This window comes from Typopeltis vanoorti, chromosome 5, assembly GCF_054136105.1.
Source record: "Typopeltis vanoorti isolate ZY-2024b chromosome 5, IOZ_Tvanoo_1.0, whole genome shotgun sequence".
In the NCBI taxonomy this organism is placed as follows: domain Eukaryota; kingdom Metazoa; phylum Arthropoda; class Arachnida; order Uropygi; family Thelyphonidae; genus Typopeltis; species Typopeltis vanoorti.
The window spans coordinates 88,716,506-88,838,401 of NC_143553.1; the positions used below are offsets into that span (position 1 = coordinate 88,716,506).

Consider the following 121,896-nt stretch of genomic DNA (forward strand, 5'->3'; position numbering starts at 1 on the left):
GGTACGTACTGAACTATAGAGAAGCCTTGTTTAAGGTCACCCAAATTTTCTTCTCGGCAGCCTTACGGGTTCCTTGCAAACAGTTTTCTGATAAGGTTAGGTTTTTGTGTACTACAAAAAACTACAGTAAGGTCAGAAATAAACTATGTTGATGTGAGTATTTCAGATATAAATATTTCGTGGAAAATATAGTATTTCAATAGAAATCTAAATCTAAAATGCTCCTCATCATTCTTTAATAATATGAGTCAGGTATTTTTGCACTGTTCTGATAGGCGCATTGGACTGTCTCGCATGCGGATTTCCGTTCGCTTCCATAGGAATGCTGGGTGTACATCGAGTCTCTCACAGATCAAGCAAGCCTTTCCACATTTTACTGAAACCACATCACAAAAGAACTTGCAGTACAATTTGGTGCATTGGGTTGAAAGGTACAGTAGCGAAGAACTTAATCCGAACACACATTTTAAAGAAAAAAATTTAATTTCCCAAGAAAATAAGTAGAAAAAGTAAACTCCAGCTCTATCTAATAATTAAAATGTGCTCTTCTATTTCTAACAAGTTCATTAATTCTCTTAAGCATGACTGAATAGCGTAGAACATATTTTTCTTATTTCTGCATCACGAGATCATACTTTTATAATAGATTGCCTTAAGTTATCCTTTGTACCACAATTTAATTTTACAAGTTTCACTTTGGCCCAGAAATTTTCTATTGGGTTAATGTCAGGAGAGTTACCTAGCTACAGAAGCAATTGGATGTTGTGATTTTTTAGGAACTGTTTCACTTTGTTTTTGAAGTGTGGCATGGAGCAAGATCTTGCTGGAAGATGAGTTCCTTGTCTTTCTAGATCCGTGGGACTACTTTTTTCTCCGGTATTTTTATGCATTGATCACTTTTCATCATACCCTCAATAGACACAAGTGATCCTGGACCATCTTGTGTAAAACAACCCCAGAACACCTTTTTAGTTGGGTGTTTAGGAGCTTGTTAAAGGTGGGCGGGAGACGTCTTCTCAACTGCTGATTTGCGTACATATGGTAGTCGCTCTCCCTGGACAATGAAATGGCACTCAACTGAGAATACGATTTTCTTCCACTTCTCAATCTCAACAGTCCAATCTTTGGACATCTTTCTCCACTGGAGCCTCTTTTTCTATAGCCTTCGTCAACAGTTGCTTCTTTTTTGGTCTGTGGGAAATCCTCCGTGATTACAACAATCTTCGATGGACTGTCATGTCGGAAACATTAATCCCACTAGATGCCAAGTCTCTAAGTCTACAATTTTAAGTCTACAATCCAAGATTGTCTCCAAGAAGACAATCTTGGGTTCTTTTTGCTTTTCCTAACTAGGAAAAAACGATCTTGAGTAAGTGTAGTTTTCCCTTTTCGCCCACATTTTCCTTTCCTTTCAGGAGAAAAAGGTATCCGTCTCCCTAAACCCCTTTAAAATCACATTAACAGTACCCAAACCAACACCACACTCATTGGCAATTTGTCTTTGAGTCATGGATGTGTGTTGAGAAAGAGTACATTGAACGCTTTCTTGGAGATGTATCCATTTTACAGCTACACAAAATTAATAAAATACTACGAATGTCAACTTGTTTAAACTACTAAACGCGCACAACACTATTAATAAGCATCGTAGAGACAGTTAAAACGTAGCACTCAACCAAATTAGTGAACTAAAACCAAAACCGAAAATTATTGTGAACTGAAACAAAAACAAACCAGAACCAAAAAGTTTACGAAATTTCGGCTTGTTCGGATTAATTTGTTCGCTACTGTACATGGGTCTGTTCTGTCCGTTGGCGTTTATCCCTCAGAAATTACAGCCAGCTAAAGCTAAGTCTATACCCTCTGTCCAAAAAGAAACCGAACTTTTCGAAAATAGAAGAAACTAGTAGAGCCACCTGTTGTATCTTTTCTTTTTGTTGCCGAAAACGGCAACCTTCATTAGTGTCGTGTCAACTGTTTATGACATTTGTTTCACTAGAAGCCGAGTTATAGTGCCAAGAGTGACAGTGTGTTTTGACGAACGGTCCGAAAATGAGTTTCAAACAGAGAGCTGCGATTGACTTTTGTGTTAAACTTAGTAAACGTTTTACCGAAATGCATCAAATGCTTCAAAAAGCATACGGTGATGAATGCTTATCCTGTACTCAAGTTTACGAGTGGTTTAAGCGATTTCAAAGTGGTCGTGAGACGCTTGACGACGAAGAAAAGCCGGTCTGTCCAAAAACTGGACTGAGCGAAGTTAACATCCAAAAAATACGTGATTTCATCAAAGAAAACCCGAAATCGTCCGCGAAATTGATTGAAGATGAATTGGGGATTCCAAAATCAACTGTGCACAACATTTTAACCGAGAGTTTGGGCCTTCGTAAATTGAATTCGCGATTTGTTTCCCACAAGTTGACCGACGACCAAAAAATGTATCGAATTGAACACTGCAAGGGCCTTATTAAAACCGCTCGTAAGGACTCAAATTTCCTTGAAAAGGTCGTTACTGGTGAAGAAACGTGGTGTTTTGAGCATGAGCCCGAAAGAAAGCGCCAGAGTGCTGAGTGGAAATCACCAGAAGAGGGGCATCCGAAAAAAAGTCGCTTGGAGAAGTCAAAAGTAAAGAGAATGGTGATTTGTTTCTACAATTCCAAGGGCATTATCCACAAATAATTCGTTCCGCCTGGCCAAACTGTCAATAGTGAGTTTTATCTCGAAGTTTCGAAGCGATTGATGGTCAGAATTCGTCGGATACAGCATGAATATCGTGATGCAGACAACTGGTCACTTTTGCACAATAATGCACCATCTCATCGTTCGAACATTGTGAGAAAGTTTTTGAGCAAAAATCAAGTTTGTGTGTTGGATCACTCGCCGTATTCACCTGATTTAGCATCCTGTAACCCCCGACTTCATTTCCCTATGAAAGGAAAGCGATACGATACCATTGAAAACGTTCAAGCGGCAGTAACCACGACCCTCAACAGCATCCCAAAAACCGATATAAGAAACTCATTTAGAGAATTAATTGACTGTGCCAAACGCTGTATCGAAGCTGAGGGAGAGTATATTGCTTGAAATAAATGATTTCAAGAGATCCAGCGGCATATTATATTAGCGGGGTTATGCTACAAGAAACTGAAGAGGCAAGGGATCTTGGTGTATTGGTGGATAAGAATTTAAAGTTCAAAGGTCACATAGCAAAAGTTGCAATTACAACTTAGAAGATAATTGCGATGTTGAAGCGAATCTTGTAAGGATAAGGACACTTACCTTGCCTCATTATAAGGTCTTGATAAGACCGCACCAGGATTACTGTGAGCAGATTTAGCCTACCGAGTTCCAAGAGGATAGAAACTGGAAAGGGTGCAAAGAAGAGTTACAAAAATTATATCCGGATTATGGGATTTAGATTATGAGGACAGATTGCGATTATGCGGAGTACAGACTTTGGTTAACAGGAGAAAGAGGATTGATATGATGGAGTTCTATCATTTCAACTGAAAATTTTTCGTTATATGGAAGGCGGGGAGAGAACACGGGGGCATCCATGGAAGTTAAATTTATGTGCAGTCAAGAAAGGGGTAAGAGCTAGGTTTGTCTCGCAGAGAGCAGTGAGTGAGTGGAATAATTTTCCCTTAGGGGTAGTGAGTGCATCTAGTGTAAATGAATTTAAGGGAAGGTATGATAGCTGGGTTGGGTGATTTATAGCCTCCCTCGATGAATCCCTGGAGGCCTCAGATAATAATATCTCAACCACCAAACTTCAGGGTTGCGACGGTGCACTTATGAGAGTATTCCTTAAGCAATCGTCTGCTATCCTCACACATCCTTTGTTGATGCCTGATTTTTCTCTTCATATCACGGACTTCTAGGCTTTAGGACTAACAAGTTACTTTTCGCACCTATCGGCGCGAAGAGTAACATATTTGCTTTGCTTAACATGAGACTACGACTGCTTATTTGAAAACTTGAGGATTTCTTAATGATCTAACAAAGTACCATCTAAGACATTAACTGTAAGTGCGCACCAATTCGTGGGATGTCACATAAAAATACGTTGTTGAGGAATATATTTTCATGGAACTTCGTTTGTCCATTTAAATGGTTATCTCTTATTTAACATGCAGGAGCTCCTAGATTCTATTCGAAGCTTTACCAAAAGGATCTGCGATGATATCTAATCACATTAAGGATTCAAAACTTGCAGACAAGACAACAAATCAATCTCTTCTTTCAGATGGTGCGCTTTTCATGTTCAATGATTATTCAACGTTTGATCCTCAATTGTTCTTCATCTGGTCGGTGGTTCCAAATTATGGGCAATTTCCGAATCTTCGGGAGGGCCGAAAATTTGGGGTAATTGAAACATTTCAAGAATTGATGGCAAATACTTTCTTTAATATATCATCTTTCTGTTGCATAGCAACTGTTACCATGGATAGATACTCCATTTCTTTATAAAACCCAGTGATCAAATGTCTAGAAATCTACCACAAGGACATTTAGTTGCCTTGTATTCGAAAACCTTACTAATCACGAACTGGAAACGCGTTCAACCCAAATGATTTCTGAAAAGGCGTAATATAGAGAAGTACGTCATCTTGCATGATGATGTATCCTGAAGAATTCTTCACGAGAACAGCTAGAATGACTGCGTATCTCGAATTCCTTGTTCACTTACTATACAAGTCTCATATCCCCTCACCACCATCGGTAACATTTCCTAAACTATATTCCAAGAAATGTGTGTTTCCCAGGACAACTTGCAAGCACTGCAGATATCTAAATCTCTCTGGAAGTCAATTCTATATGGTCAAATGTGCAACTAGAATTGAACCGAACATCGAATGACATCATTCTGTATTGATATCTGCACACAGAGATGTTAAAAAAATGACAGAAAAGAGATGGAGATTGCTACTTACTAGATCATGTTGTGCCCAAATCTTACGGTCCACTTAGTGTGGAATTCTGCGTTGCCTAAAAAAGACGTCAATCCGATACTTTTGGAGTTGATATCATTTCTATAAAGGCTGCACGAATAATATGAGTACTGGGAAAAATTATCATCCTCTAAACCCACTGCAATTTAATGATAAAAGAAGCTGAACAATTATTGCTCAGCTTCCGTTATCATTAATATATTGAATAACTGTGATTATGGATTGCGTGGTGCCCATACTGATGACACGGGAACGGGATTGGGCGTATTACAAGGGAGCTAATGACGTAACGAACTTGGAGTTATCTGGAACGTGGTTGTGTTCACGCTAATCGGTGGTAACTCGCTGTGAAGTACTTCGTGTGATATCTGAGGTGAGTGGGCGTGCCTACTGGTTCTGAAATGTTTGACTACTGATGTGCAGGGTGGAACATTTCTTCCAGTAGGATAATGTTTATGAAGTTATGCAGGTGAACTGTTTAGCTCTGCCGAGTTTGTGGTGAATATTGTTATATAAATTTAAGGCAGCTTCATATGTTTCAATGGCAATTATTATTTCATTTATTACATATTTAACAAAACAAGGTGAGTTAATAAATTTTAGTAATTATATAAATTAAAATGCTCCATTCTAAGAGATTACAAACACAATTTTATAAAAGTCTTTCGACTATGAAGTTGAAGTATATGTTCACAAGACAATGTGTTCGTTTGGTGTTTCACTGTCCGAGTGGGGCCGTTAGATTATAATGTTCCTATCGATTTGTCCTTGAGGCACTTCAGTGAGAAAGCGAAAGAGACATAGAGAGAGAGAGAGAGCGATCAAGAATAAATTGAACCTTATCCCTAGAGAAACGTGCACAAAGGTGCTTCAATTGCTCGTATGAGAAAGAATGATGTATTTGAAAAACTTTAGATCGCATGACCTCAATTCAAACCCAATCGTCAAAGAGAACCACGTGGCCTCCTTCCGCTTACTCAGTCACGAGATTCCAGTTTCGTAAAGACAATAATGTCTCAATCTGAAATCATATAAGTCTTTTACATCAACAGAGGATAATCACGTCTAGTGAATGAAGATGGAGAGATTGAATAGGATGACGATGACGTCTTGTGTTTCATGGATTTTTCTAAATCTCTTCTGTTCTTCTTAAGAAGCATTCTTATTTTACCTTGTGCTAAAAAATAAATTTTGAGTTCACCGTCTCCAAAATAAGAATAAGAAAATTCAATCAATAAGCAAACATACAGCCAGACTTGAGTGATGTCGAAGTCATGAAGTTGACTACTAAGAATCGCCAGGAATTCTTTCCAGCCAACTTTTCCCATTTTAATATAAAATCATCCATCATCTTACACGTGCTCATTAGAACCACACCTCAGGAAATACCAAGAGAACTCGCATGCTATAAATCTTACACACACACACACCTTACAGTCCTCCAGCTTTCTATTCCCCAGTGTCTTTCCCTTTCATTCTGTGTGTGTGTGTGTGAGAGAGAGAGAGAGAGAGAGAGAGAGAGAGAGAGAGAGAGAAGGGGGGGGTGATGCGTCAGGTATATGTACACAGAACACACTTGAAGCAACAAGATCCGCTTCTCCTTCACACTAATCTTTGTCTTTTCGCAGCAATGAATAAATGGTTAGACTCATTTCCAGTAAGCGTCCGTAATGACGTATGGCACGCTCTCACAGGAACGCTACGTCCAGCAAAAAAAAAAAAAAGTAGCTCAGAGGGGTGGAATTTTAATGTTCTTGTTGGCAGTAATGCAGTGAAGAATTCCCTAGGAACAAATTACTTGCAACTCCAAAGATCTCCTTCTTCCGTCTTGGAGTTACGTATTACATAATTTGTGGTCCCCCAAAGAGAAACTTAATTAAGTAAATAAGCATTAAGTAGTGCCATTTGTTACCATAGTAACGAATTTTCGTGACATCATCGTTCTAGTGATTAATCGCTTTGTGTCTGCTTATGACACACAGCACTAGTTGAGATGCGTGGTTGGCGTCTTTCACTTGAGTCTCGAGGTTTCTTTCACTCTTTCCACCCATTAGAAGTAATAAAATATAGGGTACTGAGAATCTGCTTCTTCTTCAAGTGCTAGTTGAAGGGTTTCTTTCCCGAATAAGGCGCTTCTCTGCAAAGTCAAACTGCTTCTGCTGCTAAGACGTAGGATTAGTCAGATATATCAGTGTGCCTCTGATCATGTAATTACAAAAAGTAAAATAAAATAATATAAATCCACGTTATCTATTAATGTGGATTTATAGTATTAATCTCAAAACAAATCACAAAAACTAATCACAAAAAAACAACAAATAATATTGCAATTATTTGTTGTTTTTCATTAACCAAAGATGTCAATAAATATTAGAATACAATTCTGCGTAATGTAAGGTGAGGTGTGTTTGGAGGTGAACGAATACGCTGTTGTTTAAGAGACCAAAGAAGTATAGTTATGGGCCACTGTTGCACTGACAAATTATGATTTTGGAAATGCTCCAACGCTTCTGATATTTTAATATAATTGGTAGATTAAACTACTAACTCATATACATTATTCCAATATAAGAAATCCTAAAAAATTAAAGTTTAATGCAGGAAGTGGCGATTATGAATCTTTAGTCCCCAACAGTTTGTGCGGTGGAATAGAAATATTTTGTATAGGGGTGAAGGAACATGTACTACTTCTATCTATCTATTTTTGTTGTGAGTGAACCCTTTATATCAAAGGGACGCAATCTATATATGCCGTGCGACTGCTGGATTTGCTTGCAATGCTCTTGGGACGAAGGATTATATATTTTTATAATATATTCACTGCATTTAGTGGTATTTGTTTCTTTTCTAGATGATTAAATGCCATATTTTCATTTGCATCTGTCAAGATATTATATCAGCATTTGGTCAAGTTGTGAGGATTGTTAAGTTCAAAGCATAATACACCATCCCTTACTGCTATACTCTCCTCTGTATACCATTTGTCCCAGTCAAAATATAATGTATACTGATAAGTCATGTAACGTTCTGGGACACATGTAGATATAAAGTAAACGTACTTTTTTGGCAGCGATTAATAAGGTATTTTCTCACCTTTGTCTTCAATGCATCGTGAAAGACTTCCTACTAATTTCAAAATAAAAGTTGGTGCTCCATTCCTCCTTTTAATCATTGGCAGGTTCTAGTGATGAGGACTGTCAAAGGCAAATTAGGATCGTAATGTAATTCTGTATTTTCTGGTTATCCCACCGATGTTTTGTCTGGTTCAAATCGGACTTTGTGCTTATCTGGTCATTGCAATGTTCAGAAGTGATTCTCTTCAAACTAAATTTTAGCAATTATTGCATTTTAACGCATGGAATTATTTTGTTGAAAGGCTTATGGGACCCTTCAAGAAATATTGTCCTAAAGTACATTTTTCCAGAATATCAATACAAGACAGCAGTCATGATTCATCAGACTATGACAAGTAGACTTAAATCACACCACATGATACAATTTACACATCTATCTTCAATCTTCATTGGAATAGCACAACTGATGACAGGAAGAACGTGTACCATGACCTGTAACACCTGCAAAACATAGATTATGCACTGCTGCATAGTTCAGGTTCTTGAGGCCTATACCAATGGACTATATGCATTCATTGTTGACGTGCAGCACTCTACAAGATGCATAAACACGTCTAGAGTTACTCCGTCTATCTGCATCTCCATCACGGATTCTACAAGGTTTCCAAATAAGGTAATCTATCTTCTTACAGGGTGAAGAATACTATTACTCAGTATTTTATCCAATCCCCATTGGGTCAGTGTCACTCGTAGGCTTCAGCATAACTGTGAGCTTCAGAGCATGTTTAATAGGCTGGAAAAGCACGTACAAACAAGTTTCCTCGAATGACATCCTACTACATTCCCTTCTTAAAATCTGTTAGCTCTTTCGTATAATTATCGTTTGGAATACGAAATCCAAAATGTAACAAACAAATTGCATATTACATCGTATCTATTTTTTTTTTAGAATGCCCTATAACTTTTGATAGGATTATGTACTTCCTGTATACGTTCCTGTCTAAAGAAGCAGAAATTCTTATTTTTAATAGTTGTTTAAAAAAAAAAAAAACCTAAACGGGTCTTGTCATTTTTTATATTCTCCATTTCTGTATATTGTATGATAGACAATTAAGAGTTTAAAAGTCTGAAAATTATGTATTTTTTCTATAATAATATTCTGCTAATAGATTAGATTTTTAGGCAAGTGTATTATATAGCTACAAATGTGTCTCTGTGTATGAGACAGAGAGAGTTTGGTGGTCACTTTTAACATGTGAATTGCGTCCTACTTCCTTTTATGGAGCATTTTTTTCTGCCAGATATTTGGTCTTCACTTAATACTGCCACAAACTGTGTTACAAGAATCTTTTCAGAAATATCTTAATAACACGGGATTAATACGTACATGGAAAAGCTAAAGGAGGCGAAAGACGTAAAATTAAGGATTTTTTATCACTAAGCAATAACAGACAAACTAAAAAAAATGAAAGAAAGACAAAACTGGCTGCGTGTACTATTAGCACCGCAAGCAGTTCTAGTTCCTATACCCCATACTGTACCGCAGTAATGATTAGTAGTGTTGAGAGAGAGACCGAGAAAGTAAGTTGAAAGCTCCCATCTGACCCTGTACGGAACAGATACTCGTACAGGCCAACTGAATGGTATAAATAGCTGCCACAGGTGGCGTGATCGTCAGTTGCACTCCCAGCATGATACGGAGGGGACATAGAATCGGCTGGTGAGCTCGTGGTTGAAGGCGGGACCACAACGCCAAGGAATGGCCAGCTGATCAGATCGGTAGGGTCGCGCCCTACCTGGAGATGGATGAAGTTAAAGGAAAACACGTGTTCTGCAAGGGTTGGCCGTCAGTCCTCGCGCGTGGTTGGACGTTCACTGTTTCGCGGTACTTTATGTCGGTCGATAGCGTTACATATTTCTTAGTCGCAAGGACGACCTCTGGTGTAGTTTTACATTCAAACTCCTTTGAGTCGTTGGCCGATATTTATTAGCGTCTACTCGACTAGACGCGCGTTAAATTATTTTGGCGAGAAGTTTCGTGTGTTTCCCACCAGAGGGAACTTCGCTGTTGGAGCGAGTGAGTAATGTTAATTTTCGAAAGTGAGCACTAGTGACCTACGAACAACCTCGATGGATTATAAGTGTTCCTTATTATTATTATTTTATATTCTATCTCTCCAAAATGAAGTAATACATGCAGATTTTTAACGCAAAGAAAGGAAACACCATGAAAATATTCAGTCCAGTCGAATGTACGTTCATTCCGACCACTGGTCATGTCTCATAATAATTCAGCGGAAGAAACACGTGATGGAAGAAACGTTAATACGATGAGGTCAACATCGACGGATAATTTACATCTGTGTGCACATTTTGGGGGGCGGGAATCCGCTTAACTCTTTTTTTTTTTTTTTTTTGTTTCTCCCGTAAGAGGTAGTAGCGTGACCTCTCCGGTTACCACGATCTCGCGCTCCGAAACTCCGGATAGGCAATGTATGTCGGAGGTCATCGGCGAAAAGAGCACAGCTCCACGGAGCTGCTGCTGCGGTTGTACTGTGGTGTAGGTTTAGTTATATTTCTCTGTGTGTGGCCGGCGCACGTGGTGGTTGGAACCAGTAGTCGACAAAGACTGCAGAATTTGCTCAGTCACTTTGGTTCTGCATCTCATCTCTACCAAGAAGCCCTAAACAGGACTGAGAAACAGGTACGTGGTATTCATATTAATCTTTAACGAGCATTCACCCTCAGTTGTTAGCGATGTAATTTGTGCAAAGGCATATCTCCCTCCAACCCAATATTACAACGAGCGGGGAAGTGTTACCCTTTAAATGCGATTTTGTAAGAAGGGTAGAGGATGCATTTGCTGCTTGTTGAATATTCTAAGCACCTTCGGTGACCTTCTCGCAGGTCAAATATTTCCGTGTGACCTCCGTAAAAGAAAGCAGTAACTATCAGTATGTAAAGTGCAGAAGAGCTTTTAGAAATGAAGAACTTAGCAGTCAGTGGATTTCGTATTTGAAATGAAAATCTTATTGTTTTTTTTTTTTTTAAGTCGTCAGTAATAACCAATATTTTTCCCACCCCTGCACAAACTGTGATAAGTACAATAAGTGTTTATTACAAACAATGCCAGGTAACTATTATCTAATATACTTGTTAACATTAATTAAATTTCTTCTGAGATTTGTAATTTTTCTTTATAGTGCTCGCTGGTCGTAGATTTTTAAGGGAAATGTTTAAAAAAAATCTCCTACATACCTTATACTCATTAAATACTGGTTTATGATTTTAACCTTTATCGATCACCAATGCAAGAAGCGATTACAAAAGCAAACAGATGATGTTCTGGACGAGAAAAATGTCATTACCATTTCCATATTTCATAGTCACATCAGGAAAAAAAAAAAAAGCGAAAATTTTAGATATTTAAATTAAAACAGAAGTATAAGAAGAAGAGTACTAGGCTAAAACGACTTTATTAGAAAACAATGGTTTCCTATGACTACTATGATTTGTTGCGTTAACGTATCAAATAAAGTCTTCACATACACTAAGAAAAAAAAAAAAAAACTGTCACAATGTCTTTGTACATCCGAATGCTAAACCCCATTACCATTTTTTTTTTTTAATCTTTATTACTCTGTCATAGAAACGTCATCTTGGATTCTTTCTTAAGTTGAGCTGGAACTACAATCCCGTTCCAACTTCATCAAAACTTTATTTTTTATTTATTTATTTTTTTTTTCTACTGAAAGCCGGTAGTCAGTCTGGGCAACGATCGTACCACTTTTTTTTTTTTTTGGTCTCCCTTCCATTTCTTCCTAAGTCTTCTACGTGCATGGATACGAACAACCCCCTCTGCCAACGACCCATTATGCACGATGCCTGGGGAGAATGGCTGCCGGTCACCATTGTCGTCAGCGTACAGTAGGTGTTTGGCCCAGTGGAATTCTTTCTGTCGTATATAACAGGGCATTTCAGGCCTGTCCAAGAAGAGATTGATTTACCGATGTATACCCATTCTGTCGCACAGCTTTTGTGCTACAAGAAATAGATGGGTTGGCAAATCCCAAAGTAAATGTATGGGGAGTTATTCATCGCCGGAACTATGTAGAGTAGAGGAAAGTTCCTCTACCTCCCTCTTTCTCTCATTAGTTCCGAATGCGTCTCGTATTTGCAAACTGGGAAAGTACTGGTTCAAAATATAACTCAAATTGAGAGATTTTATTTTATTTAATATGTTTAAATAAAAAATTTAATTAAAAAGATAATGCTTTAATATTTGTTTTACGGATACAAATATAATATAATATTTATTAAGAATAGTTCTCGTAGGCTTATTTGGTGATTAGCAGAAGGTCACGCGATTCTAGTGCCCTACAGGTTCTCGTGTAGGGAGTTTTCAAGTCATCCTTTATATTCTTGTTTATTGAGTTTGTTGACAATGCTACAGATAATTCAAGTATGGCAAACTTTTTCTTAATTCATATTTTTTAATTAAAAACATGTTATTCATAGATGTAACGTTGCAATGTATTTAAATATTTCAGTATTGCCTCGGAGAATTTTACTGAAAAAAAAAAAATGCTGTCCTTATCTTAGATTTATTCCTTCTCTTACTCGAGGTTCGAATCTTTGTGTTATAAATGTTCTGGCTTCTCCCCCCCCCCCCACCAATGCATTGTGTATGTGGTACTGTGTGCTCTGTTGCATGATTTGAATGGGTTCCTGATCATGAGATGGCGCCACGTGTTTCCAATGGTTCCCCTTCATTGAAAGCCTTTTTGACTAAAAAGGGAAATGGGGGTTACCCTCCCCTTCTGGAAAGCCCAACCAGCGATGGTGTAGTTTAAAGAAAGATAAAAAAAAAATAATAATAATTCTAGTCCGGATTTTCTGAGAACTAAGGGATCTCCACCCGTCTATCTCCTTTGCATGCAACACGTGCATTCAGGTCACTACTACTTCCTAATGATCTCTTGGGGGGGCGGGGGGAGAAAGACCCAAAGATATTTCTTTCTTAAAAACGTCTTAAGGGTTACCTTCCTAAGCTTTTCTAGCCGAAGTTTGAGATTTTTAAGTATGCCTTTAATGCATCTTAAATCTTTCGTTTTTACCCCATTAAAGACCTTGTCCGCGGGGCGTAAGCACTCTTTGTGCTATTTTCTTAACCTCCCTCCGTGGGTGAAAGATGCAAAAACCGACCTCCCCTCCTCGTTCCCTTCCTATCGTATCTTTAAGGATGTGAAAGAAAATGGGAAGTGTTTGACCTCCTTTTTTTTTTTCTTCCTTTCATTCACCGAAAGATTACAACAATAATCTTTAAAAAATCCTAATACTATTTGTTTAATTCCTTAAAATTTAGCCATACAAATGATAGCTTATCTATAAAAACTACTTATAATTCAAGACGTTTTTCTGAAGATTATCTATCTGTAAAAAAAAAAAAAAAAAAAAAAAAAAAATCATATTTGTAGTAAAGTTAAATACCGATTTATTCTCACTCTGTTTCATAATAATAAACTGCTTTCAGCTTCGCATCAATTCATCAAAATTATGCAAATATCCGCTTTTATTCACCTCCCCTCCCATCCCCACACCCAAATTATATATTTTTCTTCCAGATGCCCGAAACACCTGAGTTCCTGACTGGAGACAGGTATCAGGTGTATGGAAATATTGCATAAATATGTATTAGCTGAACGAATGTAAACTACTTTATTTTCTCGGAGCTTAACGAGTTAGTAGCGTTACCGGGACGACGTTTGTGAGTTCTTTAAATTGGCTAAGGCGAAAAGCCAAGAGTTTGAAAATTGTTGGAATAGTTGTGAGGAATAGGCAAGGCATCACTTTCATGTTGTGCTATATGCTGTTATTTCCTACCAAATATGCATAACTAACCCTCAGTTCTTCATGAGGTATAACTGGGCAACACCTCGTATATTACATCTTAACCTGCTTTCTTTTATTCTATAACAAAAAAAAAAAAAAGTCTTACGAGAGCCGTGTGTGGTTTGTACACCTTCCCTCCCACTCCATAATCTATTTTTGATCCCCTAAATCTACAATGAAAACGCCAGATTTTTATTAAATTTTCCAACAGATTACTATCAAAAAACAATACTGTAAGCAAAAGACATAACACTGACTATTTTTACATTGAAAGGACACGGCTTAACAACCCTGACACTCATGATCTATATTATCAGGCAGTTCAACACCTAATATTCAATTTACTTGCAATTATAACTAAAAAAAAATTTTGAGCAATAGTACAACAAGCTATAATTACGGAAGAATATCACGTGTCTTAGTGGATTATAAACGAAAAACGAAGGTGTTATACAGAGATTGCAATACCATTGTTATAATTAGCATCCGAACAATATGTCACCATTGTTCAGAAAATGAGTTAAGTACCATTTATGTACCAATCAGCTACGATCCACAAACTTTGTCTGCATTAAATTTGCAAGACTTAAAAATAAAGGCAGAACTGTTTATAAATAAATACTGCGAACGTTTGCTGCCATCTATTGGGGAAATTACACGTTTTAAATCATTACTTAAAAACACTGCACATTCATGCGTATACGAAAACAAAACACGTGCATTCAGATAATTGTCGATTCCTTCTTTCAAACTCTTTTAGGGAAGAGAGAGAGAACAAAAGCAAACTAACGTATTCCATATCAGTAGTGTACCTGTGGCTGACATAAAAAGAGGGCGCTCTCATTGGCTCTCCAATGTAAATACAACAGCATTGTATAAGAGGATTCTCAGAATAGGGGCAGTGAGTAGGAAAAAACTAAGCCAAGAACAGAACGAGCGAATCATACAAAAGCAGTCACGTGATACACGCAATATTAATAACTGTCTCGACTCGGTGATATAAGCAACGTCATAAATAATCAACATATATTAATTATACGATCATCGCTACCCAACAATGGATTGTTGTATCATTTAGAAGGGTAATAAACAATGAGCATGATCGCTATTGTTATCCTATTTTTATTTTATTATTTAAATCTAACCAGGAGTACAGCTCGGATATTTCAGTGGCATCGCTATTCCACAGTGTGCTCTTCTACGATGTTAACGACCGCCACTTAGTTTGCTTTAAGAAACACTCCACTGGCATTGTTTGTTCACAAACATAACTGCTTCGTTATCCAAAACAGATTACACCTGAAGAACAAAAGAACATGTCAGACGCGTTAAAGAAGAACCAGAACATGTTCCGTCAATCACACAGTCTGAGGTGGGGGGGAATAGAGTACAGTAAACACCTGCTGAGACAGCGAGTCCACCGCCAGTCAACCATTCATGTCTAACTTCGTTGTCAAGCACTGGATAGCCAAGTGTCTCGTTTTGGGAAATAGCGCATTTCTTTTCAAGGGTGTTTGACCGTGAATCTTGCCTTTAAGTTAAACTCTTGATTGCGTAGATAGTGAAGGTAAGACCATGGAATAGTTTTAAGTTATTACAGTCAAAAAAAAAAAAAAAAAAGGAAGAAAAAAAAGTAAGAGCTTAGTTGAATAGCATTACAGTGTATTTTCTTCAAGTGGAATTTGTCATCTGATAACGTTGACTTCGTTGTAAGTTTGCTAGCCGGATAGTACAAACTGTGTTCAACTCGGATAGCCCCTTACTGCAATCCTTTAATTCCATTTTGATTTTATCTAGCACGTGAACGAACATCTTATTTGAGTCTGATAACCGGTTTTAGCAACTTCGCACACACACAAAAAAAGTGGGAAGTTAATTGGATATTTATGCTAAACTACGTGTTATAAAAGTCAGATGACCCATTGATATTCCCGGAACTATAACTTGAAGATACTTTAAATAACAGTGATTAACATAGAAGTTTTATTTAATCACATAATTTTGACAATTTATATTGATGACAAATCATTATTATAATTGCTTATGTGGAAAGTGTAATCAACTTCCGTGGAAATTGATGAGATTCAATTCCATAAATATGTTTTTTGTTTGTTTTGTTTTTGGCCAGAGGGGTCAAGCAAGAATGGTTTTCATATTCCCCGTTATCTGTAGAAGAAAATGTATGCATGGGGTAATATACAGCTATAAGCTCTGATCATGGCAGGAGGGTAACAGCAATCGCTGAGCTTCAGTTAAAACTTCATTGGCTACAGCATTGCCGTCCATTACTCTCCCTGGGTACCCATTTTAGTCGCTTCGTACGACATGCATGGGCTACAATGGGGCTGGTATATAAGTAAAGCCCTCTCTAAAAATTAAGACGATCCCCCGGACCACTCCCCAAGAGTAGCCGAAAGACCGTCCAACTCAGCGTTGGTTCTACTCAGTGACGGTTCCCCACACCACTGAGCAGAACCGCTCAAATTCCAGGGAAAAGCATCCACCGACAAGGCCCCTCACGGGCCACGCCGGAGACCACCCTCCCCAGAGACTCAAAATGCTTTCTCAGGGCATTCCTCCCCCCTCCCTTCACCGGGAGCAAAATTCTGAAAGAAACCTAAGCGATCGAAACTCTTGAAACTCGTCCCATTTTAGTCGCCTCTTACGACATGCACGGGCTACAGTAGCGCTATTGTTATTCCGACCACCACACGGGGTATAAATATAAATATGTTTCTACTCTTTGGAAATTATTAATTTTTAAGTATATTTAACAAAAAAAAAAGATGTTTTCAAACATATTTTAAAAAAAATTTCTGAAAAAAAAATTATAAATTTTCAAATACTCCACTAACTTTATGAAATGTTTTATAGACAATTTGAATTTTTTTGAAAAAATATGGATTTTTAAATTTAATTAGTATTTTCGAATAGGATATAAGGTACAAAAGTCAAGAGAATTACTTGATAGATATAAATGTCTCATAACTTTTTATACAACATATACGCATTTTCTGTGTGTTTCTGTAGCTTGAGATTATCGATGCTTTAAACTACCTCCCTTAACACCTAAGATGTTTCATCACTACCGTGCGATGATAGTGACGTCTTGTTTTCACTCTCCGCTGTGTTCCGTATCCTGATACGTCAGTCTGCAGCTGTGAGATACTTCTCACAAGGCAGCCGACAAGTAAGTGGAAACGCTACATAGAATCGTGGATCGATATCACTTGTTAAAAGCAAGCTCCTATTTAAGGAAGCTTGAGGGTGAATACGCCCGCTGTGTAAACAGTTTATGTTGTGTGATGATTATGTGGTAGATCGATGAAAGACTGATGACTTAGAAATGGCTGCGAGATTTCCGAAAATCCTGCATGTCACTGTAAAAATAAACGTTTTTTTGCATTGGATTAGCGTTAGTATGACGTAATAGCTTTTCGCAAGAATACCATTGGCTGACTCAGTCGCTTTGCCCATTGTTGACTTTCCAACAATGCATTGAATGAAATCAACCAGTTTGAATCATTTGTGAAATGGACAATTAATGTTCGTTTTCCTTTAGTTTTTCATTCTTGTCGTTGCTACTGCATCACATAACAATGCAAATGACTTTTTCTTCCTTTTTTTTTTTTTTTTTGAATTTATAGGAGTAAGGCCGACCTTATTTAACCGTACTCGTTTGTATTTGATGGCTCTGCTTGCCATTTGAGGAGAAGGCCCTCAAACACGTACAGAAAGAACTATTTCATTGCAAATGGTTATCTCTAAGTGTAGATTACCAAAATGAGGTCAACAGATTTTGTGGCTGCCAACGTGAATAGGAACTTTTCGCTTGCTTAACTTTTCCTACGCTTCAGGGAACAGTCCATCATGCTCCTCTTTTCTATCAGAGTAGAATTTTATATAACGGGATTTTGTTTTCTATTTTAAACTCCTAACACATGACGTATAACATACTAATGATAGGCCGCACAGACTTCATCTTTATTTAATCACAGAATAAACTAGCAAAGAATCCATGACAAGAAAAAGCTTTACGTAATAAATATAACACCTTCCTTTTACCCACCAGGCGTATTCCTGATTCCTAAATAAAAAAGGTAATTGTTATAAGCCAACAGTATATAGAAGAGTATTACTCGTAGTGGGGCTCACCGTAAATGAATCACAGTTTATCTTGCTCTAATACAGGAAGACAAGATATCTCCTTCAGCTGCCAGTTCAAATGTGACAAGTATAGTTTTTGTCAGGTGTCCCCATTTAACTATTTCTGGTTTCCTTATTTCGGGCTACTACTTCTGGCAGCTGTTCAGTTTGCTTCCGGTTCATATTTTAATGTTTATAAAGAAAGGGTTTTTACGTCATGAACTTATATAAACACTCACGCAAACTTTAAACCTTACATCTATCCTTGTCTTCCCCCCACAGACCGAAGAGCCAGTTTTCTTAGTTATAAAGATTGCGAATTCTTGCCTAACATCTCGAGAGTTATGTCACCGATAACACTTTCATCGAAGTAACAAGATTGGGACATAATCCTCAGCATCGTCGACACTTACGTGACGTTATCTGCTTAACAGTGTCTAGTTTTCCATGCTTGGCAACAATTGAACATGGTTGCTATAGCAACTGTTCTATTACGTGCGGTCGCCACCTTCCCATTTATTGTATTTGCACTGGCTGGTTAGAGACAATATTTGCCTTATGCTAATGGATCTCAAATATAATATTAAACTGCGCATGCGCGTTTTTTTTTTATTAAAAATTTTTTATTGAATATTCAAACCTTGACTTCATTAAATATGGACTATGCCGATGTACGCATTTGATAAACAGAAGTGTAATTAGAAGAGTCCTAGACTGAGTTATAAGTGTAAGTTCAGATAACCTTTCTCACATTTCTAGCTCTTTATTTTTTTTTTTTTTCTAAGCTGGGAAATGAGCTTGGAGATAATAACAAAATGAAAAAGTTTTTTTTTTTTTTTTTCACTTCTGGAACTGCATCATAGACTGCTTTAGAAGAGAGAAAGTTCCATCGCTTTTACTAGATCGACAAATGACATTATCGCCCATTACTTCTGGCAAGCTGCCAAGCAACAAAACTGTTAGCTACGGAGCGCGCGAATGAGTCGTCCATCCATTTACAACATACAAAAACACTAATAACTTAGCCGACTTTTTCCTAGTAACACTTTTTCGTTTTTATGTTCACCTTGACTTCTCACTTTGTCTTTTTAGGAGCTCATGGGAGTAAGAATATGGCGTGTCTATGTTTGAATGCCTTGGAGATAAGGAAGCTTTTCAACGTATTTGATAAGAGATTTTGACAGAAACTTAAAACATCCATTTGGTGCAAGAGAATCTTTGTTTTTGTTTAACGTGGCGTCATTTCGTTCAGGGGATTTTTTTACTCGCAGAGGATGTATAATTCTTATCTTTTTTTTTAACATTAAATGTCAACACAAATCATTCGTATGGGGAAACTTCATTTACATACATACCGGTAAGAGAATCTTAGCCAGTGAGGTAATTCTGAGTGAAATATACAGTCATAATAATGAGTTACGATTCTTGCTATTTCAACTATAATTGGTTCACAGTGATGGTATAATGTTTTCTGCCCGTGAAGATAAATAGATACACATGAAATAATAATATAAATAATATAATAACAGTTAAAAAAAATGGCTGAAGCAAGAATGCATTTCATAATCCCCGTTATCTTGAGCAGAAAATGTATAAATGTGGTGTTATTGAGCTATAAGCTCTGCTCATTGCGGGGTAACGACAATAGCCGAGCCTCAGTTAAAACTTCATTGGCAATGTTTAAGTAAAGCCAACTCTAGAAATTAGGCTCCCTAGACCAGCGCTTCCCAAACTGTGGGCCGCGGCTTCCTTGGGGGTCGTACGTTTTGTTGAGGGGATGGCCGGAAATAATGAAAACAAATTGAAAATTTTTTAAGACTAAGTAGGTTTTTTTTTTTTTTTTTTATCTTAAAAGAAACGTATTTAATTTTTATTATTTATTGTTTCTTGGTGCGGGTTCACAAATTTTGCTTCCTGCGTATTTCGGCGCTTAATGAATATTAGTAAATATATGCTTATTCATAGAAGTTTCATTTCAAAGCAGAAATCTAAGAATTGCAGTTTAAAATATTTCACCTGATATTGACTTTTTGTATAGCAGTATTGAAACACGTCCATCACATTAAATTGTTATTAAACTTCTTTTGAGGTTTTTAATTCTTTCTTTATTACTAATCGTTTTGTTTCATGTGCTTGTACTGCAAATGTACAATAACAATACAGTATATCTATGTATATAAAAATATGAAATAATGTGCCATGCCAAATGTGTATGTAAGATGCTAAAAATGTAATATTTGCATTGGATTTTTGCAATATTCACTGTGTATGCTTTGTATTGAATATAAATATTATAATATGTCTATATTATGATTGTTTTTCGAGGGGGGGACCGTGAAATATTTTAATTTTTCGAAAGGGGGCCCTGACATCCAGAAGTTTGGGAAGCACTGCCCTAGACCACTCCACAGTGGCCGAAAGACCGTCGAACTCAGTGTTGGCTCCACTCAGTGACGGACTCCCCCACCACCGAGCAGAACTGCTCATATTCCAGGGAAAGGCATCAACCAACAAAGCCCCTCACCGGGCCGTGCCGGAAAACACTCTCCCCCGGAGACTCAAATTTGCTCCCTCAAGGCAAAAACCTTAAGAAAGCGAAACTCTATCTATTTAGTCGCCTCTTACGACATTCTTGGATTTGCATTGGCACTATTCTTATCCCAGCAACCGCAGTTAAAACTTCAATGGCTACAGCATTGCCATTTGTTACCCTCTGTTTAAGTAAAGGGATAAAATCTCAAAAAATCAGACGATCTCTAGGCCACTCATTCGTGGGCGAAAGACCGTCTAAATCTCCGCGTTGGTTCCACTCAGTGAAACTCGACCACCGAGCAGAACCGCTCATTCCGAAGAAAATAATTCACCGACAAGAACCCCTCAGCGGGCCGTGCCGGAGAACACTTTCCCCGGAGACTCAAATTGCTCCCTTAAGGCAAAAACCCTAAGAGAGCGAACTCTCGAAACTCAGCAGGATAACAGCAACAGCCGAACCTCAATTAAACTTCATTGGTACAGCATTGCCATTCGTTACTCTGATTAGTAAGTAAAGGGTAAAATCTCAAAAAATCGGACGATCTCTAGGCCACTCCATAGTGGGCGAAAGACCGTCCATATTTCAGCGTTGGTTCCACTTAGTGACGGGCTCCCCGACCACTGAGCAGAACCGCTCAAATTCCGAGGAAAATAATTCACCGGCAAGAACCCCTCAGCAGGCCGTGCCAGAGAACACCTTCCCCAGAGACTCAAAGTGCTCCCTTAAGGCAAAAACCTTAAGAGAGCGAACTCAAAAACTCATCACCCAGGATAACAGCAACAGCCGAACCTCAGTTAACTTCCTTGGTTCAGCATTGCCATTCGTTACTCTGGAAGTCCTGATTAGTAAGTAAAGGGTAAAATCTCAAAAAATCGAACGATCTCTAGGCCACTCCATAGTGGGCGAAAGACCGTCCATATCTCAGCGTTGGTTCCACTCAGTGACGGGCTCCCCGACCACTGAGCAGAACCGCTCAAATTCCGAGGAAAATAATTCACCGGCAAGAACCCCTCAGCGGGCCGTGCCGGAGAACACCTTCCCCGGAGACTCAAGGTGCTCCCTTAAGGCAAAAACCCGAAGGGAGCGAACTCAAAAACTCACACCCAGGATAACAGCAACAGCCGAACCTCAGTTTACTTCCTTGGTTCAGCATTGCTAATTGTTACCCTGGAAGTCCTAGAAAGGACTTTTGGCTTCATTATGACAATACGAAAGGCATTGTCATAATGAAGCCAAAAGTTACCGAAGGAACTTATAGTCCTTATAAGGACTGGCTTAAAGGGGTGAAGCAAGAATGCTTTTCATATTCCCCGTTATCTGTAGCGGACAGTGTAGGGATAAGGTTATTGAGCTATTATTAAAGCTCTGATCATGGCAGGAGGGTAACAGCAATAGCCGAGCCTCAGTTAGAGCTTCATTAGCTACAGCATTGCTATCCATTACCCTCCAAGGGTATTGGATTGAATGAATCAATCACCGCATCTCACGGTCGATTGTCCTTATCCTTATAAGGACTGGCTTAAAGGGGCGAAGCAAGAATGCTTTTCATCTTCCCCGTTATCTGTAGAGGACAGTGTAGGGATAAGGTGTTATTCAGCTATTAAAGCTCTGATCATGGCAAGAGGGTAACAGCAATAGCCGAGCCTCAGTTAGAACTTCATTGGCTACAGCATTGCCATCCATTACCCTCCAAGGGTATTGGATTGAATAAATCAATCACCCACGGTCGATTGATTCTGTCTCAAAGGAACTTATTAATAAATAATAATGATTTATATATGGTGTATAAAATAAAAATTATGGCTAACAAAGAAAAATCAAATATATTGCTTTAAATTTTAGTTATATGATGTTATATTATTTTGAAACATAATTATATTAGAAAATGACAATAATGTAAATTATTCTTTTGAGCATTCTTATTAAATTCGACTCAAATGATCACCGGTAACAAACTTTACCAATGCTTAAAATTCTACCACTACTTTCGTATGAGAAAATTATCCAACTTAGAAAATTCTACCGATAAAAAAGAAATAAGCCCATAAATGGAAACGAAATATATATTTTTATATATTTTTTGGCATATGCCTAGTAATATTTCGTCACTGAAATATGGCGTAATGTTACAATTATGGCAGGAAAAATAATCAACTGCAGTAACAAGAATCATTTAATGGCGGACATGCAACTCGAAATGCGAGTATACCATTAACCTTGTTGCAGAAACACGAGTACATAAAAGCAAGCAGAAGGCAATAAAAATGTTTCTTGTAACAAGAGGGAAAAAAAGTACTTTTATCGGGCACATTTTTGTGAAATAAGTCGTGTTTATTACCAACGTACAAGCCTGAACACTAATACCGGAAGTTATAATAAGAGAAAACAGATGTCACTCTGATGTTTTCTTTTTGATTTTTTTTTTTTTTTTTTTTTTTGTATCTTGCTGAATCCACAAAATATCTAGCGTTCCTTTAACTGCCGGTACCTTATCAGAAAAGCATGTGTTAAAAGGAAATATAAAAATGTGCTGACATACTACATTGTAGAAATCACCGTCCTGCTTCTAACTATAAACGATTTTTTTAAACTTCTAAACCAGGCAACAAGAGTTATTCTCACACGCAAGACCCTCTTTAAAAGGAAAAAAAAAAAATTACTTTGAAAATTTTGAACATAGATTTTAGATTGATAGCATAAATATATAAATAATACATTTAAAATAATTACTAGAAATGTATTAAACAGAGCTGACGAAAATGAGGTTCATATTTCTTATAAAAATTGATGAAAACTAAATTTTGGTGTTTAAAATAAAAAGTACTTTTTAAAAGCAAATATTAAGAAAGAACTGTTAGTGTATTGAAACTGAACTAATAGTATAAACTGAATTACATATAAATATATTAATTATTCTGGTATTGCATAATTATAAATATTACATAATAACAATCGATATTGTTGCTGCTGTTGCAACAGAAGTACAACGTCACAGCTGTTCAGTAGAATATTTATTCCTCTGAAACATGTATAGTATTCTTTTCTGCATATTTATAATGTTAGAAAGTCGAATATTTCAATTAAAGGGGTTCTTTAAATATGAAATTAATTATCTTTATAAATTAATGCTTGTAAGTGCCTATATAATTTAAAAAGCAATATTAGTGGCTTTCTTCTTTTATATTACAATAATTACATTCCAATAAATACATTATTGAATTCCCATACCCCGCCCACAGTTCTTTAATATTAACAGGGGTGTTTATTGTTAATTATCATGATCATCACGGCCACCTTATAGAACAAATGCTAATTTTCCATCGAGTATTTCGTGATAAGGAAGTAACATAAAGCATCCCTTTGCCATAAATATAACCTTGGCCTATTTGTTTGTGTAGTTCAGTGAGTGTAAATGGTAATGTTTTGGTCCAGGTATCCCATTTTTAATAAATAATACAATCCCACTCCTTCCTTTCATTACTATGTATATAATTTTAAGTACTTATTCCAAGTCATCAATCATTATAAACTTGAAGAGGTAAGTGCATGTCATAATAAGGGGAAAAATTGCAAAGAAGTCAAGGATAATGACAGCTAAAGTATTCATAGGAGCTAAGAAATCTGCTTCCGGAACAATGTTATCTGAATTCTGTAGCTTTTCGACAACATTAACGTACATTAAGAGACAATACATATTGTATGTGTCTGTGTAATGTGTCCATAAATACTCGATGTTTGTGATATTTCGAAAATATTCTAATTTTCCCATGAGCCTTTGCAATAAAAGGCAACGATTCCCCTTGAGAGAACTTAGAACTGAAAAAAACTGATGTTGCAACGGAATGAGCAACTGGAATTCGTGGAGAACATGTGCAGTGTCGAGAAAGAACACACACACAAAAAAATAAAAAATAAAAAGACACTAATATGACTATACTGACGCAAAGGTCAACTTGATGACGGAGTGTGTAGCTGCCAAGTTTTTCTTTGCCGGTAACCCAGATATCTACGATAGTCGATGGAATGCAACACACACACTGAGTCAGTATGATATGTCGCATGCGCCCTGAATATTAATCACTTCACCCTACATTCAAGAATCTGGTCTGTGCCCTGTGATGGTCCTTAATTAATTAAGACAGAGCCAAGACGAAAAAATGCCTGGAAGTTAAGCTGAATGTCTTCAGTGTTTTCGCGTTAAAACAAAAATCTTGTTGCCCTTCAGATGATGCATGTGATGTAGTTTGAGTTTTCCTGATAAAAATTCTTCAATTTCCTTCACTGTTGTGAATGTTAATGAACATTTCCTGTCTTTAAACGATAAGACTTTACCACAGACACTTCGGCCTGGTTTTCCTTCACAGATGTTTAAATTCCTGATTTCTCTGAAGGCTAGACAGCATGTTAAATCTTAATTCACTGTACTTTTATTCTTTGTGCACTTTTCGTCACATTAGAATTGTTGCAGCAATTTCTGAATCATTACAAAACTACCAATTAAAAATATTAGAATTTTACACTAAATATTTTTAAAATAATTTTAAATGCATATTTTGTTTTCTGTTCTTTTAAAAGTGATGAGTATCTTTGGAATTTTATGGACGTTAAAATTATTCCCCAACAGCGACTTTATTTTTTTCCCCTGATTTGAAAGCCTTTTATTTAAATATGTATTTATTGCGAAAAAAATGTTTGTATTATTTACGAAATAATTATAAATATACTGTAATCTCTCATAATATTAAAATGTAAATTAACTATAGCAAGTGTGGTATTTTTCTAAAATGATTAGCCTTGCATTAATTCACTAGTGGCAAGACTGATGCCGTCAACTCGATATCAACATAACACAAACACACACTTCCATCAGTAGCATATGACACGTTCATGTTGGACTCTTCCCTAAAACATATTACCGTGATCTTACTTTGACCACTCTAGTATTTGCTAACCCATACAACTCTCTGACTCTGAATTAGATTCATCAAAAGTTTAACGGATTTTGCATGCTTAATTTAAGTTTTATTTCTAGTAATGCTCATCTCTGAACGAGCATTTTGCGTTAAAATGTTTGCTTAAATTTTTATAAGTAAAGTGGTCATAAAAGTAAATCCATTCCAATCGACATTTCCACCACCTATTCTTAGGGCAGTTATTAACATTATCATACGAAAGCGATTTTTTTGCGTTTAATCTACTCGCAAGCCTCCCCATCAAGTTTGAGATATGATGGTGCTGTACTTGCACAGAATTTCTTAGCATCTCATTATTTGAGAGACATCGCTGAGAGAGCTTCGTTAAAAAAAAAAAAAAAAAAAAAAAAGTCATTATTTTCTTCTGGGTGAAGGAGGGGTCTAACTCACTTTCTCCCTTAGTTTTCTGTAGTCGAAGTCACCCCACTCCTAAAACAGAGATCATGACCACGAAGGGTTCATCTGCATTCGAATAGCGTCGATGTGTGTGTGCGTGCAATATTTAGAGAAAGGCACCACCCAATTTCTGTCAAACCGGAAATGCCAGCAAGAACAGACATTTGTATTCAGTGCAAAGAAATCTGATGTTAGAAGAAACTTCTGGTCAGCAAAGAAGGCTTTTTTAGTTTGCTGGGACAATTGCCATCTCTGGTTTCCTTAATGGGTTAAGTGGTTAGGTCTTCCATGCATTCTAAATCGCTGAGAAGTACAGCGCTTGAGGGGGGAGGGGGAATCTCAGTTTAACCTAATTTTTACTAATGAACTGTGAATTGAGTTTAATTTTCTCTAATCAACGTAAAAATTTAATTTGCCTGCTTGGATTTTTTTTTTACTGCGATTTAGCTTAAATGCGAGAAGCGAGATTGGATGAATTTCCTTCGCAACTGTTGTTACGTACTTTGCCTAGAATAAGATAGGAAAATAAAGAATTGAAGTATGGTATATATTGGTGGAGAAAAATAACTTGAAAGAAATATACTCGAAGATGAAGACGATGGGGAAATCTAAATAATAAAACGGATGCGAAGCTTCGCTTCGATGTTTTTATGAATAACAGGTTGCCAGAAAGAAATATCTCGCGTGTATCGGATTTGGGCGTCAAGAAACGAAATAAATAAGCCATATGAAAATAGCGGCAGGTAACTACCTGTCGCTACTTTCATATGGCTTATTTATTTATTCCAGTTACCTGTCGCTACTTTCATACGTTCTGAATTGGGATCCAACTTACGTCACAAATTTACAGTCTATATGAACTCTTTGCGTAAGCGTAGATGAAGGAAACAAAATGAATTTTTACCCATCTTTTAAATTGCAGGAGAAAAAGATGAGATCAGCAGTCAACGCGCGCAGAAGCTCTAGTCTCATCTTCTCTACTATTTTACTCTTACCTGCTTTCGAAACCACATCCGACAGGGTGGCTAATTCGTTTTCTCGTAGTGTCCATTGTCTGTATATTGTGCTTGTAGTTTTGGTCGTTTCCTTATTTTAATTTTTTTAATTAATTAAAAAACCCTTCTATATAAGACCGATTAAATTACCCTCAGATAAAGGTTCTTCGCGTTTTAGATGAGATTAGAATCCAGGTCTTTTAAACAAAGGACATCGTTCTTGTGCTTAAACCAATCAGATTATGACGCATTCCTTATTTACAAAAAAAAAAAAAAAAAAAAAAAAAAAGGCAAGCTACTTTCAATCAGTGGCGAACCAACAAATAGCGCGTCGCGCGCTATAGGTTTATCCTTTCAGGCTTTGGTTCCCAAAATTTAACGTGTTTTTATTTCATTTTGTGCTCTAAAGAAAGCTCGAATCTCGCCACGTCATCAACCAGAATAGCACAGAAAACACGAAAGAAATGAACAGGAGACAACAACAAAAAAAAAACACCCTTGGGGTTTTCTCGATGGTCAGTAATGAAGAAAGTTTTCGTGGTCATGTCTCTCAGGTCCGAGTGATAAATTATATAAAGTGTACAAGTGGGTACTGGCAGAGAAAGCCATTTTTACTTCTCGCAACCCTTTTCCTTCTTGTAATAGAAGGCACCTTTTAGTGTCCTTGGACAACAACTCTAGACATGCAAAAAAGTGAAGTTCCAAGGCCTTGCTAGAAGAAATAATTAACACAATGTTTATATATGTGTGTGTGTGTGTGTGTGTGTGTGTGTGTGTGTGTGTGTGTGTGTGCTTGCATGTATTATCAGAGACTATATTTTATGTGTTCAAGGCTGATAATCAGCATTATTATCCATCTGGGGGAGAGAGAGAGAGATAGTTGCTGTATTCTGATACCAGTAATACTTAATGGCTATTCTAATGATTTTTAATTTCTTTGTGCGTGCGAGAGAGAACAGAGAATATGAATGTATTAAGAATTGGGACTACGTTTAGTGACAATTACAACCGCCTTTTTTTTTTTTTTTTTTTGATGGGAAGGAGAGGCATTAAAAGTTTGTAAAACAGCAAAAATAGTGAGAAAATAATTCCCCTTGAGTTTGGCCAACGGTGTTTTTCCTTTCAAAACCGGAATAGCAATTATGATAGTGAATACCATCAAAACCAAGATGAAAACTTAGTGCTGATATGTATTTTCTTTTTATTGAAAAACAAAATCATTTCAAGCTATAACCAAAGAATTTAACCTTTTGGAAACAAGGTCAGTAAAGCCAGGAATCTCCAAACGTGTTTGACAAGTGGGATAGATGAAAAGGTCTTTGTATTTCACCGACTGAACGCAGTTAGGACAAAAACCAGCCAATTTGTAAAACAAGTTGTAATAAAGAAAAAAAAAAGTGGACCAACTACGCTGAATTCTTTACCTAAATTGACAGCGAATACAAGAAAATATAAAAATATACTTAATTATAATTCTTCCCCGCTTTCTTTCGGATCAAATACTGCCTGCAGGTCGTAGTTTCGGAATCGGAGAGTTCAAATACAAAATAATGATTTCGTAAGACTGTCTCGATACGCAACACCGGAATAGGACTTTTTACGGAAAGAGGTCAATCGTCTTCGTAATATAAAAGATCGTGCATTACGATATTTGTTTATTCCACAGTATTTTTTAAACCAACTTCCTCACGATAATCGCTTAACTAAAAACTATGCTTTTGTTTGGTATGAAATTTAAAATATAAATACACAACGAGGCAGTTTTTTAATGGGTTTTCTTACGTCCTTTAGCATAAAGAATTTAGTAAGCTAATTAAATACGGAATCCTCTACAAAATTTCATCAAAATCTGTCAAGCGCTTTTAAAGATGCAATTGAATTTAAATATAATTTGCCAATTATATTTAAAACAATTTTTGGGGGATGTTGAATTGTGGTGTTCAACATCCCCCAAAAACGGACAAACAACCAAAGAACACACTCGTGCAGTTCGATTAGTACGCTACTCATATGTCTTTAAGCTGTCTTGGGTACAATGTTATGCTTTTATGTTAGGACTAATAACTATGCTTTAGACTTTATTAGTCTTGTCCGTATGTAACAATAAGGCATATTATAACGTGTGTTACGCAACAATGAATACTCAGTTGGACTATGGCTTTTCAGCCTTGAGGAGTTGCATCACAAGATATATAAATCATTCTTCTGACAGCAGGTTAATGCCATTGAGCAAACAATACCATACCATTAAATCTGTCTAAAATGCCAAGAAAAGAAAGAAGGAAACTTGTGAGTTCATGTGACTGGCTTTAATTAAACCGAAAATACAGTAAAATACATTTATTTTACTGTATTTACTTTATAATTTCAAGCGTGAGTCAATGACAGTGACATACCGTTTGTCAGTACATAAGTGAGTCGTCAGTTGTTGTTTTTAATGAATCCTTAATTTGATAATGAGTTATGTTGATCTAAGTTTCTTTTGAATAAAAGTTAAAAATATACTTAAAAATATACTAGTGGCATTTTAATCTAAATTAATATTAAATGATCTCCAATAAGGATACAGAATAAAAAAATAAAGCAAGCTTTAAGGGGAGTTAAAGGAGAACAAATGAACTGGAGAGTAAGAAGAATAAAGGCGTTACTTTAAGACGAATATAATTTCTTAAATGTCATCAGGGCTTTCTTCCTTCCAAACCCCGCATGCAATCTGTGGGGTCACCTAACCCAGATATTTCGAATGAAAGATGTGGCCCCACTTTACATTATCTACACCGTAGGTCAATCACCTTTTAGACGAGTTATTGCGATCTCTCTCTCTCTCATGTGCATGCGCGCACACACTCACCGTTGGGTGTAAGGTGAAAGTAATGGTCTATTACGAAGTATTAGGAATGAAGGGAGAGAAGGTTGAGAACTTGGAGCATATCGCACGATCTTAATTAGCTGCATTGGGCTCTTCCTTCCCTGAAGTCTAGGAGTGCAGATGAATTCCATCACAGTGTATCGCTAAAATTATCTCCTTGCCTAATAATTAGGTCTTTATATAGCGCATAGGAGAGGAGATTATGGATGAGATACGTTGACGGTACGCTAAGGTGTACTTGCTAGTATATTAATAGCCGAACCCTTTGGGTACTTTATTTTCCGCGCCACTTATGACGTGTGTGTGCACGTAATGATTACTAGTTTTTATTTTTTTCTTCACCGATAGTTTTAACGCGAGTCTGGACTTTATCTACTTTACAACCTGTACTGTCAGGAGCTAATTACACGGCCATATTAAATGATTATTATACCCATTCATCCCAAGCAGTGTTATCGTCCTGATATTACGAACTTAATCTTGGGCCTCATCCCACGCTTGGAGAAGAACACTTGTTTTAAATGATCGAAGCAGAATCAATAGCAAACGCCATTAAATATAAGTTAAACAAGCATTTTCTCCTGGAGGTATTGACCAACGACATCTTAGGTGGAGATGTCAGATAGATGAAGAAGTCAAACAGGGTTGCCCTGGGGATATTCGTTCGTGTGAATACCAAAATCTCTCTAGCTGATGAGTTTCTTGTAAAGATCTCGAATTAATCTCTTCTTCCCCCTCCAGGTTTTCATCGTCATTTATCCCCTAGCAACAAACCAGATACGCCCACCTTACCAATTATAGCTGCTAGCAGATCAAATGCATTTTGGGAAGATCAGAGACACATGACTTGTCCTAGTGGCACGCCTTTTTTTTAGGGGTCATCGTACGTTTATTCCACAGGTGCTTCGTCGACGAAAACACGGATAACGGAAGACACACAAATGCCAGCGTTTTAGCATGGAAATATGATCCCAGTTATCTCATAAGACCTTGAAAGTTTTCCAAGAAGTTAGGTTCATTTTTGTTTAGTCTTAACTCATAAAAATAATTAAACCAGATAGATCAAAGGTACATCTCCAAGGCTGTAATTTTTAATAGGATTCTTATCTAACTCAACTACCCCAAAAAACTTCAAATACATTTCGTAGAAATTAGCTTCTTAGAGTATTGATACTCCGGAGTAGCTACGATCTTCATAAAGAATTTCCTGGTTTTATTGACGATGTAATTCTGGCCACTGTTCAGGTGACTTTTTAATCCACTTGAGAAAGGAATGAAAATACTGTCGTAGATTAAGCTTAAGGAACATTCGTATTAACTAACTAATCTCCATACCATGAAGACACCAATAAGGTGACGAGATCCATTCCAGAATTCTATTATTCTGTCTATCGGTGTGTGAATTTTAACGATTTCGCTACTCATAAAAAAAAAAAAAAAAAAAAAAGCGGTTTGAATGCGGTGGGTCTGAGATAAGATCTCAATGGCTAGTCTATAACCTAACGGCGTAGAAATTTATTCCGAGGGAGTTGCAGCATCTTATGCTGAACAATCTACACCTTCGTGCTATCTGCGGCATTATAAATACATCCCTGGGATGTCCTTAGTGCACTCTTTTTGACCTGACTGATTTTGTATGCAGTCCGGCATTTAAACTGAGATGCACGTTATCGTAGACCAATAAGGGAAGGAAGAGGGGGGGGGGAATCTTGTGGAATCTATAAAGGGTCTAAAGATCAGCAGTTTTTGAAGGTCTCCAGACGGAGGTGGCTCAGTTACTGCAGTTCGAACAAGTCTGAACGTCGTGTTTATTTATAACAGTTTCTGTAGAATAAAAAACATGCTGGAATAATTTTGGCGCATTAAATTAATGGTATAAAAGCAGTGCATTATATTAGTAAATTGTGTGTATTCTATGGCCAGTTTGCAGTGTTTTGTTGGAGATAAAAATCCAGAGCTGATGGGTTGAAGAGTCCTCCACATCCACGTGAGACAGATCATCTTTTAGTTGGAAAGGTCCTTGTGTCGTGTTTTCCCTCAACCTAAATGATTAGTGGAGTAGTAACGCTACATTACTGGAGAATTATTATAAACAGTGTGGTTTCTCGTTTCCTTCCTTGTCAAATAGTATTGCATGGCTGTAGATCTGTATGTTCACCGAGTCAGTTTGCCTATGTTGAGGGATGAAAAAGATTTCCGAAGAAAACCCTCCACCTCCGTACGAGACCGACTAACTCGTTTTAATTGTAAAAGTTCCTCGCTGACGGAATTCGAGCCAAAGGACTCCTTCGAGACTATAGGGCGGCTCTGAAAAATGTTTTATCTCGAATTGCACCCAGATGTTTCTAGCCAATGGGGAAGGGATATTGCCATTGACGACTGTACTACGGAGACGTGAGACAGATCCACATATATAGCCTTTGAAGGGTATAAGTTAGTTTCTTGTTTTTATGGCCAGCTTGTCTCTTACGGAGGGGACTTTCAAGGGGGGGGAAGGGGTGCCTATCGGTTCCTTGTGAGACTGCTGACTCTTTCAAGAGCTGGAAAATCCATTGTAAAGATTCATAAAATATATCCGAATCCAGTTTTTTTTTTTTAATCAAAGGGCATATTTACTGACAGGGCTACGGAGGTTTGGTAAATAACGGGGACTATAATGTAATCTCTTTTCCCCTTGTCAGATTCATCTTTAGGGTGTACGTAAAGCAGAACTAATTATGGTAAGCCGACTAGTCTTGTCCCGCCAAGGCCTTGAGAGGTATAAAACAAGGAGTAGCCTTAATTCTGTTACACGTTGTATACGCAATCAAAAACAATAATGATAAATTAAGAGAGCCAAGGTAAATTTGATTTGTTAAGGGGTGGAAGCTTGCATTTTATAAACTGCTCGCGATTCGGTGTCAATATAATTTACATGTAGTTAATGCAGATAGCGTTCCAAGGTTAGCTGAACGCATGAGATGTAACATGAGAACAGGACTAAATATTTCTTGGCACTTTCTCCAACTGAAGTATTTTAATGAATCTCTAGTGTGTGTGTGTGTGTGTGTGTGTGTGTGTTGTCCTTCCCTTCTGAACTATATTGTACGCCCACTAAAAGATGTTCCTGTAGTTAACTGGAACACCCACACTGTAATGGATGGTTGACGAAGCCCAGTTGACGTCCCAGTAATGTGTCCATTTTCTCTCCACCCCTGACCCTCTTCCCTCCCCTCCCCCCAACAGTCTTTTATTCGCGAGTAACAAATGACCAAGTGACACAGGAAGGTGGCAAAATAGGTTATTTCGTTACACATTAAAAAGTGTGAAATTACTATTTCCTGAGATTAAGCGTGGGCATGAAAGAAAGAGGAAATAAAATTAATGACAACCGAATGAAGTGATTGTCGGAGACAAGTTTTAATTAGGTTAAGCCCAGTCTCGTGTGGTCCGCTATGACATATTTGACACTAGATAGTTCTAAACTGCATGTTTTTTTTTTTATGTGGAAGGAATTTTTTTCGCGATAAGGATCTCTTAGCAACGAGAATGGAATTTTAGTTGCTAAGAGACCAACCAACAATAAATGTGTATTGTTAATTCATTGTGTGAAAAAAAAAAAAAACGAAATGAAATATACATCGTGAAATAAATAAAATTATTCAGAATTTCATCATTTACAAGTTATGATTGGCATTTCTCTAAATTCTAAGTAAAATAAACATTTTCTTATCTCCACTTGCAAAGTTCCTTGAAATCGAAACGTAAGTCAAAACACTTCTCAGTATTTCAATCAAATACCAAACGGATATGCGGCATTAAAATCATCCAATTAAAAGCAAAGTTCAATATTTTAACCTCAATTTCATATTTCGTTTCTTATTTCTGCAATTCCCGGAATCTTAGGGAGAGGGAAGTTGTTACTATCAAAACACAGAATCCCTTGAGATACAATTATCCTCGGAGTATCGTATGATGTGCCCTTTCACCCTGTCGATTTTGCATAAGGAAAGTGTAATATTATCACAACGAAAACTGACATTAATGACGTAATTTTTAGGAGTGCCTCACTGTACTCCATACTTATTGGCATTTACCAGGTTTAGTGCAAGCTTGACCAATAATTACACAAATATTGCGTATCGTTTTGCAAGTGTGTTGATTCATTGTTAGTTACTAACGACCCTCTTGAAGATTACATTTTTTAGGGGTAACACAGAGGATTTCGGTTACATCTTCCAGGAACTACTCGTTTGCTCACTCACTAAGTGTACACAGAAGTTCAAAGAAATATTTTTCCTTCATCCAATGACCACTTCTACATGTGCGTTTTTCTAGTATGGCATCTGAACACGTGCTGTGCTAACCACCCGTCTATTAGACAGTTATATGATCTCTGACCCGAATCCTAATTCTTAGAAATATGAATACCCATACGAGTATTTCTAGTAGAAAAAGCAAGTCAGCATCTTTCGTGAGCTAAAATGGAACATCAGAACGTGTGCATTGTTGAACAGCAGACTTAATTATCCAATAAAAATTAAGACATTTTAAATACGTCATCACATCAGACTGATTATCCAGTAAAATGACGAGTTAAATATATTCGGTTTTGATTAACCAATGAAATCGACGACGTTTAACACGTCATTATTTAATTTGATAATCAAACTTATAACGTATGATGTGCAACGTCTAATTTTGATTATCCAATGAAATAGTGACGTATTCTATACGTCACAATATCACTGGTGTGCATTGCTGAACAGCAGCTTAATTATCCAATAAAAATGAAGACATTTTAAATACGTCATCATATTAGACTTTGCTTATCCAGTTATATTGTGACGTATTGAATACGTCACTATTTCATTGGTTAATCAAAATTAGACGTTGCACGTCATACGTTTATAAGTTTGATTATCAAATTAAATAATGACGTGTTAAACGTCGTCGATTTCATTGGTTAATCAAAACCGAATATATTTAACTCGTCATTTTACTGGATAATCAGTCTGATGTGATGACGTATTTAATCGTCATACATTATACTTTCGTTATCCAATAAAATTATGACGTTTTAAATACGTCAGCACATTATTTTCTTATATTTCAACAAGCGGCTATACTGTAATATAATAATTTATAAACATTAATGCACAGTTTAGTATCGAGATATTCTGAAAGTTCTTAGAAGACCATCATTACCAGGGTATGCGTATAGGTTCATTTATGATCATGTATTAGTTAACAAAAATATGTAATCTCTTAACATCCAAATGACTTTACGACAGTACTAGAAGTGTTTGGTCATGAAAGTAATGTATTCTTTAGGCGCTAAACCTGTTATTGAGTGATTTATTGTGACCAGTAGTCGCTGTGTGGAACTACCGTTTTTATCTAAGTTTTATGCGACCACAGTAAGTCAGTTACATTTCTTCTCCCTACGGGGCACGTTGCACACCATAAAATACTGTTTTCACATTCCAGTCAGCGACTCTTCTCGGTTCCGCTGCGAGACTTGGGAAAAGGGGTAGGGAAGAGGGGGAAGCACTAATCTAGCGCCCAGCAGTGACAGAAGCAAACGTTGGAACTGGTGACGTGATGTGGATGTTCAAAGAGTTCAAACAGGTTTTCTATCTGATGCTTTTTTTTTTTTTTTGCTGTTGTTGTTCAAGACTTCCCGGTTTTAACTCTGCCTGTATTGGGTAGGTGTCACTGCGGTTGGTTTTATCTTTGCATCCCATCTTGGTTTTATTACATTAAACATTTAAAATTCCACCATTTGTATGTCGTCAACATCACCAACTTCTTATCAGATGTAAATTTAAGGCATTCTTTATATAAAATGGAGGTCGCCATGATTATAGTGTGAAGCCTAACTGGAAGTCCTGTACGATTTTCTTCTAATTGTAACTCAATACAGGTATCTAAACGTCATAAGAATTCTATTTATTATCCCAACAGAAGGAGGATGTAATCTCGTTATGTTTTAATTCGAATTGTTTTTACCATTAGGCTAAATACGGATGTAAAGTGTCCTATTAAGCCGGTTTTCTGATGTGTGGCTAAATCAGAAGAAACTCCAAGTTTGTTGAAGTTTTGATATTGTTACAAGTACGTCTTCTAACAGTTACCGTGTTAAATTTTTAAATAATAAATGGAAAAAACTATAAAATTGAAGCGTCGTTTGCTAATCTGTTCTATTCTTCATATATTTCTCTAATTTGCATTTTTCAAGCCGTAAGAAAAATACTGAGATTATTTTATTGGAAAGTAACTGTCGGCAGAGAGGATATTTGACTTCATCCAGGATCGGATACCTTTTCTACCCAGTTTTTTTTTTTTTATCACGGAATTGGACAGCTTTGTTCATCGTTAGAGATTGATGACTGTGCACTTATGTCCAATACTTTTGACATTTGATTTCGATATTTTCCCTTGACTACTTCCGCAACGGAATTTTAACTCATAAAAAAAATCACTCTCTGAAGATCCAACAGTGTTTCAAATGATTTTTTCCATTAATCGTAATCAAATAAGTTGTTTCAAACTGACCACAAACAAGCAAATTGACGGCGAAGAAAGGCTTCATGGCTCAGACGATATCCACGATGCCTTTTGACTGGAAAGACCTGGGTTCAAACTCAGTCACAATGAAGCTTTCATAAGGATTTTTGCAACTCAACATGAACTAGCCTGTGTGGTTATAAAGGTGAATTCAGGATTTTCAGGACCACTTGGACTTTTTAATCCTGCAGTAGAAGCACACAGACCAGGAATATTTGAAATTAACAAACAACACGCTAGTCTTATAGCCTTTAGTTGTTTTGGCCATAATCCAATACAGTTCAACTCATTTCCAAGATCATGCGATTTCTAACCCACTGGAAGAAGTCTTTGGCAAAAGACTCTATGATGCAAAGATCATTTAAATGACTTAACTGAATCCGAAATGGTGGTCAGTCCCAGGTGCAATCACCACCTCCGCAAAACATACAAGTTGAAGAATACGTACAACTCCACAAACATAATACCTATCAGGAATGTCTCCGACTTGGTAATTCTACGTAACTAAAACTTAAGATTATATATTTGGGAACGTATTTAGGGGTATTTTCTTTATATAATCTTACGGCAGAAAATCTTACAATGACATAAGAATGAATATATTAAGAATTTTAACAAGAGACTTGTGGATATTGGGAAGGTGGGATGGTTGGGATTAATACCAACTCAAATAAAAAGATAATGCAAACAGTACAATATTTAACTGCGTGTGTTCTTCGACCAGAACTCCGTTCTGTTTCGAAGATATAATAAACCAAGTTTCAAAGAGTAAAAAAAAAAAAAAAAAATAATAAATAAAAATATTCAGTTGCCGATAGTTACTTTCCAATATTATCAAAACGAATGTGAATCGGACGTTTCTTCTATACAAGACGCCCGCTTCATATTCGTTTTGATAATATATAGAAAGTGTTCGTTGCTTTCGAATTGACGGGTTTTGAACTCGGGATCTTTCTCACTAAAGAGCACTGCGCTTTAACGACATTCGAGCTATGCTAGCAAAACGAAGCTATAAGTTAATAGCGTTAGTCATATTTCAGAATTAAATAAGCTAATTCAAAAGCATCGACTATTATTCGTCTAACTTAGAAGTATTTGCGTTGAGCATCGTAAAAATTGCCCTAGTTAATACCCCTACTTAAATTGACTGCAAAGGGCGATTTACGGTACTCACGATCGAGTCTTTTCGACAAGCAAGCGAGCATTATTTTGATTGGCATACGTACACAAAGCCCTCAAACTAACTCTGTACGGTTCACTTACAAAGAAATAGGTCATCAGTTTAACAGAAGGGCACAGTAATCCACCCAAGAGGGAGATATCAGTTTACAGGGACGCCCAACATTCCTACTGACAAAGAAGACCAACATTCGGGAAGGGTTTTGGGATCCACTAAGAAACATATGAACTTTCGTCCAACTTTAGGGATAGTAGTTGGCAGAGCGTATATTTAAATTTAAACAGTCACGTGATCTGTGTAAAATCCACACATTAAATCATACCGGACAACTGATAGATTTTGTTTTTGTAACTTGCCACTAGGAAAATAAATAAAAAATACAATTTTTACATAAAATTCGAAAGATTTAATCTTCTTAAGAGATGCACATCACACTTTTCATTGTACAATAAAACCATAACCCCTCTCTCTCTCCTCAACCACTGCTGGCTTATATTTGCATCCGTACCTTAAGCCACAGCGGCTGCCACTCAAGATATGAAGGGGTTGGGGAGGAATGCAGAGATTTTTATAAGAGCGTCCCCAGTGATTTCAAAGATATGAATAGTAACAGCAAGCTGCTAGGCTCATCATCTTTCCTACTTCTATGAATTTTTTTTTTTTCTCGGATATTCCCGCAGCTTGAAATGTTCTGCGGGCAGTAATAAATCAACCCCACAGCTATTTTTTTTTCCTTTGCAAATACGGGTATGCTCCTTTATGATTGCTAACCCATAGAGAAACCTGAGATTCAAAAGTAGATATTTTGAAGCCTACCTAGTTTGTGAAATATTTGTGTGGTTCATTGACCTTATCTACTACCAGCAGAGCTATTGCGTGCTTGGAATCATGTACGAGGAGTGGTCTGAAAAGTTCTCGTCCTAACAATGAAAACACGAATTTATAATTTCAAAATGATTTTTATTTTTCAGCATAATCTCCCTTATGACTAATACATTTATTCCAGCAATGCGCCAGCGCCATTATCTCGTTCCAGTAGTGCTTCTCAGTAAGATCTGCAAAATACCCCTCTACAGCTGTAATCACCTCTTGATTAAAAGAAAAACGCTGACCAGCAGGGAAGAATTTTAGTTTTGGGAAGAGACAGAAGTCAGAGGGAGCCAAATCGGGGGGGGGGGGGTGAATAGGGTGGATGTTCCAACAATTCATAGTGCAGATCCCTTAATTTTCCCATTGTCACCTTTGTGGGCAATGGGAAATGAATTTCAGGTGCATTGTCCTGAATGAAAGATGATTTTTTTTTCTTCTGCAAACCGGGTCTTTTCTCACGAATTTTTTCGTCTAGTTTAGTTAAAAGATCGGAATAATATTCCCCGGTTATTGTTTCACCCTTTTCAACATAATCAATATACAAAATGCCGGTTGTTCTGCTTTGGCGCTGAACAACCGGCTTCTGTCCACTGTTTTGACTGCAGTTTGGATTCTGGTGTGTAATGGTGAATCCAAGTCTCATCCATACTAATAAATCGACGCACAAAATCAATTTTATTCTTATTAAAACGCTCCAAGCGCTGTTCAGTGATTTTCATGCGAGTGCGTTTTTGATGAGCAAACGCGACACCTATCTTGCGCAAAGTTTTTTCATTTTCAATTCTTGATGCAAAATATATCCTACATGTTCTTTTGAAATACCTATAGTTCAGCAATTTCACGCACTTTGACTTGCCGGTCATCCAGTACCATATCGTGCACTTGATCAATGATTTCTGGTGTTGTTACACTTTTTGGACGTCCTTCACTTGGATCATCTTCAAGGTTGGTACGGCCACCTTTAAACTTAGCCGCCCAAGTTTTCTACAATTTCTTAATTGTCGAAAACGAAGGAGAAGAGTACCCATAAACTTTTATGAACTTCGAATTAATTTCTTTTGGCGTTAAACCTTCTTTTACAAAGAATTTTATAACCGCACGATACTCAATTGTATCCATTTGAAGGGATACAGACAACACTTTTGCTTCAGACATCTGTATAAAACAAACCACTTGATAGAATGATTTGCAATTTCACACGGATGCTTATGACAAATGTACCAACTTGGAAAAAAAAAAAACTTGCCGATAGTGTTGCCATCAGTGGTTGAGGCTGAGAAACTCTCAGACCACCCTCGTATTTCTATATCCGATTCCTTCACAATCCTTTTCCACACTGTTCTAATTTGAACATTGATCAGTAGTCAGAAAATGGGGAAGGGAGGGTTTGATCTCAACCTCTATCGACACCAATCGTTTTTGATTTATGCGATTCGAAAAAAATAGAGATAATAAATTTTATTTATCTGACAATACTGCATGCAGAGTATTATTAATAGGATATGATGTAGGGTTTAAAATCGAAGACCGTTTAGAAATAAACTTACTTACACACTGGGGATTGGAGTAACTCAGTATATTTTGTACTCATAATGTTATGTTGTCGAAATGTGGGCTTAATATCTTTTATTGATGGTCGTACGTTAGGTTTGAAATTCCGACTACATCAGGAAGCCATGTTATAGTTATGGGAACTCATTTCCCTGATGCGAGAACCGTAAACATCGCCACCAGTGGGAGTTGCTTTCACAAGTATTCTGCTATTCTGGTTTTACTGAAGTATTTAAAGATAAATTCATTCTATTCTTAGCTTCTGATAAGATAAGAGCTTTTCCACTGAGTGATAGATAACAAAATCTACTCTAGCAGTACATCAGTCTTTGAGTTCATTTTGCAGTTTCTAATAGCGAGAAAAAAAAATTCGTTAGCAGAAAAGAAAAATATCTCGGGTTATTTATTTCTTTTATGTCCCCCCTCCTTTTGAATCTCATTATTTTCAAGATTGTTAGTTGAATTTTAAATAAATGGCGTGAATTTATTCGAAAAGCCTTCCAACCAGTTGCTCAAAGTGCGTATTCTCAATGGAATATTTCGTGAACGAACGTAGACAAAAAAAAAAAAAAAAAAGTAATGAAGTACGTACGTCGCCAGAGGGCATTGGCATACAACGATTTATTTTCAGTTTCTGGGAAGCAGCAAAATATGTAACAATGGCAGGCCACTAACCTGTTAGGATAAAATACTAGACTCTCCTGTGGCCAGAAGGTTAACGTGGGCAGCTGCGGCCTAAAGGTTTATACAACTTACGTCAGGGGGGGGAATAAAGGAATAGTGGTTAATGACATCACACGTGCTCCACAACCTCCTCCTCTATCAACTGACAGCTGTACTACCTTCTCTTTTGCTATACGGTGGTCTGGCATCTGTACGATGGTTATGCTAGCCCATTTTTTCTCCCCCATCCCCCTTGTGTCCAACGCACACGATTTCTCACGTGCACTTAGCAGTTAGTCAATGAGCACCAATTTCGGTGTGTCATGCTGGGGAGAAGGGAACTAGGGGATGTAAAGTGAAAGAAAATACCTTCACGCTTTCTAGCTGGTCTTGTCTTACTAGTTTTTCAACCAATCGCCTCCAGACTTTTTCTGGATATTATGAACGCTTAGCCTTTACTTCATGTGTGAAGACGACGAACAGTCTACCCCTTTTGTATGTGTATGTTACGCCGTGTCTGTCTGCGCTCTTCCTTGTTAAGCACGTAACTATGAGGGCATTCTTTCTTAAGATAATATGTAAAGGGCACTCCTAAACAAAAAAAAAAATAGGCTAAATAGCCATAAAAATAATGACCTATTTAGTTATAGATCACTATAAATTTATTTTTATAAACGTAAATATAGTTAAATAATTCTTTTTATATTTATTGAAATAACTAGTATGTTATTTTGGTATTTTATAAACAAAGGACATCTTTAAACATTGATTAGTTTACTAGCGTACATAATTACATCCAATAGCAAACAATTAAATACAAATCATTTAACGATTCTGCGCTAATTGTGCTTGTTGCCATGGAAGTATGACGTCACACCTGTCTTAGTCAACAATTAATTTCTCTCACGGCAATTTAAAATTTTTAATTATTACATTTTAATTCACTGCTCATATTAACAACACGACATAGCCAAATGTATAGCAGAGTTTTAAACAATTATGAAGGAAACGTCTACTCAATGAAAAATTATTTAGAAATGGCGATCATGCGCCACACTCGGTAACAATGTACACTAAAACAGTGACTAAAGATTCGTTTTGTTTAAAAGTTTCTTTCTATTAGGAACATGGTTTTGTTTACTGCACACGTTTCAAGTGAGCGCTGTAGTTACAAAGAAAGGATATGCTTGCATCAGATTCCAGTGGTAACAAAATGCGGGGTGCCCTGCCGAGGCCATTAACTGGTATTCTAAGAGATGCTGAGGAAAATTAATATGTACTTAACCCGTCTTCTTGTCTCGAACGCATCCAAGAAAACTAATGATGTAATTGCTATAATAACCCCACCCCTTATTCTTAAACCAAAAGGGGACGCCAAGTTGAAAAGAAGCCGAGAGTCTTATCTTGGAACCAAAGGATTCGCTGCTATTCTAACGTCACGTGTGATGGGAATGAGTATTATGAAAGTCGGGATTTACAGCCGGAATACCGAACAGTTATGACTCTGTTGAAGCAATTCCTCCTCCTCCCCCGCTAAGAATTAGATTTCGTGATAGGGATGGATAGCTTAGGAGTGCCCAGTTTTAGAATGAAGCAACTGGAATATATTTTTTTTCTTTTTTACCTTACATGAAAATTCAATTCGCGCCTACCTAATGATTAACGTCCAGTCCTAGTTAATTTAGGATACGCCCTCTAGCGTAGAAGTCAGGAACTATTCAACGAAAATGTGCAAGCAATTGAGGCGTAATATACATGCCACATCTTTAACAAAAATGAATAAAATGAAAATATATTGAACAAGGTAAATATTCAGTGAATATCGAAATAATAACTCAGCGGGCCATGTGTGTAATGTTCATTACTTTTCTATTTTTTTTTTTTATCGTATGCTGCATTGCTAAATCATGTTACTTCATCTCCTGATTTATCGTACTTCCTTTTAAATAAATCAAATTGCAATTTTTGTGAATTGAAGGTCAGGACTCAAATAACAACTTTCACAGTTACCGATGCCATCTTGTGAGAACGGCAGAGATTTCGAAGGGAAAAAAATAATCTGTATCGCTCTTAATTGACAGTTAACAGTCTTCGTAGTCACTTTCAATAAAGTGAGGTTAAATCACGGTGTCCAGACCTCGAATACTGCAATATGATACGGTGTCAAGAACATCTGTTCGTTTTGAAATATGAAGAATTTTTATACGCTGAATGAATCCAAATAACAACGTTGACGTTAGTCAGAAATCCAGACATTCAACGTAACAGAATTCATCCAAAAATGCGAAAGAAATAGGTCACGTTATTTAATAAGAGATAAAAATGCAGTTAAAACAAGTACCATCCATCCCTATATATTGTCATTCAGAGTATATTTGAATTTAACATTTTTGGCGAATGTTCGCCTTCTACACACAGTTCTTTGTTTATGCATTGCACTATCCCAGGTACGTATCACTTCAACACTAGATTTTGACTCCATATTTAAGTCTTCATAAACATCACGTGATAGTTGGTATATTCCAAACTAAACAGTAGGGAATGTTAGACCTCCCAACGTGCATATTTATGACAATGACAGGCTAGAAACGCTGACGGTCTCATGACAAATATAGCAACGGCTAACCGAGATGTTAATCATTTATAGAGGACCTTGACTTTATCATTTCTGCTTCGTCACCTTCTTGAGGACCAGTTGCTAAGGTATCTTATTACTTCCTTTTAACCGAGCTCAACGACAGGTAGCGCTGTAGCCAATCTACTTCCCCGAGGGAGTTATATTGTGATTACGAACTAAAAGTTATTCTCGCTCAGCGGGTGATCAAACCCTTGAATGCAATGGACGTAGAATTTTGATGATGACCTTTCCTCAAATAAGACTATTAATTAGGATCTTGTCATAGCCACCTACTGGATATTTTATTTAAAAAGAATGGATGAGGAAATGGTAGAAAACAACAATCCTAGGTAGTCATATATCACTTCTATTGCTGCAGGTGCATCGGACTCAATGGTATAAGCCCTGCTTTCATCGAACACGCCACATTTCCCTGCATATTTCATCAAGGATTAATGAGGTGAAAAAACTAACTGCAGAATTCCTTTTTATTCTACATAAAAATACTACGAATCGATGTGTTGTGTATAACATCAAACCTAAGGGCGATTATAAATTGACACATTTCTTAGGTCGTAAAAACCTTACTAAAATTCAATGGGACATGCCTCAAGGATTCAAAGAAGATTTCTACTCAGATATAAGAAGTTACAGATAAGATAATTAAGTTATGTGGTTGATCTGTATCTAAGAAGAATTTTTGTTGAAGACTTTTGTCTGGGCATGAACTGCGAATGGATTGTAATGAAGCATTTGAGGATGTAGTTCAGAAGTATTTATTGCTTTTAACGGTATTGAAACTGGATGAGTTTGCCATTTTCATTGAATAAGCGGATTTGAATTCTGTATATTTTGTAATAGCAATGAGACTGAGGGTGGTTATCTCCATGAAGAATCCCAGTTCGATGCATGTTCGCTGTCAGTGTACAGAAGAGACGCTGACCTCTCCAGTATAGCAGAATACTGTGTGGATGAAAGGCAATACGATTCAAGAATAATGTGGTTTACCTATTTTAGTATTTCGTACCAATCACCTCCATGTTGCATTTACGACAGTCTAGGAAGCGTTACACAACTAAGGATTGAACTCGTATCATATTAACATCTTAAAATCTGAGAACAAGTGGCTGTTGATGTGATGGTGCTACTCAACTTGAAAAGCTGTATTTTGTTGAATTTTGTCGAATGGTGAATTTTGCTTTTTTTTTTATTGGAGAAGTGACTAAAATTAGCCTCTTCTTCTTTTTCCATTGAAAATGTGTTCTCCGTTTCTCAAAATTTCACAAAACGAATCTATCTTTTCAATTGAAGGCACTTAGAGAAAAAAAAAATCAGAGAAAGGTATGTTGGACCCTTTTGGCGTTTAAAAACGCTATGTTTAAGAAATCGAGGAATATCTCGATGGATTGCTGATCACTGTCAGCCAAATATCTTACAAGTGAAGGAAAGAAATAGTCCAGAATATTCAGAAATCAAAGCCCCTTCATCGTGAGGTGATTTGTGTCGACCAGGACGTATGATGGAACTCATTCTCTCCAAACCTTTCTTAAACCAATTTGGTTTAAAATATAGTGTTATTGTTATCCTAGAAAAATTTGTCCACTAAATACAATATTGCCATTATACCGTGTATATATATTAATCAGATAGGAGTCACAAGAATATTTGACGTTAGACAACCGACAGTAGCCACCGAGTATTATTGATCTTCAGAAGAAAACATTCCCCAGATCATAACAAATCTGCCATCATCAGCCTGAACCACACAAGCAAGGTACACTGGATGCAATCCACATTATCATATAGTCGTTTCCAAATCATGTGGATGAAAACAACTTTGGATTCCTCAAGCGATAAGTTTCTAAGAAAAATTTGATTAAAAAAAAAATGTAGCTGTAAATATGTTTATGCAGTCTTGATACATTGCTCTCTCTCTCTTTCTTTCTGAAATGAGCACAGAAATCTTTCTTGAAATGCTTAATGACGTCCTCTGCCGTTGCTTCTCTATTTGTAGAGATACCTCGAGGATGACTTTAATGTCCTGCCATTCATCTGTGTCTTTCGAGTAGAATCATTGAAGGGGATTCTACACAAGAGGCCTCTCTAGAAATTATTAATATTGCCTACTCCTCCCATGTTGTTGTGGAACGTTGATGGATTGCCACCATGCAGGTGCTGTAATACTTAGCGGTCTGCACGATGCGCAAATTGATGCCTCTTCGACAAGATTATTGATGCATTAAAAGTATGAGACGCAATAAAATCAGAATTTTTACCAATTCCAATTATACGCTTAGAGAGCATAAAGGAAGGGATGTGTTATATTTTTAATCGAAATATTGTATACATGCGTATACAAGAAGTCATCATCTCCATGGGTGAATAGTTCTTACTATTTTGGAATATTGTCTGTCTGATTTTTCACGATTTCGAATCCGCCTAACGTGGGTTGAGACTACCATGAAACAACAGCTTTCCAGGTCAATCTGTTAGCAGCTATATTACTTTTCTACAGATAGAATCCTATAAAATGTCTTATAAAAGAATGGTCAAGATGTTTATATTTAATAAGTGATTTAAAAAATGAAGAGGTGTCATGTTGAAGAGGAATTATGTAAAAACACAAGCTGTTGAAAGTGGTTGTGAACGACTTTTTTGACTCCGATTCATGATGAAATAATAACCGAATAAATCTGGGCAATTTGCCATCACTAATAACCGAAACCATAAAATGAAACAGTGCACAAAGATATAAAAAAAAGAAAAAAGTGACCAGTTCAGTGAACATATCGTGTTTGAATAACATGCAGCCCAGTGATTACATCACTTTGTACTGCGCTGAATTAATTTTTGCCCGAGTTAATGGACTGGCGTTCTCAGGGTTCAAATTCCAATGAAAAAAGGATTTTTTTCTTCCGATGTGTAAGCTTAGTAGGATAACTTACTCCAGTAACTCGTCATGAGCACTTCCGAAAGATACCCTGTCCCATAAATCCCCGACCCTTTGACCCTTCTCAGCCCTAGAAAGACCATCTGTAAGCACACGTGTTCGTGGTTAACTACAAAACGGAAATGATACCGATGACGTCAAATATCGATCACGTTTGATTGAAAGGAATGGAGCGGTGAGGATGAGAAACATCCGGAGAATAAAATGATTGATTAATAACAGTTCGTAGAAGACTGCCAGTTGCAGTTTTATGTGTCTCCCTTAACGTCGTGTACCCTGAGAACCCCGTCATGGAGACTATGGATTCATCTTCCCCTTATGGATAATAAAAGAACACGCGCCGAAGAGCAACGCCACCTGTGGTAACAAGCCTTGCGAATCATTGTAAGTAATATTTATGGTTATTTTATTGAAAGAGCGAACGTGGCAGGAATAGACTCTTCCATTCGCCCTAATGAAGACAGGCAGGCGACTTTCACTTATAAACAACATTAATAAATGTTCCATCAGTCATCGCTTCACTTTATTCAGTAGTGGCGGATCCTTCGTGACATAGCAGTAGAAGGAGGGGAAGAAAAAAAAAGGCAAAAACCCGTGTTTCTTGACTACCCCATCCTTCGAGGCTAAGTCCGAATGTATGATTATCTATTTCTGTATGGGGGTTGATTGCATAATGATTTACCCAAAATGTGTGCGCATGTTAGAGGGGGTGTCAGAAATTGCTCTCTGACAGTTGAAGAGGGGGGGGGATATGTGTGGTAAAAGATTAATTCAACGACAGTCCCCAAGTCCCATTTATCTTTTCGACAAGATTTTCAACCGGAGTACATTGTGCGCTGGGACAAAGTTAATTCCGATGGCTAGTTGAGTCGTCTTTTAAATGGCATACTAACTGCTATCCCTTTATTGAAAACTGTGTTAATATAAATATGTAATAAGTGAACGCATTTACTGTAAAATTACTCATGCAATGAAATTACGTCTTAGTTATATGGTTGGTTGTTTTAGATTTACGACTGAAGCAACTCCGGCTGTGATGTCGGCGTAGTATGTTTGATAACTGAATCTGTGTGTTGTTCATATGGCTGACTTGTCTGTTTTTTTTTTTTTTTGGGGGGGTGAAAAACCCGACTACCCGGTGAAAACTGTTGTTTTTCATCGAACTAACTGACCTTCAGCTTTAAGATTCTTCGCGCCCTACACGGGACTCGAACCCAGGTCTTCTACTGTCAAACTCTGTATGGGTTCTTGTCCAAGATGTTACATGGTAATTTATATCATATTTATCGAACAAAAATCATAAGTTACCCCCCCCTCGATAAAAAGTCGAGTGATATCAATTTAGCGCAGTGTGTTGCTTCATCTGCTTCAGTGAAAGTGCATGTTCAGTTTTCTCTAGAACAGTAACAGCGATTTGAAATATTTAATAAAAGAGCTCAAATCATAAAAGAAATATCACCGTCTTCAAGATTGATTCCTCCCCTTTGCAGTTCCCTATTTAATGTCACGGATGGTATCTAATGGCATTTTTCTTGCAGCATCGCGGAGTGTCGTAATAATCTTCCAACGTATATTTTAAGAAACATCTTTCGATCAACCACTGAAAGAATTTTTCCCGTCTTGTGACCAAAGAAATAGAAATTCTTATCCAATTTATAGCTAAAAAAAATATGATTTGTAAGAGATTCTGTACTTTAAGTGTGTTGAAAATGCTTTCTAAAGTGAAGATTATAGATGATCACTGTTGCTGCTGGTCAGTCTTTGCCGAACTCAAATGTTTATTTAACTTTAATTGGAATCACACACACACGCACAAGACGTCACATGAGACGGATGTTTTACAGCCTCTCCGTGCTTAAGGGGAAAGAAAAACGAGGACTTTATTCCCACGCAAGTGACGAGATGCAGAAGTCGGCTTAGATGAAAAGGATTCATTCAAATATACGAACCGCCTTTTTTTTTTTTTTTTTATTTCTCCGCTTCATTCCCGACTAACTTTACTGCCTTAATGCCTTTTATTTCTTTTGAAAATTTATAACCCTCGAAGGGACACCAAAAGATTTATATAATAGTTAGAACAATCGATCAACAGAGGGGTAAACTTGTATCCACTTGGTTTCTTTTTGAAGTAAAAAAAAAAAAAACTGACGGGGTTAAAATCCGAATCCAAAAGGTGAAGTTGTTACCATGACAACCATGTTCGTTCAGTCGTAAACTAAAACAATACGGATATTATGGACACTTCGCCTTCTTGACCTTGTATTACAACTTCATTGCTAAGGTCGTTTTCTTTTCTCTATACTGCTAAGAAAGTGGGATAGTGCAAGTTCTTGAGCGCGATTTCCTTCGAAAATATAACATTCCAGTTCTTCACTAAGTTTGCATCATTTGCATCGAAATGTTGCTAGCATAAAACCAACATGGAACTTTTTTTAGTCCATCTGAAGAAATATTAAGAACAAACTTATGTCTCGTATCCTTAATTTTTTTTTTGCCTTTTTACTGTTTTCTTAATAATTTTCGTAATTATTTCTTTTCACACTTTTAAATTAACGAAAAACAGTAAATAAAACATTTAAACAGTTAGGCAATTTAGTGAGGGGTGGAAAAACACATGTAGAAATTTTAGAATTACCACCCCTTGTTTAGCGAGTAAAAGTAATCGCTGAAGTTCCGAGATTGTCAAGCGAGTCCATCGGCAACTCATCGTGGTAATATTCTCAGGAGGAGAAAAAAAAAAAAAAAAAAAAAAAAAAAAAGTCAGTCTCGTGCAGAGAACAGACAAAATGAGCAAGCAGTTAACTAACGTAAAAGAATAGCCTCTTGATAATGCTAACTGTAAGACTATGCGAAACGTAGGATATTTTGAGTCAGATAACCGTCTTGTTTCCAAATGGCTTCAATTCCTTTTATTTTTTTTCAACATAAATGAAAGAATCAATTAAATGTAATAAATTAAAAATAAAGCATTATACATTCCTTTCTATTCGCTGCTCTACTGTACAATTCTACTTGTTTTGCTGATCATTTCATATCCTGTTGTAATTACTGCAATTCTTCGTCGTTTAGGGCATTCTATCTTTTCCGTTACGATGTTTCCTCTACTTCTCCGAGTCATCTGTCAATATCGATCGCATTCATGTAACAAGGTCATATTATGGCCTTTTATGTATTGCACTAACGTGGATATTCATGCATAAAGTTTTCCTACAGCTGCACATTTCATTTGGTTTGTTAGTGCATTTTCGTATACTTCAACTTTGAAATGAACCTGATAATTCAGTGAATGAAATATGAAACGATAACGCTTTAAAACTCTATGAAACAAATGTGAACGACTTGTGGGCTTATGTATAAACTAACTGGGAAAAGAATCCATTCTCTATTAGATCACCAATCTTGCATTTATTTTTTTTTTTTTATTAAGGAAGTTCAACTGCACGTGTAAGTTTATCGACACCTATTTATATTGTATATACGAAGTGATATTTTCTAGCCTCCAATAAATAAGGTGGTTTTGGCTTCTGGAACAGTTTACGGATTATGTAAAGATAAATAAAAATAATTATAACCTTTTGTTTGTTGAGAATCGCATAAAAATTTACTAAACTCAGTCGAGTTTGTGAAAACAATTTGTGGTTAGCGGGGGGGGGGGGAGAGAAAATTATCTATTTTGTACAGTACGTTTTGAGAATTTTTTTTATTCATGGTGGTTTGTTGATTCGGGGGAAATGGGGTCTAAAACATTCTCGGTATCCAAAATACGTGACCTCCTCGATGACTAACCTACTAAGTGCTCTAAATCCACGCCCTCTCCTTAAAAGGTTCACTGATTCTCAACTGATATGGGTAATAACAATAAAATTTACGATGGCTTAATTGCCTAATACAAACAGACTGAAGAAAAAGCAAAATAGAAAAGGAGAGGAGCAAGAAAAGAATGATAAACACGAATAAACTGACGGATAAAAACAAACGTAGACTCAACCATTGAGAAAACCAAACCATGAGACGCAAATGTCAAACGAAATATAAAAATCCCGTTGACCTAACCTTGATTTGTGGTTAAACCAATACGATACCAGAACTGTGTGGTGACTTGCGAGTCATGTTTGGGGTCACGGGATGCAGGTGTTTGGGAAGACAGCATGAAGTCGTCACTTTTTAGTGGCCCTTGAACCACACGGTCATTTTATCCGATGCTTCTATAGAAACGTGTGAGACCGTAACCGAACACCGTTGCAAATGTGCGTGTTGACAATGAAAAAATACGACTTCAACGCACGCTTCAGCTGTTCTACAAGGTTCACATCGGTAATCTTGTGCATTCCCGGTTCACTCGACTCTCACTTCGCTTCAATCGCTGGTACTGACAGATAACAGAAAGAGGATTATCTCCGAGATGGGAACTCAAGCGAGCTGATAGGTTTATTGGGCTCTGCAGGAACTCCATGGTTCGAATGCTGTTCGATTTTATTTAGTGTTAAAGAACTGATTTTGCTTTGCTGTAAACGAAGAGGGGTCAGGAGAATTCACAAGATGTTAGTTATATGTATAAAGAGATGTACAGATAACCCGATTTGTATTTAGCGTTTAATAATAGAATGAATGAATACAATAATTATACGATAGCATTTGTACATTACGCGCTTAATATTAATGATTGAAGTATTAACAAATTAATCGACGGGCCTTCTTAACGGCAGTCTACTTCGTTGTTCATTCAGACAATACGTAATTTCATAGCTCAGCCGGTTGAATGTGCTGTCTTTTTAAATATTATTTTTATAAATGACCTGCCTTGTTTTTTTCGATATGTTATGTTGCAATTGATGCATTTTCAAAGAAGAATCAAAGCATTTGTGTATGAAAATTATTAGTATACCCAACATTTTGTTATCTGGATTTAAGGGCGTCATATCGATCTTACTGAGATATGGAGAGGCTCAGTAGACCCGAATAAAGTAAGAATTCATACCACCAATTCTATAATATCGTTGTTGTAATTTATAATATAGTTGATAAGGGATATAAACTAAGCATAATTAACTGTTTTTATTTCTTGCTTCTATTTCTGTGGTATAGTTTTTCATTGTTTGTCCTAATTATTGGCTTAATTAGGACAAACAATGAAATACTGATTGATAATTGTATTATAAATTTTCAGATTTACCCTAAAAATACAGAAGAACATGAAAATTATCCATGATTATGTGATGTCTGTGTGGCCTTGCCAGCATTTCTAGTTTGTAATACTAAACCTCCAGATAAAGACTGCTAAAGGTTTGATTCTACTCGCCTACCACAGGAACTTTTTCTGAAACCTTTCCTTAGTAGGTTCCCTAGTTAATCGATATCTGCACAGGCAGTTTTTTTCCTCCGAAACCTCGGGTTTCCTCCCCATGAACTCAAGAAAATCCACCTTTTAGAAATCACACTGTTTCAGACAAGAGTATTAGTGATGACGAGATGGCGGCAGTTGTCTGCCACTCTCCTCCCGGATGCCAATTAAAATTCACTGATAGTGTTGGACCAGCTATTCTGTAATTGACTAAGGGTGAAGTCTAGCTGCCTACTTTTCTTCCAAATTAAGACTAAAATGGCCTCAGTCGTTTTTTGGAGAATAAAATGCATTAGCACAGAATTTATTTTACACTCTCGATAGCCTGTCAAGGCTATACAGAATATGAATAGGCTTCATGTAAAATGGAATTTTAGTTTTGGCTCTTTCAAAATCACACTGCACTATAAAATGTCTTGGAGATTAATCACTGTAAAAGTGCCTTTTAGATGCATAATAACTTGAAGAAAGATATCCTTGAACAATGAGACGACAGATTTAAATCTTGCTAATTATAAAGCGATAATGTAGTTCTTTAGTTTAGCAAGTATACTGTTCAAAATTGCCAATGACATAATATTTGCTCAAAGTGACTGTATGTAAACACACCAGACACAGGGCTCACTAGAAGTAATCCTAGTAGCGCGATTGGTAAATAAATTCGCGGTCTTACAGTAGAAGCGAAGGAAAGTGCTGTTTGTAAGGGATTAGTAAATTAGTTTAATAGTTGCAAATATATTTCCACTGTGAGAGAATTGGTACACAGTAATACTTTACTTGAGGAATGAATTTTTCCCTATCTCGGAGGTTTTATAAAAACTATTCTCAGTGTGATATCACTACGAAATTGCAAAAGAAAAAAAAAATTGAAAAAGAAAAACTTTTTGATTACTTTGGTTTCTTTTCGATGAATAAATTTTATATTTTCGAATTTTGAAAAATATTTTTAAATAAAAATATAATTTTTTAAATAAATATTTTAATCAGTTTTGTTATTAAAATGTGAAAGCTACGTTCTGTCTGTTTCACCGATGTATAACGACGTTATCATTAATGAATTTTTTTTTAATGAATTATTTTTGTAACACAACACTGTGTATACTACCATAACATGATACCCTTGGAAATGACTAAAAGCATGTTTTTGATAAAGTGCGCCCTCTGTTACCAAGTCTCCCATCTCATTAAAATTCACGGATGACCATCCATATGTGTAATACATCTTGAGGTCGTATTCCACGGAATTGAGTGTCGAGGTCAACTCAAGGTCGGCTGTTTTTAAAGAATACGCCGTCGCATTTTTCTACTTACGTAAGCCGACTTGTAGGGTAAGATATTTGCGTGTTATTAATGACAACAATTTTTTGTTCAAATGGAAGATAATTATGCAAAACAAACGAGGTCGTGTCAGAGACTAAAATAAGAATTTTTGAAAGCTGTTAATATATCGACAGTCTCCCATTGTAAAGAAGTCTCATTACAAACAAGACTTATTAAGAAATACCTATTTTGACCTGCGCAGATAAATTTATTGTGCTCTTTGACCTTTTTCACAGCTGTATGTATCCAAGCTAGTTCACCCGTAAACTTTACTTAAAGAAAAAAAATCGCAAGTCGGAGTTGTGTAAATGATGACAAATTGGAAATGATTTCTGCCATTTGCCACAAGGTGTGCTGTGAAAATGAATATGGAACACACTTGACACCGCGTGATAAACGACACTAAATGTAATGACAGTCATAAAACCCAAAGGAGAAAAACAGAGGGCCTTAATAACAGTGTCAATACCTAGCATGCACTTTGCATTCTATATAAACAGAGATGTGCATGATTTACAACTCTATTAACCTTTCTACTTTTTTTTTTTTACATAATGTTGCTATGGTGACAACTGTTCTGCAGTTGGGCTGTGATGAACTAAAAAGCAGACAGGTGTGGTGGAACTAAGTGGAACTTTGTTCGCAGAATGCATTTCTATTTGGGCTACTGTGACTTTTTTAACCAATTTCTTTTAACTTCACTAACCTATTTCTCTATTGGGTTATTTGCTGCCAAATTTTATATTTTCCCCAATGTGTCAATAACGCTCGTCTAAATTATAGATTACCTTTTTTAAACTCTCATTTGGATAAGGATTTGAACATGAACCAAGTAAAAAAAAAAAAGGAAAAAAAAGGTTTGAGGCTTGTCACAGAAATAAATTTGATATTCATCTGATACATTTCGCAAACTGCGTAAGAACCTATAGTTTTTTTTTTTTTTTTTTTTTTTTTTCCCCGTCGGACGATCTGCAGAAACACAAAATGAGGAAAACCGCTCACTTTCAATTTGGTCTCAATCGAGACACAATTTTAATGGCAAAACTTTGCAAATCGGTTGGAACTAATATAATTCTTGCTGGCTGTTGGAATAGAAATACAATTTTGATATTGAAGATCTCTATTAAAATTTGTAAAATCTTTTTAGTTATGATTTCAATCCGGACATTTGTAATGGCAGAAATTAGGCAAAACAAAATTCTATATCTCGAGTACAACTTCTGAGGATTTTTTTTTTTTTTTTTTTTTTTTTTTTTTTTTTTTTTTTTTTTTGGAACCGCTCGATTCATTTTAAGTTATGTAATTCATCGCAGACCTCATTAATAGTTCTCGCATAAACAGAAATACTGACCATCGGAAACTCTGCTCGGACAGCGTATGTAAGAAGCTATAAGAGCGCTAGTCCTAATATTCATTTGGTGAAAACAGACTAATTTTCCACTCTAAATCAGTCCTAGGTTCAAGACTTTGATGTTTTTCCCTCCCTCTAATTCCATTTTCATTGAGAAATGTTTTTCTTTCATATAATTGGACAGATTTTATTCTCAAAACAGTCCGAAATTATAATTCAATACCTGGCTTTCTGTTGAACAATATCCCATACGAGAATGCACCTCTTCCATACATACTGGTTCCTGAGCCGAAGGCCCACACAACGTTGACATTCTGAAACATTTACTAAGCAATTTTCCGTAAGGAGAGAAAACACTGTAGGCCTTCAGAAACTTGTATACACGAAGAAGGTGCATCGTCGTATGGGCTATTGTTAAAAGCAAGAAACTGATTAATATTTGCTTTGATCTTTTTATACGCTTAACAAATAACTTCCTCTTTCTAAAGTTATTTCTAATATTAAAAATTCTATTTGCAAATTTTACTTGCAAAAGAGCCCTCCAATAATAGTACATCGAATATTTCACCCTTCAACTAACTGAAGACCCTCTGACGTAAAACTGTAGCTCTAAGAGCACTCTTAGATTGAATAACTAACTCTGACAATCCTAAGTTTGCAAGTATGCTATACTCAAACTGGCCTCATTACCCTTAAGGCTTTACTCTTCCCCAAGTACATTAATCATCTACTATTCATCATTCTTTCCTGTAAACCATTAACTGAATCAATACATATAAGGCTCCAGTTTATTTTTAACATAATAAGGAGAGCAACAAGGTAAGTTCCGAGCCCGCTAATTACCTTTCCACTGTCAGTGATCATAGATAAACTCGGAAAGGCAGTAGGAAGAGTATATAATAGTTTTGAGTTATCTTCCCATATCAGCGTGTCCAGCCTGCAGAGAGGTTAATACATTTGTATAACTGCTGATGCATATTTCATTGTTATTATATTGATAGGAATTCAACTTGGTTTGCGATGATACTGTTTTAATATTATGGGAAGATTATCGATGCAATTCTTACCATGAATACCTAAATTCCTTAACATTTTTTGAATTTGTAGTCGTTATATCACCCTGGTATCGCTTTTAAATATTTTCAACAGCCGTTTAAAATCTTCATGATTTTGAAAACACGTGATGTAAACTAATTTCGGGTAAAAATTCTGAATGAATCGCTTTGCCTAACTTGCTTAATTTTGCGATGCGACCCTTTGACACTCTACCACCTCCATATGAGACAAGTTAACTCACTCTTAGTTGAAAAGTTTTATTAACATCTGTCTCGGAGAACGAAAATCCCCTGTGTTTTTCAACCTTAAGTACTTACTTTTAATAATTTAACATATCTATTTCTAGTGCTTATTATAAATGACAGTCGATTTCTTTATAAAAAAAAAAAACATCATGGTTGGGTTCTTCTTCAGAAATATTTGAAGGTCTAGGGCTAAGAAATCCTTTGAAAAATACATTAAAAGGAAATCTACTCCCAAAAAAATCTTGTGAACTATGAGAGAGATGTCAACAAACTTTCACCTCAACACTCTTTTCGTGTAGTTTACAGCGGAAATCAAGCTCCGCATTGATACGACTCTTAGCTATTATTCACCGAATGTCTAGCAGAAACAAACATATAAATATTTCCCGCTATGTACCTTCCTCTCTAGATGGACAATTGTCCCATTCATAAGTGTTCCCAGACGGAAATAAGTGAGGCTATGTACACACTCTTTGGCTTCTAGCCATCCTATAAACGTATAACTCTCCTTGCCCGCCTCTCCCTCGAAATAAACTGGGCAAACAAAAGTCTTTCTCCTTATTGGATAGAGTGAAATAATGACGATATAAAACTGGCGATTACAGATGTTAGGACGGACCAAAATATATTTCCCCTCAAGGTGTGTTTTGATGCCTGGGAAAGAGCGACCTTTTTGGGTCTATCTTAAAGATTGTATTTTTAATTGAATAAGGGCGACCTTGTAATAGTCTTAATGTAAAGAAAAATGAAAACAATGAACTTTTCATTTACTTCCAGGCTTCTATTTTAATTTGAAATTAAAATAAACTTCTTAAAAATTAATTTTAATATTTTATATAAGTTTTTGTTAAATTTGTTATTTTAAATGCTATCAGAAATGATCTTCCCATTTCAGTGCAATGCAAAGAAATGTAAATATTCATAATTTACCTTGCTAAATGTTCTTGGCGTCGTATACATATAAAATAAGGGAGGATGGTGGGAATTATTTGCTTTAATTTGAACGTAGAGCTTATGGAGGGCCGAAATACAGTCAAGGCTTGATCAAGAAACCAAGAGCTTCTTGATCAAACCTTGTACAGGAAAGAAAATAGTTCGCATAGGTGTACAAACATCGCTGTATACAAAGTTCATTGTTTCATAGAGTTCTTCAGTGCCATAATATTTAGTATGCCGTGTTTAATCTATGCTACCTCTGTGTCGTATAATAATCATACACAACCATTGTTGCTCTGATTAAAAAAAAACTAAACATGGATTTACTTAAGCGATGTCACTCTACAGTATAACTAACCTTGTTGAGATAAGTTGCCTTGCTCTATCTGCAGTCACATTTTTACCTCGAGTAAGGGAGGAAAATAGCTTCAAGGAAAAACGGTCTCTTCGCTATTTTTAGCGACGAATCTTGGATACAGATTCCTAAGAGTTTTTAGAATGATCACCTAGTTTACAAACGCAAATACAACCTCTCTTACATTTCTAAACGAATAATATTTACTTAAGTTTCCTCATTTGAGTATCTTTTGGGTACATCGTCGTTAGAATACCCGCTGGTATATGTGTATCCCTTGGAGTGCCGTTCTAACCTATATTTATGCTCCACATAGCATTAAGTATAATTCTAAAAAAATACGGAAACAGTGAAGGCAGTTTGTACTTTGTCTCTTAAAATAATTATAATTTTATTTCTAGAGATTACTGTTTCTTTCTGCAGCTGAGTATTTACTTCTTGGCTAAGCTCTTAAAGAATGCCCTTTTTTATTGTAGTCAGAGGAGGACTTTTTCTCTCCTTACTGAGTTTACAAAGGTGGTTTTAGTAAATGACTGCTGGAATGTGTTGTGGTAGGCGCAATGCAATGTTTAGAAGCAATTTTAAAGTAATAAAAAGCTTCCGACTTTCTAGTGTCTTCAACAAATTGTTTTAAGTCGGTACTTTGAAAACTGAATATACTTTTTACGCCTGGAGATGCTCCATTAATAAACCGGGAGGAAAAGAAAGAGAAAGCCAAAAAAAAAATTCAATGGAAGTTGAGCTCAGAATATACTTAGCTTGCAACCCACATCCCATTGCGGCAAATAACATGCAATTTGTGCCTCTACAACAAATTTTCCAACTATCGTCGTCATGATACGTGCATTGAAATACATCTATTGTTATACAGCTGCGAAATGCCTCCATTATATCCTTCACGCGAGCACACACACACGCCCATCCAACGCATTCACGTAGTTTCAAGTCCATCCTAATCGTATAAACACTCCATTGTCCTCTTTGATGCTATTTGTTTCTGTTCCTTCTCTCACCGAACACTATCATATTTCCCATCGCATTTGTTTTTATTGCATCTTCCTAGCACTAGCATCGAACCATCTAAAACGGAATATCTATTTTAGTTACTACGATATCAAGTAATCTCCTATAGCTCGTTGCTCTATATACCTAAAGAATGCTGGTACAAAAGCAAAATTTTTACTTGTATATGTAGTAAGTTTTCAATAAGTAAATATTTCAGACTTGGCAAGTGAATAGCAACATTGACAACTGCATTACTTGCCAATATTTTCGAGTGAAAGTGTCCCAAATGATGTGTTTGAAAGAACAAAAGAGATGTAAGTAATGATATATCAAACAATTATGGAGGTTTCCTATATTTCTAAATTATCCCTAAAGATGTCGCTACTTTTTATAATTCGTTCAGTTTTTTTTTTAACTTATATTTTGACATACATTCCCTGTTTGCTATTTAAAGGTGTCCATTTCTTTTTTAGGAACTCACAAGATGGCCTTCTGACCATGAAGTGACATCTACCGAGCAGTTTTCTGAATCTTTAAAACCTTCTGCGAAACCTTATCAAGATTTCTACAAAGCATTTTATAGTTCGCCAGACGGTATGAATGCTTTAAGAAAAAATTACGGTCCCACAGGATTATCCCAAGCAAGGTCAAGTTATGGAATGACTCAAGGTGAGTAGTTGGATGTTGTGTTGTGTGTATTTATACTTGGTGTAGAAACATGCAGAATTATCTCCTGAAAAGAATAAAATCGGATTAACTTCTGTTGTTAAAAATAACCTGAAGCAGTTATTCAATATTTAATTATGTATTAAAATCTAATTCCAAATGATTTTTTTCGCATTTTATAAAAATATCTTCATAAACGTGTCTGGGGACTTGTACAAATTCCAAGAACTAAAATTAGAACCGCAAATAAAAAAAAAGTGTTAAAAAAACACCCTACATCATACCTTGAAATAGATTGTGAAAGAAACAAGCATGCGTGCATAATAATAACACCAATTACATATGAAATGCTATTTATCATAACTCTATTATTTAGATTTACCTCAGTAACAGTTTTTTATCATAACCTTTTCTTTTTAAATGGATATGAGTTTGTCTCTTTGTAAATTACTTTGTGGGGAATACATACCCTCTGAATGTAATTCTATTGAGGGTATAAGGCGGTAGAAACAAATGACAATGCACTAAATGAGGTACAACATATATCACGTATTCCATATGCACCAAACCATCAATTGTGCACCCTATCCACCTTAGCCTTTCCTTCTCTCTTTCCCTCCCTTAACCAGGAGATGTATTTGGTAGGGCAAGTTATCAATAACGCTGCCAAGATGTGGAAACCTCGATGACAAGACCGCACGCTGAGACGTTCTGTTTAATTTTTCATGTTGACGAGTTCTGCGAGGTCACTTGTATTTTCTTTCCATTCTGTACTATGTCTACAACGGCCAGGTCGATAGAGTTCACTGAGCTCATTAATACCTGTTGATAAATGAGTTTTTTTTTTCCCTTCAAGGCCGTCTCATATTTCGCGTGATAAACGAATATACAAGATTCAACCCCTTAATATAGCTGTCATTTTTAGTTGAGCACGTGCCAAACATAATACTTATGTGGATATGATCATTTTAAATTCAAATGTTTCCAAAAAAAAAAAAAAAATCAATTTTGGTTCCTTAGGCCTATTTGTGGAGAAACATTAGGCCTAACAAACGAATTTTTCTAATTTTTTTTCTTTTTTTTTTTTTTTTTCAAGGATGATTGTGGCATTTATTCGTGAGGTTCACAAATGTTAATGAGAAGATTAGAATAACAGTCGAAAATTTATTCCAACACTGAACTGTTGTCATCGCCAATTAAAATCCAGTTATCACGTAAACAAACGAATGGACTTACTACGCATGTCAACAGCTCTATTTAACAAGCTAATTCTTTTTCGTTCGACCAAACCACAACTGCAGCGCGATCATGCATATAAACCCAGTGATTATAAGTACGTTGCTTTCAAAAGATATACATATTATGGGGAAAAAAATTACAGCAAACCAACAGCCTATTGAAATGCACTCGTGAATCCAATTAATGATTTGAACAGCAGCGAGATCAAACGAATGCCAGGTGCCCTGTTTCCATAGCAATAAGTGAACTTAATTAATTCATCCTAGTGACTGACTACAATTACCTTTTATGGTTGCGATGAACTTCTACATTGTTGCTTTGTGATGTGTTTAATTGTATTTGTTAAAGAGAAGGACACAACATCAAGGCAAATCCCTTCCAGTGTGTTGTGTTGGTGTCACCGGATGAAAAGTAGATCATGGAATTAACTTGCTTTCCTGTTCTTTCCCCTACATTTCAGACTTGGCTGCAGCTTCCAAAAGGGTATTAGAATGAAACGTTAACTGATACACCTTGGAAAAGTGCCCATTTGGAATGAACATTAGGAAATGTGGGTTTATCTTTTTCACCTGTTTGTTGTCTGTACCGTTTTTTTGTGTTTTAAGGACGACATTTTTAACCTTGGCAATTTATCGCAAATCTGTGTACTTCCACTTTTGTCAAGCGGTATTGTGAGTTGTATCATACCTATTACAAGACGTTGTTGTTGCATCCGTAAACAATAGATCATTTGTATTCCATCCTTCTATTTTCGTATTGTCCCTCTTATAAACGCATGGGTCACATAAATTTATGAGGCCGAAGGTTTCGTAGCTACCGACTTCGCCAAACAGAAATAAGATACTTGTGTTTAATCAATGTTCAAGTACTGTTACTCAAGTACATGACCACTGACCCATCTACGCACATGCATCCCTTTTAAAATGATCGCAGACACTAGGAGCAAAGTCTGAATTCTTTAAATATCGCTCACGATAAGCAGTATTAAAGCATACAGATATAAACTGTACCTGAGGTTAAGATTTCTTTTGTTTTTGGAGTCCATTTAACGTTCAGAAGATATTTTCCGGTGGTTACGTTACTAATACCAAATTACACAATGATAGAATAGCAGACAGCTTTGAGACAAGATATACGGAGCTAAGTGAATGCCTTGGTGTTATATGATGACCGTAAGTCGAAGAGAAATGTATCTGATTTCTAAAATGTCCACACACACACACACAATTAGATAGATGTTTCTTTGTTATGTTAAAAGCCAATTATAAGAATTATATTACTCGTTTTCAAATGAATGTCTTTGAAGATGTTTCAAAGGCAGAATGACCTCGTCTTCTTGCAATCCCCGCTGACTACACGACAGTCTGCTTTCTAGGATAAACAGTGACTCATCTTTTCTTACGTACGACTTGGCACTCGACAAGAGTTTCAACTGCTTATAAACATAGAGGAGGGGGAAAAAATTTCTCGAAGGACGCAGTCCTAAATATTGAGAAATTTACCCATGAAGTTAATGTTGATAAATGGCATAAGATGCGGGCAGACTGATGGAAAAGCTAGTGGGAAAAGAATTTGCACGTGCTGGGAAAGTGGAGGATGGTAAATGCTACTAGAAGATTCTGACAGTTTTACTGGGAGATAAATCAACAGGGGGAGGTTGCATTAGTAAGACCTTATTAATGGCTCCACCTGCTAGGCAGGCGTAGATTTTTTTTATATATATATATTCTAATCTGTACATATCCTCAACACCTGCATGCTATCTCTTTAAATTTTACAGTAAATAAAAAAAAGAGAAGCTTAGGAAGTTCAGCTAGTTTTATAGGTCCATTCATTTTAAATTTAGATGCGTTGACCCCCAGAGCATCTTACAAGATATTAAAAAGAAACTGGAGTAACGGAAATCCATGAAAAATCGCCAGTGTGTGAATGCGCGCGCGCACACACACTTAACAGATACGGTCAACAACAACGAACAGTTTCAAGTGTTCTTAATTCATTTGAACATGTCGTCCCAAGAAGTATCTGGATACCTTTTATCTATATTTATTGTTTTTGTCTGTTTTTCTCTAATTTCGTCCAGAATGAATTAGAAATATATTTAGATCTATATTATGCCAATTGCTGAATTTTATGATGTGATCTATCGAACCCTTCACTGGTTAAGACGCATTTGATTTCAAATAGCTTTTAACAAGTTATAATTTGGATCAAACACTTACTCAGATGTGACATTGAGAGAATTTATTTTTTTAAATATTTAAAAACAATGCTGTAATTTGTCTCAAATGTTTCTTGGGACGGTTTGAGTCGATCGTAAATGAAATATAAGTACTGAGGGTATCAAACTTATTTTGAATTCTGGTTAGAATTACTTTTGACACTCCCTTTTTAAAATCCTACCTGTTGAAGAATACAAACTTGACAACTATTGAAGGCTTCTTATTGTTCTCCCTCAATCTTTAAGATTTACACGTTTTTAGATGTTGGAAATAATTCATAACCCAGAAACAGCTGTTGATGTAGTTCCACAATTTCTTACCCGATATCTTTGTAACATAAAATGTTTATTCGAGACGTCATGTAATACTTCCATTCGTTATCAGTTGTGTTAGGCAATTCTTCAAGGACTGGGGCGACAGACCTTGAAGATGCCAAAATCCCAGTAGCTTGATAGATATCACAATTAAAGGTACTTCCGATTGACTTCCTTAGTAACCTAATAAAATTCAATAGCTGAGGGAAAACAAGTTTGGGAAGTGAGGGGAGGCGAAAGAATGAAGAAGTAACAGGGGATACTCCAGTTTCTTACCTGGACGTCACTTGATTGAGAACTGGCCGTTTCCATGGAAACTTCTTTCCAGTCTAATTCATTCCACAAATAGCTTGAGTTTTTTTTTTTTTTTTTTTTTTTTTTTTTTTTTTTTTTTTTTTTAAGGTGGGAGAATGAAATATCTTTTAATCGCCGGAAGATTAGAGGATACTGACATTTATATAGTGTTATTCGTGGCTACATTGTATTTAAATATTTCAGTAAGGCTAGACTATAAGTTATATAATACTATTTGGAGGATTTTAAAATTCTCCTATTTCCCAAAATGGAATGTATGTGACTATTATAAGTAGAGTCCAATCCCATTCAGAAGTACTGCTAAGGTTATGAATTAACCCCTCAGGAAGAGACTTTTCCACATACTTTTGTTTAAAATACTCACCGCTGAAATCCTTTGCATTTGTGATCATCAAATGAATTACCGGAAGCAAAAGAATAGCTGGTGAAGATCATAAACAAATTATGAAGGAGATGTTATTAACATTCTGAGGGGAAAAAAATTACATTAAAAGATTATTTTTATCTTATGATCTTTCGTTTATGAAAGACAACAAATGCACAGAAAAATGAAATCATTCGCAAACTTGCATCATAGTTGTTTCTCTGACAGCATCCTAACACGAAGATTTCTTCGTGGTTTCGGGTTGCAAATGAAAAATTAGTCAAAACCTGATTTGAGTGATTTCCACGCGAAAACAAATGACTTTAACATCCACCAAAACTGTAGAACAATGTAATTTTATTTTTTAAATGAACAATATCCTTAACATCCCACTCAAAACATGCACATTCCATCACGTCTTTTGAAAACTTAGATGAATCTACTGGCATCGTCCTTGCCGATATCGGAATGACCTCGACCTTTTTCTTATCAACTAAATATTTCTCTCCCTGCATCTGTAGAGTAGAATGATTAACAGTTGGCTTACAGGTATGAGTGACCCAAACCCTCCCACTATCGCTTTAGTTCCGTTGACCATTTCGTCATATCGCCTATCTTCTTGTAAAGACGAGGTCTCCTCATCGACCTATCCTATTTTCTTATCAGTTTCTTAAGAGAAAAATCTGTTAAACAACAAATTTACTCACCGTAATTAATTTTAGGCTTCCTGGAGAAGGGCACAAACGTAATTGCGTGATGTAATCTTGAAGTATGTCTCCCACAGAGAAATAGCTGCAAGGCCACAAGATAACACTGTTTTAGTGCAAGATACTAGGAAGCAAGAAAAAAGACTTTAAATTACTGCCAAGATTGACTTCGTACTTATAAAACAGCTTGTAAAAGTCGCTTAAAATAAAGTGTAAGTCATGTGTTTTGTGATATATAAACGTCAGTAGTGAACACCTCCCAGCATTGCATTTATTTCAATTACTGTTCGAGGTCACCATGGCAACCTTTATTAGATAGTAAATCATTACGTATGCGATTAGGAAAACTAATGTATTTATTTGTAATCCGAAATAACATGTGAAATTCTTCTTAAATTTCTTTAAAAAAAAAAGAATCTGATGCAGAGGGAGTAATAAAAAAAATAATAATAAAAAAAAAACACTGGAAAAGTGACAGTTTAAGAACCTCGTCGTATATGTTTAACATAACGAACTTAGTTGTATTAACATTAATCCAAATTTAATGTTTTGGAGCAATGTACGTTTCTTTGTAAATATCTAAATCTTTTACTTCAACCACAACTACTGACTTAATAGTTAATTCTTCTTTATCCGTACCCAAGTCTGTAGAAGGTCACTGGAGTTGTTCACACACTTCGCGCTGCCCCGGAAGATAGTAAGCTCTACCCCATAAATCACAGGTAATGTATGTCTTGCTGTTGCCTTTATGACGCTGAAAAATCACCCGAATAAGCCTTAAGAGATATGTGGGATCAACCATCCTGTGTAAATAGACATATTACTGCCGGACAGGAGCAGACAGCAAAGTCTTAGTGCAAAAGCCGTGCCTTATTATAAATGGCGGTTAAGATGAGAGACACTAGAAACGAAAGGTTAAAAAAAAAAAAGCCTTTCAGTAGCTTAGATTCATATACTCCTTTTTAAATAAATACTTGCAAACAGTGGCGGCTCGTGGCTTGAATCGTGGTGGGGGTGCTGCAACTTTCTAAATAGACTTACACACTGTAAGTACATACGTGTTTGGATAAATATCAAAATTATGGTAAAAATTAAACATGAAAAACTATTGTTTATTATCGATAAAATTATACAATTTGATATAATTCAAATTATTTAAAAATAAAATCCATTCCTTTAATTGTAGTTAAAGGAATGGATTTAAATTTTTGAACATTACAATTAAATCCTTTAATTGTAATGTCCAAATATTTAAAGAGACGGAGTAAACACGATAAGCACTATGAACACTACTACTGGCGCAAACTGCATATAAACGACAGTGGAACTGCGCGATGGACAGTGCCGCATTACACTAATAACTCACTATGACGCGCATGTGCTTGTGCACGTAGCGATATGACATTGTAGCAAGCACAGTGCCGCTAGCGTCCTTCGCCCTCCTAAGTGCTATAAGATGGATTTTTATTATTTTTTTTTATACAAAATAAGAGAATTGTATAGGATTGTTGATGATAAAATTAAATATTACAAGCAAATATAAATAAATTAATGAATATATTTATGCATCGAGAAAAATTGGGGGTAATACAGTTCCGCAGTGCCTATGCACGAGCCTCCCCTGCTTGCAAATATGATTTTAATGAGTGACAGGGAATAAAGTGATGTATATAAAGCAACTCCCCCATAACCAACCGGTAATAGTGTCAAAGGATTGATATGAGACATCATGTAATAATTCATGATTATAAAATATTGTTTTATATAAGATACATAAATGGAGGGGAGTCCATTTTAATCGACCATTGCACATATTTTAAATTTAGTCTTTGGTCGTTTTGTTCTTTCGATCGAAGATCTATAAAGCTATCTGCAAATCTATCTAAATATACCTTCATGTCGCTAGTTACAATAGCGTCTAAAGTGAAGGTCGCGCTTGTATAACCTATCTACGTGTGGGTTCTAATATAAGTTTGTGGAATGTGGCACATGCGAACACACACACTTTAAAAGTCATTATAAAAATCTAGTTCAAGTCTGCATAAGCCAATTCATTCAGTTCAATCAGTTTCTCTCTCTCTCTCTAAAGGTCGCCGGAAGTATTGGATACACTAGTGGGTTAAATTGTCCCAATTTATTTTCAATGCTTCTTTATGTATTGAATTCACAACCAGAATTAATATTCTCCATAAAACGTATAAAGCCTTACAGGTTTATTGAATTCCAAAATTGGCGAACTGACTTCCTTATTTTGGTACTTGAAAACGTAAGTAATACTTCCCACTCTTTCACCCAAAGTGCTGATTAAAATAATAATAATAATAAATAAATAAAAATAGAATAATTCTTTCTATCAAGTTATCCCCTGCTTCTATTTTCGTAGAAAATGAAATTTATTATGCAGGATAAATTGAGCTTTATTTATCTTCCTTAAGCCATCCGTCCCTCAGGATGGATCAAGTCCCCTGATCAGGGATTACGGTGAATTAATGCAGCCAGCATCCCCATTCCTTTGCAGTATCTCCCGACTGTAAATATTTATGCCTACGGATTGTGTTCATGGAAGAAAAAAACACCTCCGACCGACTAATTCACCATTTGATCTGATAAAAATCCTCAAGTTATAGACGAAATTCGAAATGAAGCTCGAAACTCTTTATACCCATATACATTTGTTTTCTCTCAAGATAAAGTCCAAACTCCTATATCAACACTTGTTTCGGAATAAAAATAAAAAATTAAAAAAAATTATTCTCCGCCCTACTCTTTCATAATCTCTCAAAGAAAAGTAACACGAGAATCTCAATGAATAAACATTAAAACATGAACAACAATATTCAAAGACGCTGTGTTCTAAATAATCTGTTTTTTACTCTGAAAACCATCTGCATATTACCTCGCTAACTGCTCATTAATATATCAAAATTTAAGTATAAAAATTAAAATGTATAATTATATCAGCAAAAATGACCCATAGAATCACCACTAAAAATAATTTATTCGTTTTTTTTGGTAATATACACCTTCTGTTAATTTCAGCGTTTCGTATTTCAACGCATGATTATAGTTGCTAGGCACCGAACAGCTATTAAACTAATAGCTTTGCAACAATGAAAACCGAAGTCAGCCTCTCTTCGTTTTCAACTGTTCATGAAAACATTAAGCATTTCCTTCAAACACGGGGTCTCATCTTTCATCGGAAGAGGGGAGAAGGACACATTTAACAACAAACCGTGTGCACGCTCTTCTCTCTCTGCAAAGACAACTAAGCCTGGCAAATCTCATTAAAGTTAGGGTGTCGTTTTCCTCTTCTTCATGACGAACACCCGATGCTCCCACTGACAGATCTTGTCCCGCTACGTACGTTCACACCAGTTCCCCAAACACCTCTTTATGGCGATTGAGGAAAGGAATTTGGAGAAGAAGAAAATCTGCTGATGTCTTCGCTTTCGTTACAAGTGTTTTCTGCCTGTTATCTAGCGGATTACATCGAGAGGCTAGACGCTATAGCGTTAAAGCTCCGTGTAATTGAATGTATTGATTACAAATAACTGGCAGAATAAATTACTGAGGAAATTCGTTCAAGTTCCTAATCCTTTTGGTATGGACAGAATTAGATTAAGTATAATTGCTTGATCAGAACATTGCTTATTATATCGAGGATTTTATATGAACCTTCATTTTGGGGAATAAATCAGTTTTTTTTTAAAAAAAATGGAATCTTTCTGACAATTCGTTCGTGAACTTTAATATACTCGTATGAAAAAAAACCAACGTTTTTGTATAAAAGCCGTGTATTTATTACTAGCGTTTTTGGAAAACGGTAGGGAGTCTGTTTTCACCTCACACCATCGCAGTAGTCGTATGCATTCCTGAAGTGTGCTAGCTGAGAAGCAATGTTCCTAATCATAGCTAGTATTTTATGTAATCAAGTGTTTACTTCCCACATGAAGGAAAACGTGAGGTTTTTAACCTTGCAACTCTACAAAATCGGCGGCATAAACATAATTACATATAACAGAAAACTTAGGTTTGCTTTTATGCTGTTTTTCTTTTGAGGAAAAAATATAATTAATTATATTAACATTTACTAGCGGCTCACTCAATTGGCATTCCAAGGGATAGGTATATGCATCCCTTTAAAAAAAATTCGAGATGCATATACCTTTCCCTTGGAATGCCATCGGGACGTTTCTATTGAGGCATAATATCCAAAGTCGACTGATGAAGGATAAAAAAAATCTGCATCAGAGAAGATTTAATCGTTTGTTTACGGATTATACTTTTATTTTCAACACTTGTTACTTAAAAATTACATATGCAGGTCCGTATTGTTTTTAAAGAAATTAATCAGTAAAAAACTCCATCGACGTGTTGTTTTCTTCGCAGAGCATACAATTAACTTTGAACAGTGCACGCCGTGTTGATTGCATTTGGAACATTGTCTCGTATTTCTGTCTAAAAGATTATTAGCGAACAAACGATGCTTTAACAGCCGGACAGATTTTCTCAACAAGTTCTAAGCGTGCTATGCATAAACACATAGTTGAGTTGCTATGGTAACGTACAACGAAACATAACCAATATGCTAATATATGTTAATGTGTGCTCTCCTTTCTCTTATTAAAGTTGTTTTTAAAGAAAACCATAGGAAGCGAAAAGTATAAGAAATGAGATCAAATTACAATAACAATACATGCACAAAGCTGAAATTAATCAAAACGTAACATTCTCGGGTCGCAAAGAAAAGTAGAATTCCTTAAAACGTGTTTATTTATGTAAATATTTAATGCTTACAATAACACTTGAATGCAGAAGTGCATCTTCGAGTTAGAGCTGAAACTATCCTCATCTCCATCCACTCCATTATAATGCTGTGTGTCATTGGACTTTATTGTAATATTTCATCAGTAAACACTACAGCGGAAAGGTTCCCTTTAATATTCGACCGCACGTCACAAGGCCAACAGCATCATGATAATCTTTTTATGATCATTTTAATGTGGGATTTTAATCGATAGGTTTATTAAACGTCACGGGTTCATGAATCTGAAATGACCTTTGTAGCTAAGAAGTGTTGGTTACACTTTAGTAGATGGTAAAGGAGTCTAATATTAAAGAATCTATAGACGACATCTTTCGTTTGGAAAGACCCGAATTCGAACCCCTGTCTACGACGTGAGGAACCTTTTATCGAGTCTTTTCAATCAAATAGTGAGTTAGTCGGTCCCATACGGCGATAGAGAGAGTATTTCGTCAGGCAAACCATCCCTTACTGCATTACATATTCGTCTAGTAAGGACACGTGTGTGTAACTGTATCTTCATTGTTCGTTTTTATGGGCACTTTAACTCGAGGAATAACAACCGCGGGTCTCTACGAAGAACTACATTCCTTAGGGGTAGACGATAGCATCATTTTCAGTTTCCTGTCATAAAAGTCGGCCATTGAAGTGGTAAAATTGGACAGATATTAATACACCAATAAAATTAATTGTCCACTTTTTTTGGTAATAGTTGCAGATTTTGCCTACTCTTTACAGATTGAAGTTTTTTTCGTGGAAGCTAAAACTAACAAAAGTTTAGCGCAAACCTTTAGTTAAGTAAAACATTAACAAGGGATACTGAAGAGCCAAAGGGCTTCACATTATGATAATAAAAAAAAATTGTTCAGTCCTTAGCTGTATAAGCAAGTATTTTCAAGTGTCTCGATCAAGCAATGTGTATAAAAAAATATTCTATTAAATACTAACAATTATAGTCTTGACTCATGTTTACAAAATCCGTTATTACCCGCATGGCGCAAAATAAATTCATAAAAACAACTTTAATCCCTTCCACCATCACTCCCCCCCCCCCCCGGAAAAAAAAAAATTCGTTGAATACTACTAGTGTTTACAGGACATCCAGTAGAGGGAGCAGCAGTGGTTTACAAGACACCATTTTTCTGAGGTGTCATTCACTGAAGAAATAGAATTTATTGGAACGTTTCGCAGCAGTCCCAAGACGGTACCTTTTCCTACAAGATGCGCGTGCGCGTATTGTCAATCCTACCGGCACATGACACATTAACTTCAAACGAAACCGACTGTGCAAGATCTAGGACGACAGTTCTGAATGCGTGACACAAGTCTCTAAGAGAAGGCAACTCGGAGTCTATTTTTGTATTGGATAGGGAGGAAGTACTTTCGTTTCCTACCCCCCCCCCCACCTCACTACACTAGAGAACTTTTATTGAACACATAATGCTGTCCGGCAGCTTTTAGCATTAGTTGTAAAGTAAAAATAGCGGACGGTTTGTAATAAATCAAGTGAACAAATTGCAGGTCTCCGGTGTATTTGTGATTAATAATCTAATGAACGATAAAAAAAAAAGTTTAGGGTTATCTGTCGGCCGATGCCTTCGGGCCCATTCGTGTTTATCGTTTGAAACGGAGCCTAACAGGAGTTGATATTTAAGCACGTATCTGCTCAAGGCTACAATTACCAGATCTACAATACCCTTCCCAAGGTAGTTCTCCCATGTCGATATCTTGTATAACATGCTGCACGCGACGCACCAGTAGTGACTTTTCAAATAATAAATCTAAGCACACAAAAGTAGGGTGTTGGGTTGCTAAGCAACACAAGAGTGCGTTTCTGTGCGAAGTAAAAGACTTTATACTTTTTTTTTTGTTGTTGTTGTTGTCAACGTTCCCATGTTTCATTTGTCGCACGTGACAGTACTTCGAGCTGAGAAGAGCAAGATCGGGGAAAGAGAGGAAGGTTGTTTAATGCACCAACACACATCGATACGTGTTGATACTAAAATGAAATCTTTGAAACATTTACTTTAGTATATGTTTTAACATAAACTCAGATTATCAGTCGGTATGGACTAAAACTGCCGTTTATAATATGCAATTAAAAATATATAGCGAGGGAGGAATCTATTCTTACTCTGGTTAGCTTCTATAAAATGTGAATTAGTTGTGCAGTGTTTTCTTCATGCAATGCGAGTTCTTAATAGCCCACCAGCTAAAATTTGTTTGAGTGCATTCCCTGACATAGTCGATTAGAAGAACGGTTGTGGACATTAAATTCTTCAGGATAAATTTGTTTGAGCAATTAAATACTTAATGAACGCATTGTAAGAAAAAATATTGTACAATTTTCTTTTAATAAGTAGTTAAGATTTAAATATAATATTAGAAAAATTAATATTCCTCTCCAACACCTTAAAAAAATAATAAATACTATATTTTAAAAATGAAACTCAACTGAAACTGATTATTCATCCCAACGATTTGGTTCAACAAGCTACAGCATACGATCCAACGGACATATTCAAATACAGAAGACCAAAAGCTATATTGGCCTCCTTTAGTGATGCATAATCTCCATGCCCAATCAGGGCGAGCATTCTGCTCATAAATTTTACCTTCACTGCAACCACAACAGATAGCGGGGAATATGAAAAGCATCTTGCTTCACCCCTAAAGACATAAATGTCAATTGTCACTGATTATTCGCTGATTAAACCCATACGCAAACTTAATTCGCCTCCCTCAAGAGATGTGTAGAATCGTGTACTATTTAAAAAAAATTGCTATAGTTATTTTCGATTATAAGTGTGCTTTATAGTTCTTTCTCTCCCCCCCCCCCCCCACCCCAAGATACTGCAAGATTTGATTAAATAATATTGTAGCACAAAAGTAATGAAAATTATTAAATTAAATATTTAAAAATGTACACTTTTAAATTGACTTCTTAATCATCATTACGTTCGAGTTTAAGGGTGCTTAAAATAAAAATGTTCTTTCTACAGAATTATATGGGTGTTAATATGCACATTTTGTATTAATGCATATTTTCTGGGGGGGGGGGGGGGGGAAGGACATTTCCTGTATTTTGCAACACAAGTATTTTCTTTCTTATTTGTATGCATTCAATGCATATCTGAGTATTTAGTTCGCCTAAATGAAAAAATAAAATTCTAATTCTTGTATAATATTTTTTTAAAGTAAGGAACATACAAGACGAAAAAAAAAAAAAGTTAATATCACTTCTATTATTTACGCATCCTTTCTTGTACTGCACAAGTTCGCAATGTTACATTCGTCATTATCTCTTATAGTTGACAGATTTGGACATACTTTAGTGCTGGAATTACTTAAAACATAATCAGTAATTTTAGTTTTGGACCAAAGTAGTCTGTTCTTTCTTACATTAATTATATAAAATGTTCCGTCTTCTGTATGTTAACATTGGCAAGAACAAACTGGTTCTATGAAACGCAACCAGTTTATCCATGTTTAGATTCAGAAACTAAATAATTTTTTAATTTTTTTTTATTTAATTTTTTTTAATAAATCTAGACGTACTTGTAAGAAATCTCCGTAGTCCAGGTTTCCAATTTAGACCAGCACACTGCAAAAAGCCTCTCGTCTAATTTCGCCTGAATTATGTTCAGGATTATCCTCTTTGTAATGCAAAATACCTCGAATTATTAACTATTCAGGAAGTGAACTCCTGCCCTCTATCAGAGACTAATTCCATGACTGGATAAAGCCATGCCATTTCAGAAAATCTTCTCTAACTGAAGGGTGCGCATGTCGCATCATTTCTTCCAAAGGCAAATGCTTTGTCTTTTCCCGACAACAATTTCTTATTGCTATGTGACTGAACATTTTTATTGTTAACAGTGAACTTAGCCATCCCAAACACCTCAAGGTCAAAGCGTCAACTGTCTAAACCCATAGGTTAAGCCAATGAACTTTGCCGACAACCACGTTTCAAGGCTAAAGCGTTACTATTCAACTTCTGGGCAAGAAATTGTTTTCAATGTATAGAGATAGAATCCACTGATAGTAAATAATCTGTTGGATAAATATAGCAGTATTTGACTTATGTCACTCAAAGAGAGAAAAGGAAATGAATGTGCCGCCAATATTTTTAAAAACTTAGATGATTCCATAACCATACTTGGTCTTACACAAAATCTCATCTTATATTTTTGCTTTTTTTTTTTTTTTTTTCAAACCCTGACAGCAAAAATATTTGGAAACCACAATGACACAGCATCATCATCAATACTAACACAAGGGATACAGAAATAAAACACTTTTCCCCCACTGAGATTTCTTTTAGTGCGTCTGTAAACATCCTACCTTACAGCTTTATATCTCCCACGAAACCCTAAATGGGCCAAGTATTCAAAAACGACAGCAGGCTATTGCCCTGTGTGAAAACATTGAGGCTTCTCTCCCATATCGATAAACCAAGGCTATTTTTTATTCGTTCGCTACATGACACGGAAGGGGGCGCATTGCAAGCCGAACGTTATCGTTACTTCTATATACCATCTCGCTTACCCTTCGATAGATGAATAGAAAACCATATTGCGTATCCGAAGAACGAATGTCTGTTCATCCCTAAATAGCATCAGGTAACAGCAACTAGCATTTTTCGTCATAAAGATTTCCGTCCCCCCCCCCCCCACACACACACAAAGAAAAAGAAAACGATGCCTACAACAAATTGAAAATTTTTCTATCTTTTCTTCCCTCCTTAAACTCTTAACATAGCATAGCAATATTATTTTAGTCTCCAATAGCGAAGTACCTACTGGAAGGTTGCTAATTTTCCTTCGAAAATATATTCCGAATTAAGAAAAACCTTATAGTCCTTATAAGGACTGGCTTAAAGGGGCGGAGCAAGAATGCTTTTCATATTCCCCGTTATCTGTAGAGAACAGTGTAGGGATAAGGTGTTTTTGAGCTATTAAAGCTCTGATCATGGCAGGAGGGTAACAGCAATAGCCAAGCCTCAGTTAGAACTTCATTGGCTATAGCATTGCTATCCATTACCCTGCCCATTAAGAAAAACTAAGTACAGTACTTCATTTTCAGTTATTATGATTCAATAAAAATAAAGGTGTCTTACGGGAAATAATCATAAAGAAAGAAAAACAATCTAATAAAATGACTTAAACGCAAATTTTAAGCCCTTTTATTATATAGTTTTAATTACATTATATATAAATAAGAAAAGGACACTTACTCCAAAAAAAAGGGAATACTTTTGGGTTACGCCTATCGGTGTATGTTGGCTAATTTTGCAACCAATTATTAATAAATTGATCAAATATCCGTTTGAAACCTTCACTTATGGACCTCCCGGGTTCTTAAATCAGGATAATTAAGTGTTGCTTAACATATAATTATCAGGCCTTAACACTAAGTGGAGTTACCCTAAAGCATAGTATCAATTTTGGCAATCATCCATAATTGACAGAGATACAGCAATAAATCATTAATAGTTTGGAAATTTAAAAGAAAAAAAAAATTCAGGTCATCACCCATGTTCCATAGAAGGATGCAGAAAAGAATCCAAATAACTCGTAAATTAATTTTTAAAAAAGTAGAACCGTATACGATGTAATTTAGCCTAATAGAACTATTTAATATAACCAAATAGTTATGTTAAGATGGCGCTATAATGAACTGTATTAGTTTCATTATAGCGCCATCTTTCGGCGCAATAGCAATGCAACTGAAATGGTCATTGAGAACACATAACTGCTTAGTATTACTCTAATGAGCTTGCGCAATCTTCTTGTTAGATCATTATTTTGCTTCCATAAACTAATTGACAGCAGGATAGTCATCGTTGGTTTCACTCGTTCTAAGTTGACGGGATGTTGAGAGAAAAAATATTTAAAGAGCATACGCCAGTCGTTGACAAAGAACGTTCCTCAGTGTGAAAAATGTCTGTTTGGGAGGAAAAGGAGGGAGGGGGGACTGGAAAAAGAGGAGGGACCAAAGGGGAAGAGAAGAAAGTTGAGGCAAGGCAAGAGTGATTGTCGGTGTCACCAACTGTTGTGGGTGGTCCTTTTGCATGCTAGGTGGTCCTCTTATCCCAAGATTGCTTGGGTCTTATGGCAATTACATGCCCTTGTTCTGGTGAGTAGCGAACCGTAACGGCAAACACGCGCGATTAGTACTTGCTATTAATTACATGGCATGCAAAAGATCAGTAAAAACAAGGAAGGTAAGGTGCAAGATTACTTAGAAAATTTCTTAAATTTAGCGCTCTGAGACGCTAATCTGAGCCACCAGGGAGATTGTTTACGTCTGTAAATTGCAGCGGAACCGTCCATGCATTTCTGGTCATTACCGCTAAGGAATGCATGGATTCCTTCTGTCTGCTAAGTCTAACGAGCCTGATGTTTGTTTCTATTCCGACCTGTGAATGGAGAAAGATTTGCTAGTGGGCTTCTGAATAGCGTATTTTTAACATGCGATGTATGCAGATAAACCTGGTTCTACTCACCTCGACAATATGTGCACACCGAGGACATGTAAATAGAACAATGAAGCGAAATAAATTTAAGCAGGTGTCTTAAGTACACATCTCTAACAGAGAAGGCATTTTCACTGCTAATATATTTACGGAATAAAGCAACGAAATCAAATAGATGGTAGGAAATAAACAGGCACAGAGAAAGATTTTGATAAATGTCCAATCAGTCAACTGATATAGTTCAGTGAGCGCATGCTGAGATTGATAATGATGATTTCCAGTGGTAGCTGCTGAAATCGACAATCATGATTTTTTCCTGTGGCAGCTGCCCGAAATTGACAATCATGATTTTTTCCTGTGGCAGCTGCCCGAAATTGACAATCATGATTTTTCCAATAACAGCTGTCGAAAGTGATCATAATGGTTTTCAGAAGTAGCTGCTGAAATAGAGTATACTCCTGTTGCCTCTTACAAGGAATATTTCGATTATATTGAGTACCAGCACGAAATAACTTGCCAAACATCTTGCAAATATCTAATATAGCTTACTAATTACTCCTATAATTTAATCAATATACTGCACCAGAACTTTTTTTCGATTTTGCAATTTATGGAAAGTCAGACAAAAAAGCGAATGATCTATGGATTCTTTAATCCAATTATCGCTTTTCTACATAGCTAAATTTACTCCATAAGAATACGAAACGAGGAACAAAAAAAAAAAAAAAAACAGTCCATCATTCGCTCGTATATCATGTATACGACATGGGATTTTCGCGTGAATTTATGCCTCATCCTCCCCTGCATAGTTTGGTCGCTTTGCTATAGCTCGTCGTCTGAATCGCGAAAGAAAGGCTCCATCATCAACAGCCGTACGTCACCATGCGTAGGAAACGGGAAAGATATATGGATGTTTTAACTCATATTTCTAGCCTTCAGGGGACGCTAAACTTTGTTACTAAGCTATGAAACTTTCTTGTGTAAAGGAGGCTTAGAGAAGGAAACGCGACACCTCACCGGACATACATTGGGCTAATTATGTCTTGTTTGTTATCCCAGCTGTGCTTTTTGCTTTGAAGGAAATGGCCGAGAAAAGCACCTGAGTTTATGAATAATGCATTTTGAAAACGATACGTTGTCACTAATGGATGAGGTTTTTTCGTTTTTATCTTTTTTATATTACCACCTTTATTAGGGTCGCAAGTTACGTGAATATATGAGCGGGTGCAGGGTTTTTATAGCTTAAGTAGCCAACATTATATAAAGCCGCTAGCTTTAAGCTTAGAGGAAAAACTAAGCTAAAATACTGGTTATTTGGGCAAGTGGGGAGGGATTCGCATAACGCTCGAACAAGCTGATACGTTGAAGGTCAAACTATTTCTTCTAAGAGTTTAGTTTTATTCCAAATTATTATTCGTTTGCGATCTGTGATTAAAATGAATACTCCAATTGCCAAATTACTTTTTGTAGTGCAAATTTATTAAAACGGTTTTTAAACTCCATTTAAATGGCTTGCAACAAGTGTTTAATCCTATCCTAGGAAAAAGCGGTGTTAATTTGAGAAAAACAATGTACAACTCTTTACTATTATCCTGCAAACATAAAGTTGTGAAGGATGACTCCAAATCCAAGATGCCAAAACTACCTTGCAGTTTAGTAATAATAAATAGCATTCTTATTTATAGTTCCAAGGAAAACAATCGTTATATTTGATCAAGTTTTGTTTTTGACTTTAAGTTTATATGAAAATATTTTCCTAGAGCAAAGATTTCTTGTTACTATTCTAGACTTCCAATCCACCAACTTTTATTAACGTTTTTCTAGTTAATTAAAAGTAATAAATATTACATATTTCTGACACAAAATTTTTAACGAATCTTTTTAAACAATTTCAGCATTTGATTAAATTATCAACCTATCAGAAAACCTAATATATAAACTAAATATCACGAACATCCTTCTAAGATGATTCAAATTTAATTTTAGCGACGGTATACAATTCCGTAGCCAATTCGTATTGCACAAAGGCCAACAGTTGAATGTCACATCCATTGATCATCCTGATCTCCTTGACAGTTAAATACAACATGTACAACAGTTAATGTACTGCTGTCCGCGATATGTTTTTTTGTATCCCATTTTATGAAATGAGTGAAATAAACATCATAGAATCTTCGTTTGTCATGGACTGAATCATTTCACAATTACATACCATCCAGGTTCACATTAATATAAATTTCTCCTACCCACAGCGCCATATTCTCCCTATTGGTCATTTTTGAACTTTTTTTATTGTCAAAATCTCTTCTCCATGATCTGGTCCGAGTATCTACAAAATTTGAGAGTTCGCTCAACAGATTACTTTGAATAGAATTGCTTTAATTTGAAACACCCCGTAAATCTAAGAAACGAGGCGTTATCAAACAGTTACGTATTTGGTAAAATGATACCCTTCTGTACATATCTCATACAAATCAACGAAACATTAATTAGTCATACATGGCTAATTAAATATCACTATTTCAAAGAATCGTAACAATAAAACAATTCGATTTGCATCAGTTGTACCTTGTAGTTACGTACATTCTTCTTCGCAATGTCTATTTTTGGACAAAGCAGTTGGATATCGGATATAATGTGTAGTATGCATTGTCGTTATGGAAAAGGCAATCATGGTTTCGAGAAAATCTGTGCAATCACGTCCGGATACATGGACACCGAAGAAAAAGGGATAAAAAAAATCTTCATAGCTATTGCCTTGTTTCCCTGGAGCCCGGAGGTAGTGAAACCAGCCAAGCGTGTATAGTAGTAGGTCAAATGCTGTCTGGAAGCTCAGAGAACCAGAAACATACACTGAAGCAAGGAAAAAGGGAGGTAAACCCATCATTACCCGAGCGCTGAGAAGAAGAAAAGATATCTTGAAATATATTTTCAATGTTAATGCATTTTGGAGTGTTGGCAAGATAATATCCTTCCATAAAATCGCTGAATACTACATTCATTTCATAGTTCTTTTATGATCAATCACACAAAATATTTGTCATGACGAACACTTCTATATCAGCCATTATATATATCATAATGCCTGATGTTCAACCTTGCATCCGTGAGATTCACATAATGTACGTATAGGCTAAAATACATAAACAGTTAAGACCGTTAAAATTTATGCACTTTGAAAGCAACATAACGTGATTAAAACAAAGTAACGACAATATTATGAAATCTTACATACGTGATAGATATCTAAACGGTGTTCCTGGCTTTCTGATGATTTAAAAAAAAAAGTGCAATAAAAACCATAAACCATCCTAAATTCGCAGATGTACGAAGAAATCTCAAATTCCACTATTTGGAAAAATTTGAAATATCTTTTTTTTGAGAGCTTAATCAACTTAAAACACACGTGTCTTGTTTTGTAACTTAACCAAACGTTATGGACGCAGAAATCAACAGGACAATGTCACGTGACCACTCATGTAGTAGGCCTAACTGAGTGTGATAACTCTTACAGATAGTATCTGTGACCGATGTTTATTTTGTCAGAGATGGTGACAGAGTGTTCAAGGACAGATGTTTAAGGCAGTTGAGGGTTCTATGACAGATCCAGAAGAAAGATATAACCCTTTTAACGCAACTCAATCATTTCCGTGGGTCCTGCACACTGAGTAATGTTTGCAATGTTGGCATTTAGTTACACAGAGGTGGGTGGGAAGATAAGTATCCGCGTGTGTGTTCCTCAGTAGGTGGATGACAGCTGGAGATATTCGTCATTATTTCCGACTCTTGACCTTGCATCTCCAACCAGGACGATAATTACATAGCGAAAGGGGTTTAGGAATCATTAGGTTTCTCTACGGGTGCTAGCAACTGGAAATTACAATTAAAAGTAAAGTTTAAGTGTTTTTTTTTTTAAATAAAAGGGGAGGGGTAACAGAGAATGATGGATGTCAAGTGCGTGATAGAATTTAAAAAAAAAAAATGTAATAAACAAGTCTATTCTGGTATTTCATTTGAACGGACTTTCTATCTCGGACTGAAAAAAAAAAGAAATACTTATCAGAGGATTTATAATAAACGAGACCACAGTGGACTTGGAAAATAGTTAAAGGTAAACAAATCTGATATATTTATTTTCCAAGACCCACAGGGCGAAACTATAATGAGGTATTCATTGTACCACGGAGATCGATTTATTACACAAAGGAATGGAAGGTACAAAAGGTCAGAACATTATATAAGGAGACAATTAACTTTTAGTCGTTCATCAGACTGGTATTCTGCAATTATGGTGCACGCTCTATCTGCATGTAATGAGAGGACCTTCACGTAACAGGTTTTGTGACTGTTTTAACTGTATAGTCACTTCGCACCGAGTTTTTTTTTGTTTTTTTTGTGTGATTTAAGAAAGAACGAACGTATTAATCTTTGTCTACTACTTTGTCAGTATAATACTTTATTTCTTTCTTCGCAACATTGCTGTTTCTCGATTATCTGTATTATCATCAACTCAGTTCATCTTCTTTTATTCATTTCTGACGTCTATTACGTTCGTTCTCTTATTCTCTGCGTACTTTCTGTCAGTCTTGCTCCGTTCAGTAACGAGAAAGTGTGAGACTTCCTTGTTATGTGCTAAGGAGGCCAAAAGCCTATCAACCACAGTGTTTAAACCCTTAAGTATCTGCTTTAATGGAAGGTTAATGGTCTTGAGTTAGCTAATTCTATCTTCTCTTTCTCTCTCACTTGCGAAGGAGAGAGATTGAGAGAGAGCAGGAAAGAATTGATCCAAGAGCCAGGTAGCTTTTTTTAAAAAAGTTTTGATCTCAGTCAATAGGATCTTCGAACTCATGCGTCATCTAATACAGAATTCCCCTCCTTCAATTCCTGTAATGGACGCTAATGGAATTCCCCACGTCAAAAGGATATCAGTCGATTTATTTCTCCTTGGCTTCAATCAAACAGGGGCGAGTTAGTTCGAATAATTTTTTTTCTTACTAAGTCCTCATAATCTACAGCAGTGCACTCGTTACTAGCTCCCTCTGACGGAGAAGGTTAATAACAGTAAGAGGATATTTTGTTTCTTCTAGTTCTTTCAACAGTCCAAGGGTCAGCCATCTTTGCCGTCCTCTTAACTAGCAGTTGAGATGAAAGGCACCCGACATTAGTGACCGCTGAAAATGATCCCTTTAGATCTTCCTTGCTTCCCTAAAGTCGGTTTCTTTTAAAGTATTCGGAACTTTACGTATCCCTATAGCGGTTTCCCCTAACTGACTCTTATCTGTGAAGAAAATTTTTAAGGTTGTCCGTCGCTGGTGACATATAGGATCCATTTTCACAAATTCAGCTGTTGAACACATCCATAAATGTCATTGTAAATTAGTCAATGAATCATTCCTTTTTACCTGCTTCTTTCGCTCAAAAGAGGTTAATTGGGACCCATACGGAGTGGGTCCGAATGAGCAGCGAAATTGCCAAGTTAATTTGATTTTTATCAAATACATAAATATTTGTGCCATAGACTAAACATTATTAAGCATATAAAGAAGATCTTTGTTTCGATATCCGAATATCTAATTAAAACACACACACACACACACGTGCGAATTCAAACTTGTCGTTCATCAGTTTATGATCATCCTGAGCCATATGGTAGATGCGGAACTGCCCTAAATCACGGTTAAGTGTATTATGAACTTCTACATATCACACTAACGCTGGCTGGCAGATATGCGCATTTGTTCACAGAGCATCTTATGCGCAGGTATAAAGTGTCGACCTTATCTTCGTTCGGCATTCAGGTCGCACTTCGGATCAAGCTTCCCATATCTGATTTGCAATTTTAATCGCATTTTTATGTGCGTATTTTAGTAAACGATATTCGTTTTATATGTTCGATCAGTTATAATATTTGCATAATGATAGCTATATTAATTGGCCAAACCGATCGGTTTTGCTAGGGCGCTGCGTCTTTCATCATTTTTCGATAAACAAACGATTTGCGTTTGTGACGTTCACTAAATAGTTTACATTTACCAAATCAGTAGATATTTTAATGTCATCGAGCTATATGAAATTATATTTTATAATACTTGTTTTATAATACTTAACTGAATTTAAAAAAATCGATGAAGAAGCAAGCGTATTATAATACGAAGAATCCTGTCAATGTTGCGCATGCGAAGTTCGTCATTGACAGTCAATGTATATTTTTTATGGAATATACAAGCATTACTTTCAAGGATTTTTTCCCCTTTCTCTGTTTATTCTAATAGTTTATTTCCAATGCCGTTAAATTTCGTAGACTACACACATATAAGTAAAAACGTGTTTTCTTTCTTTCTTTTTTTTTTTTTTTATTATTTCTAGAGCTAGAAGACGTGAGGAAAGCCAATGAACATTTCCTAAAAATAAGGTCGAAGGGCAAATGCAGAGTTCCACTTGGTAAGGTGGTACGAGTGAAGGATTATTACCCTGATCCCGCCAAAGAATACCTCCCTCGATGTACCATACTGCACCGCTGTGAGAATGGTAGCGGGTGTTGCGACAATGACGGCTTTGAGTGCGTCCCCCGGGCGGTACAAGAAGTAACCCTGTATTTTTATGTAAGTATGTTTCTGTAATCTTAGTTAAAAAAAAAAAAATCTAGGTGGTGCATTTCGGTGCATCCCACCTCTTCTTTTGTTGTAAAATTATTCGTGTACCCAGTAACCTCTGGAGTTTGTAGGTTTCCTAGGCCTAACCCACCTAATTTGACACACCTTTGAAAACACTTGTTCTGTCTTTTTCTGTGAATTTCTAAAAATACAGAACTTTATTCTTTAACCTACTGTTTTTAAATAGAGATTCGAACAAATAATCGATGGATAATTAATTATCCATCCATTGTTTGTTCGAATAAATAAATAAAATAATTTATATATATAGTTCATCACTCAGTTTTGTTCTATACCTAGATAATTTTTATTTCTTCTAATAATTCAAAGTTTTAGCAAGATAAATCCCACCGCGAGATTACATCCTTTTAACTACTGTCATAGCATCGCTTATGACTGAAATGCTTGTCCACAAAACTCACCAATTCTCGAAAACTCTCAACGGCAGCTGTTTTTCCCCTTTTCACATGAGGACCAGTTTCGAGAGCTTCTGTGTTTGAAATTTCTCATTAAAATCTCGAATAAAAACTGTAAGTTATTGGATGTCAGTGACGTCTGTGCTGTTTCGATTGAAAGAAAGACGATGCGGTATCTTCTAGACATTTTAAAATTGATAACGGATACATCCTTCAATATCTCATCGGCACGTGTTTACATATAACCAGTATCTTCAACATTTCATTTTAACTTAGCCTATAACTCGAAACTTTCTGCCGTAAGATTTTTCGACAGAGCAACACACACGCGAATGACTTTATTTGATTTATTATCCGCAATAAACTTATCTTCTAGCCAGTGTCGGTAATGATACTCTTTGGTTGGAAAGATCTTGGTTTAAATCCAGCCTAGGATGCGAAGGACCTCTCTAAGAGCGATAGAAGTTATGAATTAGTCGGTCTTCTACGGAGGTGGCGGAGTTTTTCATCTCCGAAACAGGCAAACTAGTCAGAAGAATACACGTAGTTGTATATAAGAGATAAGATACTGGCCTTAAAAGTTACTTGTCATAAAAGAATAATAGTAGGCTTAGTTTCAGTAAATGTAACTTCATCTCATTCGTTCAGGAATTCTAGTTTTGTTTTTTAGTGTGAGGTTTCGTAATATTCCGTTTGCTAACTTGGATCATGATGCTTCAATCTATGAAGTGTTTTTTTTCAAAGTTGGATGGTCGCTTGTGCCAGATGAAAACCATAGGTTCTTGGAACTGAAAAGATTTCCACCTGAAACGACTCGGTAATAAACCAAAAAGAAATCTATTCGGGGATGGAAAATGAGTCTTAGTTGGTGCACCTATGTTGCAGTTAGAAGAACGATACTCTTTGGTTGTGCGTGACGAATCTCATCTCCAACTACAAGAGGCATTTCATAAAGACCTTTCAACTGTGAAGGCGAGTTGGACAATTCACTCGTTCAGTTGGAAAAGGTCATTATCTTCTTATAGGAAGATAGTGACCTCTTTCATCTCTAACTCCATTCGCAAGGTAAACAAACAGAGCGGAAAGCACGTGGAATGGATAGACATAAAACACTCGCCTTATCAAACGCATGTATTATAACCTTAGTGGCTTTAAATTTATTTTGACTCGGCCAATGATACTTGCCATTGCCACGATGAAGGGGAATCATAATAAAGTAAATTCTCGATTTCTTACTGACCCTATTTTTTTTTTTTTTAATTTCTGAGCATTCCAATAAATAGTTTGTCTATTATGCAATACAGTACACTTGACATTCATTTCCCAATGTATTTTTATTTGAGCTTTTTTTTAGTTTGGTTAGAATTACAGTTGACGCAGTCTAACACTATGAAGGTTATTTTACGCGTGTTTATTAGCGCATCTAACCAGGTTTATCTTTTTTATGTGGGTCCCAACTATGAAAGGTTTTTGTAAACCTAGTACGTTACCACAGTGGGCGAGCTAAGGATTTGTTTTCTATATTTTATTAATTTTAAATATGCAGTCAGCAAACATAATAATCAATGAAAAAAAAATATATATATATATAGCCTTCTAAGACATGTTGAAATCTTTAAGTATATAACCTTCTTTAACCCTGCGGAGCTCGCAGTTGATCTGACAAATACATGCAAAATGTTTAATATAAATATTCTTACAAAATTCAGTGTATAGCTTGGAAGTCATGAGTAGCTGTGCATTCATATGTTACGAGTGATATTCCGCACTGTTTTTTGCTGTCAGTTTGGTTTAACACATGTTATGTAAAGGTTTGTGATATTTGACAGTAAAGTGTATCTGAGAGATACCGCTACCTCCGATGTCAGTATAATATGGTTTAGTTATTTTTGTTTTTTTTATTCTTTGTTCAATAATTTCTAGATTGTAACTGAAAATAAATAAACCATTATGTATTACTGAAATAGAGAGCCAAAGGCTTATTTATCATACATCTCCTCTAGGAGATGTGCTTTATATTATGGAAAATACTAAGGAAATTTTATCTGAATCTTACTCCACCTTTACTACGAGTTGCCCATAAGGTTGCTTATGCTTGCATCCACATATAAGAATATATAGAAACTTTTAGTTTCTATATATTCGGCACGAAACTCTTGTAATTTCTATATTCGGCTATGAAATAATATTGGATTCCATATCCACTTAATTTGTACCATCATGTATTATATTTGCAGTGTTTTTCTTTGTTTTATTGTATTTTAGCACATACTAGTAATGAATGTATCGCTCAGATATACCGCGACCTACGCTGCAATTTTTACCACCGCGAGCTTCGCAGTTGGTAAAAATTGCAGGGTTAAACACTGAAGCGAGCATTACGAGAGAGAAATATTTGAGGGTAACACACGTGCTCCTTGTTCCAAACTTCCACCTCCACACATACACACACACACACACACAGCGAACAGTGATTGAGTACAATTAGCGAGTCGTCAGTACGTGCAAATTCTCACTTCCTCATCGATGCCCTTCCAATTTAAGAAAGGACAAAACGTTTGACGAATGGATTCATTCACAATTCCACGCTGCCTTTACCCATAATTCCCGAGCGCTAGTAACAGAAGAGCCAAACAGACTGGGTGTTACTACAAAGATTACTTTTATCCCCACCCGTGTTTTTTTAAGTGACCCGACCTTGGGACTTCCCTGCAAATCTCTAGTTACCTGCTTTATTCCAATAGAAGGTGTGTCTACGGTATTTTTTAATTTCATTGCATGCATGCATGCATGTATGTATGTATATATGCAACCCTCCCTTCCGTGTAGGTAATCAGGTTGAACAGTGCTAATAGTAACAGACCAAATAAAGTTATAGGTCGCCACTTACCAGCGGAATAATCGGAACTTGGGTGAAATGGAATCATAAAAGAAAAACAAGTCCTTAGGCATTTTCTAATTAAGAAATGCGTTTAAATCAGACCCCATTGTTGAGTTAATTCTGTTGAGATGGTTGTATAAGATATCAAATTCTTTTTTTTTTTTTTACTTTGCTGTCACAAGTCCCGAGGGAGAAAGAAAAATGAAGAAGCCGTTTTATCTTAATACGCAACTCGAGTGATTGATGTCACAGGAGTCTGTATTAAGATAGAGAGCAGTGAGTACCCTATTTATTTTTTTTCTGCTATTTCTTTGTGTAGTAATGAAGATATCACTGTAGCCTCTCTTCTTACTTAATCGTGGACAACAGCTACTCATGAATTTCTTTGCGAAATTACTTTTGATAAGTAACAAGAATATAATTCTTCTGATAAACAAAAAAAAAGAGGGAATATAATGGTTAGGCTTAAGTGGAATTGGTACACTTCGTTCATTTGTTATCATCCTAATCATAACAGTTAGATTATAAATCCTGCTACCTGTCTGTAAATGGGTCTTCTGTTGATGTTAAATAAAAAAAGAAAGATCTTTTGGGAAAGTTTATTGTAGCTTGTAAATGAAGCTGCACGAAAAAAAAACTGAGTTAATGATTACGGTTTTTAAAAAAAACACAATTTGTTAGAAAGGAATGGATGTTAGCAGCATTTTTTATGGTATGGTTGTCATTTCCATATGAGCATTCCATTTCTTTAATTCCAGTCCAATACATAAACAAAGCTAGCTTTTTTATAGCTATAAATAATAGTAATTCGGAAAATTTAAAATGTCCACCATCTTTGATGATATTCTGTTTCCATTTGTTCTTTGATATTCAGTCTATGGATCTGTTTCGTATACGTTGAATGCTTTAAGAACAAATCATCACCCGCTTATAAGTTGAATTGTGCACATTCTAATAGATTATTTTTTCTCTCCTATCCATTTTATTATTTTTTATTAAAAGCCTACAAAACACTCACAATGGAAAGAGAAAAAAATTGTTACTTTTTTTTATTTATTTTTTTTTTACTATAATTGGGGCATTCCGTAATCGCACGTGATAGCTCAAAGACCAATTATTTTTATGTGGGACAAGTGAACCCGCTCACCTTTCTTAACATAACACGTCACTACAAATTTCAACTCTGCAACAGCAGCATTCCACAAGGAAGGAGAGTTTTGGCACAAATACGTGCTGCGCCTGCCTCGGGACAACACGTGTAGAAGGCGTCCGAGCTTCCTGAAATATCGACAGCTTTTACGAGATGTTCGGGTGAAAAATGCAGCTCCAGAAAATCCTGCACTTTCAATGTGCTGTAAAAATATGTACTGCGCCCAGTTTTTCCTATTACTCTTCTAGATTTCTCAATTTACACAAAAATAGTGAGTACCCCTAAAATAAGTAATTCATGACCATTAGAATAGTGATGAACTAAAGAAACCCTAATCTTTTACACTAATATAAAATTTATTTTTAAAAAATCGGTATGATGTATAACTGCCTGTCTTAGTTTTGCATCAGTTAAGCTTGTAAACACAACAGCAGAACTCTTGTAGCGTCGTTATTACTCGCTGTATTATATTTGCTGCAAAACAGCTATACAATTCATCTATTTTCGGAGCAATTTTATATTCTTGTAAAAGCACGGCGTTTCTTTAGCGACTTCATGGATTTCGCAGCTGTTTATTCACCTGATGCTGACAGTTTTCAAAACATTGGCTTCAACTGGCAAACAGTCTTTTGTACGTAAATATTTAAACGCCAAATGTGCCTGTTACTTAAACAGCGCATCAAGAAGACGTTAAAATATTTAATCCTCGCGATTTCTTCACTTTTTCTATTCTCCAAGGAATTAGCAATCCCTTGGGATTCTTCGGGAAATTCCCGATTATTCTGCTTAACTTCTGGACTTATCTCTCTCTTTCGTCGACAAGCGTGATTTCACTAACCTTCTTTCCCAAACAAGCTCTGCCAACGCTAGCTGACAGTAAGACAGCTCGCACAGCAATTTTCTCTTCCTTGCATTATTCATAAACAAATAATCCTAGCAGGTTCTCGGTGCTTAGTCTCCCAGGTACGGTGCAACATTTCTTGGGTTTATATTATTCAGTTGTTCGTCAGTAAGACATTCGAAATTGGCTCCACCTGAAATGCACGAGAAGAAGTTCCTCCTAAGAAAGGATAACAGGGCTTCGTTAATACCACCATATGTTGTGCACTTTCAAAATGGTAAGTTTAGTTTCTCCAGCGTTTTTGTTTTATTTTTTTCCACTACCTCATCACTGTATAAAGTTTGCGATTATTTGGACAATCATTCTTCCATTCCAGAATAAAACTTTCATATTTTTTTGCTTGATCAAATATTTATCTTAAGTGTCAGAAAGAAATCAGAGTAGTTCTTGTAAAGCACTGTAAGATGTTTTCCCTCAAGATACAGTTGAGGTCTTAGCAGTAGTCGGCATCGTAACGGAGCCAATAAACTTGGATCGAAAAGTAATACAGAAAGATGTTACAGCCATGTTGGCGAAAATGTTTTTTTTTTATTTTGTTTCTTGGAAGAAAAGCCAATTTCCGTACTTCTTAGTTTTTATCTCCAACCAAATGCGCAGTTTCTTGCAGCACTTCCATTGGTATATTTACCTTTAGTATACATAACTTGTTTGTTTTTTATTGCTCCTCATCCTCCCAACAGAATGATCGCCCATCTGTTGAAATATCAAACAATATTTCAATGTACGGCCTTGAAATGCATTAACAGAAATACCTTCCGATGAGCTTTTATTACATCCTTTAACAAAATAGGATGAGCTAATTCATTAACACCTCTATCTTTCGTACCTTACACGGTTCTAATCACGTGTGTTCATATCTCACACACACCCATATTTCTTTCCCAACACGCCTATACTTCTCATGGAAAGTGTCCAAGTATTGTTTACACATACGTGCGAATACACATACCTTCATACATGCGCAGATAGGAATTTCTTTGCTTCTTCTTGGTTGTTCTGCAGCACGAAGCTATCCGGAAATAAATTGAGAAAAAGAAGAAAGAAAAAGTCGCCTGACTGGTTTTATTCAACATTAAACATGTTGTTAGAATGTAGGCGACAAAAGGTGCAATAAGCTTTATGTATGTGTGTGTGTGCTGCCTGAGAGAGAGAGAGAACTGAGTTGATTTACATGTAGACGACTGCACTAGCTTCAAATATCGATGTTATATCACCCAATCCATCCCTGAATCTTATATCTCTTTAAAAATTCATTAGAAATAATGTGAGCAATATTTAACGAGTTACTTTACTCCAAAGTCAATTAAGGCCCAACAAAATTAGGTCCTTTAGAAAATATTAATGACAATTAGAACTTATTCCTTAACTAAAAGTTAAGGAATAAGTTCTAATTGTCATTAATATAGTACTAAAAATCATGGTAATGATACATGAAAACACCAGATGCACTGTGGAAGGAAACACCCCACTAATTTGGTGCTTCATCTTCGAAAGACTTATCTTGGTTAGTCTGATAAATCCCAATTTGGCTCATCAGTCCAAGGACATGGAAGCACTGATTAGATTCATTAGCCCTACTTCGTTTTCTCGGAGGCTACTATAGAGAGGAGTCTGTCCCATTGTCACGAAATTAGCCGTCAGGCGCAGTGAATTCATGGCGAAAAGAGAGAAAAAAAAAATGACTGATTGAACTTTGACCTTGCTTAGAAACTAAGACCGGAGAGAGCAAGTGCGTCGTGTATCACGTACCGAAATCGTGAAACGTCTCTCTCATAGTTTCTCTATTCGAAATGTATTGGGGGGAGGGGGGGGGAGGACCTCCCAATGAATGCAATCGTTTATCTCAATACTAAGAGTGACATTAATAACGGACCGTGTGTCTGTCATCATTAGCACTCCCCGCAGTTTCTGTGAATCTTGTAGTTGAACGTATTATCTTGGGGAGAAATCTTTAAAATATTGTTCGCAACAATCTTACGGTCGTTTTTTTTTTTTTGTTTGTTTGGTGTCTGTGTGTGTTATTTTCTTTTCTTGATATTCATTCACGTTGTATAATAAAAGATCCAAATTGCTTTGTTGCAATGGTTTGATTAGAGACTTGTATCTGAATTATTACAATGCCACATTCTTGATACTGTTTTTCTATTTCATTTAACCTTTTAATAGTGCATAAAAAAACAGCAATGGAAGTAAGTAGAAATTACTAGTTTATCTTTGTAAAACAACGCTGGCAAAATAATATCAAAGGCCTTGACGAAATCCTGCACAGTGAAATATTCGAAATGAATATTCACAGAAAAATGGGTTATAATTTACTATATTTATTAATCTAATTAATAAAAGGCAATTACTACACTAATATTTACAGTCTGAACTAGGGGATGCGATTCTCCATCTTACGTAATCTTAAATTTTCTTCTCGAACGTATAACTAATTGTTGTCAAAACGTTAGTCCTCTTCGTCAAGGGACAGCAAAGGAGTTGGATCAGACATTTGAGGTCTCCTTTTAAAATACGGTTATTCCTTTCTATTTTTAGTGTTACAATTCCTTTCTAGCTTAGCACGTTTCTCTCAAGGGAAGACGTTCGCACCAAGTTGCATTTTCAAGGTTCAAAGTGTCGAATAATTGAGACTGTTTGTAGTTAAATTCTCATTATGTTAGATTCTTCAATCAGTTCTCTATATTTGTATGACTTGGGGATTTCGTGGAAATTTTGGATGTTTATACACAATTATTCTCTTGTGATACTCGTTAGGAAATAACTAACACTGCACTGGTTTATATATACTTAATAGCGGTTAATTTGCACCGCACAAAACTGCCTTCGGAGCCATTTTCAAGCATTCGAACAAGCCGCTGTCCCAGATTTATTTTAATCTTCTGGGACAATGGCTTGTTTAGTTTCCTAAGCAGGAAACTAGATTCCGTGAACATTTTTAGGTATTTCATGATTTCGAGAGCGTGTTAAATAGTCCTTTGGTTACATATCAAGTGAAAAGATGAGAAGAAATCTACTTGATCCAAACTACCTTTATAATAAATAAAGCAGAAATAGGAGGCACTGGTTATATCCATTATGTCACTGGATTTTCCAATTAAGGTTTTTGAATTAATAAAACCTTTACAGCGACATTTAAGTGATTGAAGATATCAATTTCTCCGTAAAAAAAAAGCAATAAGCTTCGGCTAAATATTAGTGTGCAATAAGTCTGCCATTTCTGATGCCTACAAAGAAATTATTGGTAATCAGGTAAAGAAAAAAAAAACAGACGTTCGAAAATGACAGAAAGTTCGACTTCTGATCAATAAGAAAGAGGAAGCTTCCATGCCTGGCAGGATGACTGTCCTTTTTTTTCCCTTTCTTATTTTTTTAAAGCAGAAATACAAAGAGAAATATAGTTCTTAGAAAATCAGTGACTGTTGCTAAAATCGAAGAACTCGATGCCTTTCTGACTTCCATGACTTCTTCAGTGCATCGAAGCATTCTTGTAGCTATAATCTAATCCATGCAAAGGATGGATTTGTGAATGTTCGCTGACAGAATCGTTTGAAGATATCCGCAATCAGAATGCAACTGACAGTCCATTGGGAGGACTTCAGTTTTGCGCCTCTTTTGGCTGAAAGTGCTTTTCAAACATGAAATCCCAGTTTGTGGGATTTTACTTTACTGTGATTGTAACATTTTTCAGAAAAAGGTAAGTTAATAGCGAGAGAAGATGTGCCGATAATTGCGGCATTTTATCTATTGTCGACTGCTTCCTCTTACCGAAAAAAAAAACTTTCAATATCTCAGTGGGGTTTCTGCGGCCATCCCACGTAACAATCGGCAAAATCATCACTACGTGACAACTCCAAGAGAAAATGTCATCAACAAAATCGTCCACTTTCATGTCCTTTATTGATCTAACCAAAGCCTTTGACTGTTAATTGGGAAGTTGTTTGCCACGCGACGTGTCAGCAAGGGTGATTAGCAGCGGCCATTCGAGAGATCCATGCAGGGTGAAAAGGGAGACGTTTAGTAAGGCTATATCTTAGCATCCATGCTGCTCGTTACTGTCTTCATTGCATTGCAATTTTTCATTCCATTGGAAATTTCCTGGAGGAGTCTACTCCGTACAGTGCTATGTATGAGATAGAGGGGGAATCTGTTGGCTTGTTTTTAACAGTTAAAAGTTGTAGTTAGTTTTGGGGAAAGACAGAGTGAGAGAGGCTGTTCAAAAAAAAAAAAAAATAATAAATAAATAAATAAATAAAATAGAGGTGGATGACAAGAAAGAGGAAGCGATATTGGTCAGGTAAGTTTGAAAGGGACTTGTATATGACTGCTGACCAGTAACTGCTATTGTTCTTACAGTTTTGTAAGAAAGTTGAAGGATAATGATCAATTCAGCAGAGTCCATGAAAGTGCCTGTAGAACCCGGGGCAGAAACTGAATGTCTCTAGCAGAGTAGGGGGATTATCCTTTCTAAATAGTATCACGTAATCTTACGGTGCACCACACCCCAACTGGTGGGCATATTTGGGATTTAAAGGTTGATGGACTAACCCTTGAAAATGGGAACCTTTTCTCGTATCTTAACATTCAACTCCCAGTAAATGCTGGCATTGAGGAAGAGGTTCAGTATCATTTGAAATGCATTTGGATTCAGAAAAACTCGTCTCTGATGAATGGAATATCCATGTTGCTTGGTTTATAGGATTGCTATCTCGGCTTTGCTCTATGGTTGTGAAACACAGACAACGTGTTAAATTCTGGTATCAATACTAGCTTTTGCTCTGGTACAAAAACACCTTTGCATCCTTCAGATTCACCAGCAAGACTAACCAGTGATCATTCACGGGCCAATCATAGGTCACCGACCAGTTCTCATCGCAGTGATAGATAGTATTTTGACGGGAATGAAAGAAAGCGAAAGAGCTATAAGAGCGACAAGTGTTAAAGAGTGGATCATACAAATAAAATTAAGAAACTTTGACGAGTCATATTTATTGCTCGGTATTACAAGCGATAAGGAATGACCTCGGTGTGTGTGTAACAGTGGCATAGCTAGAGCTTTTGTCGCCCGGGGAGATCCCTGGGTTTTCCGCCCCTCTCAATACACACCAAAAATATTACAAAAAGTCAAAATGGCGTATAGGGAAATAAATTAAAACAGTATGTTTATTTTTGTAGTAAGACTTTAATTTCAACATTCTAAAATGTTATTTTTCTTGCTTTTCTGTTAGCAAAATCATCGATGACATTGGCGAAGTCCATTTCATAGTAATGTAGGTAATTCTTAATCAGTTTTATTTAGAAAAACTCCTCTCACAATTAGCAACACTTACAGCAATTGCGAGGAAAATTAGCTGTAGTATTACAATATTTGGAAATGAGTTATCGAGTCTGTATTTTAGGCTAATTTCTTTTTGTAACAAACACTTTGAAATTAAAATAACTATGAATTACGGAAATAAAACTCTACAGGCTTCTTTTTTTTTTATACTTTTTTTTAAAAAAAGTATAAAAAAAGAAGCCATCAGAAACTCTTCTGGTATTTTAATTACGTACTTGATTTATACACAATGAAGTTTATTTTTATAAAAAGAATTTTATATATCAAAATTAATTCATTTTTGAATTAAAATTAATTACTTACTGACATAAAACATATTTTAATCTGTTTCTAAAAAGAGTAATTGCCAAAATTTAATCATTTAAATTTGTCTAGTCGATAGCGAACTTTGTTTTCAAAACGGGCTGTTACAAACATTCTTGTTTCTATGCGGTTTCTGACGAGCACCAACAAATTCGAAACGTCACATAAATATCTGTTTATCTACTTTCTTTAAAATAAATCATAAATGATCCATTTCTCACCACGTTACTATTTGTGTATCTCATAACTTCGTTGATTTTATCTTCAACATTTCCGTGGACAAAAATATGAAATTGTTTTCTAACCAAACTGAAAGTAGATCAGATTGACAGGTTGACAGCATCTTGTTTGCAAAATATATTTTTCCTGAGGGTATTTATGATAAAAGTTATCGCATATCCTCTTCATAAATCCGAGAAAACGCAAGTCAGAAAAGAAAGACGCCCTTCTAATCTTTTTTTCTGTTTTCTTCCGAGTAACGGACCTCCAGGGCTATTTATCGCATATTTGTTATAAGTAACAGTCGTTCCTAAACTTCAATGTACTTAGAAAATCATCTTACAGTTGGATTTCCGAGTTGGGGTGGGTGTGGTGAGTTTGGAAATGTTGAGATGGATGCCGTTCCGGAACTGCATAGATATTCTCCATGTCATTTGTCAGCCTACCTGTAACCCTGTATTTTTGAACAACAACTGACCAAATCAGAGACACACCCACGTATTCGATTTAAAATATGAGGGGGGGAACATAGATCAAAATTTAAATGGAATAGGGAATACCACACCTTGCATGATGGGCCATAAAGAGGTCACCGAGAAGTCGTGCACTGAGTAACAAATTTGAAATGAATGAATTCTGTTGCCTATGTATCTTCTGTTGACAGGAACGTTACCTTGCAAGATCTAAAGGATTTAACTGTTCAGCCTGTGAGTACAACACAACAGTGTGCGTGTGCGCGCACGCAGCATTTAAAAAAAAAACTCAATTCAATTTAGGCATTAATGAATTTAGCAATTATTCACAAACTAGTTTCTGTAGGTCGTGGACATAAAAAAAAATACTGGGACAGATGAGAAGACAATGAAGAACATAACTTGGTTTTATGTGTAGTGCTGAATGGGGGGAAAGGAACTAACGACAACGTACGCGATAATCAGCTTCAGTAATTGGCTCATCAACGTTGATTACCTGGCTATTCGTCTGCCATCATGTTCGTGGATAGAAACTTGTAGATCAAGGTGTCGGTAAAGTCATCGAGTCAGCATTTCTTATAAATGCATCTCATTGTGAAGCTTCTTTTTTTTTTTTTTACCTAGAAATGTCAGCTAAATGAACATTACTATAATGGAAGAAATTATGTCAGCCTTACGGTACTGGTCTCCCAGCACACACACAAATATTAAAAAAAAAACTTCAGCTTATTCCTACGGATAATCATACAAAGAAACCGACTTTAGTATTCGCTTTATGAAAAACGTGTCTTGACACTTTTTCGACGCTGTTACTAAGGAGAGCATAGGTCATTCACACTTTGGTTTTCCGTTGCGTTAAATAGTATTTTTCACCTCACAGCCATCCAAGAAAATTCTCGACCTTCATACCAGACCTCGCAGTCTTGCGACATTCCACTGCTCAGGTTTGAAAAATCTCCATCAGTTGACTCACTCCTAGACCTGTTTATGGCCTCTGATGTCTAAAGTGTTTTTTTTAGACTATTCTCATTATCGGTGCTCCTAAAACAACAACAAAAAAATGCAATAACCGTCTAGGACTTGAAGAAGATGAAGGTAATTCTGTATATTTGAGTCCATAAAATATCACTAGCTGGGAATTAGAATGTCTGTTGGAATATTTAATATGCTCCTAAACAATTTAGTTCTCATGAGGATACAAAGCCGGTTTCAAATATGTTACAGTATAACGACATTAAAAGTAGCAGTTGCGTGTATAAATTATGTTAATTCTTATGTAGTGGGGTGTTATTTTGTATTAAGAAAACAAAAGTTAAAAGACTGCATGTGTCAAAGTCGCGTTTATCGTTCGTTCAATTGGACGTAATTGAAGGACATGTGGTAGGTTATAAATAGAGGTAGAATACAGTCGTTTTACACACTCCTCCCTAAAATATAAATCTAATTTGTAGTACTGCGATAAAAAAAAATGATATTCTAAAGTGAGACATTTTTTTTATTCCATTAGACTTTACACGTTGGAAGAAATGGTCTCAACACAGTTGGAATCGGCAACTCTGTGGAGAAACTTTTGTTCATCAATCACACTGAATGTGAATGCCAACCTATTAATGATGTTCCAAGGACCGAGGAAGATCCTCAACCAACGTTTAAACTGGGAAATCCGCATTCAACTCATCAAAGTACTTCTCATTCAAAGTAAGTACTGGATTGGATACGGGCAGTCTTAAAAATCTTTTTTTTTTTCAAAGTGCAGCTGACTTTATTAAACTCTATTCGTCAGTGTTCAATACTGAATATTATTCCTGTTGTAATTCATGTTCATAAAAAAAAAAAACTCGTATTATAGTAAACACAAAACTTTTGTTGGAAGAATGTCATGCCATCTGTTGGGAAACATTTGAGTTCTGATCTCATAATGAACGATAAAATAGTTTTCTAAGGTTTGCTGTTGAAGTTGAATTGTCTTTCCTCAACAACTGAAGAGAAGCATCTGTAGCGTAGTCTGCATCAACGATGCTCTCCGTTTGGAAAGACCTCCGTCGAACCCTATCTAGAACGCCAAAGAACTTTTAAGTGTTTTTCAGTGGAAAGTTAGACAGGCTCGCGTGGAATTAGAACGGTTCTTCATATACAGCAAAATAGGCAAACCAATCGCAAAATAACACGATGCCAGATTTGGTCAGTTAACTGACCAAATCTGGCATCGTAATCTTGGTTCTAATTTCTAGACGGAACGTAGAACAAATATTCACTATTAAGGGACAGGATCTATAGAATATATTAAATGAAATGAGATACTCATGGTGATGAGTGACTTGAATGCAAAGGTTGGAGAAGGGGAAGAAAATCCAGTTGTTGGAAAATTTGGACTAGGCGACAGAAATGAAAGAGGTGAGAGATTGATACAATTCTGCGTTCAAAACAACTGACGCATAACGAATACTTTATTTCAACATCTTAAGCGCAGACTCTACACTTGAACAAACCCTTGTTACTCTATAAGAAATCAAATAGTTTTTATAATGATAAATAATGGATATAAAAATAATATAACCGACACCAAAACATACCCAGGTGCTGATATAGATTCCGACCATAACCCTGTTGTGTCTACTTTAGAAATTAAACTAAAAAACATTTCTAAAAATAATCATACTGAAAGACTTGACAGCTCTGAATATACCTGACAACATAATGGTGTTTAACTCAGAAATTAAGAAGACATTAGACCATGTAGGATATAAAACAAAAGACAAACTTTGCAACGCAGAAGAAATTGAAAAAAGATGGTCAAAGTTTAGAAGTGCAATATACCAATGAGATTATTCCAAAAATGAAATACTATAAGAAAAAAAATCTTGGATGACAGAATCAATATTAGAACTTATGAAAGACGAAAAAAGAAAAGTACACAACGGTATAGAATACTCAGTAAAATTATGAAAAATGAATGAAGGAAGGCTAAAGATAAGTAATTAAATGAAAAAGGTAAAGAAATAGGATTTGGGCAACAAACACAATAGTAAAGAAATGCATAAATGAATCCAATCTCTGACAAATAAAAACAAAAACTTCAACCATAATCCTTGTATAAAAGATCAAAATGAAAATTACTACTATAAACACAAGATATCATAAAAAAGATGGAAGGAATATAGAAAAGAATTGTTTGACACGTACCAGATATACAAAATGTGAATGGTGAACCAATTACGTATGAAGAAATGGAATACGATATAAGTCAAATGAAAACAGGCAAAACACCAGGCTCTGATCAGATCCCTATCGAATGGTTAAAGAAAGTAAATGAAAACACAATTAATGATCTAAAAATTATTTTCAATAATATATATGATACAGGATACATCCCGGATGATCTAAGAAAATCCACCTTTGTTACTATCGCCACAAGCCATGTTACGATATTACTACTGAGAATACTCCTAAAAAGAATAAAACGCATTTTGTTAATAGAAAGAGATGACACTCAATCAGGTTTTCAAAAAGACAAAGGACAAGAGAAGGAATTTTCAATCTGAAAACATTATGCGAAAGACGCCTCGATAACCAGAAAAGCATATGTCTTTGTTTTATTGATTACACCAAAGCATCTGATTCAATAGATCAGAAGAAATTAATAGAGATTCTACAGAATAATGTGTTAAATGGAAAAGATCTACGTACAATTACAAATATATACTGGAATCAGATAGCCTCAATAAGATACAGAAATGAATATTCTGACAGCTTTGAAATCAAAAAAGGAGTAAGACAAGGATGTGCCTTATCACCTATATTATATAATATATATAGTGATCAAGATTTTAATTGAACAGGTTAACTATTTTATATATCCGGTACAAATGTTTTTCAGAAGGAGGAAATTCCCTTAAAGAAATAAAAGGGAATTTAGTAAGAAAAGCTTTTATTGATATGAAAACTGTTCTAACATCCAGAGATATTAATATAGACACAAGAAGACGAAGATTGATAGATCTGGTCAAGCCTTCTCTACAACAGTGAAACATGGACTCTAAATAAAGAAGCAGAGAAAAAATTAGAAGCTTTCAAAATGTGGACCATCAGAAGAATGCTGAAAATACCATGGACAGAGAAAATGAAAAACGAAGATGTTTTAAAGAAAGAAAAATCAAAAGAACAGTAATGAAAATCATCAAAGAACGAAAACGTAAATATTTTGGTACGAATCTAGCTAGATAAGAAGGCATTCAGAAATTAATATTAGAAGGGAAACTGGACGGGAAAAGAAGGAGAGGTAGACCTAGGGAAATGCGGTTTGAAGACATTAAGAACTGGACTGGACTGGACTGGCTTGAATTACGATAAATGTTCAAGAGCAGCAAAAGAAAAAAAAAAAGTTTTCGGACATGGTTACCAACCTCCTTCTAGGGGATGGCACTTGAAGAATGGACAAAATTCATTCGTGACCACGAAGTGTATTATTATTATTAGTCTCATTATTATTTATTTGTTTTTAATGTCATTCATCATAGACGTGAGTTTAATAGCCAAGAGTAGGAGGGAGTTTTTTTTTCTTGAATACTTTTAAATTTTTATTACCAATAACCCATTCCACAAGACGACACTAATGCGAATAAATTAAGAGGTCAAGTAGTTTAGTGCGATGAGTGCGAGGTCGGACTATAAACTTGGAGTGAATTACGAGTGTTCCGATTCTGAACAATCCACCCCAGATGATTTATAAACATTACCCGGGTTCAGAAATAAGCTCTTTACATTGTAATTAGCAGTAGGCCTTTATATTTACTGGTATGCACATTATGTCTAAAAATATAAAACGGGAAAGGTAAGAACTTATAACTCCGAAAAGTGGTGGTTCGAAACGCAGATCCCCAGAGATATTCCGGGAATAAACCGCTGGATAGAAGCGCGCTTTTATTGGCTTTGCATCCAAGCACAAATTCTGAAAGACTGAAGGAATGATTTATAGTACCCTACACTTAGGGGTCGTATTTGTCATGCATCAGCCTCTTTTCAAATCAAAGGAAATATCCCAAGAAATCCTGTATATCTTAAGAAGGTCTCGCCAAGGTCATTTTAACTCCTTGTGAGGAGTTCAGCATTCTGACAAGTTCTGACCTTTTTGGATCTTGAAGCAATAATACTTGTAACATCTCTAACAAGAGATAACATTCTAAATTAAAAAAGGAGAAAAAAAAAGAGGGAAATTTTTATACTTAAGTCCCTCATACTGTGATAGTGTGTTTCGGTATAATTTACGAACGTGCGTGTCACCTCGGTCCCCTTTCAAGTGACCCGGATGAAGTGGATGACCGATTAAGTCGGTTTACTAGGTACCCATCATTGTTACTATCCCCCTGTCATATTCATCGCGTGCGACCATGAAACAAGCCGCGGAAATATCATTAAGAGGAGCACAGTTACAAGCGAAGTGAATTTCACGTTCACTTATCCATTAAGACTCACTTGCTACTAGCAAGGATGAATTTTTTTTTTCTTTTTTCTGTTGTGCAAACAAAAAAGACGTAATTAGGGCGAATCAGTTTTTCGACTGAGCAACAGAATGGTTGAAGTGATTGGATTCGATTTGTTTGTTATCCTGTTTTCTTTTAGAGTGGATAAGCGGCGCAGCACACAGCGAACGTGTTCAAAAGATGCGTGAATGTATTGATCTGCCCCTGAATTGTGAGACGAAATATCGGATATATTTATGTATGGCTACATAGTCGGATTTCAGTACACTTGTAACGAATAGGCTAGCTAAGCACCTTTTTAAACTGGTGCGTGTTTATTATATGGATTTTGTGTTCTTTCAGGCAATAAATAAGCGAGTTTCAGATTGTGGTGGCAGTGGAAAATGCGATATCATGAAATACTTCGTCGTACACTTCTTAAATGCAAACTATGTATGTTGAGACTAACACTTCACTTCATAAGGATGTTTAATTAGGTCAGATTTCCCAGCTCGTAGCATTCTGATGTAATAGTGGTTCGTGTTTACGCACACACGCTCGTGTGTTTGCATTAACAGTTGGTTTGAATTTGTGAAAACGGATAAGTTCAAGTGTTTTAACACTTCGTAAGAAGAATGTACTTGCTATGTGGGATCAAGGTTATTCCTTGATAACTATTACGATACGTAAGCAAATTTTAGTGTGTTTTTTTTTCTTTTTTTCTCTTGGATTCTGTAAATATGCAGAGTAATTAAATCAAGAGTTTTAACGGACGAGTGTTGGGTTTTGTGAATACGAATATGAAAACATGATCGTTCAAATTCTTGACGAGTTTTGGTATTTTTTCCATTCAGTACTCAGTTTGTATTAGGAGGAACTTGTCGGCATTTAACTGATATTTGAATTCGGCGTTTGCTTCATGTAATATGCTAATCTAAAGTTCGAGGAGTATTATTTGTCGGCTAAGATTCTCGTGAGATTCTTTTAGCCTCTGGGTTGCAGTGGTTCTCTCGGAGATGAGCACCACTGCGATGTTTCCACCATAACAATTCGGAGCGAAGTTACCCCTTATCGGAACTTGGTGTTTACGTAAAGGTTTGATAATATCATGACGGTGTACGCCGTCTGTTTATGTTCAAAACATTTCGCATGTCCTTGTGCTATTATAAAGTAAGAGGGATCGTACTGAGATTCTAATTATATTGCCAACTGAAATGATTAAAAATCGACCGGAAGTGAGGGAACGTATTGTGGTTCATCTTTGTATGCTAGTAATTATCTTTCTGGACGCGACAGCGATCTGGGGTGCAGGAACTAAAGAGCATAGTATTAAGAACAAGACGTTGCTTTGTGTCATTGAAAATAGTGGAGGTTTACAGAATGAAATTAATCCATTAGTTAAAATAGAAAGATATATTTGGAACAAAACAAGATGGATATTGTGATAAAATCCAAATAAAGCAGAACAACACTGACACGCTAAGTTAGTGTTGCAAAATATAGCACGGCAGTTACGTATTACGTTTCTTTGTAAGCAAAGTATTGTAGGGAGTCAGTGACTACTCCTGTTTATAAGCATCATTAAGGCTGAAATTCGACTTTTAACTTCTAAGTTAAATATAAGTGGTCAGTTTGTTTTATTTGATAAGCTATGGCCAGCTTAATTTAAAGTTTAATTAATAAAAGAATTGAAATAATTTCAACATAACGAAAAACAGCCAAAACGCGTCACTCTCCTCCTCTGACCTTTGCAGATTTTTCTTCTCCAAAGATCGATGGTTCAGTCGATCTCGACTAAATTTGGAGGACAGTTGCTTAATGTCCTCTAATAATTTGTTCAAATGGACTAAAATACAAGGGAGGTAACTTTTTGAATTGGTGCTTCTACAGTCACTTTCAACCTATTCTGGAATATTTTGTTTTTGTTTTTTATATCTTAATACACCCTTGAGAATTTCGCGACCATCATTCGAAAATGAATGGATAGAATTGAAAATGATGTCGCAGAAACCGCTAAAGGGAGTAAGTATCATTCGATCAGTTATTCCTCGGACTGTTTTACCTACCTCATCCGAAAATAGCTCATATGTTTTAAAAAAATAGGATAGTGGGAAATTGGCTTCAAATTAGAAGTAGTTTTGGTGGTGGTGCCAACATCTTCCAAACATCTATTCTTCCTCGTTTTCTCATTACGTTTTCATATGTGATAGCTAATGCCATGAGACGTTGCATGTATGATCTGAATTCTTATGAGAAAATGATTATTACCTTGAATATACGTTTTAAGTATAGGATAATATCCCTCCAGAGAACACGCTTTCTTAATTCAGTCTTACAGAAGTATCTAAAATTTTGGGAACTTCTATAAATTTAACCTAAAACAAAACGTGAATGCAATATAAATTCTTAAAAAATAGGCAAAACGGTCCATGAAACATACGCACCAAATGGAAGCCATATTTGGTGTGTGTGGTGACATCGTAACGACCAGTTGATTTGGACATAATTCAAATAGCAAAACACATAAGAGACGGGAAGTTTTTGGTACAACATGACCACATCGATATCACATCAATCAGAGATGTGCAGCTTCAAAACAGGAACCATTGAATCAATAGAAGAAAATACACAAACCTGCCACTGAATCTGAAGCCTTTTATGCAGGTGTGTGTAAACGTCACTTACGTAGCATATAAGCAAAATACTTGATCACGTGCCTCACCAAGTGTTCTATGGAATAAACCAACAGCCACATGTTAACTTCAGGTTCATTTTTCAGGCATCTCTAGATTCAGGTTTTTTCATCAAATCGGTAATTTCTTCCTCTTCAATTTCTAGCTCTTCATAGCTGCAAAAATTAGTCTCATTCACTTACACATTTTCAGAATCGAATCAGAAACATCCGACGTCTGTTTATGTCGAATTTTTTCAGGTCAGTTTGTCTGTCCTGTTTGCCTTTATTTTCAAATAACAGTTGAAGCAGCGATCGGGAAATTCTCACCGTAGTAGGCCTGATAATTCATAAATGCTTTTACAGACAATCTAATATCTTCTTGGGTTTATAACGTTTGTCTTAATTTATACGGTTTTCAGCAATGGCCCATAAGATGTACTACGACCGCACGAAGAGAATGTCGTACGCATTCACGTTTTGTTTTAGGTTAAATTTATAGAGGTTCCCAGATTTCCAGACTATGTTTATTAATTTAATTCCAAGTATGCTTCACCAAACCTTCGAATATTTAATTTGAATTACAATAAGGAGATGATTTTTTTATATAAATTGTCTGAAAGACTCACCTGTTGCAAAAAATTTTCTTTAAATTTCAGCATGCAATGGAGTTTCGCCTTCAGTGTTAATAATTGACTGTTATCCTTTTTTTTTCCCCCTGCTGAACTTTTCCTCGTGCAATTACATTATGCAAATATCGTTTCCTGAATGCAGACTGTTCACAAACCTGTGCGGAATCTTTGGATATAAATGCAGAGCTTTCTTGGGTTGTATTGCCCGACAGAAATATGATTTACAATTTGTTTATTCCTCAGCATTTTCAATTAAGTATTTATTCTCCAACATTTAAGTTTAAAGAAATCTTTGGAGCTGTTTAAGAATAGTCCAAACTTTGTTTGGAAATTCGACGTACTATACCAAGTGGAAATGTCCAAATTTTGTGTGAGCAAATGTCGTCTTTGTTCGACAAAATCGATGAGGAACCAACTGAATGAAATTATCGTCCTCATAAGTTACTATTCTCGATGATCATTATCCATCTCGATCGGTGTGATACACTCTGACGTCTCCGTTTTAGGCAAACTGCTGTTAACACTAACGGTGCATCTGACCGTTGTTAATCCCAGAAGATTAGCATCCACAGAAGTGGAAAAGCTGTTCAACATTGTCACAGCTAAGATTAGGCTATTATCAATGTTGTCAGCAGTTGTATATAAATGGCCCATTGACATGATGAAGCAACGAAATCTGTTACGTAAGAGAGCTTTTTTGGTCAGTAACATAGCTGGTACTAAACGTTTTTCACTAGTATATTGTAAGCATTCTGTATAGTGGACTTAACTTAGATCGGTCGTCCATTTTACCACTCCCTTTTATGATAATATTTCGTGCCAAGGCATGTTCAAATCCCAATTTTTTTTCACGTATTATTCATAAGTGACTGACTTTTGGGCATCCACCAGGCAGATTAGGTTATTGATAACGATAACCTAATCTTAATCCCAATGATACAGCAAATTCAACAATTTTTATTAATTATTTCATCGTTATTATTAGTAATCTTCCCATGGCTCTGAAAAAAAAAAAAACAACAGAAGAATACGCACTTGTAATTCTTCAAACGAGTTTGACTAAACAGGCTTAACCTTGTAAAACTACAACAAAGAATCGGGCGTAACTTAGTTGATTATTAAAAGTCGAAAACGGCGTACTACGTGTAATTTTTCGCACCAAATGATCCACACCAAAGAGACAAATATGCAGAATACACGAAGTCATCTCCTATCTAATTTTTAGCAGACGCCTAAAACGCGTGCCTTGTCAGGATAACTCAACCTTAACCCATCACAATTACCAGCTGGTGTCTCTACCCATACGTATAAAGGAAAACGGGCGTAGTTACCGAATTAGGAAACTGTACATGCCTTCGAGTGAAGGTAAGTTTGTGGGTCTCTTTTCATTAGCTTTCTCATTTCAAAACATTTGTCGTTTTTTTTCTTCGTTTCAAGCGAAATATGTTGTTATGACAACCAACTATTCAATCGTTTCATTGTTTGGAATATTATCTGGAAGGTTGCCAACTATTTCCGGATATAAAAACCAATATTTCATTTTTAAGTGTCAACTGTTTCAGTTGATACAAATTCTGGAACAACGTACTCATAACCAGAGCCGGTGCTAGGGTCTTTGCCGCCCACATGCAATTTCTATCTAAGCGCCCCTGTAACGATTCGGGCGTGTGTGGTCCTTTTACGATAATAAAAATTTTAATTATTTGAAATTTCTTAAATAAATTTTGACGGAACAGCCACACGTTGGTTCGCTAAATGTAACAAACCGGGAGTGTTGAGTAGGCAGGATAATCGTTAAAAACCCGAATCTTCAAAAAATTCTCAAAAGTTAAAGCAAATTTTGATAAAGCCACTTCATTTTAATCGTTGAATATAATGATACAGGGATTATAGCCTTCTCACCGACCCGAATCGCTAACAAAATTAAAATGAATTTTAATTAAAGTTAAAATTTATTTGAACTAAAGTTTAAAAAATTCTTGCATTTTACAAGTTACTAAATTCTTAGTAACTTGTAAAAATTTTTATAAGTGAAACTATCTTTTAGAAAAATAAAAGAAACTCGAGATAGATGAGAAAATAAGAAAAGAATTCTGAAATAATTAGAACATTTAATATAAGTATTCAAAAAAATGACATCTTTACAGAATAACAGAAAATAAATTAAATTACATAAATATACTTGAAATTTTTTTATTAAAATTTTAAGATTTTTGATTTCATATTCACAAAATTATAAATAATGCTCTTAACGTCTAATTCCGCACATATATCATTTTGAATAGCTATTAACGCCAAACTAACAAGCCTTTTTTGTGACATACTTGTTCTTAAGTAGGTTTTAATCAATTTCAACTTGGAAAAGGAACGTTCTTCGCTCGCTACATTAACAGGTAAGGTTAATAGTATTCTTAAAGCAATTGAAAAGTTAGGGAAATATAAATTATTGGACACAATAAAATTAAGAATATCGAAAGGGTTTTGAATATTTAAATTATCCTTCCGAAAAATATCCCGGAAAGCACATAACTCGTCATATAGTTCTATTGCATTTACGTCTTTATTGTCGCCGTCCTTCAAGAGAATCTCTAAATCGTCACAATTTTTTCGTAAATCTTCGTTGTTAATTTGTAGTAATCTATACAAGAAATTGAAATTATCATAATATGTTTTTAGTTATTCAAAACGTTCTATTAACGAACACATTGCAACGTCTAGAAGCGTATAAAACCCATTCACTCTAAATTTATCTTCTGGCGATTGTGGTGTTTCGTCATGTTTCTCGTAGACGTATAATTGTATCTGCATTCACTTTGGCTGCATCGTTAATGATTAAATTTAGAGTATGAGCAGCACATGGCATGTAAAAAGCTCGAGGAATTTTGTTCAAAAGCAAATTTTGAAGCCCATATTTTTCCTCTTTCATATTTGCCCCATTGTCATACCCTTGACCTCGCATGTCTTCAATGGAAATGTTCCATTTTTCCAGTTGTTCCATTATTGTTGCACATAAACCACGTCCTGTGGAATCTGATATATCTGCAAAACCTAAAACGTTTTCCCCTGATCTTGACAATTCCATTGTCACAGGAAACAAAGCGAATAATAATGGTTATTTGTTCTGTTTTACTTGCATCAGATATGCAGTCTAAAATTATGGAATATATTTAGATTTTCGAATTGGTAATAAAATTGTATCCCTGATTGCGTAACTTAAAGTTTCCAATATTTCATTTTGACTGTCTTTACTCAAATAGTGTACTCTATTGTTTCGTTGTAGGGCCCTTTCAACATGATTTTCCATAACGGGATCAAATCCGCAAACAGTTCGACTAATTTTAAAAAATTGCCGTTATTCCTTTCATATAATTTATCAGATGATCCGCGAAAAGCTAAATTTTGGCTACCAAGGAATTTTATAATTTCAATCAAGCGTTCTAAAGCACTCATCCAATGTTTATTTTCCATTTCATACATGCTTTGAGTCTGGAAATCAATAGTAGTTTTTTTTTTTTTTTTTTTTAATTTTTATCAAGTTCCTTCCATTTTAAGAAATTTTTCATGCGAGTTAAACTAGTCTCATGTCTATGCAAAGTTGTACTTACATTTCTCCAATCGTTATAACCTTCTACAAGACTACTTGATTCAGTAAGTACGAAAAGTCTGCAACAAAAGCAAAAAACAGAATTTAAAGTTTCAGAATAAATGAGCCATGTTCTTGGCACGAGCTCCCCGTTTTCCATTTTTCTATTATAATACGTGTCGCCAAATTTACGATCATATGTATCTCTGGGATATATTATATATTTTTTTCTTTTGAACAGGCCCCATTTCAATTAAAACAAAGCGTAATTTTTCATCAATATTTCCCCATTCACCTGGATCTTCTAAATTTACAGAAACTAACAATGTGTTAGTTTCGTGGTCAACTACAACTAAATCTTCTGCTAACTGTTTTTCACTTAAATCATGCGTCTTGTTATCATGTTCAATAGTTGCAATAGTACTTTCATGAAAAGTGGATGATGTTCACGGTTCCTCAACTCTGATTTCTGATGTATCGAGTTGGTTACAATTCGCATCAGAATATTTTAATATTTTAACAAATTTATTAAGAGTCCCAGTTTGTTTCTTAATATCTGCTTCTTTCGCAGCATAACGCTTACGATTATGTGCACCGTATAGCTTTTTTTTTTATTTTTGATTCCACTTCTATTTTATACCCACAAGAAATTATTACACAACACGACACAGAGACGAAATAATAGTCCGCACTGCACTACTGTCAGTAGCCTACTGAGATGCGTACCATATGACTGGTTAACTAGCAACAAATGTTTTGTACAAAAATTCGTTTCTGCGCATAAAAACCGTTCATCGTTTCACTTTAGATAGACTGCAGTAGACACAACATTCTGCAGGCAAGCATTTAGCCTGCTCTCACTGCAAAATTGTAAACAGCCGGCTGATCAAGGAGGCGGCAATATACATTTTTTTTTAAAATTTTTATTCGGTGTATCCGGCCTTATTTATTTTAATATTGATCATTCTAAGAATTCTTTGTTTTTATGATAAAAATTTTGTTTCTTAAAAATGAACTTATGAACCGTGCCCCAGCGGCGGCGTCCCCTTCGTAGCGGGCCCGCATTCCCGCTTCCGTCGGCCCTGCTCATAACAATACTCAAATACCTATCCTATTGTACTTTCTGCAATGAATGCTAAATAAATTCATTGCGTTCATCGTAACGTGACCATAACAGTGACCGATAGATGGCACCACTACACAGTACCAAGTTAAACCAACCAACAATTAATTTTTGAATAATTACAAGCGTTAAAAATATTTCAATAAATAAAATCACCCAGCCGATTCACTAGTTTTATATATAATTTTTTCTGTTATTAAAATATTTTTAAATTATATTTACTGTTCTTTTTTTTAAATAGTATATCCCGCATATATAAAGAAACGGTGTTATTGCCCACACGAAGCATAGCATATTTGTTTCAGAGTATTGAATTTCATCGCCTTTGGTTTGGTTACATTTTATTCATAAGTGTTGCTAGATACTGGCCTTCATGATTAAATTACTTGATATAATCTTTTAGAGGCAAAAATATGCATAAATTACCTTTTTATACTTATGCCACTAGACTTTTGTTTTAATTTTGCTATTTATACAAAATAAATACATAAAATTAATAAATGCCTTCGTGTGTATATTAAATGGTGGAATTTGTGGGGGAAAAAAAGGCGCTAAAATAACACTTCAGACAAAGAACAGAAACCGAAAACCACAACAACTAACAAAAACGAAGCAGCTGTTGAAGGTTCGATGAAAAACCTTGCAGATGACGATGGAATTTGAACCTCGTTCTCCCAATCCTTCAAACTGCTACAGAAAATTACTGAACCATCTTTTACAAGGACGTGAAATAATTGTAAACACACCGGGGGTGAAACTATTTCTGTCTTCATTCTACACGGATAGATTGTTTCTATCGTGAATGTTGTTGTGTGGGTTCCGGAAAAGAAAACTAATCTTCATAAACATTCGGAGATACGTTGTTGGTTAACAACTGACAACGTCACCGATACCCTTTGACCCCAAGAAGTGATTATCTTTTCTTTTTAATTTGTTTTTATTAGAAATTTTTTTTCTCTCACTCCAGCTGTGCCAGCTGCTTTCGAATACATTGTTATTACAAATGTGACCCAGTTGCTCGCTCAGCATTTGCCTTTCTTCGCAATCAGGTTTGCTCATGCGCAAAAGGACATCTGATGAGTCCAACCCAAACTTGACTACAAGGACACTTTTTCCTTCTCAAATGATCATTTGAATTTGTCTTTATGTTGCTAGCATAGCTTAATAGTGACTTAAGATTTATTTTTATGCGGCCCACATACACCCATTTATGTGTGCGCACACACAAATTACTCCACTCAACCACTGGCATTCACCAAGTCCCACAGGAGTACTTCAATGTCCGTGACCAATTCAAATGAGTTAATTAGTTCAAACCAATTCTGTTGTCTGGCTTGACAATTTAGAGTACTTGTTTTATTATCTGTTATAGCTGATACTTGGATTTCAAGTGTGTAAAGTGTTTTTAGACTTGATTTTAAACTTATAAAACATTTGCCATTTTTATTTTTTTACACTAGATGTCGCGACTGTCCGGTTCCATTTTCTAGGAGAAATTATTCAGATGGCAGATGTAGCTGCGACTGTTTTGATCGCCAAAAGCCTTGTCTTAGAATAAAAAGGGGAAGAGAATCTCTCTCGGAGGTTGAAAGAAGGTAATAATTTAATAAATGGTACACTTAGTTATAGCATTACCATCTATTCTTATTATATCATGCTCTTAAAACGAATCACCTGCATACTTCTGAAACTAGAGATCCCATCTCTGTTTACAGCTACACGATCCTTTGGGTTTTCCCCCTTATTCGGTCCCTTTCGCGTCTTAGACACCTCCTTATGAATCACAACAGAGACATCCATCCTTGGAGGGTGTGGCAACAACCTACCAGTCGCTCACAAGGAAACCCAGTATAAATAACCCATCAATTTATCCCCAAAAGTTTTCAACGCCCTTCTTTATCGGGCACGGATCAAGACCACCGGGATTCGGTCTGAGGAGAGCCTTCAGAAACATGAAAGGGCCTCTTCATAGTTTAACAATGGTCTCTTTCAGCATTTGCATAACATACTCGCACACACCTTAAGACACTTACGAATGCCACCTTAACCTTTTTGAGGCCATAATCGTGCAGTACACAGTCGTGTCTGCTTCCCCCATAGGGATGGCCTGGTTTTTGAATTGCGGGTAATATTAAAATATGGCCTTAAGCCTTTATTCGATACAGAGTTACTTTATGTAGATAAGATAGATTCAAGTGCTTAAATGCTTTGTGATTAAATAATTTATTAGCGTCCGGCTTCAGAGGTTTGAGAAATCGAAAATGAGGTGCTCACTGTGTTATATGTTGGAAAAAACTTGGGAAGGGAATTCTTTAGTTTTTCTGTTTGTTCTCGTGAAGAATATCAGGTCACAGGAAAATAAAGGAATATTATAAGAAAGGAGCTATAAGTTGCACGATCCTATTCAGACATTTTTCACTTTTAGTCCTGAATTTTACGCATCGTTTTTTTTTTAGTAAAGCTGTAGAGAACATTGGATACTAAACCTCGTTTAGTATCCAATGTCCCCCCCCCCAATGTTCTCGTTTAGTAAGCCCAAATTTTAAATTGTTTTTTCCTGTTCCACCTCAGAATTTCATGAATATATATCCATATTCTATAAAAAAAAGAAAACTAAATTCAACTGACATTAGTCGTAGCAACGAATAAAAAAAAATAAAAAAAAACATTTTTCATTATTTTGAACTTTGAAATGCATAATTTTCTAGCATTTTGGTCTCCAAAATCCCACAGTGCTTAGGAGGTCACACTGTTGTAAATGAGTTATTGTTGAGGCTATCCAATTTGAACACAGCTGGATTAGTTATAAAAAGAAAAATATAAAAGCTTTTCTATAATTTATACTAGGATCTTTTAGAAAACTCGATATTTGTTGAGTATACTTGAAAAGTATTAGATGTGAATACTAATTTAGAAAAAAAAAAAAAAACAGCATTATAACCGATCAAGGAATCTCCATTAGGACCTTCTAATCTAGGATTCTTCGTAATTAGAAGGAGAGGAGACATTCAGGACACCTCAGGACAGAAGTGAGGTGTCCTGATATGCGAGTATCAGTAGGCCATGCTTGGGATCATATGATCGAAAGGGAATCTCCTGTTTTGTCTGATCTGATTTCTAAACGTCATAAGAGGCCTTTGTAAATAGCGTTTGGATGGTACTATTACTGTTATGGCGGACTTTTTTAGCTATTTCGTTAAGACAATACGAAAATAAACAAAATGACAGAAATCAAGGCTCAGCTAACAAAGTAGCTGAGCTCAGATTATCCACAGGAAAAACAAACTTCTTTTGGTGCACAAAAACATCAACTGGCTCGTTCATCTCAAGCTGTCGAATGAAACGTTAAGGGAAAAGAAGAAACTCTTGCAATCACAGGAGGGTAATTAGGCCTCATAATGTTACCATGTCCCCCCCCCCACCTCTCCAAGTGATCTGAGAGCGAAAAACTAATAAAAACGGTTGACCTTCTTGCAATGAGAGGTTCTTCTGTTGTCATAGCAACGCAACGTTGTTGAGTACAGAAAAAGAGAGAGGGGTTACTAGGGAAAGTTATCAAGTCATGTTTACTGGATAAGATTTTGATGTGAACGTAACTTCAGAAATAAAGATTCGCAGCTGTGACCCGATTTTTTTTTTTTGGTCTTCGCCATGAGAAATTACTCAGACTGCTAAGTAAGATAGATGAAAATGTGCCGTCCTTGGGAAAAGTATACGATTGCCGAAAGGGGGCGCTGGCTACCCGTTGGATGTCTGTTTTACCCAAATTGATTTCGTATTTTTGTAGCCTGGGCGACCTCGAGGTTCTTTTCATATCGTATTACAGATGTCTAAAAGTGCATTTTTGTTGTTGAATTTTGTGTTCCCATGACATAACATTGTCATGTTATGAAATCGTCTAGAACGCTATTAGATTAAACCAAGTATGTATGGGGGGGGGGGTTCTCTTAGCAACAGTCGCAACAACTATTTTCCGACATAAACGTGCAGTTTCTAAAAATACAAACACCCACGTTGATCGCCAGTACTGTTACAAACATCCGAAAATTATTGCGACAAGTGTATTACCGAGGTCACAGATGCCCCAGAAAATAAAAAAAAAGTTCACAACTTTTGAACTGAGTTTGAACTCTTCTTACGGGTCACATCTGTGTGTTAGCGATCCATTTACATACTCACCGTAAATACCGTCACACTGACAAAAGCAAACGATCCATTGGAAAAAGTTGATTCTAAAAATCTCCATAGTAACAGCATCGCCAGATGTAACCTTCCATGAAAATAAGGTTCTTCGGTATTATGTATTCATTCTTTTTTCTCTCCATCTTCCCCTCTTTCTAGATTAGAGATATTCACATTTATCAAGACTCGTAAATATTTTTGCAGTAAAAGACCCGATGAGTTCTGTGTTCAATATTGAACATGGGAGGAGGCCCTTTCGCCACTTCAAGATTCGCGATAGTAGCACACATAACGCCTAACAAAGTTTGCCATTTGAATGAAGAGAGAGAGAGAGAGTCATTTTTATAGCTTGGATAAAAATCTCTTGGGAGAATTTCTCCCAAGCAAAAATTCCATATGAATAAGACGTATTTTTTGAATCTTATTCCTTTTTTTTTCGGAATACAAATGTGTCATGCATGCATCCAAGAAAGATACAGATACTATTTGCATAATTTAAATACACTGATTGTAAAAAGTCAAGTATAAAAACAAAGAGTAAGAGCGTCAAACCAAACATTCCCATCAGGACTTTGAACCCTTCGACTGTGTGTGGGAAAATGTCACCAATTCCCGCCCACACGTAAAATATATTTACACGAACAGACCGAGAACTACCACATTATTCTTCCAATCATCGCGATTAAAAATAGGGGAATTTTCGAAGTCATTAATATTGCAGAAATAGTAGGTAAACACCGCTTCAAATCTTTTAAAACTAAGCTTAAACGACATTAGCGCCATCTGCCGGAAAGAGTTTTAAATTCAATTATCTCCACCCTATTTCTTAGTATATTATTATGTCAACGATATGCCCCGCTAATTATTTTTTTTCACTGACTATATTTTCACTTTCAAAGCTCCCCCGTAAAAATAATTACCTTAATTAGACGTCACCGTTTCCTACTCAAGCGCCATCTGTCCAAAATGGACATTAATTTTGTAGTATCATTTTGCCGCTACACAGCTATTAGCTATCTAACAATCTGTTAAATAATATAGAATTACTTGGGGGTTCTTTGAACGGGTTATAATTTAAGTTAATTACACTTCTAAGCTAATGAACAAATTACCGGGTCGAAACTCGTCAATTAACTAGAAGGTTTCAGTATTTATATCCCCCTGCTTCTCTCTCTCTCTCTCTTTCTAAATTTGCATCCTCTACCATCTTTTGCCAAAGTTTCTACACGTAATTCCATACGCTTACAGCTATCGAACACTGGGGTGGAGATGCTAAACAGATCATTATTCAAGACGAGTCTTGAATTGCTGGAATGTAGAAACACTTCAACCAGTATGGTCAGTAAAACATTGTGGACCGCACATACTTTGAAACGCTCTCTCATTTTTATTACATTTTTTCCCCTGTATTTTATTCTGTTTAAACACCAACTATTCATGATTCTGAGGCGCACCGTAAATATAAAGTCCCCGTTTTGCTATTTAAAGTCATTCTAAACGACTGAAATTTGTACATATCAGCGAATGGTTGGAGGTAAAAAAAAAAAAAAAAAAAAAAAAAAAAAAAAAAAAAAAACTATAAGTAGGTCACATTCGCTTTTCTATGTTTAATATTAAAATAGCCATTTAAAGGCAAAATAGAGTTCTGTATGGGTAAAAAAAAAATGCGACTATGTCCGCGAGTGATAAATAAATGAACTATTCCTATGAAAAATCCAGATTTTTTTTTCATAGAGGCAATCATCAGACATTTCAAATATGGTTTATCTAAAAAAATAAAAAATAAAAAAAAGAAAGAAAAATAAATTATTTCAAAAATTTAACGATTTTATAGTTTTTTTTATAAAATAAACAATTTTTAGAATAAACGATTTGTTTATTTTTGAAATACACCATTTTTATTTATATATAAAAAAAATTTAACTTGCAAACGATTTGTTGTGTTAAAATTGTCACTTGAAATTTCATGTAGCAATGATAAAAACAAAGATTATATTATTGTTTATTTTTCAGATGTGTCGAATCTGGTCATTGTCACACGCCAGATTGTGAATATGGTCTTTTTGACGTGAACATTGGTCGCTGTCCCAAGAGGCCAGATGACATGCAATCTCGAAATAATCATCAACGCAACTATCCTCACAGCCATCGATGGGCGTATTTTGAACGTGATTAGAGAATTGAACTACATTTTTTAAAAGTGACAACCTGTAGCCTAGTCGGGTGTTTTCGCAAACGGCGAAGAACACGATGCATTTCAAAAATGCTTGTACTTCACTGCCATCTAGCGGACCACGGTGACCGAACATAAGCATATGCAGTAGAAACGACAAAACGTAAACATTTTTCGAAAACATTAGTGTGCCAATGATTTATTTACTGAATTCATTCATGACGTCATGAGTAAGCGTGTTACCATGGAAATATGCACATACTATATGAAGAAATTTACAATAGTTTAATGCGCTAAGTAATGTTACCATGGAAACGCGCGTGTTTCAGGAAGACAGTACTACAATAATGGCATTTGATTCGACGATTTTTCTGCCAACGAAATGTCTATTTTTCACCAGGAAATATCAATTTTTGTATGGTTAAAGGTGCCAAGTAGACATGCGCAAAGGTCATGGATAAGTTTTCGTCCATTTCATGAAGGCCAGACATTACCATCTTTATATATATATACACATACATATATACAAATATATGATATTTTGTTAATGTGTTTCTTAAATAATACTAATGAAAATATTGACTTATGTTCTTGTAAAAAAAAAATAATAATAAAAAACGCCTCAAATCCGAGTGTTAATAGTTTACTATTATGAAAAGAAAAGTCCGTTTTTTTTAAGTATAAGACCAAACTATATTATAATTCACTACAATGAAAGAATGCTGTAAATATATTTTAATGAAATATAGATAACAAGTACGCTGTAATTATTTTTTTTATCGAGCAGAGAGAGTTTTGAAATTAAAGCAATTGTTTATATTTAATATTCTGATTAATAAACTGAGCATTGACAAATTTTAAACATAATCTAAAATTGTTAAAATTTCTAAAATTTTATATTTGTATATTTTGGTCAAAGAAATATTTTTCTTCTATAATCAGTTAGCATAATAGTAAAACATAATAAATTTGAATGAATACTTAATAACTGTGACTTAGTTATCTCTCCTAAGATCAAAAATACTTTTTTTGATTTTTTTTTTCAATCTCCTAAGTGCCAATTCTCATTCATTTGAAAAAATGATGGGGTCAAAGTTTATAGATGTTTTGCTTTGTGTTTTAATAATGTATTTGGAGAGAAATATGTAAACAGATGTCGAATAATAAAATATTGTCCAAATGACAGTTTTTCGTTAAAATTAGTATATAGAAAAAGTAATATTTATTCTTTCAGTTTCAGTATTTACATAACATTCCTTTTTTGAACATTCGGCCACGTTGGACTAGAAATATGGAAATTCGATTGATTTTTATTGCGATAAAAATCGACTAATTACTCGCTTAGAATAGCTGCAGGTCTGCTTTCATTTTGGTGCAGAGTACAACTGCATTTTGCAGCTGTATCTCTGCAGTGCTGCACATACTTGGCTATCACGCAGACGTTTGAAACTTTCTAAAGGTACTTCGATGTTTCTTAATGGTCACACGAGAGGGCGCTATTCAGTTCAGGGAAAATACCGATGCATATACTAAATATGTATTCCATAAGAACTTATTTATTGAAACTGGTATTAATGATTTGGGATGACGTAAGAAGTGGTCAGACACATATTTATACCAACTACAGAACTCGAGAATTAATTTGAATAATTTTCAGACAGTTTTCCTGCATTGTATAAACAGAGCTACTTCATATGCTGTTCCTTGTTATATTAATTATTCATATTCAGTCTGTAAACTGAGTTAAAATTTCATCAACTACGGATAGATGGCACCACTTTCGTTGACAACGAGAGTTATCAGCAGAATAAACAATAACAACGTAGTAATCATAAATGATTAATATCTTGCTTTCAAAGGTGCTTTTCAGTTACCTTGATAGTGGCGCCATCTAGCAGTCATTTTTTACACTGGTAAAAACATAATTTTTTCTTCTCGTTTTAAAATATTTGAACGTTTCGTATGTGTTGATTGATAACAACAATGACAAATCAGTGTTTATTATGGAAATATGCTTAAGAATTTTCAGCAATTTCACAGTATTCGTGTCTTCCCCGTTGGAAACTACCTTAGTCCTCTGTAAGTACAAAGGAAATGGTTGATATTGCCCTCTGCCATCGCCAGACTCCTTCCTATCTCCCCCCCCCCCCCTTAGCAACTACTCTGTCAGCAAAGAGCTGCAGAACTTGAAATTCTGGCCAAGCGTTCACCGCACACTTCCTGAGCGGAGGGGGGGGGGGGGGGAGAAAGAACGTACGTGATTGCACGATAGTACGCGCGCGCGCGTATACTATCCTTTACTCGGCGAAACCCCGGAGTCATTTTATTAAGAGAATTCCGGATTCCTGTCCACCCACTGTTAATCGCGTTGCGGAAGTGGGAGGAATATAAAATGACGCGCCTTCATTTCCTCGTTTGGATCAATTCTAATTATTACGGGCGGTGAAGATGGCCTTCACAAACCTGACAGCCACGTGCTTCAAGGGGACGGATGTGTAGAGGGGGGAGAAGTTCGGGGTGGTACACAAGTGAGAGAACAAGTTTTGAATTATTGGACATTTCTCTTAATGGAACTCAGTAGTTTACGAGTAGATGGACAAATAATGCGGAATTTGAATCACGTGACCTCGATGAATATTTCAAAGTGCTTAGTAATAAAATATCAAGTTTTATATCACAGCCTACATTTGTCGCGATGAGTTGCTAACTTGCACATGAGATGGCACCACCATCGCACATGTTTATTGAGTGCGTTTTACTCTCGAAGGCCTTAACAAGACCAGTACATTTGTTAAACAGTCGATGGTAGTAGTTAATGTCCACTTGCTAATATTTCTTTTGTAAGAAGTGCTAGAATGATGACACTTACTTCCTCATTTTCCCTTTCCCGCAGAGAACCCCCCCCCCCTAGGTCTACGTTTGTACTCAACTAATGAATATTTCATCACTGTTCTATATTTCAATGAAAGCGTTTCTCCCCGGGCGTGCCCTCTTAAGTAATTACACAATGATGGACATCAATCATCGAGTAACAAGAATTAACTGCCTTCGCACCTCACAGTCGGAGTGCACGTACTTCTTCCCCCCCCCCCCTTAACCATTGTAGGAGAAGTGCCACCTGAGTAAACACCCCATCGTGGTTTTCTTGCATTTTATTCGCTAAGGCAATCCTTGTAGGCAGGGAGAAACACGCTAATTAAACAAGAGCTCTTTTGGTCTTTTTTTTTTTTTTTCAATTACAAACTCAATTCCTATTCCTTTGACTTTGTCGCATTCTGTGGGAGATAGTAAATACCAAGTTTAATACCATCTCGGTGCAATTAAGAGTCTTAAAGTCGGTAAGATGTTGCTTAATTATCTTCTCTCCTTACACTCCCTGTTTATAATCTTTCTGTACTGCTGAAGTCAACTCTAGAAGACCTGATGTACAGATACGGTTTAGTCCCGTTAAGTACCTAAGCCTAAATGCCATTTTTTTTAAAGCTCGGTTCTTGTGTTGTAGTTCAATGTTACACGAAAGATAATAATGCTACACTACACTTTCCCCTTATCGGAGTGTTTATCCCAAATGGTATGGTGTCTCCATCTATTGGTAGATGATGTAACTAAACTATTTGTTAGGAGATCAAGAAATACGTTTCAATCTAGAATTGTATTGGCCAAACGCTTTACTTAGTCATAGATTAAACCAAACACGCTATTGAATAACAATCGCATTGATAATCATAGCACTAATTGTCACCCTATATGTAATAATAATGATTTGATAGAAATTCGATACAATTTTGATATCTTCTAGTCAGTTTAGTACGATGTTTCGGTAATGAGATTAATATGGCTTGTTGATCACGTTACACCACTCATGGTAGCAACAGGGTTAGTTACGGCAGATACTGCAAAATTTGCAACGAAGCAACAATGTGCATGTTCACAAATCGTAATACTTAGTCTTCTGCGGATTCAGCACGCATTTGTCCCTATTAATTGATACGATGGGTTCGCCTCAAGAAATTCCTTACTCAGCAAGGTGTTATTAGAAACACAAAATCGATGAGTGCGCAAAAGCTACTGAAATCTTAGATGTAACAAGCGGTGGCTAAACGCCATTAAATTTGAAATATCGTAATATGCGCCATCTGCATTTTAAAATGGATGAAACTAAATAGACAAATACTTAACTGCTTTTTTTTTTTTGTTTTTTTGAGTCCGAAGATCCATTTGTACGAACAAAATCTTCTATTGCTAAGTGCGTGGGAATCAACTACAATCCTATTAGAAATGAGTTTTACATTTTAAAACACTTAAATGCTGAAATTACTTAATGGGGTGATGCTTGTAATGAAACAAACGGATTTTTTTTTAACCCTCGCAATTGTGTAATATTTCCGTATGAAAAACGAATAAACAGCAGCTCGTTTAGTTTAGACATTGGTTTACCTCTTTTAGGGCTTATATTAAGCTGAGTCTTTTAATGTAAGGGCAGCGAAGCGTGGGGCTAATCCACCCCCCCGACCATTCCGCCACTTTTTTAGAAGTAGCTTCTCAAGAAGTGGCTCCTATAAATAATAAATCGGCTAACGCCTTTTATTCCCTAATAGGGAGTAGGCGAGGCCTTTATACCTGATCTAACTTTTGGAGACTGAATGGGCAGTTCAATCTCCACCGGTAGCCAATCAGAGATAGCTGGCCCATGTCTATCACTAATTATAGGCCGCTACTGATGAAGAGACCCAGCAAACAAGTGCTGCCATCTCTTGGTGCCTAACCCTAACAGGATATGTTATTGTCTGAAATAATGTGGGTACTACGGTCGACTTAAGTTTACTGGAGGAAAAACCCGCTTACCCGTGCCAGTAATCGACTAGACTTGAACCTAGGTCTAACTGGGGGCAAGCCTTTCTTGTAATGCGAATTAAGGCTATGAAAGCTTGTGTTTTGTGTCATACTAACTGTTGTGTTCTCCTGGGCAGTGCACCATTTCTAAAAGAAAAATTCCAGTTTCCGAGATGAAATTAACGGCAACTTCCTAAAGGACTCGAACGTTAGTCTGTCTAACCGAAGAGTATTATGTCAGTTATGATTATCTTGTAATACCATGTGAAGGTGGCAGGGATTTCTTAGAAAATCACTTTTTCACTTTTTATAAAACACTAGGGATGGAATGCATGAAATTATCGTAATTAACATTGGTTGTTGGGGCATAATGACAGCCATCAAGACGTTGGTGCTCCTCAATTCGGTTTCCCAACTGTTGTATATGGGAGATGATAGACGAGGAAACATAATCGAAATATGCGACATAAGAACTAACAATACCGAGGCAACTCTGGAGATTATTTCGATATGTCTTGGTCCCATCTGCCCGGAAACAAAGCAGCAACTTGACTTAATCGTAAGCGTGCCGACTGCAAGCATATTTTCACTTACGACTCATTGCGAAATAGAAACCTCAAAGGGGAAGGGCGATATACGCGCATCAAGTTGTGCTGCAAACCTGGTGTAATGGCTAAAGAAAAAAAAAACTCAGTGGGCTACGTTACAATAAATATTCGGAGGCATATATTAAGGGTCGGATAACTATCAAGATACGCATTAGGAAGTTTTCTTCCAGGCCAGATTTCAAATTGGGCGCTTTACAAACTATGTTTTCATTTTCAGATGGATCAAACTTGTTTTCCCAGCAGAAAGGATGTCAAGATGTCGTGGATATACAGCTGCAAGCCATCTTCCATCGAGTATTGACCAGAGATGCATGTTCTTGTTATGACGTCATGGATGTTTAGCATTGCAATATCACAAATTGCTACTCACCAACCCATATTATACTCAAGAGAGAGAGAAATTGGTTTTATTTGTTTTAATAAAGTGTTTTTGTTAAAGCAGTTATTTTAAAGGAATTTTAATCTTGTTCATCTACTATGGAAGATCACGGAGTGGTGTAATCTTATTTCAATTGTCCATTCTTATCAATATACTCAAACTGTTTCCACTTGACAACCGAGTAATAAACTCCTAAGTGGAAGTAGACCCACTTTCCAAAGGGATCCTATTTCTCCCCCGTCTTCGACGGCATCGCAGCTCCCGTTAGAGAGAAAGCCTGTTTCAGCAATCCCGATAACGACGTGTGGTCAACAGTAATCGGTAGGTTAATGCGGCCTTTGCTGCAAGAAACGACCTCCCCTGTCATTATTCCCACGTGCGACCGGTAGATCATGGGTACGAAGAGCGCTAAGTGATGAGAAAGGACACACACATGCATACGCGCGCACACACACAAAAAAGTAACGATTACTACGTTGGATCGAAATGGTGGGTACGATTTGGCTGAGAAGCAGCTGGGTGAAATGAATCCTACGAATTCAGTTTCATAAAAAAATTAAAATTGCTGCAATTAATTGGTGGTTCGTATTCGAGAAATCAACAGCTCTCTCTCTCTCTCTTAACATGAATCGACAACAAGATGGCAAAGTATACTCCATAAATGGAATACACACGAGTTTACAAAGACACTCTTTACCGAGCGTTGCAAGCTTTTATTTTAAATGAATATTTTTTTAATCACTGCTTTAAATCTGAGATGAAAATACAAGATGTTTCACAAAGATTGATTGATTATAAACGTACTTGACTTGAGACACTTGGCCTCTTCTTTACACACCTTTTCTTACGAAGTGGCAATTTTGTTTAAATCGTCGATGCAGCGCCATTCCACTGCTGGAAGAAAAAGAATGAATGCTTAAGCGAGTAACTTGATACTTCCATGTGGTGGACGATTTGGACTTTTTAAACATTCAAGATGTTAGCAGTCATAACCAGTGTTGGTCCTTACGTATGTCGCCACATAAGGACCAATAATTAAGAGTGGAGGACAATCTTAGCCAGACTGTCGCCACTCTTAATTAATAAAACGTGTTATAAAGGGTTGTTTAGTGTGTGTTAATCATGGATTTTGCACCTCCAGTCGAAAATCGCTCGGCAGTATATCTAAACATGAATTTCTTTATTGCGTTGACAAGTACTAAAAATTGATAGAAGAAAGTAGAAACCGAAGAAAGGAAAGACTATATCGAAGTCGGTTGTTATCACTTTCTTTTGAAAATGGTTTGTTCGACCTTTCGTCGACACTCAGGCAAAAGTGCGGACAATCCATCCCCTCGAAAGACAAAGTGGAACTAGTTTTGACAAAATGAGACAAAATTTCATTTAAATTTGTATTTTTCTTTTAATATTTTTTTGCTTATGTTTGCTCTTTTCCTTAGTTTTATATTTCATCGTGTTAATTTAATTCTGGATTACTTTTTTTTTTATTACAGTTAATTACTTTCATATTATCTTATAAAAAATGACAGCCGAACATGCGGACCGGTAGTTTAATTTTTGTCAAAATACTCCTAGAGAATCATAAACTGCGACGTAAAATCGGGTGGGATAATTAATTTGCTCAAATTAAATCTTTATTGTTGTTAAAGTGGAAAAGTCTTAAGCATTCACGTGAGTTTTAGGGAGTCCAATAAGGAAGTATTGTCTGAAATTTCGGTTTTAATCCAAAAGTTAATATTGACACACACTGTTCGGCGAAATTAATTTTTTTCTTTCATACGTCTGCAAAAGAGGGGAAGAGAGAGAGAGAGGGAGAGCAATTTTCTGCTCTGAATCGTAATTAAATGAAGTCTCCCTTGGAGCATCTTTCATTTATAAAAACGGGAAGGGAAAAAAGTAAGCAACGGACTATTTTTCTCGGCGGAAGAATATCCCTTCACTTCTTGTTGTTTGCTACTGACAGCTTCCTGTTCTGAAACAGAGAAATTTGTTAGCAATTTTGTACGCGTCTGTTTTGAAAGTCTTAGTGGATATCTGAACTCGAAAAACCAAATAACAGTTGGAATAATCACGTGAGCAGTCAGTTAAAAAAAAAAAAGTCGAAGTTATTTAACTCTGTTTCCGATAACGGAGATGTTGTAATGAAAGCTGTTCGAAAATGAACGTCGTAACAGTGAAATGAATGGATGAAGTTGCAAATTAAATACGGCATTGCGTAATTTGAATTGGGAAATTTTCCAGTCTGACTACCAGCTGACGTCATTTAGAAATAATACAAAAGACCAAATAAAAACAATAAATAAAATAAGAATCACAAACGAAGCCTTAAAACATGCAAACACATACCCAAGGAGCCACTGTTATCATTATCACGTGACACATTACTCCACCACAATTCCCCGTCTCCCTTACTTAATCCACCAAGTATACAACACTACTACCAGCGTCATCTATCGTTCACCAGCATTACCATTAGTGTGTGTGTGTGTGTGTATGGTAATATATATATATATAGATTGTCTGTATGTTTGTGTGTTCTCATTGTCGATTTACCTACACGAGGGACGAAAAACCCGAGTTTCCGGGAGTAAACAACCCCCCACCTCCGTATGAGACCGGCTAACTCACCTTTAGTCGAAAGAGACCAGATAAAGGTTCATCACTGAGGGAAATCGAATCGTGGGAACCCTGGTCTTCCTGGCCAAAGGGCTTCGTCTATACTGACTGAGCTACGGAGGCTCACATATAAAGCTCATTATTTACTTAAAAAAAAAAAATTTTTTTTAGAATTTTCATTCGGCGCTGGGTTATTAGCCCTTTCCTAAGAGAAAGATATTTTGTATGCACTGAAGTTTGGAAGTCTCCTTTGCAAACCTCACCCTTGTGTTAACTTGAGCGCCTGTCTTCCACGCGCGTTATATAAGCATACCAGAAGACTTTTAATTTTCATGTTTATTTGGCTTACTTGTAACTCGTTAATACTTTAAGGCA

At 36.0% G+C, this 121,896-nt stretch overlaps 1 protein-coding gene across 1 annotated transcript; it reads left to right on the top strand.

Annotated features, from left to right (window-relative positions):
• Nucleotides 1–9,739: 9,739 nt before the first annotated feature.
• Nucleotides 9,740–114,270, top strand: LOC150106631 (uncharacterized). Its single transcript, XM_090392590.1, has 6 exons — nucleotides 9,740–10,730; nucleotides 58,293–58,488; nucleotides 81,295–81,530; nucleotides 94,770–94,960; nucleotides 108,191–108,325; nucleotides 112,926–114,270. The coding sequence occupies exons 1-6, from the start codon at nucleotides 10,518–10,520 to the stop codon at nucleotides 113,086–113,088; spliced, it is 1,134 nt and encodes a 377-aa protein (XP_090248716.1). The 5' UTR covers nucleotides 9,740–10,517; the 3' UTR covers nucleotides 113,089–114,270.
• Nucleotides 114,271–121,896: the final 7,626 nt, after the last annotated feature.

Excerpts from the sequence above, each read along its gene's own strand:
- LOC150106631 (XM_090392590.1), top strand. The coding sequence starts at position 10,518 with ATGTATGTCGGAGGTCATCGGCGAAAAGAGCACAGCTCCACGGAGCTG. Across the intron at positions 58,489-81,294 it reads AAGTTATGGAATGACTCAAG|AGCTAGAAGACGTGAGGAAA; the intron begins GTGAGTAGTTGG and ends TATTATTTCTAG. Across the intron at positions 108,326-112,925 it reads CTCTCGGAGGTTGAAAGAAG|ATGTGTCGAATCTGGTCATT; the intron begins GTAATAATTTAA and ends TTTATTTTTCAG.